We start from the raw sequence: 144179 nt of genomic DNA, 5'->3' as shown, positions 1-144179 counted from the left end.
TATTCTTAGCATTGTTCTTTTAGAAAAGATTGACACCGTATTTATAATTTTACTGGATAGCCGTAATGAGATTCTTAGACACTTCAGAAGCTCTCAGGTTACGAGGCTTGGTGGCTTCATCGGTAGAGTGTAGCGCTTAGTTTTGCAGGTCTTCAGTTCGAGGCTCGAAGAAGACAGATATTTTTATATATTTTTTCTAAATTTATTTTCGCCAGTTTTCTCCATTATTCATAGAGATTAATTGAATTATTCCAAATCAACTACGTCAAAAATATAATTTAATATCAAAATATTTCTATATTTATTCGAAATTTCACGAGTCAAGTTCACGAAATTGCGCAGAATTGATTCTTATTCTTAGCATTTTGCTTTTAGACCAGATTGACACCGTATTTAAATTTTTATTTTACAGTCGTAATGAGATTCTTAGACACTTCAGAAGCACTCAGGATACGAGGCTTGGTTTCTTCATCGGTAGAGTGTAGCGCTTAGTTTTGCAGGTCTTCAGTTCGAGGCTCGAAGAAGACAGATATTTTTATATATTTTTTCTAAATTTATTTTCGCCAGTTTTCTCCATTATTCATAGAGATTAATTGAATTATTCCAAATCAACTACGTCAAAAATATAATTTAATATCAAAATATTTCTATATTTATTCGAAATTTTACGAGTCAAGTTCACGAACTTGCGCAGAATTCATTCGTATTCTTAGCATTGTCCTTTTAGACCAGATTGACACCGTATTTATAATTTTACTGGATAGCCGTAATGAGATTCTTAGACACTTCAGAAGCTCTCAGGTTACGAGGCTTGGTGGCTTCATCGGTAGAGTGTGGCGCTTAGTTTTGCAGGTCTTCAGTTCGAGGCTCGAAGAAGACAGATATTTTTATATATTTTTTCTAAATTTATTTTCGCCAGTTTTCTCCATTATTCATAGAGATTAATTGAATTATTCCAAATCAACTACGTCAAAAATATAATTTAATATCAAAATATTTCTATATTTATTCGAAATTTTACGAGTCAAGTTCACGAACTTGCGCAGAATTCATTCGTATTCTTAGCATTGTCCTTTTAGACCAGATTGACACCGTATTTATAATTTTACTGGACAGTCGTAATGAGATTTGTAGACACTTCCGAAGCTCTCGGATTACGAGGCTTCGTGGCTGGATCGGTAGAGTGTAGCGCTTAGTTTTGCAGGTGTTCAGTTGGAGGCTCGTAGCCGACAAATATTTTTATATATTTTTCTTTTCTTTTTTTTTAATTTATTTTAACCAGTTTTCTCTGTCATTCCTAGAGATAAATTGAATTATTTCAAATCAACTACGTCGAAAATAAAATTTAATATCAAAATATTTCTATATTTATTCGAAATTTTACGAGTCAAGTTCACGCACATTCGCAGAATTCATTCGTTTTCTTAGCCTTGTGCTTTTAGACCAGATTGACACCATATTTAAATTTTTACTCTACAGTCGTAATGACATTCTTAGACACTTCAGAAGCACTCAGGATACGAGGCTTGGTTTCTTCATCGGTAGAGTGTAGCGCTTAGTTTTGCAGGTCTTCAGTTCGAGGCTCGAAGAAGACAGATATTTTTATATATTTTTTCTAAATTTATTTTCGCCAGTTTTCTCCGTTATTCATAGAGATTAATTGAATTATTCCAAATCAACTACGTCAAAAATATAATTTAATATCAAAATATTTCTATATTTATTCGAAATTTTTCGAGTAAAGTTCACGCACATGCGCAGAATTCATTCGTATTCTTAGCCTTGTGCTTTTAGACCAGATTGACACCGTATTTATAATTTTACTGGATAGCCGTAATGAGATTCTTAGACACTTCAGAAGCTCTCAGGTTACGAGGCTTGGTGGCTGGATCGAAAGACTGTAGCGCTTAGTTTTGCAGGTCTTCAGTTCGAGACTCGAAGCCGACAAATATATTTATATACTTTTTCTAAATTTATTATAGCCAGCTTTCTCTATCATTCCTAGAGATAAATTGAATAATTCCAAATCATCTACGGCAAAAATAAAATTTAATATCAAAATATTTCTATATTTATTCGAAATTTTTCGAGTAAAGTTCACGCACATGCGCAGAATTCATTCGTATTCTTAGCCTTGTGCTTTTAGACCAGATTGACACCGTATTTAGAATTTTACTGGATAGTCGTAATGAGATTCTTAGAGACTTCAGAAGCTCTCAGGTTACGAGGCTTGGTGGCTGGGTCGGTAGAGTGTAGCGCTTAGTTTTGCATGTCTTCAGGTCGACGCTCGTAGCCGACAAATATTTTTATATATTTTTCTTTTCTTTTTTTTTTAAATTTATTTTAGCCAGCTTTCTCTATCATTCCTAGAGATAGAGAAAGATTTGGAATAATTCCTTTGAATAATTAAAAATCTCAGGCTCCAAGCAGACAAATATTTTTATATACTTTTTCTAAATTTATTTTAGCCAGTTTTCTCCATTATTCATAGAGATTAATTTAATTATTCCAAATCAACTACGTCAAAAATAAAATTTAATATCAAAATATTTCTATATTTTTTCGAAATTTTACGAGTCAAGTTCACGCACATGCGCAGAATTCATTCGTATTCTTAGCCTTGCTCTTTTAGACCAGATTGACACCGTATTTAGAATTTTACTGGATAGCCGTAATGAGATTCTTAGACACTTCAGAAGCTCTCAGGTTACGAGGCTTGGTGGCTGGATCGAAAGAGTGGAGCGCTTAGTTTTGCAGGTCTTCAGTTCGAGGCGCGAAGAAGACAAACATATTTATATACTTTTTCTAAATTTATTTTAGCCAGTTTTCTCCATTATTCATAGAGATTAATTGAATTATTCCAAATCAACTACGTCAAAAATAAAATTTAATATCAAAATATTTCTATATTTATTCGACATTTTACGAGTCAAGTTCACGCACATGCGCAGAATTCATTCGTATTCTTAGCCTTGTGCTTTTAGACCAGATTGACACCGTATTTAGAATTTTACTGGATAGTCGTAATGAGATTCTTAGACACTTCAAAAGCTTTCAGTTTACGAGGCTTGGTGGCTGGATCGGAAGAGTGTAGCGATTAGTTTTGCATGTCTTCAGTTCGAGGCTCGTAGCCGACAAATATTTTTATATATATATATTTTTTTAATTTATTTTAGCCAGCTTTCTCTATCATTCCTAGAGATAAATTGAATAATTCCAAATCATCTACGTCAAAAATAGAAATTAATATCAAAATATTTCTATATTTATTCGAAATTTTACGAGTCAAGTTCACGAACTTGCGCAGAATTGATTCTTATTCTTAGCATTTTGCTTTTAGACCAGATTGACACCGTATTTAAATTTTTACTCTACAGTCGTAATGAGATTCTTAGACACTTCAGAAGCACTCAGGATACGAGGCTTGGTTTCTTCATCGGTAGAGTGTAGCGCTTAGTTTTGCAGGTCTTCAGTTCGAGGCTCGAAGAAGACAGATATTTTTATATATTTTTTCTAAATTTATTTTCGCCAGTTTTCTCCGTTATTCATAGAGATTAATTGAATTATTCCAAATCAACTACGTCAAAAATATAATTTAATATCAAAATATTTCTATATTTATTCGAAATTTTACGAGTCAAGTTCACGAACTTGCGCAGAATTCATTCGAATTCTTAGCATTGTCCTTTTAGACCAGATTGACACCGTATTTATAATTTTACTGGATAGCCGTAATGAGATTCTTAGACACTTCAGAAGCTCTCAGGTTACGAGGCTTGATGGCTTCATCGGTAGAGTGTAGCGCTTAGTTTGGCAGGTCTTCAGTTCGAGGCTCGAAGCCGACAAATATATTTATATACTTTTTCTAAATTTATTTTAGCCAGTTTTCTCCATTATTCATAGAGATTAATTGAATTATTCCAAATCAACTACGTCAAAAATAAAATTTAATATCAAAATATTTCTATATTTATTCGAAATTTTACTAGTCAAGTTCACGCACATGCGCAGAATTCATTCGTATTCTTAGCCTTGTGCTTTTAGACCAGATTGACACCGTACTTAGAATTTTACTGGATAGTCGTAATGAGATTCTTAGACACTTCAGAAGCTTTCAGTTTACGAGGCTTGGTGGCTGGATCGAAAGAGTGTAACGATTAGTTTTGCATGTCTTCAGTTCGAGGCTCGTAGCCGACAAATATTTTTATATATATATTTTTTTTTTTAATTTATTTTAGCCAGCTTTCTCTATCATTCCTAGAGATAAATTGAATAATTCCAAATCATCTACGTCAAAAATAGAAATTAATATCAATATATTTCTATATTTATTCGAAATTTTACGAGTCAAGTTCACGCACATGCGCAGAATTCATTCGTATTCTTAGCCTTGCTCTTTTAGACCAGATTGACACCGTATTGAGAATTTTACTGGATAGCCGTAATGAGATTCTTAGACACTTCAGAAGCTCTCAGGTTACGAGGCTTGGTGGCTGGATCGAAAGAGTGTAGCGCTTAGTTTTGCAGGTCTTCAGTTCGAGGCTCGAAGAAGACAGTTATTTTTATATACTTTTTCTAAATTTATTTTAGCCAGTTTTCTCCATTATTCATAGAGATTAATTGAATTATTCAAAATCAACTACGTCAAAAATAAAATTTAATATCAAAATATTTCTATATTTTTTCGAAATTTTACGAGTCAAGTTCACGAAATTGCGCAGAATTGATTCTTATTCTTAGCATTTTGCTTTTAGACCAGATTGACACCATATTTAAATTTTTACTCTACAGTCGTAATGAGATTCTTAGACACTTCAGAAGCACTCAGGATACGAGGCTTGGTTTCTTCATCGGTAGAGTGTAGCGCTTACTTTTGCAGGTCTTCAGTTCGAGGCTCGAAGAAGACAGATATTTTTATATATTTTTTCTAAATTTATTTTCGCCAGTTTTCTCCATTATTCATAGAGATTAATTGAATTATTCCAAATCAACTACGTCAAAAATATAATTTAATATCAAAATATTTCTATATTTATTCGAAATTTTACGAGTCAAGTTCACGAACTTGCGCAGAATTCATTCGTATTCTTAGCATTGTCCTTTTAGACCAGATTGACACCGTATTTATAATTTTACTGGATAGCCGTAATGAGATTCTTAGACACTTCAGAAGCTCTCAGGTTACGAGGCTTGGTGGCTTCATCGGTAGAGTGTAGCGCTTAGTTTTGCAGGTCTTCAGTTCGAGGCTCGAAGAAGACAGATATTTTTATATATTTTTTCTAAATTTATTTTCGCCAGTTTTCTCCATTATTCATAGAGATTAATTGAATTATTCCAAATCAACTACGTCAAAAATATAATTTAATATCAAAATATTTCTATATTTATTCGAAATTTTACGAGTCAAGTTCACGAACTAGCGCAGAATTCATTCGTATTCTTAGCATTGTCCTTTTAGACCAGATTGACACCGTATTTATAATTTTACTGGACAGTCGTAATGAGATTGTTAGACACTTCCGAAGCTCTCGGGTTACGAGGCTTCGTGGCTGGATCGGTAGAGTGTAGCGCTTAGTTTTGCAGGTCTTCAGTTGGAGGCTCGTAGCCGACAAATATTTTTATATATTTTTCTTTTCTTTTTTTTTAATTTATTTTAACCAGTTTTCTCTATCATTCCTAGAGATAAATTGAATTATTTCAAATCAACTACGTCGAAAATAAAATTTAATATCAAAATATTTCTATATTTATTCGAAATTTTATGAGTCAAGTTCACGCACATTCGCAGAATTCATTCGTTTACTTAGCCTTGTGCTTTTAGACCAGATTGACACCATATTTAAATTTTTACTCTACAGTCGTAATGACATTCTTAGACACTTCAGAAGCACTCAGGATACGAGGCTTGGTTTCTTCATCGGTAGAGTGTAGCGCTTAGTTTTGCAGGTCTTCAGTTCGAGGCTCGAAGAAGACAGATATTTTTATTTATTTTTTCTAAATTTATTTTCGCCAGTTTTCTCCGTTATTCATAGAGATTAATTGAATTATTCCAAATCAACTACGTCAAAAATATAATTTAATATCAAAATATTTCTATATTTATTCGAAATTTTACGAGTCAAGTTCACGAACTAGCGCAGAATTCATTCGTATTCTTAGCATTGTCCTTTTAGACCAGATTGACACCGTATTTATAATTTTATTGGATAGCCGTAATGAGATTCTTAGACACTTCAGAAGCTCTCAGGTTACGAGGCTTGGTGGCTTCATCGGTAGAGTGTAGCGCTTAGTTTTGCAGGTCTTCAGTTCGAGGCTCGAAGCCGACAAATATTTTTATATACTTTTTCTAAATTTATTTCAGCCTGTTTCACCATTATTCATAGAGATTAATTGAATAATTCCAAATCATCTACGGCAAAAATAGAATTTAATATCAAAATATTTCTATATTTATTCGAAATTTTACGAGTCAAGTTCACGCACATGCGCAGAATTCATTCGTATTCTTAGCCTTGTGCTTTTAGACTAGATTGACACCGTATTTAGAATTTTACTGGATAGTCGTAATGAGATTCTTAGAGACTTCAGAAGCTTCCAGTTTACGGGGCTTGGTGGCTGGATCGGTAGAGTGTAGCGATTAGTTTTGCATGTCTTCAGTTCGAGGCTCGTAGCCGACAAATATTTTTATATACTTTTTCTAAATTTATTTCAGCCTGTTTCACCATTATTCATAGAGATTAATTGAATAATTCCAAATCATCTACGTCAAAAATAAAATTAAATATCAAAATATTTTTATATTTATTCGAAATTTTTCTAGTCAAATTCACGCACATCCGCAGAATTCATTCTTATTCTTAGCATTGTGCTTTTAGACACGACTGACACCGTATTTAAAATTTTACTGGATAGTCGTAATGAGATTCTAAGACACTTCAGAAGCTTTCAGGTTACGAGGATTTCTGGCGGGATCCGTAGAGTGTAGCGCTTAGTTTTGAAGGTATTCAGTTCGAGGCTCGAAGCCGACAAACATTTTTATATACTTTTTCTAAATTTATTTTAGCCAGCTTTCTCTATCATTCCTAGAGATAAATTGAATAATTCCAAATCATCTACGGCAAAAATAAAATTTAATATCAAAATATTTCTATATTTATTCGAAATTTTTCGAGTAAAGTTCACGCACATGCGCAGAATTCATTCGTATTCTTAGCCTTGTGCTTTTAGACCAGATTGACACCGTATTTAGAATTTTACTGGATAGTCGTAATGAGATTCTTAGAGACTTCAGAAGCTCTCAGGTTACGAGGCTTGGTGGCTGGGTCGGTAGAGTGTAGCGCTTAGTTTTGCATGTCTTCAGGTCGACGCTCGTAGCCGACAAATATTTTTATATATTTTTCTTTTCTTTTTTTTTAAATTTATTTTAGCCAGCTTTCTCTATCATTCCTAGAGATAGAGAAAGATTTGGAATAATTCCTTTGAATAATTAAAAATCTCAGGCTCCAAGCAGACAAATATTTTTATATACTTTTTCTAAATTTATTTTAGCCAGTTTTCTCCATTATTCATAGAGATTAATTGAATTATTCCAAATCAACTACGTCAAAAATAAAATTTAATATCAAAATATTTCTATATTTTTTCGAAATTTTACGAGTCAAGTTCACGCACATGCGCAGAATTCATTCGTATTCTTAGCCTTGCTCTTTTAGACCAGATTGACACCGTATTTAGAATTTTACTGGATAGCCAGAATGAGATTCTTAGACATTTCAGAAGCTCTCAGGTTACGAGGCTTGGTGGCTGGATCGAAAGAGTGTAGCGCTTAGTTTTGCAGGTCTTCAGTTCGAGGCGCGAAGAAGACAAATATATTTATATACTTTTTCTAAATTTATTTTAGCCAGTTTTCTCCATTATTCATAGAGATTAATTGAATTATTCCAAATCATCTACGTCAATAATAAAATTTAATATCAAAATATTTCTATATTTTTTCGAAATTTTACGAGTCAAGTTCACGCACATGCGCAGAATTCATTCGTATTCTTAGCCTTGCTCTTTTAGACCAGATTGACACCGTATTTAGAATTTTACTGGATAGCCGTAATGAGATTCTTAGACACTTCAGAAGCTCTCAGGTTACGAGGCTTGGTGGCTGGATCGAAAGACTGTAGCGCTTAGTTTTGCAGGTCTTCAGTTCGAGACTCGAAGCCGACAAATATATTTATATACTTTTTCTAAATTTATTTTAGCCAGCTTTCTCTATCATTCCTAGAGATAAATTGAATAATTCCAAATCATCTACGGCAAAAATAAAATTTAATATCAAAATATTTCTATATTTATTCGAAATTTTTCGAGTAAAGTTCACGCACATGCGCGGAATTCATTCGTATTCTTAGCCTTGTGCTTTTAGACCAGATTGACACCGTATTTAGAATTTTACTGGATAGCCGTAATGAGATTCTTAGAGACTTCAGAAGCTCTCAGGTTACGAGGCTTGGTGGCTGGGTCGGTAGAGTGTAGCGCTTAGTTTTGCATGTCTTCAGGTCGACGCTCGTAGCCGACAAATATTTTTATATATTTTTCTTTTCTTTTTTTTTTTAAATTTATTTTAGCCAGCTTTCTCTATCATTCCTAGAGATAGAGAAAGATTTGGAATAATTCCTTTGAATAATTAAAAATCTCAGGCTCCAAGCAGACAAATATTTTTATATACTTTTTCTAAATTTATTTTAGCCAGTTTTCTCCATTATTCATAGAGATTAATTAAATTATTCCAAATCAACTACGTCAAAAATAAAATTTAATATCAAAATATTTCTATATTTTTTCGAAATTTTACGAGTCAAGTTCACGCACATGTGCAGAATTCATTCGTATTCTTAGCCTTGCTCTTTTAGACCAGATTGACACCGTATTTAGAATTTTACTGGATAGCCGTAATGAGATTCTTAGACACTTCAGAAGCTCTCTGGTTACGAGGCTTGGTGGCTGGATCGAAAGAGTGTAGCGCTTAGTTTTGCAGGTCTTCAGTTCGAGGCGCGAAGAAGACAAATATATTTATATACTTTTTCTAAATTTATTTTAGCCAGTTTTCTCCATTATTCATAGAGATTAATTGAATTATTCCAAATCATCTACGTCAATAATAAAATTTAATATCAAAATATTTCTATATTTTTTCGAAATTTTACGAGTCAAGTTCACGCACATGCGCAGAATTCATTCGTATTCTTAGCCTTGCTCTTTTAGACCAGATTGACACCGTATTTAGAATTTTACTGGATAGCCGTAATGAGATTCTTAGACACTTCAGAAGCTCTCAGGTTACGAGGCTTGGTGGCTGGATCGAAAGAGTGTAGTGCTTAGTTTTGCAGGTCTTCAGTTCGAGGCTCGTAGCCGACAAATATTTTTATATATATTTTTTTTTTAATTTATTTTAGCCAGCTTTCTCTATCATTCCTAGAGATAAATTGAATAATTCCAAATCATCTACGTCAAAAATAGAAATTAATATCAAAATATTTATATATTTATTCGAAATTTTACGAGTCAAGTTCACGAACTTGCGCAGAATTGATTCTTATTCTTAGCATTTTGCTTTTAGACCAGATTGACACAGTATTTAAATTTTTACTCTACAGTCGTAATGAGATTCTTAGACACTTCAGAAGCACTCAGGATACGAGGCTTGGTTTCTTCATCGGTAGAGTGTAGCGCTTAGTTTTGCAGGTCTTCAGTTCGAGGCTCGAAGAAGACAGATATTTTTATATATTTTTTCTAAATTTATTTCGCCAGTTTTCTCCGTTATTCATAGAGATTAATTGAATTATTCCAAATCAACTACGTCAAAAATATAATTTAATATCAAAATATTTCTATATTTATTCGAAATTTTACGAGTCAAGTTCACGAACTTGCGTAGAATTCATTCGTATTTTTAGCATTGTCCTTTTAGACCAGATTGACACCGTATTTATAATTTTACTGGATAGCCGTAATGAGATTCTTAGACACTTCAGAAGCTCTCAGGTTACGAGGCTTGGTGGCTGGATCGAAAGAGTGTAGCGCTTAGTTTTGCAGGTCTTCAGTTCGAGGCTCGAAGCCGACAAATATATTTATATACTTTTTCTAAATTTATTTTAGCCAGTTTTCTCCATTATTCATAGAGATTAATTGAATTATTCCAAATCAACTACGTCAAAAATAAAATTTAATATCAAAATATTTCTATATTTATTCGAAATTTTACTAGTCAAGTTCACGCATATGCGCAGAATTCATTCGTATTCTTAGCCTTGTGCTTTTAGACCAGATTGACACCGTACTTAGAATTTTACTGGATAGTCGTAATGAGATTCTTAGACACTTCAGAAGCTTTCAGTTTACGAGGCTTGGTGGCTGGATCGAAAGAGTGTAACGATTAGTTTTGCATGTCTTCAGTTCGAGGCTCGTAGCCGACAAATATTTTTATATATATATATATTTTTTAATTTATTTTAGCCAGCTTTCTCTATCATTCCTAGAGATAAATTGAATACTTCCAAATCATCTACGTCAAAAATAGAAATTAATATCAATATATTTCTATATTTATTCGAAATTTTACGAGTCAAGTTCACGCACATGCGCAGAATTCATTCGTATTCTTAGCCTTGCTCTTTTAGACCAGATTGACACCGTATTGAGAATTTTACTGGATAGCCGTAATGAGATTCTTAGACACTTCAGAAGCTCTCAGGTTGCGAGGCTTCGTGGCTGGATCGGTAGAGTGTAGCGCTTAGTTTTGCAGGTCTTCAGTTGGAGGCTCGTAGCCGACAAATATTTTTATATATTTTTCTTTTCTTTTTTTTTAATTTATTTTAACCAGTTTTCTCTATCATTCCTAGAGATAAATTGAATTATTTCAAATCAACTACGTCGAAAATAAAATTTAATATCAAAATATTTCTATATTTATTCGAAATTTTACGAGTCAAGTTCACGCACATTCGCAGAATTCATTCGTTTTCTTAGCCTTGTGCTTTTAGACCAGATTGACACCATATTTAAATTTTTACTCTACAGTCGTAATGACATTCTTAGACACTTCAGAAGCACTCAGGATACGAGGCTTGGTTTCTTCATCGGTAGAGTGTAGCGCTTAGTTTTGCAGGTCTTCAGTTCGAGGCTCGAAGAAGACAGATATTTTTATATATTTTTTCTAAATTTATTTTCGTCAGTTTTCTCCGTTATTCATAGAGATTAATTGAATTATTCCAAATCAACTACGTCAAAAATATAATTTAATATCAAAATATTTCTATATTTATTCGAAATTTTACGAGTCAAGTTCACGCACATGCGCAGAATTCATTCGTATTCTTAGCCTTGCTCTTTTAGACCAGATTGACACCGTATTTAGAATTTTACTGGATAGCCGTAATGAGATTCTTAGACACTTCAGAAGCTCTCAGGTTACGAGGCTTGGTGGCTGGATCGAAAGACTGTAGCGCTTAGTTTTGCAGGTCTTCAGTTCGAGACTCGAAGCCGACAAATATATTTATATACTTTTTCTAAATTTATTATAGCCAGCTTTCTCTATCATTCCTAGAGATAAATTGGATAATTCCAAATCATCTACGCCAAAAATAAAATTTAATATCAATATATTTCTATATTTATTCGAAATTTTTCGAGTAAAGTTCACGCACATGCGCAGAATTCATTCGTATTCTTAGCCTTGTGCTTTTAGACCAGATTGACACCGTATTTAGAATTTTACTGGATAGTCGTAATGAGATTCTTAGAGACTTCAGAAGCTCTCAGGTTACGAGGCTTGGTGGCTGGGTCGGTAGAGTGTAGCGCTTAGTTTTTGCATGTCTTCAGGTCGACGCTCGTAGCCGACAAATATTTTTATATATTTTTCTTTTCTTTTTTTTTTAAATTTATTTTAGCCAGCTTTCTCTATCATTCCTAGAGATAGAGAAAGATTTGGAATAATTCCTTTGAATAATTAAAAATCTCAGGCTCCAAGCAGACAAATATTTTTATATACTTTTTCTAAATTTATTTTAGCCAGTTTTCTCCATTATTCATAGAGATTAATTGAATTATTCCAAATCAACTACGTCAAAAATAAAATTTAATATCAAAATATTTCTATATTTTTTCGAAATTTTACGAGTCAAGTTCACGCACATGCGCAGAATTCATTCGTATTCTTAGCCTTGCTCTTTTAGACCAGATTGACACCGTATTTAGAATTTTACTGGATAGCCGTAATGAGATTCTTAGACACTTCAGAAGCTCTCAGGTTACGAGGCTTGGTGGCTGGATCGAAAGAGTGTAGCGCTTAGTTTTGCAGGTCTTCAGTTCGAGGCGCGAAGAAGACAAATATATTTATATACTTTTTCTAAATTTATTTTAGCCAGTTTTCTCCATTATTCATAGAGATTAATTGAATTATTCCAAATCATCTACGTCAATAATAAAATTTAATATCAAAATATTTCTATATTTTTTCGAAATTTTACGAGTCAAGTTCACGCACATGCGCAGAATTCATTCGTATTCTTAGCCTTGCTCTTTTAGACCAGATTGACACCGTATTTAGAATTTTACTGGATAGCCGTAATGAGATTCTTAGACACTTCAGAAGCTCTCAGGTTACGAGGCTTGGTGGCTGGATCGAAAGAGTGTAGTGCTTAGTTTTGCAGGTCTTCAGTTCGAGGCTCGAAGCCGACAAATATATTTATATACTTTTTCTAAATTTATTTTAGCCAGTTTTCTCCATTATTCATAGAGATTAATTGAATTATTCCAAATCAACTACGTCAAAAATAAAATTTAATATCAAAATATTTCTATATTTTTTCGAAATTTTACGAGTCAAGTTCACGCACATGCGCAGAATTCATTCGTATTCTTAGCCTTGCTCTTTTAGACCAGATTGACACCGTATTTAGAATTTTACTGGATAGCCGTAATGAGATTCTTAGACACTTCAGAAGCTCTCAGGTTACGAGGCTTGGTGGCTGGATCGAAAGAGTGTAGCGCTTAGTTTTGCAGGTCTTCAGTTCGAGGCGCGAAGAAGACAAATATATTTATATACTTTTTCTAAATTTATTTTAGCCAGTTTTCTCCATTATTCATAGAGATTAATTGAATTATTCCAAATCATCTACGTCAATAATAAAATTTAATATCAAAATATTTCTATATTTATTCGAAATTTTACGAGTCAAGTTCACGCACATGCGCAGAATTCATTCGTATTCTTAGCCTTGCTCTTTTAGACCAGATTGACACCGTATTTAGAATTTTACTGGATAGCCGTAATGAGATTCTTAGACACTTCAGAAGCTCTCAGGTTACGAGGCTTGGTGGCTGGATCGAAAGAGTGTAGCGATTAGTTTTGCATGTCTTCAGTTCGAGGCTCGTAGCCGACAAATATATTTATATACTTTTTCTAAATTTATTTTAGCCAGTTTTCTCCATTATTCATAGAGATTAATTGAATTATTCCAAATCAACTACGTCAAAAATAAAATTTAATATCAAAATATTTCTATATTTATTCGAAATTTTACGAGTCAAGTTCACGCACATGCGCAGAATTCATTCGTATTCTTAGCCTTGCTCTTTTAGACCAGATTGACACCGTATTTAGAATTTTACTGGATAGCCGTAATGAGATTCTTAGACACTTCAGAAGCTCTCAGGTTACGAGGCTTGGTGGCTGGATCGAAAGAGTGTAGCGCTTAGTTTTGCAGGTCTTCAGTTCGAGGCTCGAAGCCGACAAATATATTTATATACTTTTTCTAAATTTATTTTAGCCAGTTTTCTCCATTATTCATAGAGATTAATTGAATTATTCCAAATCAACTACGTCAAAAATAAAATTTAATATCAAAATATTTCTATATTTATTCGAAATTTTACGAGTCAAGTTCACGCACATGCGCAGAATTCATTCGTATTCTTAGCCTTGCTCTTTTAGACCAGATTGACACCGTATTTAGAATTTTACTGGATAGCCGTAATGAGATTCTTAGACACTTCAGAAGCTCTCAGGTTACGAGGCTTGGTGGCTGGATCGAAAGAGTGTAGCGCTTAGTTTTGCAGGTCTTCAGTTCGAGGCTCGAAGCCGACAAATATATTTATATACTTTTTCTAAATTTATTTTAGCCAGTTTTCTCCATTATTCATAGAGATTAATTGAATTATTCCAAATCAACTACGTCAAAAATAAAATTTAATATCAAAATATTTCTATATTTTTTCGAAATTTTACGAGTCAAGTTCACGCACATGCGCAGAATTCATTCGTATTCTTAGCCTTGCTCTTTTAGACCAGATTGACACCGTATTTAGAATTTTACTGGATAGCCGTAATGAGATTCTTAGACACTTCAGAAGCTCTCAGGTTACGCGGCTTGGTGGCTGGATCGAAAGAGTGTAGCGCTTAGTTTTGCAGGTCTTCAGTTCGAGGCGCGAAGAAGACAAATATATTTATATACTTTTTCTAAATTTATTTTAGCCAGTTTTCTCCATTATTCATAGAGATTAATTGAATTATTCCAAATCATCTACGTCAATAATAAAATTTAATATCAAAATATTTCTATATTTATTCGAAATTTTACGAGTCAAGTTCACGCACATGCGCAGAATTCATTCGTATTCTTAGCCTTGCTCTTTTAGACCAGATTGACACCGTATTTAGAATTTTACTGGATAGCCGTAATGAGATTCTTAGACACTTCAGAAGCTCTCAGGTTACGAGGCTTGGTGGCTGGATCGAAAGAGTGTAGCGATTAGTTTTGCATGTCTTCAGTTCGAGGCTCGTAGCCGACAAATATATTTATATACTTTTTCTAAATTTATTTTAGCCAGTTTTCTCCATTATTCATAGAGATTAATTGAATTATTCCAAATCAACTACGTCAAAAATAAAATTTAATATCAAAATATTTCTATATTTATTCGAAATTTTACGAGTCAAGTTCACGCACATGCGCAGAATTCATTCGTATTCTTAGCCTTGCTCTTTTAGACCAGATTGACACCGTATTTAGAATTTTACTGGATAGCCGTAATGAGATTCTTAGACACTTCAGAAGCTCTCAGGTTACGAGGCTTGGTGGCTGGATCGAAAGACTGTAGCGCTTAGTTTTGCAGGTCTTCAGTTCGAGACTCGAAGCCGACAAATATATTTATATACTTTTTCTAAATTTATTTTAGCCAGTTTTCTCCATTATTCATAGAGATTAATTGAATTATTCCAAATCAACTACGTCAAAAATAAAATTTAATATCAAAATATTTCTATATTTATTCGAAATTTTACGAGTCAAGTTCACGCACATGCGCAGAATTCATTCGTATTCTTAGCCTTGCTCTTTTAGACCAGATTGACACCGTATTTAGAATTTTACTGGATAGCCGTAATGAGATTCTTAGACACTTCAGAAGCTCTCAGGTTACGAGGCTTGGTGGCTGGATCGAAAGAGTGTAGCGCTTAGTTTTGCAGGTCTTCAGTTCGAGGCTCGAAGCCGACAAATATATTTATATACTTTTTCTAAATTTATTTTAGCCAGTTTTCTCCATTATTCATAGAGATTAATTGAATTATTCCAAATCAACTACGTCAAAAATAAAATTTAATATCAAAATATTTCTATATTTATTCGAAATTTCACGAGTCAAGTTCACGAAATTGCGCAGAATTGATTCTTTTTCTTAGCATTTTGCTTTTAGACCAGATTGACACCGTATTTAAATTTTTACTCTACAGTCGTAATGAGATTCTTAGACACTTCAGAAGCACTCAGGATACGAGGCTTGGTTTCTTCATCGGTAGAGTGTAGCGCTTAGTTTTGCAGGTCTTCAGTTCGAGGCTCGAAGAAGACAGATATTTTTATATATTTTTTCTAAATTTATTTTCGCCAGTTTTCTCCATTATTCATAGAGATTAATTGAATTATTCCAAATCAACTACGTCAAAAATATAATTTAATATCAAAATATTTCTATATTTATTCGAAATTTTACGAGTCAAGTTCACGAACTTGCGCAGAATTCATTCGTATTCTTAGCATTGTCCTTTTAGACCAGATTGACACCGTATTTATAATTTTACTGGATAGCCGTAATGAGATTCTTAGACACTTCAGAAGCTCTCAGGTTACGAGGCTTGGTGGCTTCATCGGTAGAGTGTAGCGCTTAGTTTTGCAGGTCTTCAGTTCGAGGCTCGAAGAAGACAGATATTTTTATATATTTTTTCTAAATTTATTTTCGCCAGTTTTCTCCATTATTCATAGAGATTAATTGAATTATTCCAAATCAACTACGTCAAAAATATAATTTAATATCAAAATATTTCTATATTTATTCGAAATTTCACGAGTCAAGTTCACGAAATTGCGCAGAATTGATTCTTATTCTTAGCATTTTGCTTTTAGACCAGATTGACACCGTATTTAAATTTTTACTCTACAGTCGTAATGAGATTCTTAGACACTTCAGAAGCACTCAGGATACGAGGCTTGGTTTCTTCATCGGTAGAGTGTAGCGCTTAGTTTTGCAGGTCTTCAGTTCGAGGCTCGAAGAAGACAGATATTTTTATATATTTTTTCTAAATTTATTTTCGCCAGTTTTCTCCATTATTCATAGAGATTAATTGAATTATTCCAAATCAACTACGTCAAAAATATAATTTAATATCAAAATATTTCTATATTTATTCGAAATTTTACGAGTCAAGTTCACGAACTAGCGCAGAATTCATTCGTATTCTTAGCATTGTCCTTTTAGACCAGATTGACACCGTATTTATAATTTTACTGGATAGCCGTAATGAGATTCTTAGACACTTCAGAAGCTCTCAGGTTACGAGGCTTGGTGGCTTCATCGGTAGAGTGTAGCGCTTAGTTTTGCAGGTCTTCAGTTCGAGGCTCGAAGAAGACAGATATTTTTATATATTTTTTCTAAATTTATTTTCGCCAGTTTTCTCCATTATTCATAGAGATTAATTGAATTATTCCAAATCAACTACGTCAAAAATATAATTTAATATCAAAATATTTCTATATTTATTCGAAATTTTACGAGTCAAGTTCACGCACATGCGCAGAATTCATTCGTATTCTTAGCCTTGTGCTTTTAGACCAGATTGACACCGTATTTAGAATTTTACTGGATAGTCGTAATGAGATTCTTAGAGACTTCAGAAGCTCTCAGGTTACGAGGCTTGGTGGCTGGGTCGGTAGAGTGTAGCGCTTAGTTTTTGCATGTCTTCAGCTCGACGCTCGTAGCCGACAAATATTTTTATATATTTTTCTTTTCTTTTTTTTTTAAATTTATTTTAGCCAGCTTTCTCTATCATTCCTAGAGATAGAGAAAGATTTGGAATAATTCCTTTGAATAATTAAAAATCTCAGGCTCCAAGCAGACAAATATTTTTATATACTTTTTCTAAATTTATTTTAGCCAGTTTTCTCCATTATTCATAGAGATTAATTGAATTATTCCAAATCAACTACGTCAAAAATAAAATTTAATATCAAAATATTTCTATATTTTTTCGAAATTTTACGAGTCAAGTTCACGCACATGCGCAGAATTCATTCGTATTCTTAGCCTTGCTCTTTTAGACCAGATTGACACCGTATTTAGAATTTTACTGGATAGCCGTAATGAGATTCTTAGACACTTCAGAAGCTCTCAGGTTACGAGGCTTGGTGGCTGGATCAAAAGAGTGTAGCGCTTAGTTTTGCAGGTCTTCAGTTCGAGGCGCGAAGAAGACAAATATATTTATATACTTTTTCTAAATTTATTTTAACCAGTTTTCTCCATTATTCATAGAGATTAATTGAATTATTCCAAATCATCTACGTCAATAATAAAATTTAATATCAAAATATTTCTATATTTTTTCGAAATTTTACGAGTCAAGTTCACGCACATGCGCAGAATTCATTCGTATTCTTAGCCTTGCTCTTTTAGACCAGATTGACACCGTATTTAGAATTTTACTGGATAGCCGTAATGAGATTCTTAGACACTTCAGAAGCTCTCAGGTTACGAGGCTTGGTGGCTGGATCGAAAGAGTGTAGTGCTTAGTTTTGCAGGTCTTCAGTTCGAGGCTCGAAGCCGACAAATATATTTATATACTTTTTCTAAATTTATTTTAGCCAGTTTTCTCCATTATTCATAGAGATTAATTGAATTATTCCAAATCAACTACGTCAAAAATAAAATTTAATATCAAAATATTTCTATATTTTTTCGAAATTTTACGAGTCAAGTTCACGCACATGCGCAGAATTCATTCGTATTCTTAGCCTTGCTCTTTTAGACCAGATTGACACCGTATTTAGAATTTTACTGGATAGCCGTAATGAGATTCTTAGACACTTCAGAAGCTCTCAGGTTACGAGGCTTGGTGGCTGGATCGAAAGAGTGTAGCGCTTAGTTTTGCAGGTCTTCAGTTCGAGGCGCGAAGAAGACAAATATATTTATATACTTTTTCTAAATTTTTTTTAGCCAGTTTTCTCCATTATTCATAGAGATTAATTGAATTATTCCAAATCATCTACGTCAATAATAAAATTTAATATCAAAATATTTCTATATTTATTCGAAATTTTACGAGTCAAGTTCACGCACATGCGCAGAATTCATTCGTATTCTTAGCCTTGCTCTTTTAGACCAGATTGACACCGTATTTAGAATTTTACTGGATAGCCGTAATGAGATTCTTAGACACTTCAGAAGCTCTCAGGTTACGAGGCTTGGTGGCTGGATCGAAAGAGTGTAGCGCTTAGTTTTGCAGGTCTTCAGTTCGAGGCTCGAAGCCGACAAATATATTTATATACTTTTTCTAAATTTATTTTAGCCAGTTTTCTCCATTATTCATAGAGATTAATTGAATTATTCCAAATCAACTACGTCAAAAATAAAATTTAATATCAAAATATTTCTATATTTATTCGAAATTTCACGAGTCAAGTTCACGAAATTGCGCAGAATTGATTCTTTTTCTTAGCATTTTGCTTTTAGACCAGATTGACACCGTATTTAAATTTTTACTCTACAGTCGTAATGAGATTCTTAGACACTTCAGAAGCACTCAGGATACGAGGCTTGGTTTCTTCATCGGTAGAGTGTAGCGCTTAGTTTTGCAGGTCTTCAGTTCGAGGCTCGAAGAAGACAGATATTTTTATATATTTTTTCTAAATTTATTTTCGCCAGTTTTCTCCATTATTCATAGAGATTAATTGAATTATTCCAAATCAACTACGTCAAAAATATAATTTAATATCAAAATATTTCTATATTTATTCGAAATTTTACGAGTCAAGTTCACGAACTTGCGCAGAATTCATTCGTATTCTTAGCATTGTCCTTTTAGACCAGATTGACACCGTATTTATAATTTTACTGGATAGCCGTAATGAGATTCTTAGACACTTCAGAAGCTCTCAGGTTACGAGGCTTGGTGGCTTCATCGGTAGAGTGTAGCGCTTAGTTTTGCAGGTCTTCAGTTCGAGGCTCGAAGAAGACAGATATTTTTATATATTTTTTCTAAATTTATTTTCGCCAGTTTTCTCCATTATTCATAGAGATTAATTGAATTATTCCAAATCAACTACGTCAAAAATATAATTTAATATCAAAATATTTCTATATTTATTCGAAATTTCACGAGTCAAGTTCACGAAATTGCGCAGAATTGATTCTTATTCTTAGCATTTTGCTTTTAGACCAGATTGACACCGTATTTAAATTTTTACTCTACAGTCGTAATGAGATTCTTAGACACTTCAGAAGCACTCAGGATACGAGGCTTGGTTTCTTCATCGGTAGAGTGTAGCGCTTAGTTTTGCAGGTCTTCAGTTCGAGGCTCGAAGAAGACAGATATTTTTATATATTTTTTCTAAATTTATTTTCGCCAGTTTTCTCCATTATTCATAGAGATTAATTGAATTATTCCAAATCAACTACGTCAAAAATATAATTTAATATCAAAATATTTCTATATTTATTCGAAATTTTACGAGTCAAGTTCACGAACTTGCGCAGAATTCATTCGTATTCTTAGCATTGTCCTTTTAGACCAGATTGACACCGTATTTATAATTTTACTGGATAGCCGTAATGAGATTCTTAGACACTTCAGAAGCCCTCAGGTTACGAGGCTTGGTGGCTTCATCGGTAGAGTGTAGCGCTTAGTTTTGCAGGTCTTCAGTTCGAGGCTCGAAGAAGACAGATATTTTTATATATTTTTTCTAAATTTATTTTCGCCAGTTTTCTCCATTATTCATAGAGATTAATTGAATTATTCCAAATCAACTACGTCAAAAATATAATTTAATATCAAAATATTTCTATATTTATTCGAAATTTTACGAGTCAAGTTCACGAACTTGCGCAGAATTCATTCGTATTCTTAGCATTGTCCTTTTAGACCAGATTGACACCGTATTTATAATTTTACTGGACAGTCGTAATGAGATTGTTAGACACTTCCGAAGCTGTCGGGTTACGAGGCTTCGTGGCTGGATCGGTAGAGTGTAGCGCTTAGTTTTGCAGGTCTTCAGTTGGAGGCTCGTAGCCGACAAATATTTTTATATATTTTTCTTTTCTTTTTTTTTAATTTATTTTAACCAGTTTTCTCTATCATTCCTAGAGATAAATTGAATTATTTCAAATCAACTACGTCGAAAATAAAATTTAATATCAAAATATTTCTATATTTATTCGAAATTTTACGAGTCAAGTTCACGCACATTCGCAGAATTCATTCGTTTTCTTAGCCTTGTGCTTTTAGACCAGATTGACACCATATTTAAATTTTTACTCTACAGTCGTAATGACATTCTTAGACACTTCAGAAGCACTCAGGATACGAGGCTTGGTTTCTTCATCGGTAGAGTGTAGCGCTTAGTTTTGCAGGTCTTCAGTTCGAGGCTCGAAGAAGACAGATATTTTTATTTATTTTTTCTAAATTTATTTTCGCCAGTTTTCTCCGTTATTCATAGAGATTAATTGAATTATTCCAAATCAACTACGTCAAAAATATAATTTAATATCAAAATATTTCTATATTTATTCGAAATTTTACGAGTCAAGTTCACGAACTAGCGCAGAATTCATTCGTATTCTTAGCATTGTCCTTTTAGACCAGATTGACACCGTATTTATAATTTTATTGGATAGCCGTAATGAGATTCTTAGACACTTCAGAAGCTCTCAGGTTACGAGGCTTGGTGGCTTCATCGGTAGAGTGTAGCGCTTAGTTTTGCAGGTCTTCAGTTCGAGGCTCGAAGCCGACAAATATTTTTATATACTTTTTCTAAATTTATTTCAGCCTGTTTCACCATTATTCATAGAGATTAATTGAATTATTCCAAATCAACTACGTCAATAATAAAATTTAATATCAAAATATTTCTATATTTATTCGAAATTTTACGAGTCAAGTGCACGCAAATACGCAGAGTTCATTCGTATTCTTAGTCTTGTGCTTTTAGACCAGATTGACACCGTATTTAGAATTTTACTGGATAGTCGTAATGAGATTCTTAGACAACTTCAGAAGCTTTCAGTTTACGAGGCTTGGTGGCTGGACCGGTAAAGTGTAGCGATTAGTTTTGCATGTCTTCAGTTCGAGGCTCGTAGCCGACAAATATTTTTATATATTTTTATTTTATTTTTTTTTAAATTTATTTTAGCCAGTTTTCTCCATTATTCATAGAGATTAATTGAATTATTCCAAATCAACTACGTCAAAAAAAAAATTTGATATCAAAATATTTCTATATTTATTCCAAATTTTACGAGACAATTTCGCGCACATGCGCAGAATTCATTCGTATTCATAGCATTGTGCTTTTAGACCCGACTGACACCGTATTTAAAATTTTACTGGATAGTCTTAATGAGATTCTAAGACACTTCAGAAGCTTTCAGGTTACGAGGATTTCTGGCGGGATCCGTAGAGTGTAGCGCTTAGTTTTGAAGGTCTTCAGTTCGAGGCTCGAAACCGACAAACATTTTTATATACTTTTTCTAAATTTATTTTAGCCAGCTTTCTCTATCATTCCTAGAGATAAATTGAATAATTCCAAATCATCTACGGCAAAAATAGAATTTAATATCAAAATATTTCTATATTTATTCGAAATTTTACGAGTCAAGTTCACGCACATGCGCAGAATTCATTCGTATTCTTAGCCTTGTGCTTTTAGACCAGATTGACACCGTATTTAGAATTTTACTGGATAGTCGTAATGAGATTCTTAGAGACTTCAGAAGCTTCCAGTTTACGGGGCTTGGTGGCTGGATCGGTAGAGTGTAGCGGTTAGTTTTGCATATCTTCAGTTCGAGGCTCGTAGCCGACAAATATTTTTATATATTTTTCTTTTCTTTTTTTTTTAAATTTATTTTATCCAGCTTTCTCTATCATTCCTAGAGATAGAGAAAGATTTGGAATTATTCCTTTGAATAATTCCAAATTTCAGCCTCCAAGCAGACAAATATTTTTATATACTTTTTCTAAATTTATTTTAGCCAGTTTTCTCCATTATTCATAGAGATTAATTGAATAATTCCAAATCAACTACGTCAATAATAAAATTTAATATCAAAATATTTCTATATTTATTCGAAATTTTACGAGTCTAGTTCACGCACATGCGCAGAATTCATTCGTATTCTTAGCCTTGTGCTTTTAGACCAGATTGACACCGTATTTAGAATTTTACTGGATAGTCGTAATGAGATTCTTAAACAACTTCAGAAGCTTTCAGTTTACGAGGCTTGGTGGCTGGATCGGTAAAGTGTAGCGATTAGTTTTGCATGTCTTCAGTTCGAGGCTTGTAGCCGACAAATATTTTTATATATTTTTCTTTTCTTTTTTTTTTTAAATTTATTTTAGCCAGCTTTCTCTATCATTCCTAGAGATAGAGAAAGATTTGGAATAATTCCAAATCTCAGGCTCCAAGCAGACAAATATTTTTATATACATTTTCTAAATATATTTTAGCCAGTTTTCTCCATTATTCATAGAGATTAATTGAATTATTCCAAATCAACTACGTGAAAAATAAAATTTAATATCAAAATATTTCTATATTTATTCGAAATTTTACGAGTCTAGTTCACGCACATGCGCAGAATTCATTCGTATTCTTAGCCTTGTGCTTTTAGACCAGATTGACACCGTATTTAGAATTTTACTGGATAGTCATAATGAGATTCTTAGAGACTTCAGAAGCTTCCAGTTTACGAGGCTTGGTGGCTGGATCGGTAGAGTGTAGCGCTTAGTTTTGCAGGTCTTCAGATCGAGGCTCGAAGCCGACAGATATTTTTATATACTTTTTTTAAATTTATTTTAGCCAGCTTTTTCTATCATTCCTAGAGATAAATTGAATAATTCCAAATCATCTCCGTCAAAAATAGAATTTAATATCAAAATATTTCTATATTTATTCGAAATTTTACGAGTCAACTTCACGCACTTCCGCAGAAAGCATTCTGCTTTTAGACCAGATTGACACCGTATTTAAAATTTTACTGGACAGTCGTAATGAGATTGTTAGACACTTCCGAAGCTCTCAGGTTACGAGGCTTGGTGGCTGGATCGGTGGAGTGTAGCGCTTAGTTTTGCAGGTCTTCAGTTGGAGGCTCGTAGCCGACAAATATTTTTATATATTTTTCTTTTCTTTTTTTTTTTTTTTTTTTTTTTTTTTTAATTTATTTTAACCAGTTTTCTCTATCATTCCTAGAGATAAATTGAATTATTTCAAATCAACTACGTCAAAAATAAAATTTAATATCAAAATATTTCTATATTTATTCGAAATTTTACGAGTCAAGTTCACGCACATGCGCAGAATTCATTCGTTTTCTTAGCCTTGTGCTTTTAGACCAGATTGACACCGTATTTAGAATTTTACTGGATAGTCGTAATGAGATTCTTAGACACTTCAGAAGCTTTCAGTTTACGAGGCTTGGTGGCTGGATCGAAAGAGTGTAGCGATTAGTTTTGCATGTCTTCAGTTCGAGGCTCGTAGCCGACAAATATTTTTATATATATATATATATATATATATATATATTTTTAATTATTTTAGCCAGTTTTCTCTATCATTCCTAGAGATAAATTGAATAATTCCAAATCATCTACGTCAAATATAGAATTTAATATCAAAATATTTCTATATTTATTCGAAATTTTACGAGTCAAGTTCACGAACTTGCGCAGAATTGATTCTTATTCTTAGCATTTTGCTTTTAGACCAGATTTACACCGTATTTAAATTTTTACTCTACAGTCGTAATGACATTCTTAGACACTTCAGAAGCACTCAGGATTGAGGCTTCGTTTCTTCATCGGTAGAGTGTAGCGCTTAGTTTTGCAGGTCTTCAGTTCGAGGCTCGAAGCCGACAGATATTTTTATATATTTTTTCTAAATTTATTTTAGCCAGTTTTCTCCATTATTCATAGAGATAAATTGAATAATTCCAAATCATCTACGTCAAAAATAGAATTTAATATCAAAATATTTCTATATTTATTCGAAATTTTACGAGTCAAGTTCACGCACTTCCGCAGAATTCATTCGTATTCTTAGCATTGTGCTTTTAGACCAGATTGACACCGTATTTAAAATTTTACTGGAGAGTCGTAATGAGATTCTTAGACACTTCCGAAGCTCTCAGGTTGCGAGGCTTGGTGGCTGGATCGTTAGAGTGTAGCACTTAACTTTGCATGTCTTCAATTCGAGACTCGAAGCCGACAAACATTTTTATATACTTTTTTAAATTTATTTTAGCCAGTTTTCTTCATTATTCCTAGAGATTAATTGAATTAATCCAAATCATCGACGTCAAAAATAGAATTTAATATCGAAATATTTCTATATTTTATCGAAATTTTTCGAGTCAAGTTCACGCACATGCGCAGAATTCATTTGTATTCTTAGCATTGTGCTTTTAGACCAGATTGACACCGTATTTAAAATTTTACTGGACAGTCGTAAAGAGATTCTTAGACACTTCAGAAGCTCTCAGGTTACGAGGCTTGGTGGCTGGATCGGTAGAGTGTAGCGCTAAGTTTGGCAGGTTTTCAGTTGGAGGCTCGAAGCCGACAAATATTTTTATATATTTATCTTTTCTTTTTTTTTAAATTTATTTTAACCAGTTTTCTCTATCATTCCTAGAGATAAATTGAATAATTCCAAATCATCTACGTCAAAAATAGAGTTTAATATCAAAATATTTCTATATTTATTCGAAATTTTACGAGTCAAGTTCACGCACTTCCGCAGAATTCATTCGTATTCTTAGCATTGTGCTTTTAGACCAGATTTACACCGTATTTAAAATTTTACTGGACAGTCGTAATGAGATTGTTAGACACTTCCGAAGCTCTCAGGTTACGAGGCTTGGTGGCTCTATCGGTAGAGTGTAGCGCTTAGTTTTGCAGGTCTTCAGTTGGAGGCTCGAAGCCGACAAATATTTTTATATATTTTTCTTTTCTTTTTTTTTAATTTATTTTAGACAGCTTTCTCTATTATTCCTAGAGATAAATTGAATAATTCCAGATCATCTACGTCAAAAATAGAATTTAATATCAAAATATTTCTATATTTATTCGAAATTTTGTGAGTCAAGTTCACGCACTTCCGCAGAATTCATTCGTATTCTTAGCATTGTGCTTTTAGACCAGATTTACACCGTATTTAAAATTTTACTGGACAGTCGTAATGAGATTGTTAGACACTTCCGAAGCTCTCAGGTTACGAGGCTTGGTGGCTCTATCGGTAGAGTGTAGCGCTTAGTTTTGCAGGTCTTCAGTTGGAGGCTCGAAGCCGACAAATATTTTTATATATTTTTCTTTTCTTTTTTTTTTTAATTTATTTTAGACAGCTTTCTCTATATTCCTAGAGATAAATTGAATAATTCCAGATCATCTACGTCAAAAATAGAATTTAATATCAAAATATTTCTATATTTATTCGAAATTTTGCGAGTCAAGTTCACGCACTTCCGCAGAATTCATTCGTATTCATAGCATTGTGCTTTTAGACCCGACTGAAACGTATTTAAAATTTTACTGGATAGTCTTAATGAGATTCTAAGACACTTCAGAAGCTTTCAGGTTACGAGGATTTCTGGCGGGATCCGTAGAGTGTAGCGCTTAGTTTTCAAGGTCTTCAGTTGGAGGCTCGAAGCCAACAAATATTTTTATATATTTTTCTTTTCTTTTTTTTTTTTAATTTATTTTAGCCAGCTTTCTCTATCATTCCATGAGATAAATTGAATTATTCCAAATCAACTACGTCAAAAATAAAATTTAATATCAAAATATTTCTATATTTATTCCAAATTTTACGAGACAATTTCGCGCACATGCGCAGAATTCATTCGTATTCTTAGCCTTGTGCTTTTAGACCAGATTGACACCGTATTTAGAATTTTACTGGATAGTCGTAATGAGATTCTTAAACAACTTCAGAAGCTTTCAGTTTACGAGGCTTGGTGGCTGGATCGGTAAAGTGTAGCGATTAGTTTTGCATGTCTTCAGTTCGAGGCTTGTAGCCGACAAATATTTTTATATATTTTTCTTTTCTTTTTTTTTTTTTAAATTTATTTTAGCCAGCTTTCTCTATCATTCCTAGAGATAGAGAAAGATTTGGAATAATTCCAAATCTCAGGCTCCAAGCAGACAAATATTTTTATATACTTTTTCTAAATTTATTTTAGCCAGTTTTCTCCATTATTCATAGAGATTAATTGAATTATTCCAAATCAACTACGTCAAAAATATAATTGAATATCAAAATATTTCTATATTTATTCGAAATTTTACGAGTCAATTTCACGCACTTCCGCAGAATTCATTCGTATTCATAGCATTGTACTTTTAGACCAGATTGACACCGTATTTAAAATTTTACTGGACAGTCGTAATGAGATTGTTAGACACTTCAGAAGCTCTCAGGTTACGAGGCTTGGTGGCTGGATCGTTAGAGTGTAGCGCTTAGTTTTGCAGGTCTTCAGTTCGAGGCTCGTAGCCGACAAATATTTTTATATATTTATCTTTTCATTTTTTTTTTAATTTATTTTAACCAGTTTTCTCTATCATTCCTAGAGATCAATTGAATAATTCCAAATCATCTACGTCAAATATAGAATTTAATATCAAAATATTTCTATATTTATTCGAAATTTTACGAGTCAAGTTCACGAACTTGCGCAGAATTGATTCTTATTCTTAGCATTTTGCTTTTAGACCAGATTTACACCGTATTTAAATTTTTACTCTACAGTCGTAATGACATTCTTAGACACTTCAGAAGCACTCAGGATTGAGGCTTCGTTTCTTCATCGGTAGAGTGTAGCGCTTAGTTTTGCAGGTCTTCAGTTCGAGGCTCGAAGCCGACAGATATTTTTATATATTTTTTCTAAATTTATTTTAGCCAGTTTTCTCCATTATTCATAGAGATAAATTGAATAATTCCAAATCATCTACGTCAAAAATAGAATTTAATATCAAAATATTTCTATATTTATTCGAAATTTTACGAGTCAAGTTCACGCACTTCCGCAGAATTCATTCGTATTCTTAGCATTGTGCTTTTAGACCAGATTGACACCGTATTTAAAATTTTACTGGAGAGTCGTAATGAGATTCTTAGACACTTCCGAAGCTCTCAGGTTGCGAGGCTTGGTGGCTGGATCGTTAGAGTGTAGCACTTAACTTTGCATGTCTTCAATTCGAGACTCGAAGCCGACAAACATTTTTATATACTTTTTTAAATTTATTTTAGCCAGTTTTCTTCATTATTCCTAGAGATTAATTGAATTAATCCAAATCATCGACGTCAAAAATAGAATTTAATATCGAAATATTTCTATATTTTATCGAAATTTTTCGAGTCAAGTTCACGCACATGCGCAGAATTCATTTGTATTCTTAGCATTGTGCTTTTAGACCAGATTGACACCGTATTTAAAATTTTACTGGACAGTCGTAAAGAGATTCTTAGACACTTCAGAAGATCTCAGGTTACGAGGCTTGGTGGCTGGATCGGTAGAGTGTAGCGCTAAGTTTGGCAGGTTTTCAGTTGGAGGCTCGAAGCCGACAAATATTTTTATATATTTATCTTTTCTTTTTTTTTAAATTTATTTTAACCAGTTTTCTCTATCATTCCTAGAGATAAATTGAATAATTCCAAATCATCTACGTCAAAAATAGAGTTTAATATCAAAATATTTCTATATTTATTCGAAATTTTACGAGTCAAGTTCACGCACTTCCGCAGAATTCATTCGTATTCTTAGCATTGTGCTTTTAGACCAGATTTACACCGTATTTAAAATTTTACTGGACAGTCGTAATGAGATTGTTAGACACTTCCGAAGCTCTCAGGTTACGAGGCTTGGTGGCTCTATCGGTAGAGTGTAGCGCTTAGTTTTGCAGGTCTTCAGTTCGAGGCTCGTAGCCGACAAATATTTTTATATATTTATCTTTTCTTTTTTTTTAAATTTATTTTAACCAGTTTTCTCTATCATTCCTAGAGATAAATTGAATAATTCCAAATCATCTACGTCAAAAATAGAATTTAATATCAAATTTTTTCTATATTTATTCGAAATTTTACGAGTCAAGTTCACGCACTTCCGCAGAATTCATTCGTATTCTTAGCATTGTGCTTTTAGACCAGAGTGACACCGTATTTAAAATTTTACTGGACAGTCGTAATGAGATTGTTAGACACTTCCGAAGCTCTCAGGTTACGAGGCTTTGTGGCTGGATCGGTAGAGTGTAGCGCTTTGTTTTGCAGGTCTTCAGTTGGAGGCTCGAAGCCGACAAATATTTTTATATATTTTACTTTTCTTTTTTTTTTAATTTATTTTAGACAGCTTTCTCTATTATTCCTAGAGATAAATTGAATAATTCCAGATCATCTACGTCAAAAATAGAATTTAATATCAAAATATTTCTATATTTATTCGAAATTTTGCGAGTCAAGTTCACGCACTTCCGCAGAATTCATTCGTATTCTTAGCATTGTGCTTTTAGACCAGATTGACACCGTATTTAAAATTTTACTGGAGAGTCGTAATGAGATTCTTAGACACTTAAGAAGCTGTCAGGTTACGAGGCTTGGTGGCTGGATCGGTAGAGTGTAGCGCTTAGTTTTGCAGGTCTTCAGTTGGAGGCTCGAAGCCAACAAATATTTTTATATATTTTTCTTTTCTTTTTTTTTTTAATTTATTTTAGCCAGCTTTCTCTATCATTCCATGAGATAAATTGAATTATTCCAAATCAACTACGTCAAAAATAAAATTTAATATCAAAATATTTCTATATTTATTCCAAATTTTACGAGACAATTTCGCGCACATGCGCAGAATTCATTCGTATTCATAGCATTGTGCTTTTAGACCCGACTGACACCGTATTTAAAATTTTACTGGATAGTCTTAATGAGATTCTAAGACACTTCAGAAGCTTTCAGGTTACGAGGATTTCTGGCGGGATCCGTAGAGTGTAGCGCTTAGTTTTCAAGGTCTTCAGTTGGAGGCTCGAAGCCAACAAATATTTTTATATATTTTTCTTTTCTTTTTTTTTTTAATTTATTTTAGCCAGCTTTCTCTATCATTCCATGAGATAAATTGAATTATTCCAAATCAACTACGTCAAAAATAAAATTTAATATCAAAATATTTCTATATTTATTCCAAATTTTACGAGACAATTTCGCGCACATGCGCAGAATTCATTCGTATTCTTAGCCTTGTGCTTTTAGACCAGATTGACACCGTATTTAGAATTTTACTGGATAGTCGTAATGAGATTCTTAAACAACTTCAGAAGCTTTCAGTTTACGAGGCTTGGTGGCTGGATCGGTAAAGTGTAGCGATTAGTTTTGCATGTCTTCAGTTCGAGGCTTGTAGCCGACAAATATTTTTATATATTTTTCTTTTCTTTTTTTTTTTTAATTTATTTTAGCCAGCTTTCTCTATCATTCCTAGAGATAGAGAAAGATTTGGAATAATTCCAAATCTCAGGCTCCAAGCAGACAAATATTTTTATATACTTTTTCTAAATTTATTTTAGCCAGTTTTCTCCATTATTCATAGAGATTAATTGAATTATTCCAAATCAACTACGTCAAAAATATAATTAAATATCAAAATATTTCTATATTTATTCGAAATTTTACGAGTCAATTTCACGCACTTCCGCAGAATTCATTCGTATTCATAGCATTGTACTTTTAGACCAGATTGACACCGTATTTAAAATTTTACTGGACAGTCGTAATGAGATTGTTAGACACTTCAGAAGCTCTCAGGTTACGAGGCTTGGTGGCTGGATCGTTAGAGTGTAGCGCTTAGTTTTGCAGGTCTTCAGTTCGAGGCTCGTAGCCGACAAATATTTTTATATATTTATCTTTTCTTTTTTTTTAAATTTATTTTAACCAGTTTTCTCTATCATTCCTAGAGATAAATTGAATAATTCCAAATCATCTACGTCAAATATAGAATTTAATATCAAAATATTTCTATATTTATTCGAAATTTTACGAGTCAAGTTCACGAACTTGCGCAGAATTGATTCTTATTCTTAGCATTTTGCTTTTAGACCAGATTTACACCGTATTTAAATTTTTACTCTACAGTCGTAGTGACATTCTTAGACACTTCAGAAGCACTCAGGATTGAGGCTTCGTTTCTTCATCGGTAGAGTGTAGCGCTTAGTTTTGCAGGTCTTCAGTTCGAGGCTCGAAGCCGACAGATATTTTTATATATTTTTTCTAAATTTATTTTAGCCAGTTTTCTCCATTATTCATAGAGATTAATTGAATAATTCCAAATCATCTACGTCAAAAATAGAATTTAATATCAAAATATTTCTATATTTATTCGAAATTTACGAGTCTAGTTCACGCACATGCGCAGAATTCATTCCTATTCTTAGCATTGTGCTTTTAGACCAGATTGACACCGTATTTAAAATTTTACTGGACAGTCGTAATGAGATTGTTAGACACTTCCGAAGCTCTCAGGTTACGAGGCTTTGTGGCTGGATCGGTAGAGTGTAGCGCTTTGTTTTGCAGGTCTTCAGTTGGAGGCTCGAAGCCGACAAATATTTTTATATATTTTTCTTTTCTTTTTTTTTTTAATTTATTTTAGACAGCTTTCTCTATTATTCCTAGAGATAAATTGAATAATTCCAGATCATCTACGTCAAAAATAGAATTTAATATCAAAATATTTCTATATTTATTCGAAATTTAATAGTCATGTTCACGCACATGCCCAGATATCATTCGTATTCTTAGCATTGTGCTTTTAGACCAGATTGACACCGTATTTAAAATTTTACTGCACAGTCGTAATGAGATTCTTAGACACTTCAGAAGCTCTCAGGTTGCGAGGCCTGGTGGCTGGATCGGTAGAGTGTAGCGCTTAGTTTTGCAGGTCTTCAGTTGGAGGCTAGAAGCCGACAAATATTTTTATATATTTTTCTTTTCTTTTTTTTTAATTTATTTTAGACAGCTTTCTCTATTATTCCTACAGATAAATTGAATAATTCCAGATCATCTACGTCAAAAATAGAATTTAATATCAAAATATTTCTATATTTATTCGAAATTTTACGAGTCAAGTTCACGCACTTCCGCAGAATTCATTCGTATTCTTAGCGTTGTGCTTTTAGACCAGATTGACGCCGTATTTAAAATTTTACTGGACAGTCGTAATGAGATTCTTAGACACTTCAGAAGCTGTCAGGTTACGAGGCTTGGTGGCTGGATCGGTAGAGTGTAGCGCTTAGTTTTGCTGGTCGTCAGTTGGAGGCTCGAAGCCAACAAATATTTTTATATATTTTTCTTTTCTTTTTTTTTTAAATTTATTTTAGCCAGCTTTCTCTATCATTCCAAGAGATAAATTGGATAATTCCAAATCATCTACGTCAAAAACAGAATTTAATATCAACATATTTCTATATTTATTCGAAATTTAATAGTCATGTTCACGCACATGCCCAGATATCATTCGTATTCTTAGCATTGTGCTTTTAGACCAGATTGACACCGTATTTAAAATTTTACTGCACAGTCGTAATGAGATTCTTAGACACTTCCGAAGCTCTCAGGTTGCGAGGCTTGGTGGCTGGATCGGTAGAGTGTAGCACTTAACTTTGCATGTCTTCAATTCGAGACTCGAAGCCGACAAACATTTTTATATACTTTTTTAAATTTATTTTAGCCAGTTTTCTTCATTATTCCTAGAGATTAATTGAAATAATCCAAATCATCGACGTCAAAAATAGAATTTAATATCGAAATATTTCTATATTTTATCGAAATTTTTCGAGTCAAGTTCACGCACATGCGCTGAATTCATTCGTATTCTTAGCATTGTGCTTTTAGACCAGATTGACACCGTATTTAAAATTTTACTGGACAGTCGTAAAGAGATTCTTAGACACTTCAGAAGCTCTCAGGTTACGAGGCTTGGTGGCTGGATCGGTAGAGTGTAGCGCTTAGTTTTGCTGGTCTTCAGTTGGAGGCTCGAAGCCAACAAATATTTTTATGTATTTTTCTTTTTTTTTTTTTTTAAATTTATTTTAGCCAGCTTTCTCTATCTTTCCAAGAGATAAATTGGATAATTCCAAATCATCTACGTCAAAAATAGAATTTAATATCAAAATATTTCTATATTTATTCGAAATTTAATAGTCATGTTCACGCACATGCCCAGATATCATTCGTATTCTTAGCATTGTGCTTTTAGACCAGATTGACACCGTATTTAAAATTTTACTGGACAGTCGTAATGAGATTCTTAGACACTTCAGAAGCTCTCAGGTTGCGAGGCTTGGTGGCTGGGGCGGTAGAGTGTAGCGCTTAACTTTGCAGGTCTTCAGTTTTAGACTCGAAGCCGACAAACATTTTTATATACTTTTTGAAATTTATTTTAGCCAGGTTTCTCTATTATTCATGGAGATTAATTGAATTATTCCAAATCATCTAAGCCAAAAATAGAATTTAATATCGAAGTATTTCTATATTTATTCGAAATTTAAGGAGTCAAGTTCACGCATATGCGCAGAATTCTTTCCTATTGTTAGCATTGTGCTTTTAGACCAGATTGACACCGTATTTAAAACTTTACTGGACAGTCGTAATGAGATTCTTAGACACTTTAGAAGCTCTCAGGTTACGAGGCTTGGTGGCTGGATCGGTAGAGTGTAGCGCTTTGTTTTGCAGGTCTTCAGTTCGATGCTCGAAGCCGACAAATATTTTTATGTATATATATATATTTTTTAATTTATTTTAGCCAGTTAGCCATATAAACTCTAAGTGAGGAGTGTTGCAACGGGAAACGAATAAACTTGGGTTTTTTTCCTAGTTTCCTGTAATTCCTTTTTTTTTATTTGCTTTTATTTTTTTATATGATGCATCTGTTCAATTCCGTTTTGGTGGCGCCAGAAGGAATCATTATTATATTGGTTTTTTTTGGGTTTTTTTTTTTTGGAATTAACGAGTGGTCGGTTAGAACTCCTAAAAAGAGTGCTTGTATTTTAATAATCTGCATTAAAAATGTTAAAGAAAACGTCCTCACTGCTTTTGTCATGTGGTCAGTAGAGAAGTTTTTTTATGTTTTTAGTGTAGGCAAGCTCTATCCCGGACACTTTGGTTCGAACTTTGTTCAGCAGAAAGGTATGTGGATTCTTTTTTGTTGATCAGTAGTAATTAAAGAACATCAAATCCGCAATAGTCATGAATGTATCAGACAAGAACATCATCCTTAGAAATGCTAACTACCAACTTAGACGAGCCAGACTCCATATCGGAAACTACTTCCGTAAATGCGGACCCTAAGATGGGAGACTTGTCAAATATTCGAATAACAAAATCTCGTCCGTTTGAAAGAGTTGGGGTAGATTTCGAAGGACCGTTAGTCACAAAATGTCAGCATCTCAGAAAAGCTGCCCAATTCAAGTATTACCTTTGTCTATTCATAGGCACCGCAGCTGTATCAGTTCACCTCGAATACGTATCCAGTATGTCTGCTGACGCATTTTTAGCTGCACTTTGTAGATTTATAGAAAGACAAGGTCATCCCACTGATATCCTGCCAGATAATGGATAGAACTTCATAGGTTCAGATAATTAATTATCTAAAACAATTATTTAAGTTAGTCCAAGACGTGCCTGCAAAAAAAATTTCCCGATTCTGAGAAACATCGGATGGAATTTTATCCCATAATATGCTCCTAATTTCGGTGGAATTTGGGAGTCATCCATCAAACTCGCCAAAAGACATCCCTTTAAGACTTATAAAGGACATTTGCTTAATTTTGAAGAAATGTCTACCCTCTTATGTCAGATAGAGGCCTGTATTGATTCAAAACCTCTAGTACCACTTTCCATTGATCCAGCTGATTTCAGGGCTCTCACCCACGGGCATTTCTTAACAGGGGAACCTCTTCTTGAGCTTCCTAAAGGAACTGGTCTCACTAATCAAAATCTTTCTTGCAGATAGAAAAATCTTTTACAGTTAAAGCATCAATTTAGGAGTAGATGAACAAGAGACGTCGGTCACTATTTGCAAGCTCGACGAAAGTGTCATCAACACCGTCCTCTGCATGTCGGAGATCACGCACATATTCAAATTGACAGTATGCCACCACTATCCTGGCCGCTGGCGCGTACCTTGATCATTTCCAGTTGATAGTATTAAGAAACTTAGACTACAGTGTTATTCGAGGGATGCATGGTGGGGTAGATAACGTTAAATTCTGCTTCCCGCTCCTTTTTGGTAGTCTTAAGTTCAAGTCTGATAGTCGATGAAAAATTTTATTTTTTCATTCATTTTTTTTTCTCCATATTTATTCTGTAGTACTACGAATTCGACGAATCTTACTTAGTGTGTACTTAGAGTTAAAAGTGTACTTAGAAGCAGATTTCCATCACATTTGAAACTTGAATGATTGTATTAAGAAACTTGGACTGCTGTATTGTTACGCGGATGCGGAGCCTGGTGGATGGTGTGACAACCTTTTTTTCCCGCTTCTTGCTGGTGGTCTTAAATTCGAGTCTGAAAGTCGATGAATAATTTCATTTTTTCCTTCATTTTTATTTTATTTTTTTTAAATACTTATTCTAATGTTACTACGAATTCGATAAATCTTCGTATTTCCTAAAATAAAATTGGACGTCTAATTATCTATAAATTTAATTGACATTTGTAGTGTCGATGTCCTGCATATGCGCAGAGATCATCCGGATGCAAAGCATGCGGATGATCTTTGCGCATAGAACCAGATTTCTATCACATTTGAAACTTGGTTGATAGTATTAAGAAAATTAGACAGCTGCGTAGTTGCATGGTCTGATGGATCGAGTGCTTTTCCGCTCCTTTTTAGTGGTCTTAAGTTCGAGTCTGAAAAGCGAAGAATAATTTTATGTTTTAATTTTTATTTTTCTCCGTGGTTATTTTATATTTACTATGAATTCGACCAATCTTCGTTTTTGCATTTTGCTCCTCTTTAGTAGTCTTAAGTTCGAGTCTGGAAGTCGGAGAATAATTTAACTTTTTTTATTTTTTTTTTTTCTCTCCATACTTATTCTATAGTTACTACGAATTCGACTAATCTTCGTACTTCCTAAAATAAAATTTAAAGTCAAATTATCTATTAATTTAATTGAAATTTTTAGTATCGATGTCTTGCAATGGGCAGAGATCATGCGTATGCTTAGCACACTGCACTTAGAGCCAGATTTCCATCTCGTTTGAAACCTGGTTTATAATATTAAGAAACTTAGACTGCAGTGCACTTTCCGGGATGCGTGGCCTCGTGGATAGAGTGACATTCTGGTTTCTGCTCCTTTTTGGTGGTTTTAAGTTGGAGTCTAGAAGCCAATTAATAAAATAAAAAAATTTTATTCATTTTTTTTTCTCAATACTTATTTTATAGCGACTATGAATTCGACCAATCTTCGTACTTCCTAAAATAAAATTTAACTTCAAAATATCTATAAATTTAATTGAAATTTTTAGTTCGATGTCTTGCAAATGCGAAGAGATCATCCGTATGCTTAGCATTGTCCACTTAGAACTAGATTTCCATCACATTTAAAACTTGGTTGATAACATTAAGAAACTTAGACTGCAGTGTTTTGCAAGAGACGCATTCTTGGTGGACAGAGTGCTACTTTCCGCTCCTTTTTGGTGGTCTTAAGTTCGAGTCTGGAATCCAATATATAATTTAAATTTCTTTATTAATTTTTTTTATTTTTCTCCATACTTATTTTATAGTTACTATCAATTCGACCAACCTTCCTACTTCCTAAAGTACAATTTAACGTCAAAATATCTATAAATTTCATTCAAAATTTTAGTGTCGATGTCTTGCACATGCGCAGATATCATCCGTATGCATAGCATTGTGAACTTAGGAACGGATTTCCATCATATTTGAAACTTGGTTGATAAGATTAAGAAACTAAGATTGCACTGTTGCCTCAGGGATGCGGGGACTGGTGGATAAAGTGACATTCTGCTTTCCGCTCCTTTTTGGTGGTATTAAGTTCGCGTCTGGAGTCAATGAATAATTTGTTTTATTATTCATTTTTTTCTCCCTACTTATTCTATAGTTACTACGAATTCGATTAATCTTGGTACTTCCTAAAATAAAATTTAACGTCAAAATATCTATAAATTTAATGGAAATTTTTAGTGTCGATGTCGTGCACATGCGCAGACATCATCCGTATGCATTGTGCACTTAGAACCAGATTTCCATCACATTTGAAACTTGGTTCATAGTACAGGGTGTTCAATAATTATTGTCGGGGTTTCCGTACCTCATAACTTTCGAATAAAAAATATTACGCAAAAACCGATTACGTATTCGTAAATTACAACTCAAAGAATTTTATGTGGCAACAATGCGATCTTAGCGCATTTGCAGTCTGGGTAATTATGACGTCATAAATAGAAATGGAGAACCGTGCAAGAAAAAGCAACGTGTGTATTGTGCTTTTTCGAAACTAAATCAATCATAACTACTCAACGTCGCTTCAGGACCAAGTACAAGAAAGATCCTCCTTCGAAAAATTTTATCAGACACTGGTTAACACAATTTCAGGAAACTGGTAGCATTCTACACCGAAAGGGAGCGGGAAGACCGAGTACCTCGCAGAAAAATGTTGGTCGCATCCAAGAAACATTTACTCGCAGTCCAGGAAAATCAACGAGACAAGCAGCCGTGCAGTTACATACACCGCATACGACAATATCGAACGTTCTCCGTAACCGCTGTCTTCTGAATGCCTACAAAGTGCAAATTGTGCAAGCTTTGGATGCGGTCAATATTTTCCTGCGAAGTGCTCGGTCTTCCCGCTCCCTTTCGGTGTTGAACGCTACCAGTTTCCTGAAATTGTGTTAACCAGCGTCTGATAAAATTTTTCGAAGGAGGATCTTTCTTGTACGTGGTCCTGAAGCGACGTTGAGTAATTATGACTGATTTAGTTTCGAAAAACTACACTACACACATTGCTTTTTCTTGCACGGTTCTCCATTTCTATTTATGACGTCATAATTACCCAGACTGCAAATGCGCTAAGAACGCATTGTTGCCACATAAAATTCTTTGAGTTGTAATTTACGAATGCATAATCGGTTTTTGCGTAATTTTTTTTATTCGAAAGTTATGAGGTACGGAAACCCCGACAATAATTAATGTACACCCTGTATTTAGACTGCAGTGTTGTTCGTGGGATGCGTGGCCTGGTGGATAGAGTGGCATTTTGCTTTCCGGTCCTTTTTGGTAGTATTCTATATTCTGTCTTCTTCTTTGGTCCATTCTATAGTTACTACGAATTCAACCAATCTTCGTTCTTCCTAAAATAATATTTAACATCAAAATATCTATAAATTTAATTGAAATTTGAAACATGTAGCAAATCTATTAAAATCAGTGTTTATTTCTTTGATGAGAAATTTTTGAAATTCCTGAAATGGTGGAAACTGAACTTATATATTTCATAATTTGATGATATTAACTTATATATATTCATAATATTATATATTTCATAATATATGGTGATAATAAGTGATATATAATTTAAATTATTGTGAGTTCAAATTTAAAATGTTGTAATTGAACTTTGCGGTAAAAATTCGTAGCCATCATCTAAACTGCTAGACACAAAATATTCAAATGAGGATGTAACTCAAAAGAATCGTTTTCATTAATGTTTGTATAGGATCAAGAAAGGAGTATTTCATATTTACAGTTAGTCGACAATTTTATCATTAACGACGTTCATTTTACAAAAAAACTCTTTGTTTGCATTTATTATTAAATTTTTAACATGGTCTTCCAAACCTAAAATTATTAATTAAATATTAAAATCAGGTTAATAATTTTTTTTTTGTTGCTTTGCTTTAATGTAATTTTTTTCGATACCTTTTTTAAAAAACAATAAAGTTCTCTTATACATCCCGATTTCAGAAATAATTTATGTTTTCACTTTTAACTGTCTTACACACATATTTTTTGTGAACTTCAATTTATATACCAAACATCGTTTTCTGGGGGGAAAAAATTGTTAATCTCTCTTTGAAAAAAATATTAAAATTTCTGAAATGTAATATGTAGAGCTTTCATTATTTTTTCTTTGTTTTTGGTTTTTGATTCATCAACCAATTAAATCCCTCTTACTGGGAAACGATGAGATAATCTGTGTTAAAATGTTAGCATGAAATTCAATGAAATAATCTTTAAAAATTATTTAATTGCATTAGAATAAAATAAATTAAAAAAAATGAATATACCATAAAATGGACACAAAAAATTCTCCCAAGCCCACACAGATTTGAGATTCACAATCACAAATTTCAAGACAATCTATACCGAGTTATAAATCTGCATAGAAGAGAAGAAATTACTTAATACTTTTGAGTCAGTTTTAAAAATGCAGTATGCTAATTTTTTTTAAATTTAAATAATTATTTTCTGTTTTTTAATATTATGTGTATGAAATAACAATTGATTTTAACTTAATTTCCTAATCGGTTAGATGACACTCTGCCAAGTTGTCTGGAATGAAAATTTGTAAAGGATCGCGAAATTTGTATCGATCGGACACACAAGAAAGTGCACTATTATGCAATTCTGAACTATTTTTGAAACTTCAAATCTCTAGCTCACAGGGAACCTAGTTTAAAAGCGATTGCAAATTTATTACAAAGAAACGAAGTACAAAGTAATTCAATAAAAACGTCCTAAAATAGATAGCAATAACGTCAGTATAAAAAATGCATATGTGTGTGTGTGTGTGTGTTTCAGAACCAAAATAAAGAAATGTAACAAAAAAAAATTAAAATATATTTTATTTAAAGACCCCAGTTACCATAACCTTTTATTTCTAATAAATTAGTTTTCCGTAAAATAGGATGCTTCTTCATTCTTTTAACCATATTTTTATATACTTTCATTCTAGCAGCAATTCTCTGTGTTTCCAACCAACTGTCATAGTTTGTACTGCTGCATTTTGGCAACTTGAAACATTCAGGCACTGTGTTATCCTCAACCTCATCACAAGAAACGTCATTGTACTCATCATCCTTAGTAGAATTATCAGAGTTAACTGAATCATCAACATGATTCATTTCGATGCACTCTATTTCGTGTAGAACTTCACGATCAATGCCATCTTCATCATTGCATGATAATAATTTTTCATTTGCTTCAAGAGCTTCAGAATTCAAATGACTAACAACATTTTCAATTACTTTATATGAAACGTTTTCACAAAAGGAAACACTTCTTTTCTGTTTAAAACTATATTTATTATTAATTAAACAACTTTTCAAGCAACTTTTTAAATTGGATGTTTTATTTCTATGTCTTTTACTATCTTTAGAAGATTGTTTTTCAATTTTTATACTTTCAGTGATACTCTCTTCAGCAGACTTTTGTTCCACATCATCAGATTCACTGATAGAAGAACTTTTAGCACCTCCTACACCCTCTTTTACTTTCTTATAGCCTTTTTTCTCCTTTTTTCTTTGCCTACTCATAACTTCTTCCTCTGCAATATATTTGGATTCTTCTGCAGAATTAAAACTTTTGTCTTGAGAACAATCAAAAGCCAAGTTCTTGTTTCCAATTGAATTTCCCTTACTAAAACTTTTTTCTTCTTGCCAACAGGTTTCCATATACTGTTTTGCCTTGAATGTATTACAGAAATTCTTCATTGTTTTATTCATTTTTTTCTTTTTCTTCATACTTTCACTATTACATGATTCTTCCATATTTTGAAATGGGTCTTTGGAGACTAACTTCTCATCATGCGTTTCTTTTGACGAAGCTTCCAAAATATGTTCCTCTTCATTTAACAAACTTCCTTCCACAATACCAAATTCTGGTTCATGCTTCATTCGTTTTACTTTTTTGCTGTTTTTAAATTCCTGTTTTCTCTTTTTATTCATAACACCACTTTCTGGTTGAGAAAATTCTTCATCACTTTTGGATATTTTGGGTGCATTTAAATTTGGTCCTAAAACAAAAATATATAATTAAATCTAATGATTTTACAAATTCTAAAATAACATTTGATTATAGTGTTATCAATATTCAAACATAAAACTCAGCTTGAAATCTCTGATATTCAAAAATATATATATCTGGCAGTGTAGAATACCTTCTTAATTAATTCAAAACTAATTTCTCAGAAATTAATTTTAAAAAATTACCAACCAAATTCAACTAAACAAAATTTTTATTATTCAAAATCTATTCTTTTTTCACCTTTAAAATGGTGTTAAAATATCTTTATGCAATAATATGCTTTGATGTTATGTTGAAAACACATTAAAACTCGATTTTTTAATTAAACTTGGAATTAAATGTTTGAGAAACCTGTTCTTAGTGTGCCTTTAATACCAAAAAATTACTTCCCAAATTTCATGCTCCTAACTTCAATGGCTTTATGCTAAGCATTGCTCAGGACAAGACTTTATATATTAAGAGAGATTTCATTGGGGGAAGAATTTCTATAATAGTTATAAAAAGAAAAAAAAATCATTATAAAATGATAAAACCTAAATCCTAAAATAAAATTGTAAAAAAACTTTTTTTTTTATTTCTTTAAAAATATTTAAATACTAGATACAGCAGTTTCTTTTTTTCTCAATGAAAACAAATTTGGCAAGATTAGTCCAACAAATAAAAAATGTTCGGATGTTGGATGGGGAAATTCAAAAAGTATTGTGAAAGATGTCACGATCATTGAAAATTTAAGGCTTCAAGTTAAAATTTCATCATACTAGATTTTACGTGATTGATTACCTAAATTACATACCGCAATGAACTAGAATTCAATATAGCATTTTTGAATACCTGTAGTATTTGAATACCTGTAGTTCAAGTGATTGCTCAAAAACGATATATTAATGAGAATGAAGATCGAATATGTTAGTTTTTTTAAAGCAACTTTTCTCATAGTCAATATATTGTTTTGGTGCATCAAATTCATCCTGCTATTTTCATATTTTCTGTTGATCGAACAATATTGCATATTCTTCTTTAACAACACATAAAAGTTTGAATATATATTTACCACCAGGCATAACTTAAATAAATTCTTCAACACTTAAATCATAAAAAATTAAAATGTTTTTCAATTCCTAATAAATATAGCATGGTACACATTTAATATTGCCCTTTCTAGATAACTATTCCAGTATTTAATAATGGCACATTATTGAAGAAAAAGGGAGCACTCCTCCCCCAAAAAAATCTGTAAGGAAAAAAGAAAAGCAATGGCAACGGCATGAAGTTTCAGAGTTCTGTGGTGTGACAAAGTGGTCACAAGAGAAAAGAAAGAGGAAAGGGGGTGTGATCAATAAGCTTAATTTTAATATGTGCTGGAACCCTTGCAATACTTCTTCAAATTCTTCCCTCTTGTTGGTTTTCTTTTTTGATACATACGGTAAACAATCCTTTAAGACCATAATTTCGAATTATCATACTCAACTTGTGGGGAAACAACAAAACAAAAAGCTTCCTTCATCTTCACAAGAAAATTAAGCACTTTTCATGATGCTACACACTCTGATGGGAACCCTGTTATTTGTTCTTAAAATATAAATTTATACTTTTCAAAAACAAAAGGATGTTTACCTATTTTATTTTTCATCTTCATTGCAAAATAATCTGCAACAGACAATTGACTATTAAATGTAGGCGTGCATTCTTTACCAATAAGACCAGTATTATGACTCTCTATATTTGTCACAGTAGATTCTTTAGATGTAGACTCCTGCAAAAAATTAAAGAAAATTGTATTAAATAATTTCCTTTTTCTTTTAATAACACCAGATTGCAACAAGTTCAAAACCATTTACTGGCAAAAAGAACAGCTCAAAATTGTATATTGCTACTTGAAATGGAAACCGGATAGTTTTAGGTAAGAATATCTCTAATCAATTTAAGGAATTCTTATAATTTCGTTCATCATAATTATTGCTAAAGCAAAAGCAAATGATGCTTTCTGCTCAAACTGACAATTCATCTCAGTATTCTGCAAGTGGCTATCTAAATCTTCTGAAATCACTCTTTTTGTCCTCATTTCATTGGGATGTTTAAACAACTTTGTCTTTAAATATTTTTTCTTTCATGCAACAATGAACAAGCTTTAAGAAAGAATGAGGGTAATCAATCTTTAAGAATGAAATGAACTACTACTTGTCTATTGACTGTGCGACCCAGAAATGTCAAAATGAACAATTATTTCAAACACATGCACAAAAAATACTTTATGCTTCTTTTTTTATTGTGTTTAAAATTTCCTTCCAATTATTGTTAACAAACAACTGAAGAAACTGCTTTGATTTCTCCAATAGTACGTAGAATATTTCAAAGTAGAATAGCATTAAACAGTCATTTCTTGAATGACTGAAAATGATTTTAGAATTGAACTTGCAATATTTTCCATTACATGTAAAATTCTTAACATTCACTTCAAATTTGGGAAAGAGCAGTTTTCATACAAAATTATATAATATAAACTATCAAATATATATATATTCAAAGTAAAGCCGGAAGAAATATGCAAATAAAAATTACTCACGATTTGCTTTTCAGGTTCTCTCGAAAGAAATATGCAACTCATATCTTTCTCAGAATACTGACTAATATCTTTTCCTCGAACAAATTTTTGGTAACTGGAATTAAAAATAATAGAAAATCAATCCATTTCTGATAGAAAAATGCCTTCTTAATATGACATGAAAGAGAAAAACATTTATATAAAATTTTGATAAACGGGAAATACCATGCCCATTTCAAGAGAAAATGTTACACCCCCCTCCTCTTCTCCTCAAAAAGATAAGAGAAATTACAAGAGTAATAAATAATACTTTTAAAAAAAATTATACACAAATAATTAGAAAAATCGATTCCACAGAAGTGGCATTTTTAATTAATATATAAACATTTCTTTAAAAAGTTTTAAAATAAAAAAAGCTAACTTAATTATTTACTTCTGTATACAAAATATCATTCAAAATGCTTCTTTAAAAAAAATTCTTTTATTCAAAAGGAAACTTTATAACTATATTACTATCAAAAGTAAAAAAAAAAAAAAAAAAAAAAAAAAAAACATGGATAATAGTTATATATAAACTCTTAGGAATTTTTATAAATCACAAACACACTAATCAAGGAAATATATTTGAAGAAATTCTCAGGATTATTTGAAATATAATTTTTCACTGTTTTGCAATACCACTTCATTGTGAAGTAATTCTCTTAATATGAAGGATAGTTTTTATAGATATAATTATTTCTGAAGAATGGATGCCAAGTCAATAGACCTGGGCCTTGGCAAAAAAAAAATTATAGACCTAGAATATTTAAGGATTTGACAATAGTTCCATTAAAATTTAGATTTTGGCATTTCTTTTATAAAATTCAATGCCCTGTTATTAGAACTAAATAGTTTTGAAGAGACAATAGTGAGTAATTGATCGGTGTGGTTGAGTTGAAAGAAGAATTTAGTCGAGTTGAGCTTAAAACATGCAATTTCAAACAGTGATTGAATGAAGTCTCTCAGACTGAAATATTCTCGAGTGCTCTGTGCTCTTAATGTTTATTAATAGCAATTTGCTTCTTATGTGCTGTAGTTTACTATAAGTATTGCTCTATGAATACTTCATCTGTGTTTTGTTACTTTATCATTATTCTTTAAAAAGCCAGTTGGATTTTTCATTATACAAAACATAGAGGGATTTTTTCCCCACCATAACAGTATCTTCTTCATAGCCCTATACTGACATTTTCCTGAGAACATTTTTTTTGCAATAGAAATGGAAGAAAGGTTAATGGGCTAGCTTACGCCACTATTCCAATATTGACTTAATGACCGAATCTTGAGTTATACAATACGTTTTTGTAACTGAAATGATTACATATAATTTTCCTTTTCATAATCTATCAAGATAATGCAAAAAAGTTTCTAACTTAGAAAAATAGATTAAAATTAGTCACAAATTAGTGTAAATTTACAAAAAAAAGCCATTTTTCACAGTTTACAAAACTATGAAAAAGTTTTTATTTTTATTAATATGGAAAATGAAACAAAAGTTGAATATATTTAGAAAAATAAATTGAATGACACACAATTTAATGCAATAAGTAGCATTAATACAAGGTTATCTTTAAAAACATAATTACACACACATACTACATATACACTGAGATGACATTAGTCAAAGAATACCATTCCATTAATGTGTCAAACCTCCTTTTGCCCAGCAAAGTGTAGTAACTCAACATGGCATGGACTCAACAATTTGCTGGAATTCTCCAGCATAAATATTGAGCTATGCTGCTTCTATAGATCTCCATAGTTGCAAAAATTTTGCCAGTGCAGAAGCCACATTCAAACTGTGCCATCAGCTCTTATCAAATGAAATTGTGACTCATCTGATCAAGCCATGATTTTTCAGTTATCTGGGGTCCAGCTTATACAGTCACGTGCTTAGAAGAGAGGCTGAATCTTATGTTGCGCTGTTAGTAAAGGTATTCAAGTCGGTCCTTTGCAGCAACAGCCCATTAAAGTGAAATTTTGCCACCCTGTCCTAACGAATATGTCCGTCGTACATTCCACTTTGATTCCTGTGATTATGTCATGTAGCATTGCTTGTGTGTTAACACGAATAATTATACACAAATGTCATGTATCTTGATCATTAAATGCAGGTGATTGGTCAACATGTTGTCCATAGTAGGAGGTTATGCCTAAAATTAGGTATTTTGGGTACACTCTTGATATCATGGATCTCAGAATGTTGAATACCCTAATGATTTCCAAAATGAAATGTCCCATGCATCTAGTTTACACTACCATTCCACATTCAATATATATATATATATATATATATATACCCATACTGTTTATCTACATATAAATTAGAACTGAACAATAATTCTATTAACAGAAGAAAAAATAAAAAATCATTTATAAATGCAAAATAAAAACACTGTATCTAAATAAAAGAAATCTTTCTATGACAGTGAGACTGCATTAACTTTTAGCTCACCAGCTATAGTAAAAAAAAAAAAAAGAAGAAAAAAAAAGTACACTGGCAGAATGCTTAGCACATGATAAACAGAAAAAAGTGGAAAATTAGCCTTTGCCATCATTTTTTTTCTACTTCTTTATTGCATAAAAAAGAAAAGTGTTTTAAATGTATAAATTTAAAAAAAAGATTTTTTAGAAGAAAGAAAAAATAGAAAGAAGTTTCTAAGAACTTAGTAAACTTTTGTGGCATTTGGAAATAAACACATCAAAAAATTTTACTCTCCTTTTTTTCTTTTTTCCCTGTATTACAAGCGAAATGCATACCTATAGTATGTCAAAAAATTAAATTCTTATGTTTAATATTGTTTTTAATTTATGCAGCATTTTGTTGAATATGGAGAATTTGTTGAATAAAAATTTGCAAAATAAAAAAATAAAAATAAAAATATTAGCAATAAATTTCATTTCAAGTCACCCATATGAAAAATTCAATAAAAGATCCATATTCATAATATTTACTAATAAGAAGAAAAAAACCTTTAAGAAAATATTCAACAACAAGATCTCCGAAGAGGGGATGGGTAAATAATGATTCTAATAAAATAGTTATTTAGTTATAATAAATTGTTTGAGAATTATAATAAAAGGTAAACATTTTATAGCCAGCACCACAAAGGTGTTTCTTATGTTTCTTATGTTTTATGTTAAATTCTTATGTTTCAAAACAATATATTTTATTGTTGGAATGAAATTCAAAGTGTTTTCATTATAGCTACTAATATTTCATCCTGATCTTCCTTCCATTTTTGGTGAAGAAGATGAGAAGAATATTTATCCAAGTTGAGTAGGTTTCAATATAAGACTTTACTTTTAAAAAACATTCTGAAGTTTTGTCCTCACAACTAAGAAATAATTTCATAACTAAGCAATGAAAGTAAGAATTTTTTTAAAAGCAAAATAAATTAATGGATACTTTTATATAAGGAAGTACAGAATATTTTTCTAACAATTCAGATCTTTCTCCAAATTACAATTAAGCTGTGAAAACAACATGTTAATATTCAGATATTAAAATAGCTATTCAATGATCACATTTTTATAGCTGCTGCATATCATAATCTATACTTATAATAAAGCTCAATGTGTGTGTGTTGGCGCTCTACAGGCCAAACCATTCGACCAACAGCTACGAAATTTGGCACGTGTATACCTTGGAGGCCGGGAATGTGAACCTCGGGGTTATTTTTTCGAATTTTTAATTAGAATTCTATTTATTTAAAAAATAAGCGAAATTTTAGCGTGTTTCTGCTATAACTTCCGAAAATATTACCGCACAAAAAAGATTTTTACATCAAGTTAAAGATCAAAAATTTATCTTTTAAATGATACCAATGTTTTAACCTTAAAATTAAATTTCTATTTTTAATTAATTTTTAAATAAATATTTTAACTATATTTTTCAACAATTTTTTTCGTACAAAATAAAAATAAAATTTAAGCTGCACGAGCATGTTTCATATTTAAGGGGAAAAATTAGCTTTTTTCAAAGTGTTGCCATCACATTGATTAAAGCTCCATTTAAAAATAAATTAAATCTTTTTAGAAATGAAATCTGCAAAAATATAATTTTCGGCACGTGTCTGTAGGAAATAAAACAAATATGAAATATTATTTTTTTGTAAAAAATAAATTCAAGAAAAATTATTTTATGATCTTTTACACTATCTATATTATTAATCCAATAAATCAGTTTTATTTTAAGGCAAGTTTTGTTTAATATGAACAGGATATCCATTCAAATCAGGGCCACACAGCTAATTTGTAAACCTTTAGTAATAGACACAGATCTTCTAAAATGGTCTAAGTGGAAAATGATTATATTTTATGTAACTTGATGCAATAAATACTCTAATATATATAACGAATTTTTGATTTTACATAAAGCTTCTGCTGTGGAAATCACGTTTAACAAAATGTTCTAGAAACACTAATATTTTAAATAAAGAATTAATTTCCAATCAAATAAATCAATCACATAAACTGACTGATTTATGAAAATTTAAATATCACTATTAAAAAAAAAGGATAATTTTAGATTTTCCATTGATCACTTTAAAGAAAATACGCCAATCAGCGTGCAGGTTTCTCAAGATTAATTGGCCTAAAATTATGAAAATTTTGAGTTTTTCTAAATTTTTAACATTCAAAACTTCATAAATCAGTCTTAGTTAATCGTGGAAAATAGAAACATTCATTCATTTATTTAAAATTTGGTGTGTCCAGAATATTTCTCAGAATATGAAAACCTTACTGCATAAAATTTAGACTTCATAATTTTTTAAATATATTTATAGGCCGGAACAAAATATTATTATTGATTTCATTTCAATCCTTTTGAAAGCAAAACTAAAAACTGAATTTTATGCTGAATCTGAGAAATTTTTGTTGAATTATTCTTTGAGATATTACACAAATTATGAAAAATATTTTGTAGTTCACATAAGACTTAAATACCGAACGATTCTGTTTGCAGTACTCATATTCAATAATAATAATAATAAATAAATAACAACAAATGATAAATAAAATAAAACGCTTGGTTTTATTAAAAATATCTTTATATTAATTGCAATTTCAGCATTTCCACTTTAAATTAAAGTTGAAGTTTTACCGGAAATGACAACAAATTAGCAAAATATATATAGTAAATTGAACGAAACGATCTAAACAACAGTATAAGTTTGGTATGACTATCAAAATTTGAAGATTAAAAATGTTTTGTTTGAGAAGCTATTAAGAGACAAGTTACTTAAAATATTTAATTGAAAATTTAAGCGAGCGGTAATACTGGTGATCCGGCTGGTCGCCAAAGGCGGCTAGTGTTAAAATATAATCAGTAATATCAAATCTTATAAGGTTACTCCTATCAAAACAAGCAAATTAACCTTTTTCAACTCATTTTTAGAATCAAGAGCAAATAATTAAAATATTATTACAAAATTTTTTAATCAATTCTTCCCTCTTCAAATAAATGAAATATGATATACTCAAACAAAATGAAATTTATTCAAACAAGACTTACTGTATTCTATTCTTAAATTGTTGTGATCTTTTTTCAAGACTGGTATCTTCAATTTTTATTTCCCCAGGTTTCTGATATTTTTCACTTAAATCTTTAAGCACAGCATCATATTCACGATAATCGATTCCAATTGGTAGTTTTTCATCCCAACCAACTCCTAGAGAGAAATATAAATAAGAAAACATATTTTATTTTCCTTAAAATGGAACATAAATATAAATAAGAAGGTACATATTATTTATTCTGTTATGTACTTATTAAATTGCATACTTTGCTCTCTTAAATTAAAATGTATACTTCAAAAAAACATTGAAAAGAATTTCTAAATAAAACTTATGGCAAGTTATGACAATAGGTTGCTATATAACATATTTATATACAAAGACAATAGATAATATAGGTAATAGATACAAAATGCTATATAAGCTTTTTTTTTCTTTTGCCCCTAAAGAAATCTTACCGGTTTGTCCCATTTTTAATCTGACTTTCAAGTTTTCAACAATTCCATCTTCATTTTTACCTAAACCTTTTCCTTGACTCCATCCAAATTTTGATAATAATTTATGTCCAAACCTATTTTCATCTGAAAAAACATTTGAAACTTAATAAGCAATCTAGGAATGTACAAAAAATTTACCATGATTACCATTTTAATGCATACATATATTTAGAACAGTGGATATTTTAATTTCTTTTTTAGCACATATTTCACACATTAATCATTGATGAGAGGTCTCCTTTCATAAAGCATTCTTTCCAGTCTTAAGCAGACATACGAACGTTATAAAATTATTAAGGCATGTTGCCATCAAATTTGAATGAATCTGCATATTTCAGATCTAAAAAATTTAAGAAACTATAATTGTAAAAAAAAAAAAAAAAAAAAAAAAGAGTCTGACCAATAAAATATGGTAAAAGGTATTTAAACAAATTAAATAGATCTATATCAAATTCTGGATTGAATTTGTCTATCCGTTAAACAGTCACAAACACAACAAATTAAATGGGTGAATAATAACAAAAAATTTCAGCATTAGAATTGTGCATCTGATATCAGACTAAATCTATCAACACAATGAGTAACTGTCAGCCTATCTATTCAAGTAAATTAGAATGTAAAAACTCAAAAACACAATAAGCTACATGAGTACAATATAACATGTAGTTTTTTTACAAAATGAACATTCAACTCAAATTTTAGATGTAATCATTCAAGAGAAAGGCACACAAAATGTGTTGAGAAGAAATGAGCAAACTATTTTTCTGGTGTATATATGTTTGAGAGGCCACGTAACATTCCATTAGTAAGTCATTGATATTGCTGCAGTTATGTTCATGCAATATTTAAAATGCTGTCGTCCCTATCCCAGTATGACTCTCATTTATTGTTCCATGTTTGTTTTTAGGTAATAAATGTGTTGAATTTTAAACCATGGTCAAGATTACATTCTATTTAACTTTTAATATATTGATATTTATGAATGTATTTGCGAGAATAAGTTTTTTAAATTAATTTAATATTTCTGAAAAAATGGAATAAAAATAAAAATGTTACGATGGGCAAATTGGCACCAGCTGGGTAGGTTAGCCTTTTGTTTTGAATGATGTTGACGATTTACTGATTTAAAATTATTTCAGATCTATGGTTAGAAATAGAAAGAGGACGACAAACAGTTTCAACTCCCTCCCATTGTCATAGCAGTAAAAGCGATACATCATAAGAAATCTGCCAGGAGGAAGCAGATCTCACAGAATATGTAAAATAAGCGTCATATTTTTTATTTTCGATTCAGTCCAAAAGTAGTATGCAAATTTACTTACCAATTTGCTATTTCATTAAAACAGAAAGTGCCTGATCCCTGGGAGATAAATAAAAAAACAGGCAGGGATTAGTTCAGCTTACTTTAAAAAAAGAAACTCTTCTTTATCGATAAGAAGGCTTGAAGCAATGAGTTTCAGTCAGGCTACCTCATTTAATAAAACAAACGTTGTGACATTTTTTTAAAAAACTTTTCATGCAATGTTACGGCAAAATTGTTTTGGACTTGCAGATATATGAAATATGGATAAGACAGGAGCTTCAACTATTCAAAAACCCAACAGGGTGGTGGCTCGGCAGGGATTTAAACAGATTAGCAAAATGACATTAGCTGGAAGAGGAAATTTGACACTTTGACTGTTGCTGTATCAGCTATAAGAAACAAGAATCCTCCTCTTTTCATTTTTCAATCTTTCTCACCAATCCTTCTGAAAATTTCATTAGGGTTGCTGTTAGCAGTATTGATTCTTATTTTGATAATGAAATTCCAAAAAGTCGCAATATCCTCGAAAGAAAACTATCCTGAGTTGCTATTGCTACGATTGTTTTCACAATATTAGCTTCAGGATGCAGAGAAATAATAATATGAAATTGCTGGTTGTGTGCATGCTTTGCGGAAAATGCTGTTGCAAGGAATTTTCATAACTTTTAGATATTTTTTAGGAATTTCCCTGTTTTTTTGTTTTTTTTCTAGTTTGATACAATTTCCTTCGTTTTACATGAAATCCAATCTGCCATCACCCTACTGTTGTATCTCTAAATTATTGTTCTCAGATGCATAAAAACTGACAGACCAATAACCCATTGCCAATTATGGTTCACAATCAGACAAATCTACAATTCTCTTAATGAAATCATTGGACAAATTTCATCCACACAGATTATTACATTGTTGTTATTAAGTTCACAGACTTCTCTGAAATATTTCATTCAAATTTGATAGGAATTTTTAATATCAATAATGCATATCAACTTTCACCTATTTAGTTTAATATGTGTACTCTATATGTTTACATAAATATGTTTCAAAATGTATATATTTTTTTAACTAAAAAAGATCTAAATGTTAAAAAAAGTTATCTAAATCTGGAGGAGGAACTTTTTATTTATGATTATATTATTTTCTCTCTGTTTACTTTGTATACAAGAATGTAAAAACAATAAAAAAATAATAATAAACTGTGTATATGCCAATAAAATTTGTCATTACAAACAATTTTTGACAACATTTCAACAACATTTTACAAACATTTCGTTTCATAAGCATACAATTGATTTGATTGGATAGCAAACAAGAGAATGTAGTGATGTAAATAAAAATACAACTTAGCTAATTCACAGCTAATCATGAAAAAAAATGAGATTTGGTTGGGTTGTTTCAAAAGTTGGAAATATATCTAACAATATTGCTTGCAGGAACCGCGTCTATAATGAAATTTTATGTTATACCTTATATTTCAACTTCAGATTATTAAATAAAACCATACAGCAAAATCGTCAATAAATTAGGAACATGCAGTAATACAAAACGTTATTTAATAAAAATTAACTAAAAGATTAAGAAATGGCATAACAAAATTTAAAGACAAAGGGAAAGAAGTAAAAAAAAATAGTAGAACACTATGCAAAATAGCTAATCCTAAAGGTTTTTTTTTTTTTTAAGTGTAACAATTTTAAGTTTACATACAACTGTAATGGAGGGGAAAAAATGCAAAAAAACTTTCAGATAATAAAGTAATTTCAAGTTTTCTAACAACATAATGTGCGACCATGTGTATAAAATCAATATATCTTTAAAAAAGAAAAGCAAAATAATGAAAAATAATAATAATTTTAGAATACTGTAGAATTATAAATTAACTACCTTTGCACCAAAGCTCTCCACGGGGATTGAGATCAAATTTTCCAAGCCTTCCAATTTTTACCGCACACATTTTATCTAAACATTTTGAAAATAAAGATGAAATTGTTAAATATATATACATATAATAAAATTCTATCTTTCTTAAAGGTAACATTATAGATATCATTTGATTATACACTTTGTCGAAATAGAAATTCTACAATATTGAATAGAACTATATTTTTCATTGCAATTTTTGTGTTTTAATATAAATAGTATGAAAATTAGCATAAAATGAATTAATTAGTCATATTAATGAGAAATTCAAAAATTAATATTAATGTTAAATATGACAAGTAATCAATAAAAAGAAGGTAAAAATAATCTAATATTTTTAAACATGGAAACCTTTTCTGAAAAAAAAAATATTGCCAATGTTGTATTAATCACATACTGTTGCAAAAACTTCTAATTACATGCGAATATCAAACTTTTGGCTGAACCATATGCGATTGATGAACATGATAGAGAGATTAACATGACATGTTTTATTATTAATCATTGGATACAGTTAACACACAAGAACCAAAATCTTTTAATGCTTAAAATGCTTTTTATGCAGCTTTAAAAAATAATTAAGGGATACATAACTAATGTGCTAATCAACTAATAATTCTGCAAGCAGAATCCACCAATCACCATCAACATTAAGCAATTTTGTGTCATATTAACAAGGAATTTCAAAGAACTTGAATGTCAATGAAGACTTGAAGTATTTGCCTGTGATCCTGCTAACAAAATAGCACCACACAATCAAACAATATAGTGGGCAGGAGATAAATACCAGTAGTATATTCTTAATCTCATATATAATATTTTAGCAGGAAAGATTAAAATAAGATAAGTTTTCTTCTTCCTCATATACTTACCAAATGCGATATCATTTTTTGCTTTGCTGTACAATAAACTTAAGTGGACTGAGAATTTATTTCCAAAGCTTCTCCTTTGGGTTAATCAGGTACTTGATTAATAATACTGATAATTAATGTTTAAATTCATAGTTAATCCTCAAAAATTCTTATATGCTATGTAAAAAAATCTGCCTAATTTGATACTCTTTAAATATCATTCTGCTATTTCAAAAATAGAAAATAGGAACAACATGATGTTATTAGTTATATGGGAAGCACACACAAAGGAAAATTCAGTCAAATACAAGAGAGGAATAGTAGAAAAATGTCGAGTAAGCACATTCTTTTTAAAAGATCCCTGTGTTTCCCTTACTTGTGATTGACATGCGCCAGAAATCCCTATCAAAATCTTAATAATATATTAGCATTGTAAAGAAATATTTTCCCTATCAAAATCTCAGGTTATATAGGAGGTCACAGAATAAGGATATTGAAAAAAGAATAATCGAAATTTTGAGTAGACTAAAATTGGTTTTAAAAAAAAAAAAGGATGATAATCATACTCACTGAACAGATAACTGAGAATAATGCTAAGAAATCTAAGTGTGAATTATGTTGTCGAATATTATTTTCTCCCTCAGAAGTCATCATAGAGACTCATATTCAAGTATATGTCCCTGCAATGACATTACAGTCAGTTAAATTACCAGAAGAATTCATAATACACGATGGATAGCTTTTTTCAGCAATGAGCTGTGATATGAGTAAATGCAAAATGATTTTGAATAAAATTACAATCCTTTCAAAATAAGTCCTAATACTACTTTTGAAATAAAAACTTAATATAAGAAACCAATCAATCCTTATTTTCGGCGAAACGTGTTAATTGAACAATTTGAAGACAGCCTAAAAATGTTAATATAATAAGAAGGGATAATCCAAACATTACGATCCCAATGTCTTTATTAATGGAAACTGTAGACGAAAAATCAAGACAGTAAATAAATTATAGAAATCAGGATCAAGCCGATTAAAATAAAAGAAAATAATTATGCCATGTGATTGATGAGAACTCTGATTTCAAAACAGTAACATAACGGATGGATAAATAATATTCGATAATATATCAGAGGATATAATGCGTAGAGTTTTTATTACTTATTTAATTTTTTTTACTTACTTAAAAAATTATGCAAATCGAGTTCGTACGTATACAATTGCTGTGAAGTTGTCTCGCTCAAACGTGCAAGACTTCTATTTACCTTTCATAGTGTTTAAGTGGAAGATTCTCGTTGCCAAACATAATTTTGTACTTGAAAAAATAAGAACAACTAAATAAGATGTCTGAAATTCTTTCTTTGATGCATTTCAAATTTTTTATCTCCTATTGTATAATTTTTAAATTCAAAGTCAAACCAAATAAAGTTTCTAATGTTTTTGTACTTTTGCATCATTACTATTATTCCCTACCGGGCAAATGATGAACTTGAGAAACAACATCAGGCAGTAACAATTTATGCTCGTTTGAATACAACGATGCTTTTTAATCACTGGAACTAATATAGGCTATCCGCTGTGTCTGCTGATATGTCATGAGTGTTATGTATATTTAAGTGGGTGTCACCGTAGTTCTTGTAATTTAAATTATTTTGTTACATTAATATTCAGATCGCCTATTTTTTATATTTATTCGTGGAACACCTTACTCATATCCAAAAATGGTAAGTTGTTTGCAATCTTGAATATATCCGGCATTAAAGGATGTGTTTCACATTTGAAAAATTATTTTATTTTTTTAAGATAATTATAATACTTTAAACTTAAAAAAACAGTATGTACGTTTAATTAGTATTGTAAAGCTCGTGATTTATTGGCACTTTCTTTAATTATTTTAAATCTTTTTTTTTTCCACTCTTAATATGTTGTATTTGGTCAACTTGTATTCAGTACAAAAATCTACTGTTAAAAAATAGTGGGAAATGCACGATTTTTTATGCCCATTGAATTTAGATTTTATTTACATTACATATATAAGCAATTTGCGGATGGTATTTTTTGTTTCTATTAGTCACTTATAAAACATAAGTTTGTATAAAATGTTGCTTTAATATTTTTCAAGTGCAATTTTCAAAAGTCTTTAATAATTAAGTTAGAATTTAAAAAAATGCTTATGAAAAATTCATTTTCTATCTATACCAAATTATCCGAAGACATTGAGGATTTCACTTGGAAGGAATTATACTGGTGCCTTCCTAATATCAAATACTTAAATTTAATTGGCAATAATCATTATTGTTAACAGAAAATCATCATCGGATGTTTTTGAATAATTTTAAATGTTCAAATCAATATGAGTCACTTTATCATATGCATTAAATCAGTTCATAATAGAGAACTAATGGTTTGTTAATTTTCATGTTTATTTTTTAAATCTAAATTACTGTTAATTTAAACTATTATTTATAGTTTAATTTTTAAACTTAAATTTTGTACTAAAATTTCCTTTTAAGTCATTAATTTCACTAAATAAATCCAGCATTGAGGAAAGTTATTCGTTTTATTAAAATTTTTCATTGTATGATTTGTATTTCTTTCAACTTTGCAATTTTTGACTGTTTAAATGTACATTCCTAGATATGTATTATATATATTTTATGTTTATGACTGCAAATGCTTGTCTCTAAATGTTCCAATATTACTATTATCCATTTAAATAATATATTTCATTGTATTATAGGTATAATAAAATTCTAAATATATTCCGCACTTTGTACTTTTACTGTGATGATTATATGTTAATGATTTTTTGAAAAAAATTCCTAATCTATACTTACTAAAAAGACATTTTTTGAGTCTTTTGTCGTGTAAGTAATTTCCTAATATACTAGTTTGTTGATTTAATGATTTTTTTAAAGTTAAAATCTATTGTATTTTATCTGATTTGCATGTCATTTGTTATTAAAAAATAATTTACATATATAATTCTGAGAGAGCAAAAGCCTTTAAATTAAGAACCAATGATATTATTGTAAATGATAGTAATAATTAGGGATTGCAATACCAGAATACCGAATACCGGTATTTTGAGCCATTTGTGCAGTTTTCTAATACTGGTATTCACAAGTTCAAATAACAGTTTTTCGGTAATTACTAGAAATTTTTAAAATCGTCTCCACTATATTTTCAGGGATCGCCAACATAGCAAAATAATATACGTTTTTGTTTTTATGTCTCCCTAACGGGTGAAATTAATTATCTAATTAATGGCTTAAATCTAAATTAGCGAAACATGGATTATCCATGAAAGAAGATATTGTATCCATAACGACTAATGGCACAACAGTTATGAAAAAAGTTGGAAAGTTGATTGGTACAAATCAGCAATTGCGATATGCTCATGGAATTCAATTAGGAGTAATAGATGTATTATACCAAAAAAAAATAAAGAACAGAAGAATCCAAATACTGTGGATATAGAAACTTCGGATTCCGACATTGAAAAGAGTGAGAGTGATATTGACAATGAAGATAATGACAATGTAATTGTTCAAGAAGATATTGCTAATGAGGATGAAATATTAACCCATCAAGAATTGCTTCCTATAATTTATAAAGTTCGAAAAATTGTTAAGATAATTAAACGTTCCCCTACAAAAAAATGTCATATTACAAAAATATATACTAATTGAAAATAAAACAGAATATATGTTAATAATAGATTCTAAGACACGTTGGAACAGTTTACTCCTAATGATGGAACGATTTTTGAAATTTAGAAATCCAATCCAAAAAGCAATAATAGACTTAAACCTGTAAATTAATTTTTCAGATAGTAAATTCGACTTAATATCCAGAACTATATCAGCTCTACTTACAATAAAACTGACTATAGAGGCATTATGTTGGAGAGATTTTAATTTATTAACAGCTAATGCAACAATAAATTTCATATTGTAGTCATGAAAGAACAGCACACATCACTATCTGAAAAATTATATATTGCATTGAAAAATCGTACAGAAGAAAGGCATACCGAAATAAAAAATGTCTTATGGTATTTTCATAATTATAATGATTTTAAAAATGAAAATGAAAAAGAAGAAAAGAAAATCAATTCAAATCTGATTAAGTTTATAGTAAATTTTTTTACCCACAAACCTATCCACATTCAAAAATTCGGTTCAGGTATCGAAGATTATGATGGCACTAATGTCGATAGTGAAAAGAAATTGTCTTTTGAACAAAAATTAGAATTAGCGATAAATAAAAAAAAAATCCAACGAACCAAAATACAATACAGAAATGAGCTATATCCCAAACCATCCAACGAGAAATTGATTTATTTGAAGATGAGGGATTTAGAGGTCAATACTTGGAAAAAGTATATCGCGCATTGCTAACAGTACCACCAACTAGCGTAGATGCCGAAAGAGCGTTTTCGACAGCTGGTAATTTTTACACAAAATTACTTTTCAGGCTTAATGACAGTACAATGGATGCATTATGTTTTTAAGATCACATTTCAAAAATTTGTAATTGTACCACAGACTGAATAGTGATGTTAACACTTTTTTTTTTTGTAATTTAAATAAACAAGTTGTTCCTTTACTTTTTTGTGATTCTTTATATGCTGTTATAATTTATACGCTACATATTATTTTTTTGTGATATTCACACTCTCTGGCAACTGGCAAATAAAACGAAAAAACACTTGTGTTTTCTTTCTTTTTCTAAAATTTCTAAAACCGGTATCCCGGTATTAAGATCTAAAAAATACAGAATACCGGTATTGAAATTTTGGTCCGGTATTGCAATCCCTAGTAATAATAGTTCTAGGATTTCTTACATGCATAGTGTCAAATTTTTCCTTGTTTTTAAACTTGATTTTATTTTTATGTAATTTTTAATATAAAATAACAGAAGTAAGGAAGAAATTTGGGTTTTTCATAACTACTATATTATTAAAAGTAGATGTGTCCTTTTAGATGAGCTGTTATCTTGTTAACAGTATAGATATAACTGTTAGATTAACTAATGAAAGTTTTAGAGAAAAATCTCATGTGTATTGCAGAATGCTTAAGACATAAAAATTATTTGTAGCATACTGTAGATGTAGATGTATAGTTCCATGTAAAGTTTTGTTTTCTTGCAATGAACACACAAAACAACTCCAGAACACTCAAATAAAAACTGATCGCTAAAGTCTGCCAAAGCAATTAATCTACCAAGAAGGGGAAATGCATTGTCAAATACAAAATAGGAAAATTCCTGGAAAAAAACAATAGGAGAAAAACACTTCTATTTTATGAAATATGGTGAATATAATAAATTGTGATGTGGAGCAACAATGTAATGACATTCCTATGGATTTGAAATTCACCCATCTTTAATCAAGCTTTTTCTCTGTCTTTAATCAAGTTTTACTTAATAGAACTGCTATAATTATTTTCTTAGGTTCTGTTTAGGATAAAATGGAAGCTTATATAATAAAAATTGTAAATCCAAATTCGTTATTTTTTGCAACATTTCAACATAAAAAAATATAAATAAAGTATAATCCATAATTAATTATTATACACACATAAAAAAAATGCCTAAATCTCACTGGATACTAAAAGAATTGTTAGACTGCAAGAAGTGTAACAGAGATTAGTGGAATATTATCTTTATTGATAGAATTAGATTTAATATTGTCTGTATTCTGTTTAATTTATTGTGTTTGGAACAGCTTTAATATATTAGATATTTATATTATCTTTTAAGTTGACAATATGTTAGATTTACAGGGTTGCCACGCTACCAGGAGAACAGGGAAAACACAGGGACATTAAAAATTATCTATAAGAACCATGAAATTTGAAAATTTTCTTAAAAGCAGAGAACATGCAGGGAATTGATTACCCCCCCCTCATCCAAATAATGCCAATCTCTAAAGATTGCAAAAAGAAAAGATCGTAGTCAGAGCTTTCAAAAATGAAACAAGATTGTGTAATGCAGAAACTTCTCTCGCTTTTTTTTTTTTTTTTTTTTTCTGTATAGATTATTCAAGTTTTGATTTGTGAAGCAGTTGTTTTCATTCCATAAGATCCCCAAATTCCAGCTAATGAGCATGTATGAATCTTCTGCAATTGCATAAAAGAATAAAATACATTTTTCTAGCAAGGAATAGTAACATTCAATTTGCGGAAGCAGCGCGTTAGTGTTAAGTCTTCCTTGAGTTTATTGAAGGGTTTATTACATAAGAAACTGTAGGCTTATTCAAAATAGTTTAGAGAATTTTTTTTTAAATATCAAATCCTTATTTAATGCATAATAGAAAGATTAAAAAAAAAAATCAATCCTGATTTGCTGGTTCAAGAAGTTCTGCAAAATCCATTTATTTGCATACTGCTCTCTTTATAAGAAGATAATATGCATAAGTAATATGGGAAAACAGGCATTTACTAATCATGCCAAAAGAGGAAAACATACAAGACTGCATGTCATTTCAAAAGAGTTATTATTGATGCTGGACTTAGTGACTAAAAGGAATGGCACATCAAATCCAAAAATGTCAGATTTAATGTCTGAAAATGAATCAGTTTCGAACTTTTTAGAACAACAATTTAAATCTGAATTTGTATGAGCATTAAAACTTGTTGCATTACATTTGACCTTTAATTCATTCTATAATATGTTGGAAATATTTTCACATATATTCACCGGAAAAAAATGCATGTTAAGCCATACAGAAATGTTATACTTGATTTGTTACAGATGAGGTTCATTAGCCTCAGAAGAAAAATCTGCAGAAAATGATGACCAAATATTTGAATCGGCAAAAATGAATAAATAAAAAAATCTTCCTTTGCAATATTTTTGTTAAGTAATCATTAAATAATTTGTTTCATGATAACAAAAAATGTTTTGTTTTATTTCTCCCCGTCCTTAATTTTGTGACTTACAATTATAGAGTATGAGAGATAATATATCTCTCCTCTGATATATAAAGCCTTATCATTTAAATTCTAAATATCTTAATATATATAAATTACGTGTCACGTTGTTTGTCCGCGATGGACTCCTAAACTACTTAACTGATTTTAATCAAATTTGCACACCGTGTGTAGTTTGATCTAACTTAAAAGATAGGATAGCCCTTTTTTTGAATTTTTAATTAGAATTTTAATTATTAATTAAAAACTAACTTTCCCGCCAAAAAAAATCTTTTCATTTTTCCCCACCACCAAATGAGTACGGCGTCAGTTTTTTTTCCCCCAACAGTCATGAGGCTAGGCTTAAGATTTTTCGGCTGATTATTTGAAACGATTCTATTTATTTTCTTAATGTTTGATGCATTTAAAATTAAACATTGTTAATGAATCGATCTTTCAGATTCATTCTTAAGTACTTTTGAATTAAAATAAAACCGAATAAAGGAAATTAAAAATTTCTAATCTGCATAGCGTTACCCCAACTGGCGTAGAAAAAATCACGCATTTGCGTTCCGTAACTGGCGTTGAAAATTCACGCATGCGCATTGTATTATGATTGTTTACATTTCAACGGAAGCGGACTCGATTTAAATTATTTTTAGGTTCGTTGCATGTTTTTGTAATTAAAGTGTATTTAAGTTAGTTATATATTTTTTGTATACGCTTATAGTTTCAAGTACATCGTTTTTTAAGTAGTTTTTTTAACCTGTTTTCAACCGATTATTTTAAACGATTCGTTTTATTTTCTTAATGTTTGATGCATTTAAAATTAAACATTGTTAATGAATCGTTCTGGTCATGATGAATCTGAGAATATTTTGTTGACAAATTCTTGAAATATTACATAAATTAGGAAAGATATTCTTTAGTGCCCATAAAGTTTAAACGCTCAGTGACTCTTTTCAGTAATCATATTACAAAAAAATACTTTGTTTCAGTAAAAAATATTATTATATTAATTGCAGATTAATCCTTTCCACTTTTATTTATAGTATAAATTCTACGGGAACTAACAGAAAATGAGAAAGATACATATCACGTTATGACTGAAGGCCTTTATAATATTATGAGTGAATTATATGACTATCAAAATTTGAAGTTTTAAAATATTTTGATGAAGAAGCTATTAAAGTAGGAATTGCATAAAATATTTAATTATTAAAATTTTAACGAACATTAAGATGGGCGAACCGCCTGGTCGCCAAAGGCGGCTGGTATATATATATATATATAATCTTTTACCTTAAATTAATTTGTTACTTTTTTGTAAAATTTCTTATTTCTTGATTTAAATCGATGATTAATTTAATTACTTCTATTGCACCTCTAAAAAATTGCTAATATTTTAGTTTTTAGGCTGCAAGTGAAGAGATAAAAATCCCTAATCCCAATGGCATTTTTAAAAGATGCTTAAGATTCTCTTTACGTAGTCAACATGTATCAAAGAAATCATTAAGCACCAAGAGAAAAATTTCACTTGCATTACTTGAGTGTTGCAATGTAAGCAAATGCTTCTTATTGCTTTTCAGCATGTACAAACCATGCCTTCCTAAGGAAAAATAAATTGAAGTTTATCCCAAAAGTGTCTTCTTTTCTGCTGTGCATGTTCAAAATTATGATATATATTTATTGTACTTCAAAAATTGAAAATGTATACTTTGGTACAATTTTATTAAAAATATTTAATTAACTACAAATGTATTGAAATGTTGTTCTTTCTCTATAATTTCTGAAAATATTACATTACAAATATGATTTTTGGATCATCATCTTGCTAGTATTGCCCATGACATGATGAACGCTAACAAAATTAAAACCTAAACTCAAATGAGTTCACCTACACATGAAAGTTCATAACCTTTCATTCTGTCACGAGTAGTCATGATTCGTCGATAAGTTATGAATATTCTATCATCTTTCTTATTAGAGATATGTGTATATAAAATATATTTTACCATTTGCAGGAATGTTTTTAATTTTGTTACATTACAATTAGGTAAATTCTTTACTGGGGATAAATTTTTCAACAATATTTTAATATATCTTGGTTTTAAATTTATATTTAAACTTCCACTAATTCAAGCAGGTGAATAATCCTAACTTGTGAGCTGCCAGGCAATGATTAACAAATTTGACATGATGTTTCCTCCATGTGAGTTTTTTTTATAATAAACTAGCCGCCTTTGGCGACCAGCTGCTTCGCCAATCTCAATGCATGTTAAAATTTTAATAATTAAATATTTTATGGAACTCCCATTTAAATTGCTTCTTCATTAAAATATTTTAAAACTTCATGATTAAACTGCAATAAATATAATATTTTTTTACTGAAACAAAGCATTTTTTTTAAATATGAGTACTGAAAACAGAGTCGCTGAGTATTTAAACCTTATGGCCACTAAAGAATATTTTTCTTAATTTATATAATATCTCAAGAAGTTTTCAACAAAATTTTCTCAGATTCATCATAAAAAGATCGTTTAATTAACAATGTTTAGTTTCAAATGCATCAAACACTAAAAAAATAAAAAGAATCGTTTGAAATAATCTGTCGGAAACATATTAAACCATCAAAACCAAATCCGCATCCGTTGAAAATATTTGTCAACAATAAGAAAACAATGCGCATGCGTGAATTTTCAACGCCAATTATGCTAAAGCAAATGCACGAATTTTCTACTCCAGTTTGGGTAACGCTATGCAGATTAGAAATTTTTAATTTCCTTTATTTTGTTTTATTTTAATTCGAAAGTACTTCAGAATGAATCTGAAAGATAGATTCATTAACAATGTTTAATTTTAAATGCATCAAACATTAAGAAAATAAATAGAATCGTTTCAAATAATCAGCCGAAAAATCTTAAGCCTAGCTTCATGACTGTTGGGGAAAAAAACTGAAGCCGTACTCATTTGGCGATGGGAAAAATGAAAAGATTTTTTTGGCGGGAAAGTTAGTTTTTAATTAATAATTAAAATTCTAATTAAAAATTCAAAAAAAAGGGCTATTCTATCTTTTAAGTTAGATCAAACTGCACACGATGTGCAAATTTGATTAAAATCGGTTAAGTAGTTTAGGAGTCCATCGCGGACAAACAACGTGACACGTAATTTATATATATTAAGATTTTCATGATTCTTGATTTCCTAATTTGGCCTTATGCCTATTCATTCTTATGGGATACATTTTTATTCTTCGTTAACTGCATTAGAAAGGGGGGGGGGATATTCATTTGGAAAGTAAGTAATTAAAAATAAAGATACAGGTTTTAATTAAAGTAACCCTATTCAGACCCTTCTAGAACCTGTTCTGCCTTTCAGATTTTGATGAAACTTGGTATATATGTTATATGGACCATGAGGCAAAGATTTTTGCAATAAAATAAATTTTTAGAAAAATCAAATTTTGACCACTAAGGGGAATTTATGGTGTTTAAAGACAGACAAAAAAATTTTTTTGTCAGAATCATTTATTCAGTTACCAAAATTTTTTAGTTACAGAATGTGTTCCATTGACATCAATGATGCCTTGAAAGCACATTATAGCATGTTCCGTGGTAATGCGAATAAACTCTTGAGGGATTTTAGCAACATGGCATGTAATTTTAATTTTCAACTCGAGTAAAGTCCTAATTCCTTCTCCATAAACACAGTCTTTTAAGAATGCTCACAACCAGAATTAACCAAGGGATTTAAATCAGGTGAATAAGGAGGCCAGGCATCTGGAAAAACTATGGATCATGATTGTCATCAAAGCTAGTGCAAAGCGGTTCTTTGACTTGGTATCCCTTTGTAAGGTGTTACTGCATCTTGCAAGAATGACCTGTTGTTGAAGTTCACTTTATCTTGCACTTGTGAAAGAGCATGTTTTAAGATCATGAGGAGTGAGAGTTTAAAAGAAAAAAAGACCTAGGATAAATCAACAGCAAATCCATACCATACAGTCATGTTATCAGAATGCAGTGGTTGTTGGTGCAGGACATCAGGAAGTGAAGCACCCCATATGGGGCAATTTTGATTATTCACTGCTCCATCTAAGGAAAATCATCTGACCATAAAATTTGCCAAAGCCATAATTTTTTGTACTGTTGACTATGGAATTGCTAGCTCATGTGACATGAATTCAGCACTTCCTGAAGAATAGCTGGAACTGGAGGCTCTTTCAACCACAGCAGTAGCGACTTCTTCGACAATTTCATTTGCAACCGGTTTCCGCCCTCTTCCTGGCAGCACACTGAAGTATTTACACATCAAGCTACATCTCTGATAGGTTTCTGTACAAACAGAAACTTGGAATTTTGTTGTATTTACAGTTAAGTTTTAAATTCAGAATTTATGTATGGTGAAATATTTCTGCATTTTAAAATTTTGCTGCTATTTTCTGTGCTGTAGTTGGATGCATAATGATATTGAAAGAAAATTAGGAAATGCATAGTACAATAAACAGAATGAAGTAAGGTATTTAAAATCATAATTTAAATGGCTATCAAAATTTGAAGTTTAAAAACATTTTGCCTGGAATGTTATTAAGACCAAATTATGCAACATTTTTATTAATCATTTATTCTGATGAATAAATGGTTACCAATGGTGTCTAATATATGCTAGTTCAAAACTAGTTTTATCATTTCCTTTTAGGTTTGTGACAATTCATTGTATATCCTCATCACTGTCAGTTTGTATCCTGAACAATGGTGTTTTCTTTGTTCTTGCCATTCTTGAGAATTGCAGAAAATCATTATTTACAATTGCATAAGCATTTTGACTCTGCTACTGCTCTATTCTACTGGTCTGAAAAATATCAATATCATGTCAGATATTTTCAAAATTGAAAAGAATAAAATACTTTTTTGAGGAATTCCTTATGATAAGAAAAGCAGCAATAGTTGTTAATATTCATTCGTATAGCAGTACAATACTACTCGGTTATCTGAACTATTATAAGTATTTTAAGTAATAGTGAAGTATAATTTTTTCCAGTTAAGCTGTGAATATCTATTAGTACTTTGCATCTTATTACTGTAAATTCTAAAATATTTCAAGTGTAAACGAATTTAAAATTCTCTTTTTAATGTTCTTTATTAAAGTTAAAATTTCAGTTGTAGGATTGGGATCAATATATCGGAAAATATTTAATTATGCTTTATAGCCTATAAATTGCTTTAAAAATTCTCAGTAGTCTTGATTTGTATTCCTCATAATGTTTTTAAACAATGGTGCCTTGTCATCTGTTTATTAGAAGAAAGGCAATCTTCATCAGCTTTTCCCACCGTCCAAAAATATTAGAATAAGCTAAATTAACAGTAATATATCACTGTAGTTTCTGTGTTGCTTTAAAAAGAAGTATTAATATACAACATAGAATAGGCTATGGCTTGTAGAACAATTATTTTTCATGTGAAAAAAAGACATTTAAATACTACAATATGGTATTGAGAGACATTAAATGTTTATCTTTTGGAGTTTCTATTTTCAGAGGCATCACTTATAAACTGGACTTCGGTTAACTGGGAGGTTTATTGTATTGTAATTTGAAGATCCTTCAATCTAAAGGTTTAATTTTGGTAAAATAATTAATACTTATACAATTAATAAAACTCAAAATAATTTAAAATTATCATGTATTTTATTGTTTTCTTACATCTGAATTATAAATCCATTAAAATTAACTAACATGTTAGTTGTTGATTATATTAAAAAAAATGTACTAATTAAATTAGTGATAAGAATTGAATAATTTTGAAGGTTCTTGTCAATTAATCAGAGCTCCTATATTGTCTAATTATGTCTGACCTCACCTTTGTATATTAAACAAATAAGTAATATTGTAGTTGCTATAGTTCAACACTGCGCAAAACACGGGTGTGTCTTAAATTTAATCTCTGATACTTTTTTTCAGTCTGAACAGCAGCTGGACTGTGCTTTAGACTTGATGCGAAGACTTCCACCGCAACAGATTGAAAAAAATTTGAGCGACCTCATCGATTTGGTAAGAAGAATGTTAAGGTGTCTATTTCCATGCTTGTAAAATTTTTATTCAAAATAAAATGCATAATATTTGTTAATAGGTGCCAAGTCTTTGCGAAGATTTACTCTCCTCTGTTGACCAGCCATTAAAGATAGCACGTGATAAAACTCTTGGCAAAGATTATTTGCTATGTGACTACAATCGAGATGGAGATTCTTATAGGTTTGTAGCATTCCTTTTCATTCTAAATTTCACTTAGCTAGTTTTAAAGAGCATTAGATTTTGTAATATCTCTTCCCCCCTGCTATTGTTGTTGTTGTCGTTGACAAGTGCAATAAAAAATAAGGGAGAAAGGGGAACAATTAGATAGCCATAGGGATATTGCCATTGCCTCAAAGATGTTGGATTTCTGCCTTTTGGTCCGTGGGAGGTATTTTATTTCCCTCCTACGACCCGAAGGAGGCATTCCCCGATCTGCCATTTGGGGATACACCTTCTAAGAATTACAGGTTCCCCTAGGGAAAAATTAGGTTCCACTCAGATTGCTGGATTCAGAGTCCAGAGTGCTAACTATTACTTCCCCATGTTCTTTTAAAAATTAACTTTCTTGAGGTGTGAGATTTCATTTTTTAACTATATTTGTCATAATTTTTTTGTTTAATGGATTCATATTCAAATGTATAAAGATATGATATTTAAAGAAAATAAATCCTAACTAAAAATAACAATTTTAGTTTCCTCTTAATCAAGCTCCTTTTTTTTGGTGTACAAAAAGAATTAGTTTTGGTTAAATGAGGTTCTTTAAAACTATTTGATAAAAGCAATGAATGTATCAATTAATATTGAACTAGGATGGATAAAATATAATTTTTATTAAACCTCAAATATTCTATTCAAACTTATTATTGTTATTGAATATTTTGCAAATTATGTAATTTTATTAAGTGCTTATTTATTATTTTGACTTTGAATCTTCAAAACATATATCTTAGTGTGTGACAATCTATAAATATTATATAATTCTTTTCAATGCATAAATTTAATTAATGACTTATTTATTTTATTTTATTTTTATACTAATATCTAAATTTGTATCATCTAATCTTTCTATATCTTCATCTTCAGCCAAGAAGTAGGGAAAAGAATGTGTGTGTATGTGTGAATTTCTCTCTTCCACATCTTTGAGAAGCTTTATGCTTTTCTGAGTGCTAAAATTTCTCTTTATTCTTATTTCTTCTAGTTCAGGAATCACACTAGAGCGAATAGGAAAGATTGAGAGTACACTCTCTATCTTTTTACATTTTACCAAGAGAGGTACTATTAAAGCTGAACAGCACTGGCAATTAGAAAGTTGAATTATTGTGAAATAAAATTTGAAAATAAATATATTTAGAAAGAAAATATGAATAAAATAAAGAATAAATTTTAAAAAATGGAAAAAAATTAATGTTTTTTCCTCGTTTTTTTTTTTTTCTTTGCCTGTTAAATGATTTTTTAAAATGTTTGTAGTAACAAATTTTGGATTGTCTGAGAAGAGGCAAAATCCAGTATTATGATATAGGATTTTAAGATGAAGATGCTTTGACTTATGTAAAACTAAATATGGGCGGTTCAAAAAACACAACTTTTTAAAACAAGAAATAAAAATTGGAGTAAAGATTTATTTAAAATTCTTTATAATTAGTAAGTAAAAATCTACAATTTCTTAATTAAAGTGTCTTCATTAAAAACATTCTTCATCTAAATAAAAATCTAAGAAATTGTTTTCTACCTGACTGGGTAGACTATATTTTAAATTAATTTAAAAGTGCCTAATTTGTGGTGCGAAAGTAATACCTCAAAAGTGTAGAACTTTTACATCATTCTCATGGTACTTGAGCATGAGCTGCTATTAATCTTATGGGTATATAATATTGCTCATCTTTTCTACAAATAAATTATTGAAATTTGTTTAACATCATTTAACAAATTCATTACATATATTATCTATTTTTGAAGTTTATGCAGGCTTTTTATATTTCAGGGGGAAAAAAAGAGAAAAAAAAATGTTGCATTATCATTTATATGTTTGTTATATTTGCTAAGCATTTATTTTTAGTTTTGGCATCATTGATTATTTGTGTTTGACTGTAATGATTATTGAAATGTAAAAAAGCATATGTAGTCAATTTACTGTAAGCAATGAGGAAGATACAACAAAAAATAATGGAAGAATCTAAATTTCTCAATTACACAAAATATTTGTGAATAACTAGAATCTAGTTTATTACCACATATTTGTGTAACAGAGAAATATAGATTTGAATAAAATGACATTATGGCCCATTGTCTGAAATTAAATAATTCAAACAGCAGATCAATGTCATTTTTGAAAATTAAAAGTTCATATTATCACTTGTGCTATTTTCTCTTTGTGTAGATCTCCGTGGAGTAACACATATGATCCACCCTTAGATGATGGAGCCATGCCTTCTGATAGATTGCGAAAATTAGAGATTGATGCAAATGAAGCTTTTGATCAATATCGTGAGATGTATTTTGAAGGAGGTGTATCTTCAGTATACCTGTGGGATTTAGAGCATGGATTTGCTGGTGTTATATTGATAAAGAAAGCTGGAGATGGATCAAAGAAAATTAAAGGGTGCTGGGATTCCATTCATGTTGTTGAAGTTCAAGTAAGCATTCCTCATTATGTCTCTTTAAACATTCAATAAATCTAAATTTTTATCGTGCTTTTTGTAGTTTCCTCTTGTAATTTTGAGAATTATTGTGCAAGTATGCATATTCTGAATAAGCTTATGTGTAGTAACTGGAACAGTTTTCTTATATTCCTCATTTATTATTTGATTGAATTAAATTTATTTGCATTAGAAGTGTATTATGTTATGGTTGTTACTTGTGTTTTTCTTTTCAAATTCACAAATTTAATTTTTTTAATTCATGTTAAATGATATTTAGAATTTTAAATTTGCATTTATCCTTACTTTTACCATTTCCTTCATTTGTTAGTTTCTACAGAAGTTGTCTACTAAAGTTTGTTTTATTTTTGTATTTAATAATAAATTAATAACATTTTTCAGACAACACTGTTCGGTAATAACAAAAATGGTTAATTACTTTTATAAATGAATTTTTTTTTATTGGAAATGTTTAATCATGATTGCTATGGCACCAGGAGAATACAGAGAGTTCTAAAAAGCATAGAAATTTGAAAATTTCCATAAAAACTGGGAAATTATTAGGAATTTTGAGTTTTGTTGTTCCTTTTCTTAAAATCTAAATATTGCAAGAATTAAGGATCGCTGCCAGTAGCTTCAAAAATGAAATACCATTTGTGGGTGTCATAACTTACCATTCTTTTTCTGTATACAAGTAGATCAATCCAATTTCAATTTTTAAAGTGGTTGTTTCATAAGATTCCCACATTATAGTTAATGAACATGTGCGAGACTAGTGCATCTCTGCAAGAGAATAGAATAAATTTCACTGGCGGGAATAGCAACCAACATTCAAACTTCAGAAGCATCGGAATGGCGTTTAGTCGCTCGCATGTGAATTTATTGAATGGTTTATTATTTGAGAAATAATGAACTATCAGTTGCCCATACTATGTATTTAACATGGATTGGGGAGATAAAAATATGAATCTTGACTTTGCTGAATGAGTTAGAGAAGTTTCGCAAACTCAATTTGCTGCATACTGCTTGCATTTATATAACAATAACCACTTTAAAACCAGCCCGTGGAGAATGAAGCGCTCTCACAGGATTGAATGCTCCGAAGTGGAGCATTATCACAGGCCCTTGCAGTTTTTGCATTTAAGCCTAATTTTACAAAAAAAAAAAAAAAAACATATAAAATCATTATTTTAATATATTGACTTCAGTTTTGCCAGTAACATTTGTAATATACTACTACTTAATATGTATTAATATAAAGACTGTAACATTAATGGAAATGAATGAAATAAGCAAAACACTCGTCTTTTAGCTATACCCATGAAAACAATTATTATACACATGTAAACTAAGTTATAAATGTAAAAATTTTGTAATATTTCACTCTCATCTGCAGGAACAGTCACCTGAACGCACTTTCCTATGTTCTCCTAATGAAAAAAAACCAAAGTCACTTTAAATCATACTCTCACTTTTTTTTGTTTTACCAAAGAATTGTTTGTTTTGGCCAATAAATCTATCAAAGCTAGAAACACATAATTGAAACCAATGCCTTACCACAAATGAAGCTCAAATGTCAACCATTAAACTGTTAAATACCCCAGATCAAGTAAAAAAATATAAATAAAAGCACGGAAACGAAAGTGTATATTGAAGGTCAACACTCTGCGAGATATACTTCAAAGTTGTAATGGGCTTCAACCGCTATCTAATGCTATTTAAAAATTTATATAAAACGTTCCAAATCTAAATCTCATGTATGTGAATGAGGGCTCCTGGAGTAGCAAAGGCTCGTATACAATATCGTGGACCCTGAAGGGAGACTCGTGTGATGATGTATACATAATCATAGTCCTGAACAAGTAAGTATTATAAGTAAATAGAATGCTTCAAAAAAGTTATCATTGATATTGAACTTTGTATCTAAGAGAAATACAGAAGAGGACATGTCAGATCCAGAAACATTAAATTTGTTTTCTGAAAAAAAGGCTATTTTGGACTTTTTGTTCAAGCATAACCATTGAAAGCTGAATTTTTATTGATATTAAAACTTATTGTGTTGCATTCCTCTTTTAACTTAACTCCAATTAGAGATTGGAAATATTTTTGCGTATGTTCACTGTCAGGGAAATTGCCAAAAATATAATGCCATATATTATTTGTAACATGTTAGCACTATTTTTTTCTACAATCTCTTTAGAAATCTTTAAATAATAGTAAAAAAATGTTTTGATGAAAATTTGAACCACAATTCATAAAAATTCCAAATGGATCTTATTGCAAGATATTTGTGTGAATTAACCAATAGACTTTAGATAAGGTATTGAAATTAAATATTTTCCAGACATACCACTGCTCAAGAACTGTTTTAAAGAAGTTGTATTAAGTTTGGGTATACAGTTACTTTTACAAATTAGTATGGATGAACCAAATGTAAATAAAAAAATTTTTGAACATATTAAAATGAAATTTTTGTGTAAAAATGACTAAAATTTTAGATTTAGGTACTTTTGGACTACACATAATCCATTGATTGGTTCAGTATCAGCATAAATCTATTGAATGGAAAGTAGACGTTATTATAAAAATGTTTTAAAGATAGAATAGAATATTTAAAAATAGTCCAATTATAATAGCCGATTTCCTAGAAGTTACTGTTTCTTCTGAATTTGTGTTACAGTTTCATTCTTCCTGCTTGGAAGAAACTATCAGTGTTTGTGAAAATACTGTAAAAGATTTTTGTCAATATGAAGAAATACATAGATTTCAGTAAAAAACTTTGCTTGTATCTGTCGTGAATGATAATATTATAAACATTTGTCAGAATAAATTAATTTTAGCTCAAATTACCTTCATCTGTTATATTCTAACATTCTACAGACATTTCTTTAAAAAATTCAGACAGCTGAACCAGTGATGTCTTTTTTATATGAGTTTTTTTCATTCTTGTTAAACAATTCCTAAAAATCTAAGGCTGAGAGGAGAAAAAAATGGGATATTGGAGTGACTACAAGCTACTTCATTGCTAGAAGAGCTACTAAAGCTGGAGGGAAAAAAAAAAAAAAAAAAAAAAGTCTTTTTTTTATCAGAATGTTTTATATTTGTGAAGAATACTATAAAAAATATTTGGATGCATGTTCAAAAATTCTGCTGTTTTAAAGCTGCATCTTGTTTAAATTCATATTTATTGAACAATGCATTATTCTGTGAAAAACAAATGCTTGAAATGCTTTACTTTCTTTATTCTAAAATATAAATTTCTCTGGCATGTTCAGAGCATACAAAGAACAGCTTGATTCATTAAGTGATAAAATTCGTTAAGGTGAATATTTTGCCATCAGAAAAATTTCCTGATATTTAGATTAAAAGTTATGAAAATAATTCATGTGTGTGTTGTCTCATAGCAATATCACTGTGAACAGTGGATTTAGTATCAACAAGGATGTGCTTGTTGAAACTCTGAAAGAAGATTCTTTGGTACTTAATAATTAATGGTTGGCAAAAACAAACTTCTTTGTAAACTTTGTACAACAGCATAAATAGATGGTGAATTTATTTTTATAAAAAGCATACAGCAAGCTAACAGAATCGCGATGCCAGTTTGGTTTTAGTGTTACATTTAACTCTTTCACCACTAATATGTAATGATTCTTTAAATGGTCTATATAATATGTCATAAAGTGTCATGGAGGTGTTTTAAATGTTTACGATTTCAAAGGATTTGTTTCAGTTTACTGAATTAGTTCATGTGAATTATTATTATGCAGCTTTAGAAATGTAGAAAAAAGTTCAGGGAAAACAAATGCAAAGCAGCATTGTAAATATGATCGTGTTAGAAAATAAAACTAATTATTGAAAAATTTGCAGCAATTAATACCCAATTATATGAATTGGCAAAAATAAAAATCTTGCTTTGTAATATATTTTGTTTAGTAATCATTAATTATCTTGTACCATGAGAGCAAATGTGTTATTTTATGTTTTATTTCACCCTAATCCTTAATTCTGTTACTTACAATTAAAGAACATGAGATGTAATTAATATCTCTCCTCCCCTTAACAGATGTATTTTGTCTTACTAAATTTGGGGCAACGAATAGAGTGAAATTGTTCTTTTTTTCCTTAGTATATAAATATAAACCTTTTTTATTACTATTATTTCAAGTAATGTTAAATTGTTGCTTCCTTTCCTTGTTTTTTTCAATTGTTAAAACTATGGAGTATTGTTATTCCATTATAATCAATATATGAATGTTGTTTGCACATTCCTCTTATATTGCATATACATAGAGAGAAAACATGGTGATTTTTTTTTCTCCCAGATTTGAATGGCAACCTTTCTAATATGTCGATTTTATTTTGCTTGTTATTTAAAATTTTATTTATTGTAGGAGAAGTCTAGTGGTCGAAGTGCACACTATAAATTAACATCCACAGTTATGTTGTGGCTTCAAACAAATAAGTCAGGTTCTGGAACTATGAACTTAGGAGGTAGTCTTACTAGACAGGTAATTTTCTTCCCTCTTCTTATTTTAACAATTAAGTTATCAAATTTCTTTGAAACAAACTATACAAAATATAAATTAACACTAAAACAAATTTTAAAAATAATTTTGTTGAGGCTTTTCTATCTGTATTTCTTATTCATTTTATTATCAATTTTGTCTTAAATAAATTCATTCATTTTAAGATTGCATCATATTTTTTTTTGTCTTTATTTTCCTGAATATTCTTACAAATTTGAAAATAACACAGTTGACTTAGAAATGGACTCTAGAATAACACAAGTAAATTTTGTTAATGTTCTCTGATTTGGAGGAGAATCAAAGTATGCTTGATCCTAAAAACAATCTGTGCATTTTATATCACCATATGTGCAGAAAAGTGCTTTATTTTTATATTCGATACTAGAAAAATGAGAGAAATGTACTTCTATATATTTACCTTGAGAAATCTATTTTAATAAAAACATTGTTCCTATTTGAATGCCATCGATCATCAATCCATAAGCTGAAAATAATAAACCATTCATTGTATCTTCACCACATTTACATGCAAAAATCAAATGGTCTTTAAAATATGTGCAATTGTAAATTGTATAATTCTTACAAGGAAATTTCAAACTTGTTCCTAGAAATCTTCCCAAATGACAAGATTATCAAATTATCATATAGGCTGAAATAATGCTCTTTATTTCATTTAGTATTGTTCCATGCTTTAAGACCATTTACACAAATATTTGACCAAACTTGATATATTGTAAAGTCTCGATCCAATAACAGGTAGCATTATGATCAAATTCTTTATTTACAGCTTTATTACATAAAAACAACTCTTTCTCATCTAGGTTAAATGAATGATGCTATTTATAGCACGAAATTTAAACAAAAATAGTTCCTCGAACAAATTTGGAGAAAACGCCTTCACAAGAACAACTAACAGGCGATTGCGTCTCAGGCTACTGCAGGGTTAGCTCTAGGAATCCACCTAATTTCCTTCGGGTTGAATTTTTCTCAGAAGTCCACTTCATTCCAAGCTCCTCTCTCTTTCTTCTTCCGAAAAATCTCACCTTTTATCTTTCTCTCAGACTCTACCTTTCCTGTCCACTCCCTGTTACCCAATCACCGTTCAGAACAACCTGAATCGTCTCTGGTCGCCCGTGGGAAATGTCCATTGATCATCCACCCTCCACAATAGGAAAAATGAAGGACATCTGGAGTGTTTGACACTCTCGCCTTTCGAAGACACGATTTATTTCCCTGGGAAACGCATGTGTGGTTCCTTATCTAGATTAGCACTAATTGACCAGACGACCGTACTTAAAAGGAGGGTTTTCCATTTGGCAATCTGGAGGCACTTAACACTGTGGGAGTTTCGTTGATGAAGAATGGCCCGGAATGTAAATTATCGAGTGTGGGAAAAAGGAATGTCACAGTGGTCACCCAGGGAAGAAGCTGAATCATTACAATATATAATCCATTGTATGACAAAGCATCCAATAATTTTTGTTAATGAAGCAAATAGATTTGTATATTGAAAGTTTGGAAATTTTAAAAAACAACAAGCAAAAACCAGATATGTAGCTGCAATTTTCATGGGAGATTTTGCAGCTAAATATTGCCAATAAAACTTACAGAAAAATTGGTTATGAGAAAATTTATCTATCTCAGGGAATGATCCATTACTAAATTGGAAGCCTTTCAATTAAGGATTTACAACATTTTTCATAAATGTGGCTACATATAGCCAATATGGTGAGCCATTGGAAGTTATTATCCACATGGAATATTGAACTTTTTTTTTTAATGCATGTTCTTTATTCAAAAATTTGCTAAGAGCAGGACGGACTCTAAAATCTTCATATTGAGTAAAACATTATAATTTTACTGAACTATGTAATAAAAGAATATAGCTGTTGCTGAATGAGTATACAAAATAAGGGACAGCTTGGCTTTTTCAAGTTAGATTTTTCTAAAAATCAAGATTTATGGGGTTATATCAACAAAATAGTGCTAGATTCACTGGGAACAGAATGCAAAAAAGTCTTACTCAAACAAACTTCAAAAAAACAGGGACAAGGAAATGAAGTAACTACGTGTTTGCTAAAAAATTGGAAATAACGAATATTCCTTTCCTTCTGCAAAAGTGACCGATGAACTAAAAACCATATTATTATTATTAATTGTGATTCTAACCTGCATGATGCTAATATTTGCATGTAGATAAGTCTTTATAGCAGAAATTTTAATATTGTTTTTTTTTATATATGTAGATTGAAAGCGATTCAAATGTTAATGAAGCTAATCCTCACATTGCAAATATTGGAAAACTAGTAGAAGTACGTGGAAATTAAATTTTTTGATATTAAATTACACAAATTATATTTTTTTATGTATTGAATTTTATAATACTTCTTGATTCATTGTTGTTTTCATTTCAGTTTTTTATCAGTATTTAGAATGCTTCAGGTTACACTAATATTAATATTATTATAATTAGAAATTGATTTTATTGTATTTAGTCTTTAGTATGTAGTATTTGCTGCCTCTTGTGATGTGATGGAACTTCATAATAATTCTTCATTATTCTTGAGGATAATCAGTAAATCTAATTTTTTTATTGAAAGAAAAAATTGAAACTATCAATTATTTGTAATAACATTACATTATCAGAAATAACTGTACATTATCAGTTATTTGTAATAACTGATAATATACTTTCAGAAGAGAATAATTACCATTTACCAAATATGAACTGAAAAGTATACTAGTAAATAATTTATATTTTTTAATTTTAATTGTTTTTAATATTATCTTTCAGTTAATATATAAAATAAAAATATAACTGTAATAAAGCATTTACATTATATAAGTTAATATTTTCAATAAATAATGAGAATTTTAACTACACCAAACAATTTCTGTCTGATAATTAACTTTCTACCCTGAAAAATAAATTTAAAACAGTAATAAGGAAAAAGATACCTGCTCAGCATGCTTTTTCACCATAGAAATCTGTAGTAATATTTCAAAAAGGGAAAATAAATTAAGGAGGTAATAATTTTTAATGGAAATTTATTTGAACAGATCAGAAAGCGGGGGTGGGGAGAATTCAGCTATATATATATATTTTTAAAAAAAGACTTTCAAAATTGTAACTTGATAAAATTATTCTTAAAGATAGTTATCCTAGCTTTTATTTGAAAGACTTGTTTTGCTATTTGAGGTATTAATAATACCATAAAAGCTATTAATAATACCATAAAGTTAATACCCTAAAAACTGTTATAAACTAATTTTAAGATCATAATTTTTCTTTAATCATTTTCTAGGACATGGAGAACAAAATCCGCAATACCCTAAATGAAATCTATTTTGGCAAAACCAAAGACATTGTGAATGGACTGCGGTCTGTGCAGTCCCTCACTGAGCAAAGACAGCAAGCTGACCTTAGAAATGACTTGGCCAAAGCTTTGCAGAAAAGGCAAGCCAAGGGAAGTGATATCTGAGCAGACAATTCAAACAAAAACTTTCAACATTTTCTGCATTTCAGAAAATGTTATTTATGTTTATGCGTTTATTTTAAATAATTCAGAGGTTTAAATGGTGTGGCCATTGTATTATACATAAAACAAATGTGTTATGAAATCCTTTTTTTACTACTTTTGTTTGCATCCGGTGGACTTTAAAAATTTCTATTTGTTATTACAAATATTCGTTTCGTCCATTCAACATCTCTTTTAAAAATATTTTCATTTAATAGAATCTTATGTATGTAAATTTGTAAAATATTCTTTCTAGAATTTTTATGATATTATGCATATATTTTGTTTGAATATTTGCTGAAATACTTTCAATTTTCTAATTTCAAACTTTCTCATCAAAAATTTGAAAACTGTGAGTAAAATCATTTTTTTTTTCATAGATAATCAGTGATATTTATGGTATCATTTTATGTCCATTGAATTCTAACAATAATGATTTGTTACCAAATTCTGTTATATTTTGAACATTTTATTAATATTCAAATCTGAAACTTCGCCAATATTAAAAACATTCTACAATCACTTATTTCATTAATTCGATATCATTTTTCAATTTAACATGACATTCCCTGAACCTAATAAAATAAAATAAAATAAATGGGAAGAAATAGTGTGCATATAAACAATCAAACTACACTTCATGCCAAATAATTCTGTTAAGACTAATGCTGTCCATGGTTTGAAAGTGGAATGGAAATGATATAAAAGGGTCTATAAATTCTGTAGGTAAATATTTATTATAAATTAAGAGACATGTATATGTTTTCTTATAAAAGGTGAATTTTCTAGCCTTAAAATTCTACAATTATGATGATTAACATTGCATAAAACATGAAAGGTTGCTTCATTATTGAATATTTTCTAATCATCACTGATATTATTGAAAATATCTTCAAAAATGACTCAACCATTAAATTTAATTTGTTAATAAATTTGCAATTTATATGCAGGTTTTAATTGTTTAAGACCTGCCAGATCAATCAATCCAGAAATTCCATGCTTGTTAGGCTAGCATAATAAATAGATTTATTAAGACCATATACAAATATTTTTAACAGTCAAAATATTTTCTTCTATTTCTTGATCTATCTGTGTCTCCTTATCAGGGAACCTTTCTTTGAATCTTCTTTTGAAACTGTTTTAATATCTTTTAACTGATTGCTCAATTGACGGACATTTATAAATTTTTCAGTTACTTTGGAATTGCTTACAAAGTTTAATATAATCAGTGAACATGCATTGATCATGTGTGGTACTTACTATATATGCATTTACAAAGTTTTTTGTTAAGATTCGAAAAGTGTTTATAAATAATTTCCTATTGAAATAATTTTCTATCTCCTAGTGAAACTGTTTCAATTTAATTTTATCTGATGAATATATCTTTGGACATTCCAATTCATCCTAAATTTGGAAGAACGAGTTAACATGAAAGATGGTGTATCTACATGAAATAACATCACATCTCAATTTTTCAAACTTTTTTGCCCACAAAATATAAAAAGGAATTAGTTTAAATGATTGCTCATAAAACATTTGTGAACTAACATGTTTAGCAGCTAATTAAGTTCTCTTAATTATTCAAATAGATTAAACTATTTATAAAAATAAGAAAATGGCCGTTATGAAGACAGTTAGAAACAAAAAAAAAATATTTAAAAGCATGTTTTAAAGAGCAATGGCTGACAAATTGAATTTGTATTATATGTGATTATTTTAGGGTGTGTGTATTATATGAGATTATTTTATTTATATTGAGAGAGAGACCCCCCCCCCCCAACCAAGAACATCAGCCTCAGAGGATCTCGGTAAACTTATTTTGACGATGAGATCAATGGAATTCATATTGATTTTATATTTTTCTAATGTTACCAAATTTTTCTTACTAATAAAGGATAATATCAAATTGTTTTTTTTAATGCTTTGAACTATGAACCCTTTGCACTCAGAAAAGTAATTCAATGAATAATTATTTGATAAGATGATAAAAATTTGTTTATTGCCCTGAAAAATAAATATGCATTATTGTTTTAAGTCGAATTTCTTTGAAAAATTAATCCATCTTTTTAACATTCTGTAGGCATTTAACAATCAAAATTAAAAAAATAATAATAAAATGTCAATATGATGTACCATTTTGAATGTTGAGTGAGAGGCATTATCCAAGTGCAAATGCATCAAACATTTCCTGAGGGAAGAATAGCAAAATTGCAGTTAAAACTTACGAAGATTTTAAAAGCATTTTAACAGTATACATATTCTTATGCCTTTTAGATGAAAGAGCTATCTGTATTTAATTTTCATAATACAGTTTTATCTATAAATAATTAGAATTGTATCAATTATTAATAGGATACACTATTATCTTCTTTTAATACTTGAAATTTTTTTTGTCTGTCTGTCCATTGGCATATTGAGAAACCAAACTGTTAAAATTACCAAACTTGATGCAAATATATTGTAAAGAATGCAGGATTGCCATACAACTGGGAGAACCGATAAAATAAGGGAATTTGAAAATTTTATTAAATAAACTGGGGAATTTGAAAATTTTCATAAAAACAAGGAATTTTAAGTTTCCTACTTATTTTTTTCCAATCTAAGAAATGCCGATCTTTAAAGATTGCAAGAATAAAAGATCATAGATGTAGCTTCGAAAAACGAAACAATACCATTCACGATTGTGTAATACGGAAACTCGCTACTTTCCTTTCTTTTTGTATAGATCAATCTAGTTTCGATTTGCGAGACAATTGTTCTTTTTCCGCGAGATTCCCGAATTGCAGCTAATGAGCATTTGTGAGTCTTCTGCATCTGCGCTAAAGAACAGAATACATGTATCTAGCTAGGAATAGTAACATTCAATCTGCAGAAGCAGTGCGAGGGTGTTTAGTATACCATACTTGGATTTATTGAATGGTTTGTTTATTATTTGAGAAACTGACAGCTTATTCAAAGCAAAATAGAGATTTTTTTTTTTTTAACAATGAGCTATTCAAGATTCTTATTTAATATGAGTTGGACACATAAAAATGAAATCAATCCAGATTTTGCTGAATAAGTTCCAGGAGTTCTGAAAATCTGTTTTGTATCACTCGTTTTATTAGAAGATAATAAGCCTAAGTAATATGTGGAAACAGGCATTTTAACTATTCATGCTAAATGAGAAAAACATACGGGACTGCCTGCCAATTCAGAAGAGTCATCATTGATGTTGAACTAAGTATCAAAAAGGAATACAGGAAAACATGATACACTATCTAGCCAAAAGTATCCGGACACGCTTTAAACTGGTTCTGGCGGGTGACGTAATTTGATGCGTAATCGAAAGCTATAAAAGCGTTAGTAGTGATTTACCAAGTTGTATTTATGCGATAATGAGGCAATGAGTAAGTCAAAGGAACTTAATGAGTTTGATCGTGGCAGTATAGTGGAACGCCACCTTTGTAAAAAATCAGTTCTTGAGGTTGTGGATATTCTACAGAAGCCTAAATCCACTGAGAATGATGTGATTGTGAAGTGGAAACGTCGAGGCAGTGGAACTGCAGAAAAACGAATTGGTAGGCCGAAAAAACTTGGGGAACGCAGCCGCAGAATTCTGAAAAGGGTAGTGAAACAAAATCACTTATCTTCGTTGGTGGAAATTTCTCAGGGGTTCCAAAGTTCATCAGGCGCTAATGTTAGTAGCAGGATTGTTCGTCGAGATTCAAAAAACTTAGGATTCCATGGTCGTGCAGCCACGTACAAGCCGAACAGCGCTCCACAGAATGCGAAGCATCGATTGCAATGGCGCAAAGCTCACTTCATTGGACTGTGGACACGTGGAAAACTGTTCTTTGGAGTGATAAATCTCGCTTTACAGTCTGGCAGTCGGATGGACGCGTCTGGGTCTGGCGGATGCCCGGCGAACGTTTGTTTAATGATTGCATTGTGCCAACTGTTAAGTTTGGTGGTGGAATTATAATAGTGTGGGGCTGTTTCTCATGGTTCGGCCTGTCCGTTAGTTCCTGTGGTCGGAAACATGAACTCGGAGATGTATGTGGACATTCTGGACAATGCTGCACAGACATGGTTTGACGAAATGGGTATTCAAAAACTGAACTGGTCTTCTCAGAGCCCCGATCTAAATCCCATAGAACACCTTTGGAAGCATTAGATGGCAGATTAGGTAGCCAGCCTAACTGACCATCCTCACTGCAAGCACTCACTTCAGCTCTGATGGATGCCTGGAATTCAATTCTTATAGCCACCTATCAAAAACTGGTGGAAAGTCTTCTCAGACGTGTGCAGGCTGTCATCGATGCAAAAGGAGCGCCAACATCATATTAATATGTTCTTCACTACTCTCTAAGTCCATACCACTGGGTGTCTGGATACTTTTGGCCAGATAGTGTATGTCAAATTTAATGTCCGACCAATTTCGAATTTTTTAATTCAAGAACAATATTTAAAGCTGAATTTTTATGGGCATTAAAACTTGTGTCGTCACATTCGTCCTTTAATGCATTCAATGGTATGTTGGAAATGTTTTCATAAATGTTCACTAAAAATGAAGTAGCTAAAAAAAGGTATCTTAGTCTTTAGAAAAATATCGTACCTTATTTGTTACGGATTAGTTTCATGAAAATGAAAGCTGAAAAATCTGCAGAAGGTGCATAATTTGATTCCCAAATACATGAATTTTCAAAAATGAATAATTAAAAAACGTAATTTTTCTCTGTGACATTTTTTTTTTCTTGCTTAACTAATCATGTTAAATGATTGGCATCGTGATATCAAAAATGTTTCATTTCACCCAACTCCTTAATTTTGTGTGACTTACAATTGAAGAGCATGAGAGATAAGATAATAACGATATAGTTTTTTTGTTCTGTATGTAAATACAAACTTTCTCTTAATATGCACATTATTTCAAATAGTTATAAATGGCTTCTTCCTTTCCCTGTTTTTTCCACTGTTTTAAAACCATATTGCATTATAAATAGCACATAAATTCTATTACTGCATTTCTTTGTGTCTTGAATATACGTCCGAGGAAAATACAGGATTTTTTTTTTTCCTCAAATTTGAGTGGCAGCCCTGGAATGGGAAGATGAACTTCAAAGTAATTTTTCCGGCATGAAATTATTTACATTTTGATTAATCAAAAATGAAACGAATTACCGATGAATTTAGTGATAATTTCTGCAAATATCTCGAACAAATACAGGGTGGTCATTAAAAAAAATGTCAGTATATGAACCTCTAGCGGCCCCTCCTTTCTGTCTATCTAGATGAGATTTCAGATTTAGATATTCAAAAATATGAGCTCATGATCCTGTAAGCGGCAACTAAGTGGCACTCACGGTTACAGTTATAGAATTTGAAATTTTCGATTGGCAATGCTCAGCGTATGCAAAAATTCGAAAGAGCGACGGAATGGTACGAGTATCACAAAAGATGGGAGTGTTATAGACGCACAAAAAAAAAAAAAAAACTGCAAACGGCCAAGAAGAAACATGATTGGGTGCCCATGGCGGAAATTTGCATATAACAGGGTTTTCTCACCGAACGCTGTTCACCATATATTTAGCGTAGAAAACCAATAAAAACCGGGGTGGGAATGTTGGAGCATCCCTATTATAAACATGAAATTAAAACCGCGAAAGACTTTCATTTTTAACGCCGGAAGCATAGTTAAATACGTAGCTCATGTACTCGCAAATTGAGTAATGAAACTCTATGAAATGGGTGCACTTGTGATACATCACAATCCAGAAGACCAACTGTTCCCGAGGACCCTATTACGGAAGTGCATCACATAGAAACTGCAGGGCACGTGAAAGTGTGTACTGGAAAAAAAAAGTATTAAAGCTACCGCGCTATATGCTCCTTATATTTCTATGTTGGTACCAATGTTACCATCCACAACATATAGGTTTTCAAATAAATTTCTTACTCGACATGAATGGCCTCTTCACATATTATGGACGCATATGGTGCATTTCACCTTAACTGCTACGTAAACACCAAAATTTGTATGTACTGGGCAATCACGAATCTGCACGTTTTGGCATCACTACCTTTATATAATGCCAAAGTTATTGTTTAGTGCAACTTTTCAGACGGAATTGTTCTCAGACTGTATTTCTTTGAGGATGCTGGGGTGGCCAGCCGACCGAGAATTGCGGGAGGTCCGGAAACGGCGGAGAAATTTATTATAAAGCTGGTAATTTGTTTTATAAATCGGTAATTTTTAACGAACATGATAATTCGTTGGTATTTTTTCATTAGAAGAATGAAATATCGTTGACAACTAATGAAAATCAAACCTTTATTAATAGTCTAAAACAAACTATGGTAGCGAAAGATATGCCACCATGTTTAATTTATTGCATATAAATATATAATTTCACCGAAGGTTTTTGTTTGCTTTTTTTCAGAACAAGTTATCGACATAATTGGTGAAAATGGTTATCCTTACTATGGAAAAACGCATCTTAACTGAAGCCAAGTTCCTGTTTCTGTTATAATTTTAGGCTTTAATGGATCTATTTTATTTAAAAAGATAAATATGGAGCTATCCCCCCCCCCCTTTCTTTCTTCGATCATACCACTCGAAAATATGAATTTTGGGTTTTTATATTCAAAACTGGTTGTGAAACATAGACCCATTATTATAATTCCAAAACAATTTATTTTAGTTAAATATGTATTTACAATAATTATTTTTTCGCCTCCTCTCGGAGATCTTTGTTTCATTATGAAGTATCGGATATTATAACTATTTCCTTAAAACTTTTTTTTTGTTTATTTTTAAACATTATGAACACGGATTACTAAATTTTTCATATGGGCTGCATGAAATGGACGTTATTGCTAATATTTTCTTTAAATTTTTTTATTTTGTGTCCGTTTAAAATTTTTATGCATTTAACAAAATGCTCTATAATTTAAAAATAATATGAACACGAGAAATTAATTTGTTTTATACATTATAGGTACACATATCTCTTGTAATTTTTTTCAAAAAAACTTTTTTTAAACAGAAAGGCAGCATTTTTGTATACAGTTTGGTGTAAATGAAACCTTGCCAAAAAATTTACAAAATTCATTCATACTATCTATTTTTTTAATTTTTTTTTCGATATTAATACTTTAAAAACATTTCTCTTTTTATGCAATAAAAAAATGATAAGGACCAAATTTCCACCTTTTTGTCTATTTTATAGGTTATGCATAGAATCAGCGTGCAAGCGATTTTTTAATTATAATTAATGAGCTGAAAGTCAGAGCAATTTTGTTTTCATTGAAGATTTTTTCTTATTTTGATGCAGAGATTTCATTTCGTATTTGTAAATAATTTTTTTTTTTTTTTTTTTCTATTGGTAAACTTACGATTCAGTTCTGATTGGCGTAACAGTATGGATAAGGGAGACCCTACTAGAAGGACACAATTTCATTCTTAAAATTCTTAAGCACTCCGCCAAAGTGCATATATTTTTATGCTGCATTTTTTCTGGTTAAATGTGACAAACAGTTCTGAGATATGACTGGTTGACTAAAAGTCGGTTTAGCATGTATTTTCTAGTTTTGATTAATATTTTTGTAAAAAAAAGGAAAAGTTTTACATAATTGAAACTTATTTGAAATTCAATAAATGAAAAAGATGTTCTTTTTTTTTTTATCTTTTTCTGGGAATTAAATTTTATTTTGCATTGTTTTTAGTTAAAAGAGCAGAACAATTTTTCAAATACAGTTAATAACATATTGTGCAATAATCAAAGAGAATAAAATAAAGCGACATCTTTCTGAAAACGTTAGAAACATCAAAATGTCAAGGAAATTTCTTAAAAAAACTGGAAAAGTCAGGAAGATTCAAACAACTGAAATGCTGGCCACCATGAAAAAGAAACCATAAAGTTTGTAACAAGCTCTGGGACAAATAGGGGTTGCAATACCGAATACCGGTATTTTGAGCCATTTGTACAATTTTGTAATACCGGTATTCACAAGTCTAAATACCGATTTTTCGGTATTTACTAGAAATTTTTTTGTCTTGTAATTGTTTAACTTGTTTAGGGATCGCCAACATAGCAAAATAGTATACGTTTTTGTTTTTATCTCCCTAATGGACGAAATTAATTAGACTGTGAATACAAAGTTGCATCGTACAATCAAGAGAAGTGATAAAATACTGTATGACAATGGATTGTAAAACCCTCCACGCTTTTGCGTATGCGTTAGTATGGGTTTACTTTGACAAAATAGGAGTGAGAGGAAAGATGAAAGGAGATGTTTAGGAGGAGATTCTAAAACACGTTGGAACAGTTTACTCCTAATGATGGAACGATTTTAGAAACTGAGAAATCCAATGCAAAAAGCAATAATCGACTTAAACCAGCAAATTAATTTTTCAAATAGTAAATTCAACTTAATATCCAGAACAGGTTGTTATAACTTAATATTAAAAATGACTATTGAGGCATTATTTCGGAGATATTCTAATTTATTAACAGCTAATGCAATAATAAATTTCATGTTGCAGTCACTGAAAGAACAGCACATATCACTATTTGAAGAATTATATATTACATTGAAAAATCGCACAGAAGAAAGGCATACCGAAATAGAAAATGTCTTACGGTATTTACATAATTATAATGATTTTAAAAAGGAAAAAGAAGAAAAGAGACTAACCAAATCAAATCTGATCAAGTTTATAGTAAATTTTCTTAAAACTTTTATTATCCGTGAACCTATCCACATTCAGAAGAATTCGGTACAGTTATCGGAGATTATGATGGCACTAATGTGAAAGGAATTGTCTCTTGAACAAAAATTAAAATTAGTGATAAAAAAAAATTCAACAAACCAAAATACAATACGGAAATCAGTTATATCCAAAACCATCCGACGAGTAATCGATTTATTTGAAGATGAGGGATTTAGAGGTAAATATTTGGAAAAAGTATATCGCAAATTGCTAACAGTACCACTAACTAGCGTAGATGCCGAAAGAGCGTTTTCAACAGCTGATAATTTTTGCACAAAATTACATTCCAGGCTTAATGACAGTACAATTGATGCATTATGTTTTTAAGATCACATTTCAAAAATTTGTAATAGTACCACAGACTGAATAGTGATGTTAACACTTTTTTGTTTATCTAAACATTATTATTGCCAGGCTCTCCGTTGAACACTCTATACACTTTCAGTGTGTCCCCTCACACATTGGTTTAAATGGTAATGAGATAGCAGATAATTTAGCTGAAACTGCCTCAGCTGACATATTTCATGGTGAAATCTCCTCTATCAAAAAGATGGAGTCGAATGCACTTTGGAGAGTCCCACTTGCTCACCTTGGTACTTTGGTAAGAGTTCCGGTTGTTGTCACCGTCTGAATATGTCTAGAAAACAGCAAACGGCTCTCTCTCTCGTTTTTTAAGTGGACACACCAAATTCCTCACCTTCCAACACGGTTGTTGAATGTCCTTGGTGCAAGGCAGATCAAGCCTCCCCCAATCATCTTCTTAAATTTTGAGATTTTAAAGGATCCGCTATTGTTTTTGGACTTTTTAGAGATCTTTCGATCCAGCTATACCACCTTGGATCAGAAACAACAACAACACTTTTTTGTGAAGAATGAAATAAAGAAGATGTTCCTTTACTTTTTTGCGATTCTTTATAAAATTTATAATATAATTTATATATATTTATAATTTATACTGTTATAATTTATAAGTTACAAATTATTTTTGTGATATTTACATTCTGTAATAAAACTGGTAAATAAAACAAAGAAACACCCGTTTTCTTTTTTTTTTTTTTCCTAAAATTTCTCCCGGTATTAAGATCTAAAAAATACCGAATACCGGTATTGAACTTTTGGTCCGATACTGCAATCCCTAGGGACAACCTCTTGCTATACAACCATAGTGTAAAATTACTCATACCTGAATTGATGCAGCAGAGTGCACTGAATGACATAGTTTGGATGCAAAATAGCGCACCTTCACGTATAGTGACGTCTATTCACAAGGTCCTGAAACTGTATTTTAACGACCAATACATATCACGCCATTTTCGATTACTGTGGCCACCGCAGTCCACCTATCTCACTATTATGGATTTCTGCTTCTGGGTCGATCTCAAATCTAGGGTGCACATGCGCAATCCGGAAACTTTACCTCATTTGAAAAATTCTATCAAACATTAGATGGCACACATTCCTCATGCTATACGTAATTGTCTGTAATGGCACCCATGTGGAAATTGTGTTATTCAAATAAAAGTTTTATTTTCTCCGATCTGTGTTGTCAATAGTAGTTGGTGTTATCCGTTAAATGCAAATTTCCCCCGTGCATCTCCGATTGTGTGTCTTTTTAGTCCGTCTGCAGAGCCGTTTTTAGTGCATCCATAACGTTCCTTTTTTCTTTTTTGTGATACACGTACCATTTCAACGTAATTTAGGATTATCGCGTACTCCGAAATCTTTGCAATAGGGGGGGGGGGATGAATGTTCTCATTCGAAAATTTCGAGTTTCTGCAACCGTAACCGATACTTTGTTGCCATTCTTAGAATCTCGAGCTCATACTTCTGAATAATTAGATATAAAATCTCATTTCGATCGGTTAAACGCACCGGCAGCTAGATCCATATGTCAGAAAACTTTTTTCCCGACTCCCCTGTATACAACTATATCACCTTAATATTCAAAAGATAAACCGAATAAAAATTTATATACTTATCTTTTCAATGATTATTTACTTTTGCAATATCTTTTCCAAATTTCTAACAAATTAAAAAAAAATATTTCTAGGTACGTTTTGCAACAGGCGTCCTAGTTGTCAAAATTTAAGTCAAACCTATGCTATACGTTATTTCTTCGTTTGCTTTCTTTCTTCAGAAAAGATTATTGTATCTTAGAGCTTATACTTTTTAAAACATGAATTTTACTTTATCCTTTCTTTTTATGTACATGAGATTCTTGGTGTCAATGAATGTGCCCTCTAATGATGGAGTTAGAGGCATTGCCCAAATCAATCGTGCAAGAGCTTACAAGATTTGATTGACAAGCCACTGAACACTGAACAAGAAAGTATCTTCAAGTTCCTAAATAGAATAGTGAGTGAGGAATCGTGACTTTAAAAGGATAACCAGACACTAACAAAATAAAATTTACCTTCTCCAAGGTGGATACCAAAAATAGATACAATCGGATCCCGATTTAATGAATTTATCGGGAACCAAAAATTTTATTCATTAAATCGGAGTCCAAAATAAATTCAGCATTAATCTTCAAGAATAGCTGTAATAAGCAACAACATAAAAAATATCCATTGTATCTTTGTAATGTATTGTAGAAATTGTATCTTTTTTTATTCAGCGCCTAAAAATACAACAAATAAATATGTGCTAGTTAATTTTAAAGTACGTACTGAGTGATATTTGACAATTTTTTTGATTCATTACTTACAAAAAATTATTATTATTATTATTTAACTTTACGGAGAGGGAAAAAAATGTAACATTTTCATCCTGCTGCATTATGGAAATTGCCACGATTTCCATACCGTGTAAAGCATCAGAAAACAGTTTTAATGTGAATTTCACCATCGATTTCTGAATCAGAATCACTATTCATTGGTTCCAATAAATTTACAATTGCTTTGCTTTTGTTGCTTATGTCCCTTTTATTGAACACCAATTCAAACCAAGCCGAAGAGAGCGGGGAAAGAGGGGTGCAGTAGCTTCTGAGGGCAAGACCCCTGAATGCAGAAGTCTGACTTTAGCTCATCTGAAGATGACACTCGCTTCCATAACCCCTTGCTACAGAGGAGCTCTTCACGCCTCAGAGATAGAAGACAGGGTAAAGAACAATCATGCCCGAACCAAGACTCGAACATGGGACGCCCAGATCACTGGGAAGACGCGCTATCTCTAGACCAGGAAGTCGGCACTTCTGTTGCATAGTTATAAAATATGCCATCACATCAATCGCTAGTCTATCCCGAAAGCGACTTCTTTCCGTATAACTTCTAAAGCTCAAACGGAAAGCCGACTTCATCACTTTCCACTTGTAGGCCTGGAAATCCTGCTTTCTGACAGCATTTTTCAATCATATTTTAAAAACTTGGTTCCAAAAATATTTCACAAAATTATGAACATCCAAAACATTGGTTTTGGATTTTGTCACCGCATTTTCACTCAACGATGCTATAATTTTTCTCATAAGAAACTTTTACAGAACGAATGATGCCAAGGTCTGTTGCCTGAAGCACACTTTTGCAAGGAAAAAACACACAACTGTCACGTTTTTAATATTTGCAAATTGAAGAGTGCATGGGATATTCGTTAATAAATAAAATTTAATTTTTCTGCTTTGTATCTTTATAGACTTAACTGAAGACGTCAAAAAGTATGTAAATAGGGAAGAAGTCTCCTAGAAGTATTTGTTTGCTGCGTATTTTATCGGTAAGGCTTTATTGCCCTTCCTATAATAAATGTCTTCAATTATTTAATTCCAACAGCATTCTCATTCCCCTACTCCCCTCCAACAAAAGAAAGCATTTTTCATTTCTATAGCTACGCGTTTGGTCTGGCTGTAAGTCATGCAACAATTCAGTTTCATCTGCGCTGTAAATATCGAACGATGACTACTCTTCAACTAGTCTGAACAAAACTTTTTTTTTCTCAATCTTATGATACATTATCATTTGCACCAACCTTTTCACCGAACACTTTCATATGGACGATGTAGTATTTAAAACGGTCGACCCAACTATTGGATGTAAAAAAGTCTTTCACATTCTGCCTTCCGGCAAGTTGAAGGGCGGTTTCTTTGATGAGAAGCTCATTAATGGCTATTTTCTCAGCACGAACGATATTGAAGCATTCCACTAAGTTAGATCCGAGAACAGAAAGAGGAATAGCCATCAATTAATTACCTTCTTATTTTTGGATGATTTTTCAACATATTCTGCTGATACTCTTTAAATTTCCATTCACTGTTTAACAATTGTCGCTAATATCGACGTGGAGATTCAAGGCATTCTGCTCATGTCTGGTCCACACGATGCACAGTGAGATATTGCTGCAAAAATCAAGTATCTTGGATAAAAAAATAATTAAGCACTTTTGTGTAAACATATATGTGTAAACTGCGTATTTTTCAAGATTTTTTTTTTTTTTCTATTTTATAATAATGCATCATTTTTATTAAAAAAGTCTTTAAAAAATTTTCGATGCTAATTTTTTTTTTTAATTTTAATATTTCTGTATTTGCACAACATCTCCAATTGTAAAATTTTGGATTTGACAAAAACATAGAAATGATTATAAAAATATAAAAAAACAATCAACTTTTATAAGATTAACAATACAGAACTATGATATATTTCAACTAATAAGTTACCACAATCTCATTAAACTTTAGAGCAGAAATAAATGTTATCAAAATACTTTCATTTAATAAAGTTTAGTGCCAAATTCTTATTTTTTTAAATGCAGTATATTGTCATTGATAATTTAATTTTTTAGAAAAGTAAAGATTTTAGTTGATGTTCCATTTTTTTTTTTCAATCTTCAATTATTATGACGCCGATTGCCGAAATATTTTTAAAAATTTATTGAAAAGAAATGCAAGTTTTGAACAAATGGAAATATAATTTTTGTAGACCACTGCATCATCTTAAAGGCTCTTTTAAAAGATTTGTTTTCAAGCAAAATTCTAAGATTATAAACAAAAACAAAAAAAAGTAAAAAGAATTTTTTTTAGTTGTTCTAAATAAATTTATTTCAGCTTCAAAAAGTAGCAAAAAAAACAAAACAACAACCCTAATTAATAGATTATACCTCTTCTATCATATTAAGGATAGTAAAAGAGGGGGGGGGGTCAAATTTTATACTCCTCACTTTTATTACCAACTAATCACCAGTGGCGACCATCTGTTTCTCCAGGGATACAGATTATGTTTAATTTCAGTACAATAAGTTCTTTAAGTCTATATAACTTCAAATCCATGATGCTGTGAAACTGACAGATACTAAAAATGTGTTACTTTAATTGTTTTGCGTATGCTCTACTAGTTATGTACAAGATTTTTTTTTTTTAATATCTGTACCAATCCCCTGACATTGTGACACTATTAAAAATGTAAATATGTGGTATATTTATCATTTAAATTTCATGATATTGTAACTTTACTCTTTTATCCATCTCTTAAATTATACAAAATCTTCCTCTAAATAGAGAAAAATCTTCATTTTTGATTTTAAGAAATTTTATTTTAATTCTGGGGAAAAAGAGTTAAAAGATATTTTTTATTCGATTCCACAATTTTGTACCTCCCAATAATAGGGCCCAGGATATTTACCCTGTCTGACCCACCAAAGTTACATGCTTAATTGAAGTATACTATTTTAGAAAAAATAAATAGAATGTTTCATTACTTTAAGTTTTTTTCCCCCCACCAATTTACAGTAATGTTTTGCAATACATAGGACATGTAGTTTTAAAATCTAAATTTCTGGAAACCAGTTAAAGTATACATATTTAAATGAAATTAACAAATTAGAATTGATTAAAAATGAAATTAGAATACACAAATTAGATTTGACAAATGCAGTTTTTCAATCACACGCAGAAGCAGACATTAAAAATTAACCAAATACCAAAATTAAGCATGTTTTTTAAAATTTAAATATAATAAATTTGGCATTTACAGTGCGATTTTTTTTTGTCGTGTGACTATTTTAAGCCAAATTTTTGCACAGTAGCTTCTGAGGGTAAAGACCCCTGAGCATCCGAGGGCAGAAGTGTGATTTCTAGCTCAAATGAAGATAGCACACACACTCGTTTACACAACTCCTTTTTACAGGGGGGCTCATTCACGCACCTCACAGAGAGAACACAAGGAAGAGAACAACCATGCCCAAACCAGGAACACCTAGATCACGGGGAAAGACGCACTACCCCTAGGCCAGGAAGTGGGCTACATTGAGATTAATGTATGTATTTGACTACAGATAATCTAATATAACAAATGATGTATGTTTTTAGCAAAAAAAAAACAAAGCCTTTGTTAATTACGTATATTTTTTATTCTAATAATATAACAAAGAAAACAATAAATAACTTTCTAACAAAGAAAATATGTGAAAAATCAGCTAAAATCAATATATACATTTTACAGAAGTTTCTAAGTATCAAAGATAAATATAAATGGTTTTATTTACAAGGAACCTATTCATTAATAGTGTAATAGGCTAATAAGTGATCATATTTTTCTAATAAATATTTAAATATCATAATTTGAGGGGAAAAGAAAACCCTTAAAGTAATATTTCGGATTTCATTTCGAATTTCATAACTAATGTTCTCTTTTATGTGAAGAATATAAAATTTGTTTGAATATTATAAAGTATACATCCATCTTAATATTAAAAAAATTTGATAATTTATATATTAATGAAATGCCAGATAATTATGAAAATAAGAAATTCAAAACATACAATATATGTTTACAGCTTTTGTTTGTCAACAATATATGCAAACACAGGTAATTAAGAAATACCTTAGATATAGCTGAAATGAATCATTTTAAAAATTACAGTCAAAACTACAGACATTCAAAGAACTGTTCTATATTTTGATTATGATAAAAAAAATTATAAATATTGGATTATCAAAAAGTAAATTTTAGATCCAAATTGGTTTAAAATGAATTTTTTCTTCAAAAAATGGTTACAAAATTTTTCCTAAACTAATGGAATTTACATATTTACAGTGGCTTATTTGTTTCTTTTGGCCATTGTTTATTTACTGTAAAAAAGTAGAATTACAACTATAATTATAACAAACAATTATAGCCACAAATAAATAATCTTCATGCTGTCTCCCCACACAAAAAATTCAAATATTCCATCAATGAAAAATTATATATTTCAAATGTAAACCATTCAAACTATGTTACTATTCATATATTTAAATTCGCCTTTATTTTTTCTCTCTCTCTCCCATATTTCAGATGTTAAGATTGATATGAAAAATAATAAAGGTATAATGTGCATGCAAGCTTATGAATACATATAATATTTATACAGTATAATTCTTCCTCGCACTTTCCATGTCATTACTGAAATATTTAATATATAATTAAATTTTTACCAATTAAGGTATTTACTTTTGGAGTGACTGCAAAATACAAAATTCAGTGTTTTAAAATTATGATCTTCAACATTAATGACTATTCCCCTTTAGTAACCAGACTGGTTCACAGAGCATATTAGTTATATTTAATTTGAAATAAATCTTTTATATACACACTAGTATCATAGGTTTCTTCAGCAATGCAATTTAAACTTTAAATTGTGACATATATTTAAGTCTGTTTTATTTTGGTAGTCTTCAGGGATGTAATTCTTCTGCAGAATTGCAGTTTTCTCACTTTAATAGATCTAATCTCATCTTTTCCCACATTTTTAAAATCTACAATTTATAATAAAAAAAAAATCCTTTCCATTCTTATAAAAAGAGAAAAAGTAGGTAGGAATTTTGTCAGAATAAGCATCCAGCAGTAAGAAACTGCAAAACAAAAATTCTAAGCAAAAGAAAAAAGAAAGAAAACAAAAAGTGTATGATAAACAATCAAGTCTAAAGGAAAAAGGAACGGGAAAGAAACGTTTTTGCAAAGCTGCCAAATTGCACAGAAATAAAAGAAAATAATAATATTAAGGTCTCTGGTCTCAAATTTTTTTTCTTCTCGTGTCTGAATTTTGCTTGTTTGTTGGTCAATTTTCATTCTTGCTTTTCTTGATCTTTTCCCCCTGATTTTAATTGATCAAAAAAAAAAAAAAAAAGTAAGCAGAGAGCACTGAACTCTCAGAGTGGAAAGTAAGCACATTCGATAAAAAAACAAAAATGTAACTCTTGAAAATAATTCCACACTTGCTACAACTCAGCAGGCTCAAAGGATGATGATCTACCACTGTTGCATAGTTGCACTGAAATTCAAACAATTATCATTTCATTATTTCATCACAAATTTAATCGCATAATTTTTTGCCATAGCTTGAAGAGAGGGAGGGGAAGAACTGTTTAATATCTATATAGTTTGCTGAAACTATTAGAAAATGAAGTTACGGTACCATGAAAGAAGCAATATGAAGTAATTAGCTAGATTTTTACTATCCCTATAATGACATGGGATTTGACACTTTTAGGAAGATTAATTTATAAAATTAATAGAACAAAAGTAAAGCTATTAAAATAATGCACTTCTTAGGTACATCACAATTTAGTGATTTAACATTTTTAGGGAATCATAAACATTACATTAATGTGCAAGAGATTGAATAGATATTAAACCATTACTTCTGGTGAAACAAATGGTTGCTAAAGGCAATTACTATTTTTTTTAATAAAGCATTAAAAATGTTTTGATAATCACTAACCTTGCTGATTACTAACAAGTGTATTCAGTAAAATTCATAATTTATTTCATTAAACTAACAAACATAATTATATTATAGGTTGTAATACTGTACATTTTTAAAATTTATATTAATAACATCTATTCTAAATGCAAGATATTTTATCCTTTAAAAATTAATAACAGGATTATATAAATTCTTAATTAAAAAAAAGACAAATTTAGTCTTTTCAGAGTGAAAAATCAAATATGAGTAGAGGAGAAAAAAATTACTTAGAAATAAAAATTTCTGAAAACAATTTTTAGTGACAAATAAGTACATTAACTATTTTTAATTATTAGCTAGTTTAAAGACTTTAATTTATAATTCATTAGAGATGCAACTCCACTTGCATTTGTTTTATATAAGAAGCAAATTACATATAATTTTATGTTGTAGTTTTTGAAATGTTATATTTAAACTCCTTAAGATATTTCAGAATCCTCAATCCTAATTTAAATAAATTTGAAAAATTGTCTGATTAAAATTAGAGAAATAATTGCACAGAAATAAAATTTATGTTGCTGAAAAGCTCAATAAAAATTTTTTTGTAATGGTATCTAGTTTATTTTTTTTACAATGATATGTTCTAAAATTATAGTGGAAATCTTTCTACCCCATCTCATTTCCTTTAGCTGACTTTATAATTTTTTTTAAATATGGCAATCAGGGAACTTTCTAGCTGCCAAGAAATATGTGTGCCTAATTGTTTAATTCTGTTAAGGAATATGGAATTTTATATGGTTCAAAACAGCAAATGGACATTCAATTATATTATACATATATATTATTACGAAATCTTGAAATTAATTTTCCTTCAATTCAATATAAGGAAGTGCATCTCGCATGAAATCAAATTATAAGTTTTGACAATATTAAAATAATTGTATCAACATAGGGGCACATACATAAAAAACTTATATATCACAAAGGCGAATAAAAAACTGATACAAAATTCCATCTTAACAAAAATGGACAAATTAAATCAAAATGCATATAATTTTCAGCCTCGCGTAAGAGAGTTTCAATACAAACCGATACCTTATGCACAAGATAAATTTTTGCAGCAACCATTCACAGACTTATGTTCATTTTCATTAAAAGAATTTTTCTGCTCCATATTTTTATCCTCAGATTCATCACTGCTTTCATCAGATTTCTCTACATCTTCATCATCTTCTGTTTCTGGATCATGCATGCTCTTTTCGCAGGATTTATCTTTAGCGGAGCACAGGCTTATCAATTCTGACAAATCATCTTCCAACTTTTTAACCGAACAATGATTTGATTCATTTTCCTCATTCAGCTCCTGTATGAAGTTACGATCGGACACTAGAGAAGCCCCAACTTTCATTTGGCTACTACCTTTATGCCTTTGCTAACAGAAAATGAACAATTTTTAATATTAACATTAAAAAAGAAAATGAATAAAGACTGATTTAACAAATTGTGAATACGAATATCACCATATTAATTATTATTCCAATACAAATTAACACAAACTCTATAACAATCAAATTTATAAATCTAATTATCATCCATTAAATTTACAGTCCTATTTTTTTTTAGAATTATTAAGAATTTTAAAGTATTGGCAAATTCGAATACTAAGCATTTTCATTTTGTTTTATCTTTTCTTTCAACTTCAGCAAAAATTTTAGTACATATTATTTTTAAAACAACTATTTAATACATATTATTTTTAAAACAACTATTTAATACATATTATTTTTAAAACAACTATTTAATACATAATATTTTTGTCATTATTACATATAAATATGTATTTATCAACAATTTACAAAATTTGTTACATAGAAATAATTATGAAATACATTAATACTGTCAGTTAATTTTATGATAAATACAAAGGAAAAATTAAATATACACATCATTGTCATGCTTTTAACTATTTCACAATTAAATTCGGCTTCAAATGAGAATAATATTTAATTAAATACATTATGAAAAGCATACATTTTGCCTACATTTATATATTTCTAAAATAAAACAAACAAAAATTAATACAATAAAACAAGCAAAATAAGCAATAAAAATACCAAGGGAAAATTAAAAGGTGTTTACTTTGAACAAAAAAATAAACAAACATCCAGGCAGGTTACTTCACGTTTATTAGGAAAACATCAAGAAACAATTAGCAGCACTCAAAGCACATCATGATCCAAATAATGCATGCATCCTGGAAAAACCTTTGTCTTAAATGTAATATTTTAAGGCATACATAACTATTGATATTCATAAATATACATAATGATTATTCGATTTTTACAAATAAAATTAAAATCAGCAGCAAAAATTATTAATTTGTTATTTGAATGGATTTCAATTCTTTGTTGCAAAATAATTTTTAAAATGTAAGTACTAAGTGCATAAAAAAAATTCTTATGTCAAAAAAATAATTTTAAATTATTTTGAATTGAATTTTTTTTTTCATTTAGACAACATAAAACAGTAAATATAATAATTATTTATGAAATTAATGCAGAAATGTACTCCTTCACATAGAAATGTAAATATATATGTGTACAAATTTAACTACTCTGAAACCTATAAATATACATCAGGTATAAAGAGGTAATCTTCTTCAGATGTCCTTTCTTGATTATTTTACCATTTTGAATTTTTTTTTTAAATTTAAAATATCAAAGAAAATTTATTCATTGATCCCATCCCCTTCCTTCACATAAAATTCTATTTATATATATATAAATGATTGATTAACAGTTGGATATATTTGTAGTTCCCGATTATTTTTAGCTTTGCTAATCTGAGGTTTCCAGAATTATGAAAATTAATTTTCTCAAATTTGATTCAGAACAAATATAACTTTAATATACTATACAAATATTAAGAAAGAATACAGAGTATTCATGAATTTTGATGGACCAAACAGAAGGCAAATAAAGAAATATTAGCCTAGTGAAAACCTTGAACCTTGCTTGGAGGCAGGAAAATAACTTGAGACCTTATAAATAAAAAATTTAAGGATAAGCATTGATTAGCTTACCAAAGTTTATCACGCTCCCTGTAGTACATTCTAGTTTTAAGAGTAATTGTGAAGCTATGTCAAAAATTCACCAAGTAGTCCGAAATAAAAATCCAGTACAATATTAATTCAAAATGTTAATGTAATGCATATAAATATTCTTAAAAAATTTCATTAATAAGACAAAAAGAGCAATTTATATATAAAAAAAGAAATAATTCACTATTCAGCATAATTTTTGATAATTTTGTGATGTCCATATTTTCAAATAATTTCATTTGGCAAATAAATATTGCAATTTTGAAAATAATTATTTACTAAATCATTGCTCAATATTATACAGCATTTTGCTTTATCAATATTTTTTAAAATATAATTGCTAAATTCAAGTTGTATTTTAGGAAGTAAGGCAGTTCTGAGGACTGATATGTTTACATTATTCTCGGGTATTATATGAAAATTTAATTTGGCCAAGATAATGATTTTTCACTTAAACTTCTCAGTACTTCACTGGAAACTAAAATGCCAGTTAAAGTATCTAATTAATAACTATTAAATACATTATTTCTATAATAGGGTTTTGTATTCTTCTATATTAGCAAGTATTGAAGATGAAATGAAATGAAATTAGGATGATAAAAGCTCAATGAAACAAGGAATTTGGAATGTCATGGATGAAATTAATAATTTTTTATAAAATCTTGATCAATGCAATTTTGTAGAATTTTCGAAACTTAAACCTCACATGCATTTTTGTTTGAACAATATTGGATATTTTAAGGTCTGCTTTTTCAACAGACTAGTTATTTTCAAAAGATATTCATCAGTTATAATATTACTCCAATAAATGAATGAGCTTTTAAAAATAGATCCAAGATTAAAAAAAGTAAAACTGTTTGAATTGTCACATTTGAATTTTTTTAAAATTTGATTATTATAACAAAATTTTGAGTTTAACCAAAGAAAATTAGTGAGTCTCAGTAAAAAAAGGAATTCCAGATTTTAAGAAATAAAAAATTCAAAATTTGGGATAAATCTAGAACATAATCGCTCCTGCAGTTCTCCAGTTCTAGCACATGTTCAAACCTAACACTTCAAACGTGGAAAAAAAAAAAAAAAAACTACAAGCAAATAAACTGTTGCAACTACATTCATACCTATAAAATAGATACAATTTTAAATTAATAACAAACCTCCTTGAAAATGCAACATTACATCATTGCCAGTTATTTGAAATTATATTTTATTTTTACACATAACTATGTTCCAGACTTTTAGACAGGATTAAAACTACTCCCTATATTGAAAGGGGGGGGGAGAAAGAAAGAAGCAGTTTAATGTAATGTTGTTTTCCCCTTTGATAGAATAGAAATTAAATATTTATCAATAATAAATAATGGACTAATTTTTAAAAAAATGCAAATAAATACAAAGAAATTAATTGCATGCAGAAATTTTTTTTCAATGGAGAGAAATCAAGCTTACTCTAATATCAGTGCTCTGAGTATCAATAATTTTCTTCTCTAATTGCACTCGTTCATTCAAGCATGCATTCACAACACCCATGTGCTTAATTATACGCTCCATTGCTTGCTCTGTTTCTTCCAACTTCTTTTTCAGTTTGAAAATTTCAAAATCTTCTAAAATACAAAAAGGAGAATTGCAGTATAAATCTAAATGAAATAAGGACATTTAGTAAAACAAAATTTCCGAATGTATAAAAATTACATACTTGGATCCATCTCTTTAGCTGCATGGGAAAATATTTAAACATATGAAAAACATCAGTTTTATTGACATATATTATTAAATTATAATACAGATTATAAGTATATAATATTTTAAAAGTTAAGCTGATATTACGACTAAAAATGAATCACATTGAGTAAGAAATAAAATACTTTACTTTCCTTTACAAAATTACATTATTAACAAGAAAAATATATGGTTATGAATTTTTTAAAAATTGCATTATGACAGCAATTTTTGTTACATTTAAATATAATAGAAATTTAATAAAAAGAAGGAAAAAAAAGGAAAAATCATTAATTAGTTCCATGAGAAATAACAAATGATGGCAATTAGAATTATTGCCACAAGAAATTTTTTTTTTTTTATCCAGGAACCTGAAGGATTCGTAGAATTTTGCATTAGATTGCTTGTGGATAAAATACAAAATCAAATAATATAAAGTTCAAATTTATATACTAAAAAAAAAGAGGGGGGGGGGGAATCTGGGAATACAACAATTCTTATGAATTGAGCTGCCAATGCTTTAAAACATGGTGAAGTGAATAATATAATTAGACACACACAGAAACGCTAACATTACACCTGTAAAAAACAGGAAATGCGATAAAAAAATCAAATGTGTCATTTAATTTATGTGCAACATAACGAACTGAAATATAATATTATTCACTTTGAAACATGTTTTCTGGTTTTTATTCAATAAAACTATACTGAAACATTCCTTTCTAATTAAACATGAAAAGAGGACTCACTTGTTTCAATTTCATTCTCGGGAATAGTAGGTTCCCTTAATTTATTTTTCTTATTCTTCTTTTCTAATTTCTGTGCCTTGATAAGTTCACTGGCAGATGGCTCATAGACAAACTTGCGATATTCCGGATCCATATGGAAATCCTTAATGAGAGGCTTCTTATCACCTTCATTGGGTTTTTTAAAAACTAACTGAAAAAGCAATTGTATTATTATACAAATAAAACAAACAATCAAAGAACTTCATTAAAAAAAATGAAGATGAAATTTTATTTAACAATTTTTTAAAAAAACCTTAAAGTAAAATACCAAATGCTTTCCAAAATAGGTACGTATTAATCCATGGTACAAGAGCCAAAACTTGCCAAATGTAACACCAAAACAAATCAGCATTTCAACTCTATGAGCACACTTCTAATTTAATGGGGGGGGGGGGGGGGGAGCAAGCATCTGTTTATACAAAACAGTGTAAAAAATAGCATTTTATTTAGTTGTCTGTTTTCACCAGCTCTTCATTGTCAATTAACAAGTTCTCCAAAATTTTAGCCTCAAAGTCCTAAAGAATCTAGATTTCCTCATAGTGATAAAATAAGCTCTTGCATAATTTTAATAATTTTTTTTTACTTCACACACTTTTTATTAATGCAAAACTGTTTTCAGTAGAAGCTGCCATAAAATTTAAGTACTCTATGAAAATGATTGTGGAAAAGGAATTGCAGATAGTTATGTCCAGTTCAAATCCTCAATATGAAAAAAATTCATAGTGATCATTCTCATCTATATCACTAACATTAAGAAAAAAAATTATTTAATCCATTTAGGACAGTAATCATGCGATTCTCCATTTCCAGCTCACAGTATTGTATACGAGACAAATCTTTCCCGCTTCCAAGCATACGTGATTTCAATTTGGAACGTTTTATTTAAAAATTTTTAAATGGTACTAGATGACATTTGAAGTAAATTTTTATTTCGAATAATGTTTAACAAAACATTGACCTTCAATATGCCCATTTGGTTCCGAGGATATTTAAAACAATTACTTTTCCAACTCTCAAGAGGGAATTCGGAATTAAATATCTCGACTGACTCTGCTCTGAGTTTATATTTATATTTTGATTAAGTTGGAAAAATTGGTTTATATGTGTGTAGATTTATACGTCACATTTGAGATTTGTTTTATTTTAGTCACTATGACAAAAAGAGCAAAATATTTATGCGAAAGCAAGATTTCTAAACTGATGAATAAATAAGATAGTGAAACAGAAGAGAGTGATTTTTCGAATATAAGAGGCAGTGAAAATAATCGATTATGGGGATAATAGTGCAGATAATTTAAATATGCATGAATAGCAAAAAGGCATCAAAGAACTGCCATCCCTGGAGTTTTCTGGAAATATTAGTATCTACATAAAATGTTATTTTAATAAAAAATGTTTCTTTTATTTTCTTTAAATTTCACAATTGTCTTTTTAAATATTGTGACAATTTTATTACTTTTTATTCACACTATCAATGATAATATACTGTAAATTTTAGTGTATTAATTGCAGTAATAATTTTTTAATCAAATTAGGCTAAGCAGGAAAAAAATTGCCTGGGCCTGCGAGTATGTACACTCTCAGAGTGCACTAGCCTTGGGGAATGCTTTCTCTTTTCGCCAGTACTGAACAGGCAATTATTTTTGCGAGATCTAAATAATTTTATTCATTTCTGCTTAATTTATATAAAAATTACTGGCATTTTATCCCAGAATACCTATTGAAGTTTTAAACTCGGTGCTTTGGAAAAATTTATTTTCAGCATGGATGGTGAAAAATCTATTAAGTTTAGAAGCCATTAACTTAAAATTTAAAAAAAAAATCACAAATTTTTGATTAATAAGACTTTAAAATTATTTCCAGCAAATATAAGACAGATATCCTAACAGAAATATATTTGTTCTTAATTCTTTGTCATACCATCCTATATCCTATAAAAAAAAAACCGGAATCAAAATAAAAAATGTGCAAGCAAGTCAAAAAATTATAATTTACCTATTCATTAAGCCATTCATTAATGAAACATTCAAAAACAAATTAAATAATTACTGTTCAATTACCTTTAATACTGTATATAAGAAGAAGACAACAATGCCTACTGTGTAGATGGGCATAATGATACTCATAGCACCTCCTGATTTTGGTTGAGATTTTGCTGGCTGCCTAGCTTGAGGGTGTGGAAAGGGCTGAAATAAAAGATTTATGCACTTTAAAGTCAAACGATGTTTTACTGTTTTCTCGAAGATTAGAAAAATTATATTTTATATAAGATACGATTATCAATTAATTTCAAAACTTACTTTCCATAATACTGTAGGAATTGAATGTTTATTAAATTGTCACATTAAAATTAATGTTTATTAAATTAATATTTAAAAAAATACAATTATGTGACAAAAATTACAATGTTTTCAATAGAAATTCATTATAAAAACTGCATATTTAATTTATAATGAAAACATTTTAATCAAAATATAACTGCCTATGCAAAATAATTGGTTGGACAGACTATCATATACAGCAGATAAATATAAGGGAATAATCGAAAAGAAAGATATTTAATATTGAACACATATTTGAAATAATAAGAAAATCTTTAATAGAAACATTATAGAGATTCATTTACAATAATGTGCCCTTTAAAACTGAATTTTTTAAAAACTGTCTTAGAAAAATAATTTTCAAATACAGATTTAAATTTTAAAGTTATAACAGATATAAAACTTTTTAAGAAATTACAACTAACTTTAATTAAATTGCATATTATAAGAAAGAAAATCCACAACTAAATACTACAATTGTTTAAAGAAAGTTTAAGTTTTCACATAACTAATTTAGGATTTGAGAAGAAAAGTTAATGCACATATAAGGAATAAAGCATATTTTCAAATGAAATCTAAATTTACTTAACTAATACAACAAATTACTATGTATATTTTTATAGAATATAGAAAAACTGAAATATTTATATCTTCAAAATTTACTCCACCCAGAGAATATAGATATATTTCTATAATATATATCTAAAATTATGTAATAATTAGAAGCGAGAGCTAATTTTTATAGGAATTGGTACCAAATATATTTTAGTGGACAAAATTTGGACAATCCTGGCGAGCCAAATCCCTAAAGGAATAGTCTTACAATACAAGTCCTGCTGTGCCAAATGCTTAGTGAGCAATGCTAGTCAAATGGTAAAATTAAAACAAATCAAATTGGCAAAATTGGTTCAGTTAATAAGATTTCATCTCATCTCTCAAAATGAATGCAATGGAAGGTAGGTAAGCACTAATAAGTTTTACATGTATAAGTCTAAGAATCGTTTCATTTTTACTTATAATGAATGCTTCTATGTGTGTATTGATACCCTATAAGCAAGACTGTTCGACTTAGAGCAACAAAGCATGACACATTAACACTTTAATGAGTAAAATTGTACACATATTTATTTATTCATTTATTTTTTTGAAATTTTAACTCAAAATTAAACAAACTTCTGACTTAAGCAAATATTTTTCCCATGATAACTTCTAAAAATATTACAAAATAAAAATTCACAAATTACCTTTTCCACAATAAAAGTTTTAGGCCACATTAACTCCCCCCCTTAATTCAAAAAAGTATTTTAAGCATATTTTCCTACAAAAATAGAAAGATACATAAGAATTTTGAATGAATATTAAATGCATCATAAATGATATTACAAAAACAAAGAATTTTGGAAAAACATCCACGTTATTTTTAAAAGTCACTATAAAGTTGCACCCATTTTGCTTTGGAAGCACTTTGGGGAAGGTAATTATGTTCATGGATTGATTGAATTCTATTATTTGAATGTTAGTGAGAAATTAATGATGTTACATAAATGCAATATTAAAGACTTATTCATTCCAAATTATATGATTGAATAATATATTGCATGTCTTTTACAATTGATCACAATTAATTCTCCCTTCAAAATTCAGTCTTTTGAATTGTCTCAAAAATGGTCCCCATTAAATTTAAGGTTTTTTTTTTTATTTTAAATTATTTAAGTCTTTATTTAATATATAATACATTTTATAATATTTTATCTTTATAATAAAGAATATTCTTAGAGAATGTTTCTCATTCTATAATTGTCTTTTTTATATAAGGCTCTTTATTATTTTAATTTTCAATTTTAAAACTCGATTTTTACATTAGACATAAATGTTGATAGAATACTGGAAATGCTATTAGTATTCAGAAACTTTAGTGTTTTGACTGAAATTCTGAGTTACGTTCAAGTTTCTATAGCTATATTCCTTTAACCTACAAATTTGGTTAAAATTCGAGTTGCATATTTAATTAAGTCTACGACTAATACTTTTTAATAAGAGCTTATATTATTCATACACAGAATTAATTTTTCATTATATTAGACTTTTGATTCCGAATTTGCGATTTTTCAAAATTATTCAATTTAATGTATGAAAGATGAAAATATTTTATAATTATGCTAATGATGTTGTTACTTGTGGCATTTGCTATAGGCAAGCTTGCAGACGAAGTCTGCAATTTTAACTAAAGTTTGTGCAGTAGCTTCTGTAGGCAAAGGCCCCTGAGCACTTGAGGGCAGAAGTCTGATTTCTTGCTTGTATGAAGATGACACTCGCTTGCACAACCCCTTTTTACAGGGGGGGGGGTCTCTCATACACCTCACAGATAGAACATAAGGGGGAGAACAATCATGCCCGAACCAGAACTCTAATCTAGGTTGACCAGATCGCAGGGAAGATGTGCTACCCTTATGCCAGGACGCCAGTGTATGTGAATGATGAAAAGGATTTCTAAACTGGCATTAAAGTAACATTTTAAAAATTCTTCCATTATTTTTTTTAAAAAAAATGAATATTACGATATATTGTGAAATGCAGACATAGTTAAAATGAAATGCTATTAAAATACTCCATTGAAATGATTTTAATATTATTAGATTTTAATTATTTTGCTGAGAATGAAAGAATATGAAATATTTTGATCATATAAATGAAAATCAGCCAAGTAACTGAACATTCTTTTTTGGAATAATTCCGATAAGTCAGTATGTATGTTAACAGATGTTGTATATAATTCATTTTTGCAATATATAAATAATAAAATCATGATATGTCGATTTCCCCCCCCCCCACAATATGTTGCAATGAAATTCATTCAACGCTCTGCCCTACTCATTATCTGCAACAGAATTTAAAGTGTTCCATGTGTAATTCATTTCATAGAAACATAAATAACATGCAACAATATACAAAATAATTAAAAACTCTTAAGACGAGCATCATCATACCCTTCCTTCTCTCATGAGAAACTTGTCATGTACATCATCCGATGAAGGACCACGACCACGAGGCCCAGCAGATGCAGGATGAAGATGAGGTGGGCGGTCAGCATCATGGAATCCTGTCAATAAAAATATCACATTAACATAACAAGGAAGAACATAAATAATATTGACATAATAATAAAATTCTATTTCCAATACAAGACACACACAAAAAAAAGTAATTACAATGATACAATGAATGATTGTTCTTAAATAATTGCACAAGTAAGCCTTCACTTTCCCCTTTAGGATCACTTCACTCTCCCCTACATAAGTAAATCCTTTAAAATATCCATCAATTGCGGTATCTACCTTAACTAGCAACAATAGGATTGTTGTAATGCTGAACAAAAGATTTTCCTAAATAGTTGAAAATATATTTCTAGAAATTCCTTTTGTTTTGTGATGTCATATATAGAAATTGCAGTATATAAGTATGTCTGTCCTGTTATTCAATCTATCAGATATATTTAACTTGTATTGAAGATTATATATATATATATATATATATATATATTAACCCTTTACAGTTGTATGCCCACTCTCACCCAAAACCTTTCTACTATTCCTCTTGTATGTCTGCTCTCATCTACCACAATAAAGAAACATACTAAACTTATATTGTATTCATGATATCTTAATCTCCATTTAGGATAGATCAGTTTATACTTTCTGTAAAAGAACCAAAACGGTCAAGGAAATTATTCAAGAATCAATATGGTGCTTCTACCACTTTGGATAATGAAACCTAATATTAATAGAGCCACCTCTGACTCGCCGTGCAAGATGCTGTAGCAAGTCAATTGCATCTCGAATGTAGAGAGTCTTGAGAGATGCTTTGTAAGATTCGAAACAGTATTTCACAAATTGTTTTTAGTGTTATTTAGCATTCTCAATTTTTAAGATATTTCAAAAATAATACTCTAAAATGGTAACAAGAAAGTTACTGAAAGAAGTGTACAGTACTATGAAACTGATTTTTGGCATGGAGCATCTTTGAGATCAAGAAGACCATCCTTAGATAAAGAGGAAAGATTTAATGGCAGATTACATATATTGTAGCATTGTCACGATGTCAAAAGAAAGATAGCACTGTCTTCTAACAGAAAAATCAAGGGCAGAAGATGCCAAATGAATCATTTTTGTGACACTTGTCATTGAAAAGCCAGACTTCACATTGGAAAGTGTTTTGAAGGATACCACATGATGACTAATCATCAACTACAACTTTTACAATAAAACATATTGTGTTTACAATACCAAACTTTACAAAAGAAATTTTTTTTCCCCTTTCATAATCTTGCACACTATGCATCACTGCTCGCTCAGCAGAAATTAATTACGACCAGCACACACCTACTCTCCAAATTTAATACAACTGAAAAGGGTTAATTTTTCTCCATATAGGTGTTGCAAAAGCAAATAAATGTGAATGCATACCTGCTTATTCCCAAAATTATTTGATTATGCAACATATTGAATTTCTCTATTGACTTTTGCTTTTTCCAATAGTTTGCTTGCAGATTTCTTCAGTGAAGTTCACTTTTTTTTTTATATTTTAGACAATATAATTTATCTACAATGTGCTTTTCTAATTTTTTTTTTTTTCCTATCATTATAACATGTTTAGAGAAAAAACAACAAAGCCGAATGAAATAAAATTTTAAAAAGATCTTGCTTAATAGCGACTGGGTTTTGAAAAAATATTTAATAATAACCTTCTTGAATGCAATGGTCATTGGAAAATATATTTGAACTTAATATTTGAAACAAAACGTTAATTTCAAGTATAATTTCCCACTTTTTTTTTCTTCTGAAAATTGATTATTATAATATCTATGAAATCAAAGAACAATATTTTTTTTTTTTTGCTTCTTTTAGCAAAGCGAAAAAAAAAAAAAAAAAAAAAAAAAAAGGGGTTATGAATTTTATTTGTTTTCCAAGGACTTGGAAGGAAAATTGAGAACTTTTCTGTGGCTTTAAGTACAGAAAAATGAAATTTGAGGAATTTAAAAATTCAATTCAATAGGAAATTCAATGAATTTTCAATTCAATCTTCAAGAACCAAAGGAAATCTAAATACATCTTTTGTAATAAGAAATATATATTACATAATGGAAAAATTCAAATTGAAACATTTTACTAAACATTTACTAGGAATTCAAGAAAATTCTTAAAATTTATTATAAATCAAATGAATACTTTTACAAAATGATCATTACTTTACAATTAAAACAGCTGAAACTTTATATATAATAAGCTTATTTTAAGATTTTTCAAGCAATTAAAAAATGATTAAATTCATCAAACTAAAACCTAATTTCATCAATCATATTAAGAATAAACTAGATGTAGAATTTAAAATGGAACTCTTAAAATAAGCAAGTTCTAGAATAGTTATCAAATGCTTTAAAAACATTGAATAGATATTTTCAAATAATTTAAGGTCAAATTCTGTTCAATCTAAGTGGCAAAACAAAAAGATATTTCAATAAACTTTCAATGAAAATTAAAACATTTTTTAACAAAATTAAAATTTAAAAAAAGCGATTCTACAATATATATATATAAATTGATTAACATAATTTGATTTAAATAGCCTCAAAAACAACAAAAAATAAAATCAGTCATTGAATTAATATATCAGAGAGACTTGGACCAATATCAAATAAAAGTATTAAGTTCATAGAATATACTTAAATAAAGGGGGGAGGGGGAATGAATAATACTGAGTATTTTTTATGATCAATATTTTTTACACTCAAAAAATAAAAAAACTGTTTCCTTATTGTCTTTTTCCCCTGTTGAATTTGGAAGAGAATTCCAACTATAATTAATGATTTAAAAAATGCCTACATTATTTTTAATTAGAAATACAAGATTTTCTTTTTACATTACCTTTAAGAATTACTTATTATTCATTTTTCTCTGGTATAATTTTCAAATTAGTCACTTTAAACCGATACACACAAACCAAAAAGTCACATTAATAGCCAAGTTCTAGCCTTTCCAACAGTTTATATCAGGATCACTATAATCGACGACTTTACGTTTCCATATAAAAACTAAAGGTTAATACGACGCATTTTTTTTGTGCGCATTTATGAAAATTATGAACATTTTTAAAAATTAAAAATTGCAGAGCGTTTTAGTTAACGGTTTGTTTTTTAAAATAACATAAAGTTTAACGTTACAAAATTCATTTGCACATTGATATGACGATTGATATCTTGGAAACTCTTCAAAATATCAAGACTTATAGTACTTTTAAACAAGCCTAGTATATAGTTTTTAAAAGCCAACAAAAATGGATACCTAAAAAATTCCATGTGTTTGAAATAAGAAAAATAAAACCTACGCCCATCACTGTCCACTTTAGGCGATGTCATAGCAAAAGCAGTTTGCATCATTGGATAAAATATTTTCGGCCATAAAACAGCAAAACATCCTAATACTATTGCTAGAACAACCAAACTTTTGCCGGTACCAAAATCAGCTTGGGACATTTTTCTTATCTGAAAATGTAACACATTAAAACTGATATAGCATCATATAGTCCATTAAAAGAGAAATATGCTTTATAACATTAGTTTAATACTGTGTACAATATATAAAGATATATCAGTTGCTTTAGTTTACATTATATCACGGCTAGTGTGCCAGTACTTCTGTATTGCGCAATGAGATTGCGCTAGACGCTAAAGCATAAAATTAAAGAAAAGACAAAACTTCATACAATTTCTCAGAAAAATTATTTTTCATAATTTTCTTTTTCTAAGATAGGATTTTATTATCTTTCAATGGCATTACTTCTCTTTATTTTGAACTTGAATTCCCAGTTGAATGATTTTATTGTAAACTTTTAAGAAAAAAATGCACTGAACTGAAACAATTCTTTGCTGTGATGATATCGAGCGAGTCATTAAAAGATGGCGGCTTCCACTAATAGGCATGGAAAGCGGCTTATTAAATCAGTTCAATTTAAAAAGAATTTAAATTTTTCTACTTTATGTAGGGATTTGCCCCGTATAATAGTTAACCCTGAATACTCATGGATAGTAGCTTTATTATGCTTACTTTTAGAAGTAGTTCTTAATGCTTTAATCATTTTTAAAATACCTTGTAAGTTGAATTTGCTATCAGTTTTTCAAAATAAAGCTTCATTAAATGCTATTTTAGAAGAACCGTCAAACATTTGAGAACTCATTGAAGATCTAATATTAGAAAGCTTCAATGAAATGTGATAAAAGACGAACTTTATTGAAAAGCAAATTTATAAAACGGAAACTCGTTATTTTAAACATATTATACACTTGTGATTAAAAAAAATAAAGGGAAAAAGTGTTCCTTGTACATTTTTTAAAGGCCATTCATTCAGTAGTAAGGCTGTGCATATTCTGTAGCAGGAATGAATTGAAACCTAATTTAAATTTTAATATAGATTAGAAGCAATTTATGCATACTTCTTTCAAGATTCATTATTTTTATTATTTATTTGATTCACAATATACATTAAAGTCTTAATTTGTTTTAGTGAGAAATTAGATGTAGGTATTAAGAATGTTTAATACAAATTTTGCTCTTTTTATTTATTTTACAGCGAGAAATGCATAATTAAACATTTTTGTTCATTCATTATTTTTTTTTTTTTCTAAATGGAAGTTGATAATTTAAAAATAAATTTAGCTTTTAATGACTATAATACTATTATTAGAATTTTAAAAATAGCCTGTATTCTTGATAAAGTATATTTAATTCTCATCACTGCTTGAAAAAAGACGTTTTTGTTAGGTTTGGCACGTACTTTGTTTCTCATGAAGCACTATATTTTTTATTATGTGGTAACAAGGGATAGATTATAGATTACTAAATGTTAATTAGTGTTGTCATTTTTAATATATTATTCAAAAAACTAATTGTGTAATTTATATATCATTTTTCTTAAAATTTTATATATTTAAAAGATATAAAATTAGGTATAAATTAGTTAATTGGAATAAAAAAAAGAAAAACTTTGAAAAAATTAGAGAAAAAAAAACAACTTTTATTTTCTGCTTGAAATTGCAGTTGACTGATGAGGAAAAATTCTGTTTTCAGGAATTGATTATGCTTTGACTCGGTATCATAAATTGTTGTCAGTTCAGTTAAAAGAAGAGTTTTTTTTTTTTTTTTTTAAATTCTGCATGTTTTTCTAATTCTTTTCATTAAACTGCAAAAATATGACAAAAAGGCATGAATTTCTTGATTCTGTTTCCAGCTATAGTAAATTTTTTTGTGATTACTTAATCATATTTTCTGTTTTATTAAACATTTTTTGTTCTGGTACAATCATACAATTATTATTTGCCTATGTAGTTGAAATCTATACAAACAGAGCATGCATTCTCATGTCTTTTAAATGGGATTTTTTTCTCTTTGCTGCATAATATTTGACCTAACAAAATATTGAATGCATATTGTATTTTTCATGTGGTTTGGATTTAATTCTGCATAAAATGGCACCCTGGGCAAATATCCACCCCCCTTAAAATAAATACGATTCTTTTGAATTGTATTTATTTTATTTAATCCGTCCCCCTTTTCCCGAAACTTTATGAGAGGGAGTGTTAAAAAATTAAAATTATAATGAAAAAAATTAATAATATTGAACTTATTTAAACTTATATTGAAAATGATCTACATTTTTGAATCAAACGTTAATTACTTACTGTTACTTTACTTTAATTTAGATATTGAACTTATTTAATTTGCAGTAATCTGAAAGTATTAATGGCTTCAAATAATCAGAAATAAAGTAGAAAAGAAAAAAAAGTAAATAAATAATGTATTTCTGTTTGAGCTAAATTTTGATGGATGAATAAAATGAAACTATTTTGCAGCTTATTAAGTTAATGACTTTAGCCCTTACATTTATCTGTTCAAAAAATTTAGGTAGAATGATTTTTTAAAAATATGAAATTTTTATGGATGAGGATTTTTATGGAAATATGAGATTATTTATTTGGACAAAATTTGAAATTAATTTGAATCGTAAAATTTTATATTGCAAAGCTAATTATAAAATACATATTTAATCTATATTACAAAAAATAATAAGTAAATTGATGTAGAAGCTTTTATCCTAAAACCAAGCAAATTTACCATCTTATAAAATGCACAAATATATACATCTTGAAATTATAAAAAAAAAAAAAGAAGCCATAGCTACCATCTAAACTATTCATTTATATAAAAAATATATCACATATGAAATATGATTAAGCAGTATATATGATCACGTACAATGGGAAGGGGAAACTAACAATCATCAGCTTGACAATATCTAAAAAGGTAAATTTTAGGTTAAAAAAATATACCTTATGAAAAAAAAAATATGTAGCCATAAATTGATATAAGATTCAAATTTTAGTTAAATAGCTATGCTTATTTGTTGATTAAGAATTACATATTTAATATGATTAAATCATAAATGTGAATAAAAAAAACTTTAACTAAAGTTATGTTTAAAATAATATATATATATATATATATTTGCATTATGGAATGCATGTTAAAAAATTATAAATTTAAAAATTATAAAAATCTTTTAGATGATTCATTTGCAATTGATAAATATGATACGACATGTCTAATCTTGAAATAAAATTTCTTTAAAATTATACAGAAGAAAGAAAAAAACGACCTTTATAAAATCCTTTTACTAATTTTCCATAGTTTAAGACTAAAGTAAAATCTTTGAAAAGTTATCTGATATTTAATAATCATAATCAACAGAGGTAGGTAAAAAAGAAAGCAAAAGCTTTAGAAAGTTGATGAATAAAGGAAGTCCAAATTAAATTTCAACAATAAAAACTACAGTCGCAGATCATACTTAAAAATTTATTAATATTGTACCTTAAATTCATGTAATGAACCATATAGTTTGAGGAATTTTAAGATGGTATAAGAATTATTTTTTGTGATAATATTTTCAGAAATGATTGCTTAAAAACTTTGACATTTTGAAAACTTTGTATTTAATTAAAATTCTATTTAAAGGTTCAAAAAAAGTTTAAGGTATATGTTCTGAGAATCTCTTTATGCCCAATATTTTATCAACTTGATCAAAAGGTGTGAATATGAAAGCTCTAATGCTTTATTACCATATATACTGTAAGAAATCTTTTGAAGTTCTTAGGATGGTTAAGTATTACACTTCCTTTTGTAGAAAGATCTTATGATGTTCAGATATATCCTTCTTCCCCAATAAGACCTGAATCTGAAAAGCACCTTAGCTCTTCAGAGATATACTTTTGGTTAATGGATATTAAAAATTACTATTTGCTATTTTGTTTTGAAAAACTTAAGTTCCTTCTTAGGCCTTGAAGAGGATTCCATTCTTTATGCTCTTTTTTACTTGTTTATAAATTTTTAGAATGTAAAGGGGGGAAAAAAAAGAATTTTTCTTCTAAATGCAATTATTCGATTTCTTAGTTTTGTGTCCCCTAATAATGGTGTCCAGGTCACATGCCCTGCCTGACCCTTCCTAGTTAGATCACTGGTTCCATATTACCTTATTTGAAATGGAAACTGTAATTCAGAGGATTTTATTCATTAATAACTGATTTTAAAAAATGGAAAACTTTCAATCAAGTCTTATTTATCTGAAAAACTGCAATTTGTATCAATAAATGTTGTTTAAATTTAATAGGTTTATTTATTTTTTAAACATTATATTTCACATGATTTTTATTACATAATGATTTGCATGTGCCTTCTTATAATTGTATATGTCACATGGCAAGGTTCTTTTATTTTGTTACTGAAAGAAAAGGTAGTGTCGTTTAAAGATTTTCTTATACTTTTATTCATTTTCAAAACATAAAACATGCATGGTACTTTTTTTTAAAAATCTAATTACATTATTATGTATATTTTTTAGATACAGAAATTGATTGGAAAGCATATATGCAAGAAGTAGAAGGTGTTGTAAATGGCACTTGGGATTATCAATATTTAAAAGGAGACACAGGGCCATTAGTGTAAGTAAAATTTCTTTGAAATTTTAGAATAAATGTTTTTGAGTTTATATCTACTGTCGTACATCGGTGATTAATTCATACATTGATTTTTATTTATTAAATAAAAGTGAAAATTCAGAAATAGTTTGTTCATTGTAGACATTTAAACTATTGAATAGATTTTCTTTCTTTTTCAATCACAAATACTATAAATCATAATGTTAAATTCATGATTCATTAAAAATTTTAATTTTTGATCATTAAAAACTATATTTATATGGATAAATAAAAATTAATTTATCTTTAGTATAGCCATTCTTACTGAATGAAGATATTTGGTTATGTGTAAGTTGCCATCTATAATGCTAATTAGATTTTATACCCATGAATCTTAAAAATTTATTCATGACAACATTTCACTTCTTACTTCAACTTAAAAAAATTACTTGGTTCAGTGTGTAATTTTTCAAAAAAAAAAAAAAAAAAAAAAATGCCAATAATAGAAGGTATGTTATGCATTTGATATTTTATATAAATAATTTATGTAAATGTAATTTAAATTACTTGTGTAAAGTTAGTGCATTCCCTAAATAAGGCTGGACAAAAATATTTTCAACCAAAGCAACATCATATGTATCAGCTAGGTGACTACCATTGCAATAAAAGTCCGAATTTCCATAAAATTTGAATATTGGCATCATTGCATTAATCCTAACATTCATTGCTAAAATTTGATGGTGAAAGAATTTTTTTAGATTTTTATATGCATCCTAGCAATGAAATTGCTGCCATAAATGTTATAGACTTCAAAGTTTTTTTGAGAGAAAATATATAATGTTTATAGTACAGAGTGATTATAATTAAAGTTACAATTTCAAAAATCGTTAATTTTAAAACTACTGGTCTGAATGTCTTGATATTTTTGCTGAACAGTCATGAGGCAATGGGAAAAAAAAGTAGTACAAAATGTGGTTCTGTCAGGAGAAAGACCAAACATGGATTCATTAAATACAGGAATATTGTTAGCCAAAAGGAAACAATACAGTTTAGGGGTTTAATAAAAATTTATTAGCGATGAGTCAAGAATACATGTTTATAGCGACAACAATGATAATGACAAAAAAAAAAAAAAAAGCTTTATGGAACAAACATCTAACAGGTGGGTAGTTAAGGCATAAGTTATTCGATATGCCCTCCGCCTTGTTCCGCTACTAATTGGAAGCCCAAAACGGCATGCTCCACAACAGATCGGAGGGTATCTGTACTGATATAATGGATGTGGTGTGTGAAGCTTTCCTTCAAATCTGCTAGATTCTCAATCCACCCACTGTAAACAACATTCTTCAGGTACCCCCAAATACAGAAACTACACATTTGTAAGTCAAGGGAACATGGTGTCTACATTGTTGGAAAATGCCATATTATGATCTTATCATCTCTGAAATGAGTGCTCAGTAGCTGCTCCATAGGAGTAGCAATGTGCGGAGGAGCATCATGTTGCATGAATATTGTTCGATCCACATTCTGACTCTGCTGAAGTGCTGGAAGAATATGGTTATGCAAAGTAATGACTATAGCTGGACTAGATTCTCAGTCGCCCAAATCCTGCAATTTTGCATATTTACAGAAACATATAAATGGAAGGGTCTTCGTCAGACTACAGTATGTTCCATGGCCATTCGTTGTCCACTTCCATTCGGGCAAGAAATTGTTATGCAAAAGATACACATGCTTCCAAGTCAGCAGGTAGCAACTACTGCACATGAGTTATCTTGTACAGATAACATCACAAGATGTTTACATTCCGTGTTGATCAGCATATCCTGCATTCGGCCAACTCCCCATACACTGCTGATTCCAGTATCATTATTAGTCTGTTCTTGTAATGCTGTAGCTACATCTTCCACTGCTGCAGCCAAAACTGGTTTCCTTCCTCTACCCCATTTCACGTCAAATGAAGCATTCTCTTTGAATTAGCAATCATTTTTCTCAGACCATTTGTGGTTATTGGACCCAATTTTATGGATTTTAATGTTTGAAACTTCCTGATAGTTGTAAGTGCACGTTCATCGTTCTTATAAAAAAAGTTTCAAGTGCAGAGCGTGATCCTTCAGAGTCATGATGAAGTATTCAGGTAAAGAGCTGGTGCTATTTTTGTGGCAGCTATATCTGTGGCGTACATGTCATATATAAATAATTCACATATCTCCAGACAATGTGAACTCTGACAGTTCTATCTATTGGCACATTTTGTAACTATTTATTTTCCCCTTTTCAAACAAAATTCCATTGCCTCACAATTGTTCTGCTAAAATATCAAGTCATTCTGATCAGTAGTTTTAAAATTATCAATTTTTGATATTGTAACTTTAATTATAATCACTCTTTATATCTTATTTAAGAGTTAAACAAACATGGTATATGTACAATATCATAGTATTGGTATCTTGTGCTTCACTTTTGCTTGTCAACTCTTAAATTAAGACTTTACTACTCACCTTTTTTGTAATATCCTATTTTTCTTTCTTTTCTTTTTTTTTAACTCTTCCATGCATGCATATTTTTTTTTAAGCATCAGTACATACTAGATGTAAGTTAGATTCCAAATTGGTAGACAGGCAAAAGGGAAATTTCTTGCCTTTGCCTGCATTTGAAGTTATTGACTTTGCGCCTTGTTGATGGCCATCAAGAATGCAAGTTGAATGGGAAACTGCAGTTGTTTAAATCAAAAGACATGTTGGTGGGGAAAATGGGAATGGTTGCAATGAACACATCTTCTCCTTTCTACTTTGCATTAAGAATAGTTGCATCAATTCTTGCTACAAGTTAATCTTCTGATTTTGATCAGCATAATTGGTTAGCAGATAAACATTGTCTTTCGATTCTTGCTGCATGTTGATCTTGAGATTCTGAAGCACGTGAATGTGCAATTTCTAAATTATCTGCTTCATTGTTCACTTGTCATTCCTCATTTATTTGAGAAGCTTAAATTCACTTATTTCTACTTGCTGTGCTTTTAAGTGACTAACATTTGGGAGGCATATTTTTTGACTAATCAATTAACACAATATACGATTGTGTAAACGAAATATTTTTCGTATTTAAATATAAATCTTCTTTTAATGTACTATTATTTCGAATAATGTTAAATTATTGCTTTCCTTCTTTGCTTTTTCCGCTTCCTAAAATCATATTGTATTATAACTAGCGTATGAGGGCTGTTCGAGCATTTCCTCTTATCTTGAATATATGTACAGCGAAAACGCAAAGATTTTTTTTTCTAGATTTCAGTGGCAACCCTGTTAGATATGATGAACAGTTTTTGGGATTATTTACTTGAGCATAATTCTTATTCTAAAATTTGAGTTTTACTCTGTTCATATGACTTTATACTATGTATTCATTCAAATATATTACACTTGATTCACTGACATCTGACACCTAATTGTATTAATGTTGTTTTCCCTGTTATTCATGTCACTTTTGAAGTGGCAGAAAAACCAAACATTTTTTATTGCTCTTATGGACCATTTTTCTTTAGATCTTTGAATTATTTAAAACTTTTTTTTTTTAGCTTTATGTCAGTATTTTTAAATATATGCATTAAATACTTCATTTAAATTTCAGCTGATCTAAAATACTTTTTGGAACATTTTTAAAATACACATTCGGTGTTGTTTGGCTATATTTTTAGATACTCAAAACATCTTGGACTTTTAATTTTTTACTTATTAATATGTCTAATTCCATATTGTTTCAATCTCATAAGAACTAAAATATTTTTCTGGTCACATTTTTTTTCCAGCATTTGCATAATGCACAGTAGGGACAAGATCCAATATGGCAACCCAGAATTTCCATTTCTTACTTGAATAGCATGTAAGTATTAGTGCCCAAAATTTCAAATGGCCTAAAATATCTGCTCAAAATTCATTTTGAGCTCTTGTCTTTTATCTGATGGTGGTGAGTAGTTATTATTTGTATTTTGCCATTTTGCAGGCATTCATAAGGTTCTTTGATATACGCGGAAGAATTCTGTTTTGGAAATCAAATTATTCGCTTCTGCAATAGTTGTCACTTCTTGACTGGAAAGCAGGTAGGCTTCAGGATGGACTATAAAATTAAGGCCACTTTTAGGCTGGTAGTGCCTTTTCTCAATCACATCAGATTTCTGTTTATTTTTATCTTTTACATCATCAAATAGAAGTTTTTCCTGTTGTGTTTCTTCCTCCTTCATCTCTTTGCTTCTTGTAGTGATGTAGAACAAATTTCATTGATATCAAAAGCTTCATCATCAACATTCTCTTCATTGATGGAATTGATCTTTGCTCGTCCCCTTTTTCCTTCACAGTACTTCTTCTTTTTTTCTGCACCAACACCACCATCTTCATTAAAGTCCTCAAATTCTTCATTAAATATCTTGACACTTCTCAGACATCAAATTTTTCACTATCACTTTCTGCATCATTGTTTGATCCAGCATCTTCAACATCAATATCAAATTTTTTTGGCATCTATTTATCATTTTCATCTGCTGATCCATTAACTCCTTCCTTCTCAATTTGCACTGGGAACTCTTACTCAATGAAATTACAAGCTTTTGAACTGCAGCTGGGGTATACTCTCAGAAAACTCCCAAATTTTCCGGAAAAAGAGTAGAAATTTCATGAGGCCAAGGCATCGAAACTTGATAATCAAAACCTTGCCAAGAAGCTAAATTTAGAGAATTTTTGATAGTACGAAAAAATGAAAAAGGACTTCCTGAATATTGTTATTTGGATATCTTTCTTAATAAGTATTCTGTTAATGCTAATATTCTTCTCAATATTTCTTCTTAAGTTCAAAATAGTTATTCTTTATTTTAGTGGCTATGAAAATTTGTGGGGAAAATTTTATTAATTGTTTTTATTCCCAAATCATGGATTTTACTTTATGATGAATTTTTTAAATTACCAGGTAGACTTACTCAGTACTGAATTCAAAATGTAACATATCTAAATTCAATTCCCAGAGACTAATTCATCTGCTGATTTTTTTTTCTCTTTTTTTTTTTATTGCTTATCTTTTTTTTCTGTTTTTTAACAAAGAAAATAATAATAATTTTTTGTGATTCATCAAATGGTAGGAATTTTTTACCTCAAAAGAAAGTACTAGTTCTTCCTTGGTTGCTCCCTCCACAATTGAATTCTGTACACAAAATGAAGCTGTTTTGTACCAATGTGACAAATAAAACCAACGTGACAAATGTTCAAAAGAAAATTATGAAACTTTAGTTGAGTCATAAAAGTGATAGACCTGTGAAAAGTAAAACCCCAGTAATGTGTGAGAGGTATATAACAAAGGTCCATTCACTATTAATGAAATGTTTGTTAAAGTATGCTAGTGAGATATGTTTACACATCCTGGCTTTCCCCTCGTATCTGTTTTCTATGTACATATATTTAAATTTTGTCTTGATAATTTACTTTTTAATGCGTCTTTGATAAACTCATATTGCTTTGTGTGTATCATTTCTTACTTTTTAAAATATTTTGAAATGGATACAAAAATCAATTGTTTGTAGTTTTGATTATATTTTCTATGCATTGACTATTTAATTGATACTATGCAAATTTTTCTTGATGCCATTTTATATCTCCTTTTTTTTGCCTTTTGGCCCATCATATATATCCCTGAGTTCCTATCAAAAATCGTTTTATGGCATGCAGTGCTATCTTTAAGATTTTAAGTATCTAAGCACAATTTGGAGTGAGATGTCCAATAAATAAACATAAATAAATTTTAATACAAATGTAAAAGTACATGCAACACTTATTTTTATTTAAATAGTGATAGTATATAGCACATTCATATGAAAAACCATTGAGAGTAGTCTCCCCAAAACTTACCCATATACTCACCCCCCCCCTTCTCTCATAAGATGGGTAAAACCACAAATGCTGTATATGGCATTACTGAACAATAGTTGTGAAATGTAGATCTTTGGCATAAATGTAACCATTTTTTTAAAATACATAACATACGATGGATTCAATAAAAAATGGTTACATTTATGTAAAAATCTACATTTACAATTTTTTCTGACCAAATGAAACGAAAATTTGATATGCAACTACAGACTCAGTCACAAGATAACATTCCTAAATTGATTTTAAGTCATTCTGTTTATGAGTTATTGCATTTATATACAAACGAAAGTATGTACTAATAAAGACATTTAACATGATAAACCTGTTTACCAAATTTCATCTACTTACCTCTTTGTATTTGAAGTTATTGAGTTCACTTGTAATTGAACAGACAGACTTCCTATGAATAGATTTCATACAAAATTTGGTAGAAGTTTACAAATTTGATCATTAGTCCATATATTAAATTTCATTTGTCTTGTTGAAAGCATTTTTTATTTGTCATGTTCACAAACAAACAAAATGCCAAAAATATGTTTTTTGAAATCAGGAAAGTCTGAAACATGAATATTTGTCGAAATCTCGAATTAGAATTTTTTTGATGGTTACAATATTTCCACTATATTTCAAAGTCAGAAGTTTAATATTGCTCTGTTCTCCTTGCTTTAATTTCAGCAGTTTTTTTTATTGTTTAGTGAATGTTATTCCTCAATAAAAGGGAAAATTGGAATATCAATGCAAAAATTATCTTTCTGACAAAAAAAAAAAAAAAAAAATTACAACATTGCCCCTTTTTTGTGTTTTCAAGTAACCAAAGACATAGTGAAGTAAATTGAAACAATATATATTCTGTAGGAAACCATTTACATAGATAAAAAATTTTTGGAATTCTACATGAAATAACATAAAGTGTTACAAACAATGGGAAATGTGCATGTAAATCCATGTTTTTATTATATTTAAGGCAATAAGCAATGGAGATTTCATTTTAAAACATCAAAAAGTAATCTATTCAGAAATATTCACATTTGAATATTCTACAGGATTTAATATATAATATATGATTTTCAATGTTGAACCCTGAAATGTAGTAACTTCAAGTTATTTATTATTTTTTTTATAAGACAACTACATTTTATTATTTTCTTCTCTATCTAAAATTTTTGTGGGTTTATTCCAAATTCCATAATTTGATGAAAGTTTCTGATCTATGCTTGAGGTAGCTAAATATTGGATCACTCTAAACACCAGGAGCATACGCTTAGTTGAAAAGTTTTAAAAAATTGTTTTTGAACACTTACTAACTTCGAACAGTTTCAATTTTTTAAAATGAATCGAATTAATTATTTAAATATTTTTTAATTCATATGTTAAAATTAACACTTGCAGCATAAATTAAGAGTAATCATCAGACTTTTCTTATTTGGTTGACTTATTTGTCTTACATTGTTTCAGATATCCTGGTGGTTTTGTATATATTTTCCTAATTTTATATGCTGTCACGCTAAAGGGAACATGGATCCTTTGTGCTCAGATTTTATTTGCTGCACTGTATTTAGCAACATTATATGTTGTGTTTCGACTTTACACTAGATCTCAAATTGTAAGTAAAACTTTTAATTGCTATTATTATAGAAGAATTATTGATTGATACCCATTTATACATTTAGTTGATATTTTTGAATTTTGTTGAACTTCTAAATTTTCAGTTATTTTGAATTAATATCTCTCTTCTTTAATAAAAAACTTTGACTGTATAAAATATCTTTTATGTCTTACAATCTGCAAAATATTTCATTAGCATATTTTCAAAAAAAAAAAAAATGAATGCAATACATTAGAACCCATCATTATGAACATAAGAAGCATTCTAGAATCAATATTTTTACACTGAAATCTTACCTAAGGTTATTTTCTTTCATTGCTGTATTATAGAATGTTCATAATAAAGATTTAATTCGAAACCTCCACAAAATGTGAATTATAGGACCAAAAATGATCAAATTTGGGAATATTATAAAAATAGCCTTTGAATACCTTTTAGCGCCTGGGATTTAGATTTTACAAAATTCTATTATTTGAATGAGGTTGTTAGCAAACATAATTCTATTATTTAATATTTACAAAATTTAATATAAATAAAAGTAAACTTCAAAAACTAGTTTGTATGCAATAGAAATCCAAAGTACTGAGCAGCTCTTCAAATTTTGCTCACATATGCTTCAAAATATAAATCAAATTATATGACTGTGCAATCTTTGGTTATATAGTTTTTATTTTATATATGTTTTAAATGGAAATTTTTAAGTTTTCACCATATATAAACTGAGATAAAAGGTGGGGGGGGGGAGATTTTATTATTGATTTATAGCTCCAATTTTTAAAAAAATTTATTTATCAAGTTTTCATCTAAAATTATCACTTGCCATTCTGTGTATTCTTTCAATTTTAATGATTGCCTTTTTTGTATATATTGTAAATTCTTCTCTTTAGTCTGAATTTCACATAGAATCTGAAAGATTACTATGTGAAATTTTTATGACTTCAATTTTTCTCTAATCTTGGATTCAAGTCCTATAGTTTAAGAAACTCTGGTTTGAAGTTCATTAACAGGCAAGAAAAATTTTGAATTGATTAAAAATACTAAACTTATAGAATTTTTTCTGTGATAATTAAGTTTTCTCTAATCATAAAAAGTTCAATAAATAAGAAAAAGGTAAGAATTTTGCATATGTATAAGAATCGAACATATTGGGAATCTGTTTTTCTCAGCCAAAGAAAAAGAATTTAAATCATGCTTTAATCCATCCAATTTTAGCAGTCAGGTTTTTAAATTTTTCTGATCTAAAATCAGAATTTTCAAAGTCGATGAATCCATTATTTATTTCTTTCAAAATGTATTGGAACATACAAAACTAAACTCATTCATAATGCATTGCCTAGTAAACATAATAGTTAATTATAGCTTTTTTTTTTTTGTCTTTGGCATCAAATTATAAAATCTTACTGAAACTGCTTGATGATCTTTTTTCAACCTGTCTTTTTCAATATGGGACGAATAGTGATTATTGCTTTCATGAGTATTGGTTGTTCTTTATTTTCCTGCGACCTTTGTTATTTATATAAATGAAAATACAAAAATTTATCACACTTATAACTAAATTTTTGTGGGAAAATGAGAAAACAATTGATTATGGTGATCTAATTTGTAATTTTTAGCTAAGAGAAGGTTGCCACAGCACTGGAAAAACCAGGAAAATACAAGAATTTAAAATTCATCTAAAAAACAGGGAAATGCATGGAATTTTTTATTCCTTTTTTCCATCTAAAAATGCCAATCTCTGAAAATTGCGAGAATAAAGGATAGTAGTCAAAAAGGGAACAACTGTGTTATCGAAGAAATTTGCCTCTTTTCTGCTCATTACTCTTTTTTTTCCCTTTATAGATTAGTCTAATTTTGATTTCAGAGGCAGTTGTTATCTCAGGGTTGCCACGTCACCAGGAGAACCTGGAAAACCGGAAAAACACAGGGAATTTAAAAATTTACAGAAAAAAATAACTGAATAATGCAGGGACATTTGAAAATTTTCATAAAAACCGGAGAAATGCAGGGAATTTTGTCTCTTGATACTCCCCCCCCCCATCTAAAAAATGCCGATCTCTAAAGATTGCTAGATTTAAATATCATAATCATAGCTTCCAAAAACACTTGTTTAATGAAGAAGTTTGCTTTTTTTCTGCCTTCTCCCATTTTTTTCTGTATTAATCAGTCCAGATTTTCAAATTGCAGCAAATTAAATATTTGTATCATGGTAGCAAAAGTGTTTTTTGTTTTGTTTCACCTGAGCATGAGAGGTAATATATCCCCCCTTAATATATAAATTTTTTCTTACTAAATACTAGATAATAAATAATAAGAAATTGATTTTTTTTGTATATAAATATAAACTCTCTTTTAATATGTTATTATTTTGAATAATATTAAATTATTGCTTTTTCCATTCCTTAAAATCTTATTGCATTGTAACTAGCATATGAGTGTATGAGTGTTATTTGCACATTTCCCCGTATCTTTAATAAGGAAAAAATGAATACACAGGGAATGTTTTTTCCTTATTTGAGTGGCAACCCTGTATCTTTTCTTGAGACTCGGGGGTAACAGCTAATGAGACTGCTATAACTGCATAAGAAAATACAATGTATGGAATAGCAACAATAAATCTCCAGAAGCATCACAATGGTGTTCAGTCACTCACACATGAGTTTATTGAATGGTTTGTTAATTATCTGTGAAATTATCCTGAGTAGATTAAAGATTTTTTTTTTTCAAACAATGAGCTACTCAAAATCTATTTTTAATACTGATTGGCTGGATAAAAATAGGAATCCCAATTCTGCTGAATGGGTTATAAATATTCCTGAGATCTATTTATTGTGTACTGCTTGCTTTGTAAGAAGATAAATAAGCTTAAATAATATGAGAAAACAGGCACATATCAAAGGAGGAAAACATACAAAATTGTGTACAAATTCAGAAAAGTCATAATTTATGTTGGTATCTAAAAGGAATACTGGAGATGTTGTACCAAGTCTGAAAATGTCAAATTTTATGTCCGAAAATAAGCTGATTTTGAACTTTTTAATTCTAAACCAGTCCTTTAAAGTTGAACATTTATGGGGATTAAAACTTGTGTCACATTTGTGTGCTTGCATTCAATGATACATCGGAAATATTTCCACATATATTCACTGATAGTGAAATAGCTAATAAAATATACTTTAAACCATATAAAAATGGCATATATTATTTGTTACAAATTAGCTCCACTTTTTCAACAGTCTCTTAAGAAATCTTTAAACAATAAGAAATTTATAATATGCTTTGTCAACACCCTGAACCACATTTTACAAAAATATCAAATGGATCTTATTGTAAGATATTGGTGTAAATCGTCCAATAAAATTTCCACAAGATATTTGAATTCTTTATTTTTAAAGCATACCAGTGCTCAAGACTTTGAGAATTTTAAAAAAATTATATCAGATTTGAACATATTTTATGAGTATTTTATATTTGGGAAGAATACTATAAAAATATTTAGATGCAGTTTCAATAATTTTATTCTTTTAGTAACTGCATCCTATTTAAATCCATATTTATTGAAGAGCCTTGCATATTCCTCTCATTAAGACTAAGAGTATTATTATTCCATTATAACTATGACATGAGTACTGTTCTCGCATTTTCCCTTTTACTGCATATACATACAAGAAAGATAGGGATCCCCCCCCCCCCGATTTGAGTACTAACCTTGTAAGAAATAGGGCAAATGCAAGTACAGATTTTAAACATGTATGACTTATTACCTAAATTAAATGAAAAATACCAAGTTTGAATTAACTTTCTTCTTATTTGGAGGGAAAATGCTAATTAAATAACTAACATTTGAGGGAAGGACATAACAAAACAAATTTAAATAATTGATTTAAATATTTATAAATTCTAAACTCATACATGCATGTAGTGTATAAAAATAACCTACAAGGAGAGCATCTATGAAATCTAAACTTACTCTGTTTCTTTTCTAGGTACCTCCATATGCCTTAATATTTATGTGTTTTACATCATACAGAATACATTCAATTTATGCTCTTCGCCTTTTCAATGATCCTTTTGCCATTTTCTTTTTGTTTGTGGCTATCAACTTCTTTTCAGATGGCAGATGGTATATTGGTTGTATTTTTTACAGGTAAGTAATAATTGAATGATCAAAATTAAAAATCTCATTTTGTTTATTTTCTAATGAAACTTTCTCTATAGCTTATTAAATGTTTGAAAAACTAATTCTTATTGAAGTTGCTTTAAAATTAGTCATCCCTTCTGTATTATTTCAATATATTATTTATGAAGATAATTTTTTCATTTTACCAATCCAATACTAATTCTATAATCTTTTTTAGCTTGGATGGTATTAAAGTTAATGCCTTTATAAAATTCCTTCTCTTAGAGAGGCGAACTTGACTAATTGAAACCTAACAGTATTACAGTACTACTCTGATTTATCCAACTATTTAAATTAAGCAAATAAGAATAAAAAATGAAATGAATAATGAATGCAAAAAAGGAATAAAAAATAATAAAGATTTAGTCCAATATTTTACAGTTTATATGGAAATTGTATAAATAATAACCAAACTTAAATAATTTTAATAAAATAAAAGTTATTAATAAGAAATTTTTTAAAAAAATTTATATTACTAATTTCAAGTAAGTAGTTTTAATAAACAGTGCAGTTTCTTAACTATAACAATTGTATTATAAAATTTTAAAAACAAATTACTTTTTATATTGAATGCATTGAGCAACAGTAGATTTTTAAATGAGTCAAAGGCTTTAAAATTTATTCATTTATAATTTCTGAAGACCAAAGGTACAAACATTTAACCAACAAAAAATTTCAGAAATAGAAATGACATTTGTAGATTTTTGATTTAGATTTTAATATAATCAAAAGAAATGTAATTTAAAAATGGCTTGAATTAAGTTCTACTATATTTCATTCTCATATTATGCAGGCAGATGTGAAAATTTTGATTTACCAAATTAATTTGAAAGTTTTGTGACATTATATGATATGTGTTTTTATCTATTTAATTGATCTTATTGCTTTTTTAGCTTTGCTGTGTCCATCAAAATGAATATTTTGCTTTTTGCTCCTGGTCTTCTTTTTATTCTTCTACATTCCATTGGAATAAAAGAAACAACTTATTGTTTGTCTTTGTGTGGTTTAGTACAAGTATGCTTCATCTTTAAAAAAAATCTTTATAGTTAAATTCTTTTAACTGGTGTTTGCTTATTTAAATAGTCAGCTGTATTCCTTTAATGTACAATTAGATGCGACTTTTCTTAGTGCTTGATGATTGAGTTTTATTGCCTATTCTAGTAAAAATGTCTGATTTGTTTTGCTTTTGTGACTTATGCCACATACTTGTTCTTTAGTACTTAATTCTATAATTCAAGTTCTCATGGAAAAAGGGAAATAATGGTAACTTTGCTACTCTACTCAGCTTGTGATATCAAGCACTTATTCCTTTACCAGTTAATAAGTAATGCTAGCTAAAATCATAGAGCATAAATCTAAAATCTATATCTCTGCAATATCTTAAACTGCTTGTGAGTTATATTTGATTTTATTACTCTTTGACATTATAACACTTTTCTACACCTGATATTATAATGGGTTGAGGTAAAAGTTTTTAAAAGGGAGAAGCCCACATCATAAAGTCATTAAGCCCTTGCAGATTTATTGTGGATTCTTCATTATTTATTTAGTTGTGCACTTTTGTAATTGCATTTAATTTTTTAATTTGCATGGCTTATAATTCTTTTTTTTTTGCATTATAATAATTATTTGTGATTAATTGATAATAATAATGGTAATAATTTACACAAAACTATTAATACTCTTATAATAATAAAGAAAACTAACTTTAAATGCAAAAGGTTAAGTAAGTGAATTCGTAAATTATAATAAATACTATAACATAATTACTATAAATATATATTCCAAAGTATACAGTAAGCAAAAATTGTGTATTGGATTGTATAATGAATCTACTTTAACAAGTTAGATAATAGGAAATTATGCTTTATTCCATGAATATTATTTGTAATGTTTAATACATGTCTAATTATTGTAATTTACACTGTCTCTGTTTGGTTGGCAGTCTTACATAAGCTTCATCAGTCTCTACAAAATGTAGAGGCATCAATCTCTTATCAACTGAGTTCAAGATTAGAAGTATTCTCTGTTTTAAACTTGCAAAAAAAGTGCAACCTCTAACTTGGCATTCTCTTTCTATAATCTGACATCCAATGGTAGCCCATACTAGTGAGTCTAAAAATTAATTTGAAGATTTTAGTTACAAAGAAAACTTTTAGTTGCATTTTTAGGAACGATTGCAATGTTATTATTATTTATATACACAATTTTATTACACATTATGAACATTTTCAGAATAATGATGAATAAGAGCATTATTTCTTTTATCAATTCTTGTTTTTCTGACTTGTATGAAATCTGCATTTCTGGCAATTGAGTACACAGAACTATATCAAAAGATATAAATATTTCTTCTATACCCTTTATTTAAAAGAGGAGAGGTATTCGAACAGATTAATGAAATGAGTATGAAGGGTTATTACAAATCCCATAATTTATGGTTCAAAACATACTCAAAAATTTATGGTAGGTTTCTTTGAATGTTAAAAATTCTTTTAATTTATCAATACTATAGCTATACTACTTCATATACTTAATTGCAAATTAAAATTGCATTTTTTGTATAGGTTCTTGTGGGTTTTCCCTTCCTTCTTGCCAACCCTGTCAGTTATATTTCAAGATCTTTTGATCTAGGAAGAATTTTTCTACATCAGTGGACAGTCAATTGGCGTTTTTTGCCTGAAGAGATATTTGTAAGCCGCTCTTTTCATCTGTGCCTTCTCTTCCTACATCTTATCACATTGGCTGCATTTGCATACTCTTGGACAAGGTTGTTTCATATTAATTATCAACTTGATATATGCTATATTTCTTTTTTTATCTCTAAATTTTAGTGGCATTGAATCTATGGAAGTGCTGTATTGCTATGGAAGTGCTGTATATAATATATTGCTAAGTGATGGATTTTTGCTTAACTGAAAATTTTTCTTTTTCAATTAATGTGCTTGATAATTTAACAGTTAATTAATAAACAAAAGTAATTATAATTTGATATGATGTATTTAAAAAATTAAGTTTAATAAATTTCTTCCTGCATTCCTTGATGTCTTTGTGCAAAAAAAGAAGATATAATGTTATGAAGATTCAATATAATGTTAAACTAGATACACATATAAAAAAAATTTCATATTTTTTTGCCTTAGAGAAAAGTCAGTTCACAAAATTTCTGAATTAATTTTTTATTTATCATTAATTATTGCGCATTTTCTTATTTATTTCAAATTTTAGATTCACATCCCCCCCCCCCAGAAGTGGAAAAGAGTAACAAGTACTCTTTCTGTTCAAAATTCATGACTGAATTAAATGTACCATTGTTTTTTGTGTATGCGCAACTGAAGGAAATATAAATTATGCTGAAATATTATATTTCAGAAAATAAAATACGAAAGAACTATCCCAGCAATTTAGTATCGATGTGTATTCCACATATATGAATGTTCCTAAGATGTTTTTTTGTAAAGAAGACTCCAATGCCATGCCTGTCTACAGTAAATGCCTATTGGAATGACTGGATTTTTTTTATATATATAATTTTAATTATATAACTTCTGTTGCTTTAAATTAAATTTCATTTTCTTTTTTTATTTCAGAAAGTTTGGTATCTTGAAAAAAGGAGAAAAGCCTTATCTTGCTTTAGATAGTATCCTTTTTTTAAAAAAAATTTTATATATAAAAGCTGCTTTATTTCTTTTTATTTTCATTGTGCAAAAATAACCAAATAAGATCTTTTAAGTGACAAAAACAGACTTTCAAAATAATTTCAGGTATGCTGTAACTAGTGAATAAGCTGTCATTACCTATACATGTGTGTGTGTACCATGCCATATAAGCAACAAATCCTGTTCTTTCTTCTATTTTTTATGTTGTGAAACTTCCATTGGTCTTCTGTTTACATACAAAAGGATGTAATCAGCAGAGATAAAATCAAGATGTATAGAGACTGTAATTGTTTATCTGCAAAGTAAACATTAATTCTTTTTCCAAAAAAAAAAAAAAAAAACACTAATTAGGGATTTATTTACAGTTTTTTTTTTTTTTTGTAATATAATGCAATGGTTATTGTTTTTGTAAAACATTGTTCTTCTAGTATCTACATGAAATGTTCAGATGGTTCTTACTATTTTGAATAATTTCTTTATTTATAGTTTCATTTAAATTATTTAAAGATTATAATGTTGTTAAACTAAAAGTGCTTTTTAAACACAAAGTAATGTATACTTGCCACTAATGGCATAAAATTTATTAACTGCAATAAAAGCTTACAAACTTGACAGTTGTTTAAATGCATTAGAAAAAAATTTTGCACAGATAAATGTGTTTCTCCATCTGCCATGTGTTATCTAATCTTGTTCTTAAAAAGTTGTCAATTTAATCCATTTTGGCAGTTTTTAAAAAAATTTGGTTTCTTTCTTTTTTCTATATATATAATGACAGAATTTTTTGTGACCAATCCTTCCCATGTGTTATTTTTTTTAAAAAAAATTTCTTTGCTTATATATTTTCAATATCAGTACAATAAATAAAGAATTTCATTATCAACCAATCAATTATTCAATTTTGCTTTCATACTAGGTATACCATGTGGCATTTAATTGACAAAAACTGATTGCAAGATACTCGTTAGGGATTGGAAAGAAGCCCTTATCATTCTTATTAGAAAATAAGATAAACCGGATAATGATTCTAACAGTTATAGGTCAATTGACCTTACTAGCATTTCATGCAAACACATGGAGAGGATTGTCCTTCATAGGCTTAATAACTATCTCTATGAAAACAATTTAATTCCTTCCGAAGAGTTTGGTTTTAATAAGGGCCATTGCATGATGGATCAGGTTTTATATTTTAGCCAGAAGATTAGGGATTCCCACAATCTCAAACAAACAAATCATACTATGGCTGCCTTTCTTGACTTATCCAAAGCCTTTGACAGGGTCTGGAAGTACAAACCTGTTTACAAACTTTACAGTACTTTTAAGTTAAGGGGGAGAATTCTGCCTTAGATTGCTAACCCTGAAGGCCAGGTACATTAGAGTGAAGTTTAGAGACACCGTGTCAGGAAAATTTAGATTGAGCCAGGGTATCCCACAGGGATCTGTGCTCAGTCCTACTTTGTTTATTGCTGGAATTGAGGCTTAGGCCAATTCTGATCACTGTGTATGGGATTATATGCTGACAATATAATAATCTGGAACTGCTGCTCACAATAATGTTAATTCTTTCCTTCTTCAGCTAGAAGAATTTGCTGTGGTGCATAAAATCATTTTTTATCTCTCAAAATCTATTTCAAGTATTTTTCCACCAATAGACAACTTTGCAACTATGAGCCTGATATTTATCTACTGGATAGACAACTGAATCGTGAAAAACATCCCAAGTATCTGGGATTCATCCTAGATCAGGAGATTCTTGGTCATGCCCATATAAACAACTTGGTTCTCAGGGGAAAACAGCGACTGAAAATTTTGAAATACATTTCTGCTAGAGACTGGGGAGCAGATGCTTGGACTCTTCAAAATACTTATATTGCCCTTATTCATCCCATCCTTGAATATGGTGTACAGATCTATCAGGTTACTTCTTCTGGCAATCTCAATAAACTAGAAAGGGTTCAACTCTCTGCTGCCAGAATCATCACTAGCCTCCTCAATAGTTGCCCCAGGAATATTGTATTGTATGAAGCTGACTTGCAACCTCTCAGACTACGTAGCCAATACCTCTTAGCTAAATACTTTGTCAAACTCATCAGTTACAATGACCAGGACAGAACGTCTAATTATGTGCACAGTTGGAGTGATAATCACCACCTCAAGAGAGAAAGTCCGCTTAGCCATGCTGAAAGTGAGAATTGGCTGCATAATGAAGTAGAATATGTCTCACTAGCTTGTGGTTTGGATGTTGCTGCTTCATTTTATTTTCAGGTCTTTTTCAAGACCTAATTGAGCTCACACACTAACAAGAGTACACATCACCCAGGATATCTTAGACAACTTGCTTTGGAGACTATCAATAAAATCCCTTGTGATGCGTTGCAGATCTGCAATGATGCGCTATTTCGGGTAGTGGATTTTTTGTTAAAAAGAAAAACGGCATTGGGATCTGTGTAAGAAACCCTGACAACTGCTCAGTGTTCTGTGCAGAACTAATAACAATTGAGGAGGTGTTGAAATTTTGCATAACTGAGAGTATTTGCACTGACATTTGAATTCTGAGTGACAGCCGAAGCTCCATTCTGCATTTATCTGAATGGTGGAGGCATCAGGACCGCACAATTAGGGACATTGTCCAGCTTTTGAATTGCTTGATTACCAATCTTATCACCTTTCAGTGGGTTCCGTCTCAGGTGAATGTGCACAGAAATGAAATTGCTTATGGTCTGGCCCGAGTGGGCAGCCATAAGGATACTGCTCATGGTGGCTGCCTTACTTTTTAAGAAATTGCCACCCAGGTGAGGCAAGATATTTGTTCCTCTTGGAGGAGGGTCTCCATGCATGAATGGTATGCGGAAAGTTGCCCTGAGGCTGTTTTAATTGGGGTTGGCAACAGGGGTGATCAGACAACTCTTGCTAGATTTCGAAGTGGACATACTCGTGTACAACGTCATGTGACGGGCAACAAAGTTTATCCCCTGTCTCCAAAATGCAATGCGACTGAAGCTACTCATGCCCACATTTTGGCCTGCATCGGTTTCAATAAAAGCCAGCTGTTCTCGAGTCCTGAAGCTGTGCTACATTGTCTGAAGGCATTTGGGCCCATGGTCCTGGTTTGATGTAACTGTCGGCAGGGTGGAATAAGCCACAACAACACAAGATATCATAATATTAATATAAAAGAAAAAACAAAATTTGTTTGACACTTGGAATTATTTAAACTGATTTTAGCAAAATTCATTGTTTAGATTTCAAATATGTAAATAGTTTTTCTCTATTAGCTCTATTTTCTGAGATTCTGTGTGGTTGAATCACATGAAACAAACAAAAAAAAATTGCATGTGATGAAGGATAAAATGCAATACTATTATAGCTTTAGTCATGGAAAAGCTGAAGTTTCAAGAACATCAATGGATTTAGAAACTTATTTTCTTATTTTACAGCAAGAGGACTACGTGAATTTTATTTCCTGCCTATGGGATAGTAGAATTAAATAATGTCAGTTAGTGAGAAAAGATGGGCCAGCAGGACAGAATATGTTTAAGGAGGAAGAAATGCCATTCATGAGTTCATAATCAGAAGAAATAGAATCATCTTGCCTTCTCTGCATAAAAACCTTTTATTAATATAACAGTTCTTGAAAGCTGGTGATTGGGACCTTATTTCACATAGAACATAAAAAAAAAATTTTTTTTTTAAATCTGGAATAAATCCAGGAAAATTAAATGTGGAATCTTTGAAAGTCCTCATATCTGACAACTTATACATGATCTACGTTTTGTAGATTCCAGGAATGAAACAGAGTCAAAACAGTGAATCTCATATGTTGTTGTCAAGAATTTACTGATTATACTCATGATTGGAAGTTGTATTCATTCCACCATACTTAACAATATCAGATATCTTGATTGTAATATGAGCGCAGAAGTTCATTACTTGCACAATTATCTAGATAAAGAAAATTTTTGCATTGTTAGGGAAGCTAGTAGAGGACTATTGACAAAGTATTTGGGATACTCATATGATGGCAGATTAAACAAAAGTTCATTTAGAAATATTTAACAAGCGAAGTATTTGGAATGGAACAACCTTTTATTTTGTCCTAATTGGATTTTGACCATTTTTAATTAAATTATGATAAATTTACAAGGTTGTACCTTTATTTTTTAATTAATTAAAATATTTTGCTAAATTATTATGATTAATAATTTATATCTGTAGACTGATTTAATATATTAACTTAAATGATATGACATTTATAGCTTAAAAATGATCTGGTGGGTAAAAATTAATGTTATATTTTTTCTGAGTGCATGAAATGTACAAATTATTGGTTTAAAAAATCTCTGCCACAAAAATATGTATTAGCATGTGTAATTAATTATAAAATTAAAAGGTAGCTGAAAAAATATACCTTTTTGTTCTTTAGTGAGAGTATTTTTAAAAATTATATTTATTATATTTTCTTATTGTTAATGTTTTCTAGCATTCTTCTCAATTGCTCTTCAATAATTCAAGCATGAAGTTAATATTATGTAATGATATTTGTGACTGTATTTCCTTCTATAAATATTTCTTAACATGGCATAGATTTCTTATTTATTTTGTTTGTGTCCAATTTTGTTGGAATGGTTTTCAGTCGATCTCTACATTATCAATTCTATGTGTGGTACTTCTTCACTCTTCCGCATTTATTATGGTCAACAAATTACAATCCAGTTATTAAGTGAGTCTTTTTTAACATAGTTTTTAAAAATACATGCATAATTTTAAAAAATACTTTGCTATAAAACTTTATGAATGATTAAATTTATAACTGAATGCTGTGCTTGTTTGAAACTATTTCAAATATTTTCCATTAATTTCAAATTATTTTATTTTAATTTTTATTTCTCTCTATCTCTTTTTTGAACACTTCATTATGTGCTGTGATTTGATGGTACCTGAGACATTTTATATGGTTGTATCTAATTTAAATTAATACCTTAGGATGAATTGTCATATATTTAGTAAATTTCTTAGTATTATATAGAAACTAAAGAAAAAATTATTCAAATATTATTCTAATGTAAATAATCATGGTACAGTGAGATAAGAAGATGAATGTAATCTTCTCCAAGCACCAGCTCTTTGAAAGAGTATTGCCAGTTTTGTATTAATGTGTCTTTTTAGTTACATAAAATAATGTATCAAATAATTTACAAAAGACTGAAATCTCTTAATACCAGGCAAAGAAAGTGATGCTTTAACGATTTGGTATTATTTTATGATGCATGGAGGAAGAGGCTGTATTTCCAATCATCCTTTAGAAATTTTTTCTTAATTTTATGTGTTCCTTTTATATCATATGGGAGTTTTTCAAAATTCTAACTAAGAATGATCTCAGATCCACTATGAATCAAGCATGCCTGCCTAGTTTAGCCATTTGTTAGTTAAAAATAGTGTACCTAAAAGTAATTGATTTTGATTACATAATTTCATCATTTGCTGAACAAAAAGATAATCTATCATTTATTACAATTATGTATCTACAAGTCTGTTTTATGAATCCTTGGCTTGCTTTCAAAATCTAACATGAAATAAATTAGAACTACTCAAAAATTACTTAAATATTATTAATTTTTTAAAATATATCAATCCAATATATATATTTTTTGATCCAAAATTTTTAGAAAAAAAATGTGCTTGTTGATTAAAATAGAAGATGATAGTTACATATCTAATCAAGCAAGATTTGTTATAATTTGCCTGATCAAAAATGAAAACTAGTGTATAGAAAGTGCCTGTTGATTGTGATGGAATGAGTGAAAATACAAAAAATACAGAAGCTGTAATAAATTGAATGGAAGTAAGAAATTTGCCAAATCAGATTTATTCCAAGATGTGGCAGAACTATGAATTTCACTGCACGACTTGAAGAGGAATTGAAAACTTTCTTGAACTCATCATTCTTCTTATATATGTTAGCAGCAGCCAATAAAATTCTGGCTACAAAGACCTATACTGCTTCCAATGAGTTTTATAGGTAAGTTTCTATAGGTAATAGTAAAAAGAATAATGAATGTGGATTTATTACTTGTCGCTGTTAATTTTATATTTCTGTTTCCTCTTATCACTTCAACATTATGTGTCTTCTTTTGTCTGTAATTTTTTTATTTCTGGCTTGGTAAACCATTACATTGATTTGATGCCTATTACTGCTTTATCTTTGCTTCACCTTTTTTTTTTATTATTGCAAAGTGTTTATAGTAATTAAATTATAACATCATGTTCTTGTATTAATTTCTTCCAGGTTATTCACTCTGGGACTGCTGGAACTCTCCTGGAATACTTATCCATCCACTGTCCTAAGTAGTGCTGTCTTACATTTGTGCCACTTAATAATCTTAGCTAATCTCTTGTATCACGGCTGTCCAGTTCCTTATATGAAGGCCAAGAAGAAGTCTTCTTAGATGGACAGTAATACCTTTATATTGTACCTGATTCTGGAGTTTTAATAAAATATGCCCAGTTTTCTTGATGAATTATTTTATTATGATTTTACAGCATATTGTGCTTGATTTCTTCTTCTTCTTTTTTTTTTTTAACGAAATCAAGTAATGTAAATAAATTTAAGGAATGGGTTTAGAAAAAAAAAAAGTAATTTTTAAAAAAATTTCGAATTGATTAATTTTGTGCACTTAAAAGAATTAAAACCAAACTTTGCTAAATTGAAATCCAATATTGTAAGAATTTTATATAATCAAAGTATACCCTAAACGTTTAAAAATTGTTTATTTCTTAAATTATTGCAATTAAAGATATATTTCTAATGGCAAAGTTTTATCAAATAAAGTACCCAAAAATATAAAAACATTTTAGTTTGTGTAGATGATGATGATAATAAAGATTTGCAAAAATTAAATGTAACCCCCCCCCCCCTCCTCCCACCCTCGAGTTAAAAAAAAATGTCAGTGAATAAAAATAATAATAATTTTAAACTATAAGCAAGCAAAATTTCATTTTCCTATCTGCAAAATTTGCTGAGTTGTTAAAAGTCAAATTTATTGACTTAGACCATTTTTTCATACCGCAGAGAAAGTCTTTTTTTTGTCTTTTTTATGGATAACATGCAAGTGACAAAAAGCTTTTTAAAAGGTCATAATGATTATGCATTTGTATAATGATGCCTTTATCAAGTTCCTTTAAATTTAGGAAAATGGTAAAATAATATATGAATTGAAATGCATACAACATTTATTGAAAATGAACACCTTCTATACCTGTAAAAAGGCATGAAAAAAAAAAATTGAAATCTGCTATAGCAAATTTCAAGTCATCATGTGAGAACATTTTTTTCGATCGCTTAGAGCTAGAAGGCGATATTTGAAACTCAGAATCAAAACGGAGACGTTTTGCGCTGAATGTTGACGGTTGTGATTCAGAATCCAAATGGACACGTTCTGTGTTTGAAGTTGAGTGTTACGATTGAGAATCTGCAACACACTGCATACCTTTACGCTTTCTTCGTTCCCGTTGTAAAGCTATTTTACGTTCATGTTTAATTCGATCAGCTTCTAATTTTAAATTTTCATCATTCGTTTTTGTTGATTGAAGGTTTTGTCTCTGAAGGTTTGATTGAAGGTTTTGTTCCGGCCTCTGTTTGCTCTTTCGTTCCTTTTCTTTTTCTGTTTGCAAGGCTTCATCGGGAGAAAGCTTAGGACGCCCTATTTATTATGTATTTATTGCCTACACGATTTCGAGCTTCACCCCCCCCCCCAAACAAAACAACATCATGTACTTTTTCCGTTCTCATTTCCGTATCTGGGCTCCTAATAACGTAAGTGAAGTAAATGTGGTATCGTTAGATAGAGGATATCGAGTAAAGTGTATCACCGCCAGTCGTAAAGAGAGTTTTTGCAAAAACGAGGTCGAAAACCTCGCTCGAAAATTCAAATTTTTACAACTTTGGGAACCCGTCAATCGCGAATTTCAAGACCCTATCGAGACCAGAGTTTCGGAAAAAATGTCATTCGACTATATTCATCGAGGCGAGTGTTTAGACAGTCGCATTCGTCTCTACGTTGCATAGAATACAAGATATAACAACTTCCGGTCTGACCGGAAGTTGACGTCTTCGGCATCCCGAGACCCATAGGAACTCTATGATATCGATCCAACTGACCAATATTAAGCAAAATCCGAACTGCGCATGTGCATCCGAAATTTGTGGGGGGTAGAGGACCCACGGAGGTACTTCTAAATGAAAACCCCATGTCTCTAACATATGTAGTTTACGAGATATAACGAAAACCATTTACGCATGCGCAGTAGATGAATCCATGGGAAGGGGGCTTCTATAGCCCCATCGAATTACTATGGTGAAAATCCCATATCTTTAACAGCAGGTCATCCTTTTAAAAACGCACCTGCTTTCAAAGAAGCATACATAATAATAATTCAATATTTCTAAAAGCAGATGAAGATGAATATTGCCATTTATGCTTTATTCATTCATTGCCTACACGATTTCGAGCTTCAATTATTCGAAACCCCATAATGAAAAGAACATCATGTTCTTACATAATAATAACTAAAATATAACAAAAAATTTTTTTTCTTAAGAGCCTTCTGATTAAATCATTTTGTCATACTGTAAAAATGCTTCTGAGCCTCCTCTTCATGACATTAATCCTTAAAACCTATTGAATCGGCCTTCTGAAAGATATCCCCTACCTCTAATAAGGTAAATCTTTTAGCCGTGACTAAAAATATTTAATAAAGGACAACCTACACTCCTTTTGCATTGCTTTTGAGTATAACTTAGGTTTGGTACGCCGCCGGGAGAAAAGGGAAATCCAAAAAACAAAACACTAGAAATTTAAAAATCGTCTTACAAAACCGTAAAAATACATAGAATTTTGAGTCTCTTAGTTAATGGGGTCAATTCACGATCACGTGTCATGTACCAAACAAACAGCTTCTGTTCAATTATCAACCGTTCTGCGCATGTCGTGATGTCTGCCGATAACGTTGATGAAACCATCGTTTAGTAAATATTACGCTAGCCGATCAATTATTAAAAACTTCTGATTTTTTTTAAAAAAAGATATTATTTTGAATTATTTAATCCAAATTTTCTTAGTTATATAATTTTATTTCTTATATTAGAATTTTAATTAGTATTTTCAATGGAATTATTGTTTTTGCATACTTAATTAACATCGCTTTTTAATTCGTTTGGTGCCCCTTTATTCTTTCCTTTCCCATATCCCTTGCTTTTTTATCCAAAGGATACATTTTGACAAATGACTATGGCAGTGTTTTTGAAAAATTACATATGTTCTTTTTTACATATTTAAATATTATTGAATGTTGAATCTTATGAATATAGTTCTCCCAGTTAGTTTTTTTTTTTTTTTTTTCAAATAATTATTAGTCTTAGATAAGTTAATATTTTAAAGCTTACTAATAAAATTATTATATTTTTTTTCTTATGTAATTACTTTTATAAATATTGAGACTTTGATGTTTTCAGTTTGCTCAGAGGAAAGAATATAAAATTCAAATTAGTATATATTGAATAAATTATGCTTACAATTTCAAATTATGAAATATAAAAGGCATAGATACCTTTTTTTAAATCTATGCAACTTATGAATCAGTTATTTCATTTTAATTTGTAGAAATCATTAAAGGAAAACAAACAAAATCACATTTTCATAATTTTTATTTACACATTACAAAAAAATATATAGAGATAAATAAAATATATATAACTATTTGGAAAAATAGGATCAAATGGATATTTTAATGCACTCACTAATTCAAAAAAACTATTTATCAACATTTATTTTTCTAGACACTTAGAAATAATATAAACACAGTATTACAAGAATGTCAATGTAAATGATGAAATCAGTTTTATTCAACAGAAACATCCTAGATACTAAACAACATTTTTTTTATCACCAATAAAAACATAATGTTGAACAATATACTTTTAAAGCAGAACATTTATGAATTTTTTTTAATGCTAAAGTTACATTGATAAAAATTACATTGAATGAATATCATAAAATAAAACAAAAACACATAATACAGTAAATTTAATAAACAAGAATAAGGTCATGATAAATCTTAATATATATAAATTACGTGTCACGTTGTTTGTCCGCGATGGACTCCTAAACTACTTAACCGATTTTAATCAAATTTGCACACCGTGTGCAGTTTGATCTAACTTAAAAGATAGGATAGCCCTTTTTTTGAATTTTTAATTAGAATTTTAATTATTAATTAAAAACTAACTTTCCCGCCAAAAAAATCTTCAAATCGCCAAATGAGTACGGCTTCAATTTTTTTTCCCAACAGTCATGAGGCTAGGCTTAAGATTTTTCTGCTGATTATTTGAAACGATTCTATTTATTTTCTTAATGTTTGATGCATTTAAAATTAAACATTGTTAATGAATCGATCTTTCAGATTCATTCTGAAGTACTTTTGAATTAAAATAAAACAGAATAAAGGAAATTAAAAATTTCTAATCTGCATAACGTTACCCCAACTGGCGTAGAAAAAATCACGCATTTGCGTTCCGTAACTGGCGTTGAAAATTCACGCATGCGCATTGTATTATGATTGTTTACATTTCAACGGAAGCGGACTCGATTTAAATTATTTTTAGGTTCGTTGCATGTTTTTGTAATTAAATTGTATTTAAGTTAGTTATATATTTTTTGTATACGCTTATAGTTTTAAGTACATCGTTTTTTAAGTAGTTTTTTTTAACCTGTTTTCGACGGATTATTTTAAACGATTCGTTTTATTTTCTTAATGTTTGATGCATTTAAAATTAAACATTGTTAATGAATCGTTCTGGTCATGATGAATCTGAGAATATTTTGTTGACAAATTCTTGAAATATTACATAAATTAGGAAAGATATTCTTTAGTGCCCATAAAGTTTGAACGCTCAGTGACTCTTTTCAGTAATCATATTACAAAAAAATACTTTGTTTCAGTAAAAAATATTATTATATTAATTGCAGATTAATCCTTTCCACTTTAATTTATAGTATAAATTCTACGGGAACTAACAGAAAATTAGAGAGATACATATTACGTTGTGACTGAAGGCGTTTATAATATTATGAGTGAATTATATATCAAAATTTGAAGTTTTAAAATATTTTGATGAAGAAGTTATTAAAGTAGGAATGCCATAAAATATTTAATTATTAAAATTTTAATGAACATTAAGATGGGCGAACCGGCTGGTCGCCAAAGGCGGCTAGTATATATATATATAGAGAGAGAGAGAATTAAAATAGGTTATAAAGTGTAGTTGAAAGAAACACTTTTATGCTTTTACAGAATTTTATAATTCAAGATTGATATGTTAAAGAAATAGGAAAAAAAAGAGTCCAATATTGTCTGGAAAGAATCTCTTTCTTTCTTACAGAATCCTGAAGTTCTTGTAACTCCTTTTGAAAATTGCTGATTCTGTCGATTATTTCAGAAAAAGTAATAGTCTGGAAAGAAGCAGAGTACATTCCACTGAAATCAGAATTCATATAATTTTGCTTAGTAATCAATTCTCTTGCATTTATATACTTAACTAAATGGCATGTGTTTTCAAAACATAAATATATATATATTTCTCATATATAGCATTCAATTTATCAAATTAAGAGCACTTTTAATAAAATACATCAATTATATATATATTATAACAGTCTAAGAAAATTGGATTTTCAGTAGTTAGTAAAGGATTCACTTACTAAATAAATCTTTAAGAAATTTATTCGCTTCCACCTAAGTTTAGCAATATTTTTGCAACAACAATTTGTTTACTTATGTTTATTAAATTTAGATAAAATTTTGTACAAAAATGCAATGCAATATTCATGTAAACATTTTAAAATCTTCTAAGCATATTCAAAATTATCCGAAATTTCATCAAATGTGAATAAATAAATTAGAAATGCACTCACGATTTTGTTTGATTGTTTTTGATGGCAAATCGCTTACCGATTTCTTTTTCTTCGAAGAGTTTTTCTAACAAATTACTGGAACAGCTATATTTAATAAATGAACACACACTGAATGAATTCTTCAAAATGATCGGAGTATATCACCGACTTGAAAAAATCTATACCAAAGCTATCAACCCAAGTTAGGGTTGAAAGGAAAATAAAAAAAAAAAAAAAAAAAAAAAAAAACATTTTATCATGACAGTCACTCTTGTGTTCCGCATTAAAGCATACATCCATCAGCACACCAGTATTTCCTCTTTTAACACATAATAAGAGGAAAGAAAATGACTCAAAAATTATAACTTCAAATGTAAACAAAAAATCCGCTTCATACTTGGCGGAGAACGTTAATGGCAGACTGCTCGACGAAAGCGGTGCGGATGAAACTTAAATACCATGCGGAAGAAGTACATGACATGTGACTTTTACGTCACATGAATTGACCCCATTTTTTTCCCATAAAAAAAAGCCAATTTGTAAAGATTGCAAGAGTAAAAGATCGTGGTCATAGTTTCCAAAAACGAAATAATGCCATTTGCGATTGTGTAATGCGGAAACTCACCCCTTCTTTCTCTACCTTTTTTTCTATATACAAATAGAACATTCCAGTTTCGATTTGCGAGAGAGTTGTTCTCTTTCCATGAGATTCCCGAATTGCAACCAATGAGCACATGCGCGAGACTTCTGCAGCTGTGTGATAGAATTGATTACATTTCTCTGGTGGGATCAGCGCGGTGGTGTTTAGTCTACCATACTTGAGTTTATTGAATGGTTGGTTTATTATTTGAGAAACTGTGAGCTTATTCAAAGTAGATAAGGGAATATTTTTAAACCAGTAAGCTGCTAAAAATCCGTATATGATATGAATTGGACGGATAAACAAAACCAATCCTGGTTTTGCTGAATGTTTTCGAAAAGTTCCACAAAATCTATTTATTGCGTATTGCGCACTTTATAAAAAGATAATATGCCTTAAATAATATGGGAAAATATGCACTTACTGATCATGTCAAAAGAGGAAAACCTACAAGAATGCATGCCAATTCAAAAGAATCGTCATTGATGCTGGACTGGCACATCAAATCCAAAAATGTCAGATTTAATGTCTGAAAATGAATCATTTCGAACTTTTTAGAACAATAATTTAAATCTGAATTTGCATGAGCATTAAAACTTGTTGCGTTACATTTGACCTTTAATTCATTCTATAATATGTTGGAAATATGTTCACTGAATGTGGAACAGCTAAAAAATGTACGTTAGGCAATGTAGAAATTTTGAACATTTTTTTGTTACAGATTAGGTCCATTAATCTATGAAACTCATGGCTGAAAAATCTGCAGAAATTGAAGCCCAAATACTTGAATTAGCAAAAAATGTATAAATAAAAATAATCTTCTTTGTAATGTTTTTTGTTAAGTAGTTCATTAAATGATTGTATCATAATAATGAAAATGTTTTTTGTTTTATTTCAAAGGAATCCTTAATTTTGTGTGACTTAAAATTAAAGAGCATGTGTGGTATTATATCCTCCCCATTAATATTTAAATTTTGTCTTGCTAAATTCTAAATAATAAATAAAGATAAAAAGAAATTTTGTCTGTAAATATAAACATTCTTTTAAACTGTTATTTTGAATAATGTTAAATTGTTGCTTCTCTTCCTTTCTCTTACCACTACTTAAAACTGTATTCCATTATAATTAGAACATGAGCATTTTTCGCACATTTTCTCATATCTTGAATGCACATACAGTGAATTCCCCCCCCCCCAGTTTCGAATGACAACCCTGATACTTCAACCTCGTAAGGAGGGGAGAACATCCTGTGGTGCACGATAATGAAGAGTAAATTGGAGCCATCTGGGGATGCATTTTAAAATTACATATATTAGCAATTGTATATATATAAGTGCTAAATCGGTATACAATATAAATGCATATTGCCAATTAAATATGACTATAAATGCACATATCTAAAAAGATCGATTGTGTATACATGATCTAAAGAAATTCTGAGTTCTAAAGAATTTTGGAATTCGAAACTTAAACAAATTTTTCAAAATGATGAATGGAATGGAACTGACACCTCAAATAAATGAAAGTAAAAAATATATATATACTAATAATATGCAAATGGAGAAAAAAATTGAAAAAATATCTTAAAATGTAAAATTAGGACTCGAACCTATAGGGTTAACTACAGGCCAGACTTATTATCAATCAGACAACACTATATGCATGTATATGGATATTTTTAAAGTACCATGTTTTGACGTTAGTATATTTAGAATACTAAAACGAAGCACTAAATAAAAGCACATTGCCGTTTGAATACGACTGTAACTGCGCATGGCAAAAAAAGAGTGAGATTGTGTCAAACTGTAGATCCTCATTAATTCAAGTAAATTATTCAAAAACATGAATAAAGTTGCTTTAATATTTCACTTAAACTAAGTGATAACTTAAAAATACATAAAGTAAGAAGGGAAAATAAAATTGATGGTAAAATGGGACTCGAGCCTGTGAAAACTAATAAGCTACCAGTAAATAAAAGTAAAAAATATATTAATAAAATATAAATTAAGGTAAAAATGAAAAAAACATTGACTTTCAAATGTGAAAGCGGGAGTCGAACTTGTACACAACTTTTAGCGCGAGTTCGCAAATTGTACAGACTAAGTTTATGGCAAAGGATACCGACGTGCTCTGATTGGTTTAAGCCTTGGCATCTTTTTGGCAATGTTTTGCACTCATAATAGTGTAGTTTTTCGCTTATTTGGCTCAAACCTTGTACCTTTCATTAGTTTTATGGAAGATACGAGTGAATATCAACACGATCTAATTTTTATTAATATTGTTACAAATCTGTAATTTTGCAACCCGGTACGAATAGTGTCATCGTGAGAAAGACCATTGTAAGATCTGTCCTGTGCATGCTGAGCGGGTGCCGCGTCAATGACCTCAGAGCTTGGCGACAAACTTGGCGAGCATTTGGCGGCTTGGCGAGGAATTTGGCTAGTTTGGCGACTAAATGGATAATACCAGAAAGTTCGAGAAGTTTCATGATCCATCCAGTAATAACAGAGATACACCCAGGTACGCCCTGATTGGTCAGAAGATTCTAGCCCCGCCTCCCAGAACTATAAAAGACGGACACTCAGAAGCTAAAATCCCTAAATATAAACCATCTACAAACTCTAGAAGACCCCGTAATATACTACTTTAATTTATCTCAGCCCCTTAGTTTTTCTTCCTAACTTTTATTTTTTCAAACTCAAATTATACTGTATCTCAATAGCCAATTCTAACTCACAAGCAGTAAAAACTTACTAAGCCCAACGGCAGCGTACCCCCCCCCAACCTCACCCTAATATCAGACAATCACAATGAGTCCTGACACTCGTCATCTCCAAATTTCGTCGAAGACGGCCACGGCAAAGTATAGACAGCAAAGCACTGTGAAGTCTCTCCTTACCGGGGATAAGCCCCTGCCGGGGCTAGGCGCCCCGTCAACCCAACCATCAAGCTACGAAG

The 144179-nt window shown here is 29.9% G+C and overlaps 4 protein-coding genes across 6 annotated transcripts; 2 read left to right on the top strand and 2 right to left on the bottom strand.

Moving 5' to 3' along the window:
* Positions 1 to 39402: 39402 nt before the first annotated feature.
* Positions 39403 to 54555, bottom strand: LOC129968485 (G patch domain-containing protein 4-like). Of its 2 annotated transcripts, XM_056082414.1 has the most exons (8): positions 54453 to 54543; positions 53840 to 53949; positions 52383 to 52457; positions 49160 to 49282; positions 48700 to 48856; positions 43164 to 43257; positions 42215 to 42353; positions 39403 to 40589 (listed from the first exon to the last, which is right to left on the bottom strand). In XM_056082414.1, the coding sequence occupies exons 3-8, from the start codon at positions 52450 to 52452 to the stop codon at positions 39424 to 39426; spliced, it is 1749 nt and encodes a 582-aa protein (XP_055938389.1). In that variant the 5' UTR covers positions 52453 to 52457; positions 53840 to 53949; positions 54453 to 54543; the 3' UTR covers positions 39403 to 39423. The 2 variants fall into 2 exon arrangements, with proteins under 2 accessions (XP_055938389.1, XP_055938388.1); XM_056082413.1 differs by lacking the exon at positions 53840 to 53949 and having other exon boundaries at positions 54453 to 54555.
* A 254-nt stretch (positions 54556 to 54809) lies between these two features.
* Positions 54810 to 77308, top strand: LOC129968486 (F-actin-capping protein subunit beta). The gene is made up of 7 exons (XM_056082415.1): positions 54810 to 54993; positions 66143 to 66232; positions 66312 to 66433; positions 68631 to 68886; positions 73281 to 73397; positions 75662 to 75727; positions 76721 to 77308. The coding sequence occupies exons 1-7, from the start codon at positions 54991 to 54993 to the stop codon at positions 76895 to 76897; spliced, it is 831 nt and encodes a 276-aa protein (XP_055938390.1). The 5' UTR covers positions 54810 to 54990; the 3' UTR covers positions 76898 to 77308.
* Positions 77309 to 92128: 14820 nt separating this feature from the next.
* On the bottom strand, positions 92129 to 108955 carry LOC129968776 (resistance to inhibitors of cholinesterase protein 3-like). 2 transcript variants are annotated; one of them, XM_056083019.1, is made up of 7 exons: positions 108925 to 108955; positions 108644 to 108800; positions 105250 to 105362; positions 102002 to 102127; positions 99903 to 100092; positions 98884 to 99038; positions 92129 to 95769 (listed from the first exon to the last, which is right to left on the bottom strand). In XM_056083019.1, exons 2-7 carry the CDS (start codon positions 108789 to 108791, stop codon positions 95434 to 95436), a joined length of 1068 nt encoding a protein of 355 aa, XP_055938994.1. In that variant the 5' UTR covers positions 108792 to 108800; positions 108925 to 108955; the 3' UTR covers positions 92129 to 95433. The 2 variants fall into 2 exon arrangements, with proteins under 2 accessions (XP_055938994.1, XP_055938995.1); XM_056083020.1 differs by lacking the exon at positions 108925 to 108955 and adding an exon at positions 108891 to 108908.
* A 237-nt stretch (positions 108956 to 109192) lies between these two features.
* On the top strand, positions 109193 to 135151 carry LOC129968847 (lethal(2)neighbour of Tid protein-like). Its single transcript, XM_056083135.1, has 9 exons — positions 109193 to 109407; positions 113207 to 113306; positions 120650 to 120797; positions 124784 to 124944; positions 125871 to 125991; positions 127545 to 127747; positions 128568 to 128617; positions 133218 to 133353; positions 134920 to 135151. The coding sequence occupies exons 1-9, from the start codon at positions 109215 to 109217 to the stop codon at positions 135077 to 135079; spliced, it is 1272 nt and encodes a 423-aa protein (XP_055939110.1). The 5' UTR covers positions 109193 to 109214; the 3' UTR covers positions 135080 to 135151.
* Positions 135152 to 144179: the final 9028 nt, after the last annotated feature.

Source organism: Argiope bruennichi, chromosome 5 (assembly GCF_947563725.1).
Source record: "Argiope bruennichi chromosome 5, qqArgBrue1.1, whole genome shotgun sequence".
NCBI lineage: Eukaryota > Metazoa > Arthropoda > Arachnida > Araneae > Araneidae > Argiope > Argiope bruennichi.
The sequence above is the reverse complement of the archived record's forward strand: the minus strand, read 5'-3'. Positions and strand labels throughout refer to the sequence as shown.

Bases quoted from the DNA above. Each gene is read 5' to 3' on its own strand.
- LOC129968485 (XM_056082413.1), bottom strand. From the start codon at position 52,452: ATGTGTGCGGTAAAAATTGGAAGGCTTGGAAAATTTGATCTCAATCCC. The intron at 49,283-52,382 runs GTAGTTAATTTA...ATGTTTTTTCAG, and splicing joins TGGAGAGCTTTGGTGCAAAG to ATGAAAATAGGTTTGGACAT. The intron at 48,857-49,159 runs GTAAGATTTCTT...ATTTCTCTCTAG, and splicing joins ATTAAAAATGGGACAAACCG to GAGTTGGTTGGGATGAAAAA.
- LOC129968847 (XM_056083135.1), top strand. From the start codon at position 109,215: ATGGCGGCTTCCACTAATAGGCATGGAAAGCGGCTTATTAAATCAGTT. The intron at 113,307-120,649 runs GTAAGTAAAATT...ACATTGTTTCAG, and splicing joins GGAGACACAGGGCCATTAGT to ATATCCTGGTGGTTTTGTAT. The intron at 125,992-127,544 runs GTATGCTTCATC...TTTTTTGTATAG, and splicing joins CTTTGTGTGGTTTAGTACAA to GTTCTTGTGGGTTTTCCCTT.
- LOC129968776 (XM_056083019.1), bottom strand. From the start codon at position 108,791: ATGTCCCAAGCTGATTTTGGTACCGGCAAAAGTTTGGTTGTTCTAGCA. The intron at 105,363-108,643 runs GTAGGTTTTATT...TTTTATTGACAG, and splicing joins TAAAGTGGACAGTGATGGGC to GATTCCATGATGCTGACCGC. The intron at 102,128-105,249 runs GTATGATGATGC...CTTTTATTTCAG, and splicing joins TTCTCATGAGAGAAGGAAGG to CCCTTTCCACACCCTCAAGC.
- LOC129968486 (XM_056082415.1), top strand. The intron at 66,233-66,311 runs GTAAGAAGAATG...ATTTGTTAATAG, and splicing joins TGAGCGACCTCATCGATTTG to GTGCCAAGTCTTTGCGAAGA. The intron at 75,728-76,720 runs GTACGTGGAAAT...ATCATTTTCTAG, and splicing joins ATATTGGAAAACTAGTAGAA to GACATGGAGAACAAAATCCG.